We start from the raw sequence: 110460 nt of genomic DNA, 5'->3' as shown, positions 1-110460 counted from the left end.
GGAATCTGGGAAAGTTGAAAACCAAGGCAGAATGCTTTAAAAGGTGCTAAATAAGGTCTCTATAATTTTCTTTCAATTGCCATAAACATTTTCCTTGCTAATGTTCCTGGGTTCACAGGCCTTATTTGAAAAGTAGAGCCTGGGGCGCCTGGGTGGCACAGTCGGTTGAGCGTCCGACTTCAGCCAGGTCACGATCTCGCAGTCCGTGAGTTCGAGCCCCGCGTCGGGCTCTGGGCTGATGGCTCAGAGCCTGGAGCCTGTTTCCGATTCTGTGTCTCCCTCTCTCTCTGCCCCTCCCCCGTTCATGCTCTGTCTCTCTCTCTGTCCCAAAAATAAATAAACGTTGAAAAAAAAAATTAAAAAAAAAAAGAAAAGTAGAGCCTAATTTATACCTGTCTTGTTACTTATGCCATCAAAATTCCATCAAAACACCGCAATGTCTTATCAACCTTTTGTTGGCCTTTGTTGGCATGTCTTTTATTTTTCAATGTTTCATGGAATGTTAATGAAACACTGCCACAACCAAGGGACTTTGCAGGTTATATTCCACAACATATACATCATGTTGTTATTTTAGGGGTCTTTAAAACTGCACCTAAAAATCCACATAGAGAAATCTTTTAATATTCATATGATCTTAAGAGGCTGAAGATTACATTAGACACCTTAAACACTCTTATGTGTGATGATTCATCTTCCCTGGTTACTAGTTTTTGGACATGCACATATATTGGTTGTCCTATAACAATGTGCTGCATTTGGTCTTTAAATGCTATGTACTGTTAATGCTTACTTAATGTTTAGTGTAATGATGCAGAACTTTGGTGAGTTCATTTATAATAATATTTTCTATTGCCAGAATGCTGACATTCAGCATGCTGACATCTATCATGATTCAGATAGTTGCAAGTCATTTTAAGCACTGTTTCAAACTTCATTAACTTACTTATATTAAAGTTGACTGATATTAAATTTAAATGACTACATTAAGCATCTGTGGGGAAGCACCAAGAGCTTGCTTCATTGTCCTTTCTTTGGAAAGTTTCAACTTCTTATTATGAGATTTAGACTATTATAGTGATTGGAGAAACTGAACTGATTAAATATTGTAAAGTGTTGTAATATTGGATGATATTGGACTATGCTATTCTTTTTTTTTTTTTTTTTAGTTCTAATACTTTTTATTGTCAAATTGGTTTCCATACAACACCCAGTGCTCATCCCAAAAGGTGCCCTCCTCAATACCCATCACGCACCCTCCCATCCCTTCCACCCCCCATCAACCCTCAGTTTGTTCTCAGTTTTTAAGAGTCTCTTATGCTTTGGCTCTCTCCCACTCTAACCTCTTTTTTTTTTTCCTTCCCCTCCTCCATGGGTTTCTGTTGAGTTTCTCAGGATCCACATAAGAGTGAAACCATATGGTATCTGTCTTTCTCTGTATGGCTTATTTCACTTAGCATCACACTCTCCAGTTCCATCCACGTTGCTACAAAGGGTCATATTTCGTTCTTTCTCATTGCCATGTAGTACTCCATTGTGTATATAAACCACAATTTCTTTATCCATTCATCAGTTGATGGACATTTAGGCTCTTTCCATAATTTGGCTATTGTTGAGAGTGCTGCTATAAACATTGCGGTACAAGTGCCCCTATGCATCAGTACTCCTGTATCCCTTGGGTAAACTCCTAGCAGTGCTATTGCTGGGTCATAAGGTAGGTCTATTTTTAATTTTCTGAGGAACCTCCACACTGCTTTCCAGAGTGGCTGCACCAATTTGCATTCCCACCAACAGTGCAAGAGGGTTCCCATTTCTCCACATCCTCTCCAGCATCTATAGTCTCTGATTTGTTCATTTTAGCCACTCTGACTGGCATGAGGTGATACCTGAGTGTGGTTTTGATTTGTATTTCCCTGATAAGGAGTGGCGTTGAGCATCTTTTCATGTGCCTGTTGGCCATCCAGATGTCTTCTTTAGAGAAGTGTCTATTCATATTTTCTGCCCATTTCTTTACTGGGTTTTTTGTTTTTCAGGTGTGGAGTTTGGTGAGCTCTTTACAGATTTTGGATACTAACCCTTTGTCCAATATGTCATTTGCAAATATTTTTTCCCATTCCGTTGGTTGCCTTTTAGTTTTGTTGGTTGTTTCCTTTGCTGTGCAGAAGCTTTTTATCTTCATAAGGTCCCAGTAATTCATTTTTGCTTTTAATTCCCTTGCCTTTGGGGATGTGTCAAGTAAGAGATTGCTACGGCTGAGGTCAGAGAGGTCTTTTCCTGCTTTCTCCTCTAGGGTTTTGATGGTTTCCTGTCTCACATTCAGGTCCATTATCCATTTTGAATTTATTTTTGTGAATGGTGTGAGAAAGTGGTCTAGTTTCAACCTTCTGCATGTTGCTGTCCAGTTCTCCCAGCACCATTTGTTAAAGAGACTGTCTTTTTTCCATTGGATGTTCTTTCCTGCTTTGTCAAAGATGAGTTGGCCATACGTTTGTGGGTGTAGTTCTGGGGTTTCTATTCTATTCCATTGGTCTATGTGTCTGTTTTTGTGCCAATACCATGCTGTCTTGATGATGACAGCTTTGTAGTAGAGGCTAAAGTCTGGGATTGTGATGCCTCCTGCTTTGGTCTTCTTCTTCAAAATTACTTTGGCTATTCGGGGCCTTTTGTGGTTCCATATGAATTTTAGAATTGCTTGTTCTAATTTCGAGAAGAATGCTGGTGCAATTTTGATTGGGATTGCATTGAATGTATAGATAGCTTTGGGTAGTATTGACATTTTGACAATATTTATTCTTCCAACCCAGGAGCACGGAATGTTTTTCCATTTCTTTATGTCTTCTTCAATTACCTTCATAAGCTTTCTATAGTTTGCAGCATACAGATCTTTTACATCTTTGGTTGGATTTATTCCTACGTATTTTATGCTTCTTGGTGCAATTGTGAATGGGATCAGTTTCTTTATTTGTCTTTCTGTTGCTTCATTGTTAGTGTATAAGAATGCAAGTGATTTCTGTACATTGATTTTGTATCTATCCTGCAACTTTGCTGAATTCATGTATCAGTTCTAGCAGACTTTTGGTGGAGTCTGTTGGGTTTTCCATGTATAATATCATGTCATCTGCAAAAAGTGAAAGCTTGACTTCATCTTTGCCAATTTGGATGCCTTTGATTTCCTTTTGTTGTCTGATTGCTGATGCTAGAACTTCCAACACTATGTTAAACAACAGCGGTGAGAGTGGACATCCCTGTCGTGTTCCTGATCTCAGGGAAAAAGCTCTCAGTTTTTCCCCGTTGAGGATGATGTTAGCTGTGGGCTTTTCATAAATGACTTTTATGATGTTTAAGTATGTTCCTTCTATCCCGACTTTCTCAAGGGTTTTTATTAAGAAAGGGTGCTGGATTTTGTCAAAGGCCTTTTCTGCATAGATTGACAAGATCATACGGTTCTTATCTTTTCTTTTATTAATGTGATGTATCACGTTGATTGATTTGCGAATGTTGAACCAGCCCTGCATCCCAGGAATGAATCCCACTTGATCATGGTGAATAATTCTTTTTATATGCCGTTGAATTCGATTTGCTAGTATCTTATTGAGAATGTTTGCATCCATATTCATCAGGGATATTGGCCTGTAGTTCTCTTTTTTTACTGGGTCTCTGTCTGGTTTAGGAATCAAAGTAATACTGGCTTCATAGAATGAGTCTGGAAGTTTTCCTTCCCTTTCTATTTCTTGGAATAGCTTGAGAAGGATAGGTATTATCTCTGCTTTAAACGTCTGGTAGAACTCCCCTGGGAAGCCATCTGGTCCTGGACTCTTATTTGTTGGGAGATTTTTGATAACCGATTCAATTTCTTCGCTGGTGATGGGTCTGTTCAAGCTTTCTATTTCCTCCTGATTGAGTTTTGGAAGAGTGTGGGTGTTCAGGAATTTGTCCATTTCTTCCAGGTTGTCCAATTTGTTGGCATATAATTTTTCATAGTATTCCCTGTTAATTGTTTGTATCTCTGAGCGATTGGTTGTAATAATTCCATTTTCATTCATGATTTTATCTATTTGGGTCATCTCCCTTTTCTTTTTGAGAAGCCTGGCTAGAGGTTTGTCAATTTTGTTTATTTTTTCAAAAAACCAACTCTTGGTTTCATTGATCTGCTCTACAGTTTTTTTAGATTCTATATTGTTTATTTCTGCTCTGATCTTTATTATTTCTCCTCTTCTGCTGGGTTTAGGCTGCCTTTGCTGTTCTGCTTCTATTTCCTTTAGGTGTGCTGTTAGATTTAGTATTTGGGATTTTTCTTGTTTCTTGAGATAGGCCTGGATTGCAATGTATTTTCCTCTCAGGACTGCCTTCGCTGCATCCCAAAGCGTTTGGATTGTTGTATTTTCTTTTTTTTTTTTTTTTAATTTTTTTTTTCAACGTTTATTTATTTTTGGGACAGAGAGAGACAGAGCATGAACGGGGGAGGGGCAGAGAGAGAGGGAGACACAGAATCGGAAACAGGCTCCAGGCTCTGAGCCATCAGCCCAGAGCCTGACGCGGGGCTCAAACTCCCGGACTGCGAGATCGTGACCTGGCTGAAGTCGGATGCCTAACCGACTGCGCCACCCAGGCGCCCCAGGATTGTTGTATTTTCATATTCGTTTTTTTCCATATATTTTTAAATTTCTTCTCTAATTGCCTGGTTGACCCACTCATTCTTTAGTAGAGTGTTCTTTAACCTCCATGCTTTTGGAGGTTTTCCAGACTTTTTCCTGTGGTTGATTTCAAGCTTCATAGCATTGTGGTCTGAAAGTATGCATGGTATAATTTCAATTCTTGTATACTTATGAAGGGCTGTTTTGTGACCCAGGATATGATCTATCTTGGAGAATGTTCCATGTGCACTCGAGAAGAAAGTATATTTTGTTGCTTTGGGATGCAGAATTCTAAATATATCTGTCAAGTCCATCTGATCCAATGTGTCATTCAGGGCCCTTGTTTCTTTATTGACCATGTGTCTAGATGATCTATCCATTTCTGTTAGTGGAGTGTTAAAGTCCCCTGCAATTACAACATTCTTATCAATAAGGTTGCTTATGTTTATGAGTAATTGTTTTATATATTTGGGGGCTCCGGTATTCGGCGCATAGACATTTATAATTGTTAGCTCTCCCTGGTGGATAGACCCTGTAATTATTATATAATGCCCTTCTTCATCTCTTGTTACAGCCTTTAATTTAAAGTCTAGTTTGTCTGATATAAGTATGGCTACTCCAGCTTTCTTTTGGCTTCCAGTAGCATGATAAATAGTTCTCCATCCCCTCACTCTCAATCTAAAGGTGTCCTCAGATCTAAAATGAGTCTCTTGTAGACAGCAAATAGATGGGTTTTGTTTTTTTATCCATTCTGATATCCTATGTCTTTTGGTTGGCGCATTTGGTTCATTTACATTCAGTGTTATTATAGAAAGATATGGGTTTAGAGTCATTGTGATGTCTGTATGTTTTATGCTTGTAGTGATGTCTCTGGTACTTTGTCTCACAGGGTCCCCCTTAGGATCTCTTGGAGGGCTGGTTTAGTGGTGACAAATTCCTTCAGTTTTTGTTTGTTTGGAAAGACCTTTATCTCTCCTTCTATTCTAAATGACAGACTTGCTGGATAAAGGATTCTCGGCTGCATATTTTTCCTGTTCAGCACATTAAAGATCTCATGCCAATCCTTTCTGGCCTGCCAAGTTTCAAAAGAGAGATCAGTCACGAGTCTTATAGGTCTCCCTTTATATGTGAGGGCACGTTTACCCCTTGCTGCTTTCAGAATTTTCTCTTTATCCTTGTATTTTGCCAGTTTCACTATGATATGTTGTGCAGAAGATCGATTCAAGTTATGTCTGAAGGGAGTTCTCTGTGCCTCTTAGATTTCAATGCCTTTTTCCTTCCCCAGTTCAGGGAAGTTCTCAGCTATTATTTCTTCAAGTACCCCTTCAGCACCTTTCCCTCTCTCTTCCTCCTCTGGGATACCAATTATGCATATATTATTTCTTTTTAGTGTATCACTTAGTTCTCTAATTTTCTCCTCATACTCCTGGATTTTTTTATCTTTCTTTCTCTCAGCTTCCTCTTTTTCCATAACTTTATCTTCTAGTTCACCTATTCTCTCCTCTGCCTCTTCAGTCCGAGCCGTCGTCGTTTCCATTTTGTTTTGCATGTCGTTTAAAGCGTTTTTCAGCTCCTCGTGACTGTTCCTTAGTCCCTTGATCTCTGTAGCAAGAGATTCTCTGCTGTCCTCTATACTGTTTTCAAGCCCAGCGATTAATTTTATGACTATTATTCTTTAAAAAAATTTTTTTTTCAACGTTTATTTATTTTTGGGACAGAGAGAGACAGAGCATGAATGGGGGAGGGGCAGAGAGAGAGGGAGACACAGAATCGGAAACAGGCTCCACGCTCTGAGCTATCAGCCCAGAGCCTGACGCGGGGCTCGAACTCACCGACCGCAAGATCGTGACCTGGCTGAAGTCGGACGCTTAACCGACTGCGCCACACAGGCGCCCCTATGACTATTATTCTAAATTCACTTTCTGTTATATTATTTAAATCCTTTTTGATCAGTTCATTAGCTGTTGTTATTTCCTGGAGATTCTTCTGAGGGGAATTCTTCCGTTTGGTCATTTTGGATAGTCCCTGGAGTGGTGCGGACCTGCAGGGCACTTCCCCTGTGCTGTGGTGTATAACTGGAGTTGGTGGGCGGGGCCGCAGTCAGACCTGATGTCTGCCCCCAGCCCACCGCTGGGGCCACAGTCAGACTGGTGTGTGCCTTCTCTTCCCCTCTCCTAGGGGCGGGATTCACTGTGGGGTGGCGTGGCCCGTCTGGCTTACTTGCACACTGCCAGGCTTGTGGTGCTGGGGATCTGGCGTATTAGCTGGGGTGGGTAGGCAAGGTGCACGGGGGCAGGAGGGGCAGGCTTAGCTCACGTCTCCTTAGGTGATCTACTTCAGGAGGGGCCCTGTGGCAGCAGGAGGGAGTCAGATCTGCTGTCGGAGGTTTGGCTCCGCAAAAGCACAGCGTTGGGTGTTTGCGTGGAGAGAGCAATTTCCCTGGCAGGAACTGGTTCCCTTTGGGATTTTGGCTGGGGGATGGGCGGGGGAGATGGCGCTGGCGAGCGCCTTTGTTCCCCACCAAACTGAGCTCTGTCGTCCGGGGGCTCAGCAGCTCTCCCTCCCTTTGTCCTCCAGCCTTCCCGCTTTCCGAGCAGAGCTGTTAACTTATGACCTCCCAGACGCTAAGTCCTGCTTGCTGTCGGAACACAGTCCGTCAGGCCCCTCCGCTTTTTGCAAGCGAGACTCGGGGGCTCTGCTTGGCCGGCAGGCTGCCCCTCCGCCCCGGCTCCCTCCCGCCAGTCCGTGGAGCGCGCACCGCCTCGCCGCCCTTCCTACCTTCTTCCATGGGCCTCTCGTCTGTGCTTGGCTCTGGAGACTCTGTTCTGCTAATCCTCTGGCGGTTTTCTGGGTTATTTAGGCAGGTGTAGGTGGAATCTAAGTGATCAGCAGGACGCGCGGTGAGCCCAGCGTCCTCCTATGCCGCCATCTTCTGCATCTCTCCTCATTAATTTCATTCTTAAACATTTCGTAATTTCCATTTTTTATTTTAAGGTATAAACTATTTAGAAGCTTTGTTATGAAAAGAGTCTGTCTGCTTACATAAATGAAACTTACTATTCCATGCCCTTATAATATTAATTATATCAGTACATTTTGTTGTATTGAATGTGAGTTTTGGCATAGGTTTGTAGCCCCATAATAACTTTTTACTACATTGAACTAACATATCTAGTGTATTTATTCCAATTATTATATTTTTAATTTACTGTGGTATTTTGTTATAGAAAAATCACCCATAAGTAGTATATGGTTACATCTCATTTCACATCTTACAGAAATTATAAATCCAATTTAAAGTGTTTAAATGGGGTGCCTGGGTGGCTTAGTCAGTCGAGCGTCCAACTTCACCTCAGGTCATGATCTCACAGTTCATGGGTTTGAGCCCCATGTAGGGCTCTGTGCTGACAGCTCAGAGCCTGGAGCCTGCTTCAGTTTCTGTGTGTGTCTCTCTCTCTCTGCCTCTCTCTCTCTCAAAAATAAGTAAACATTAAAAAAAAAAAGGTTTAAAAAAATAAAAAATAAAGTGTTTAAAAAATAACTCCATTTTTAATTTAATTTCATTTTATGGCCATTGGAATTTAACTTTTTATTTGTTTATATTTTTATTCTTACTTTTTCTCAGAAATAATTAATGCTAAGATTCCAATCATATCCCAAATCATTGATGATCTATACTTAAATGTTCATGTAATGAACAGCCAACTTTGATAATATTTTTGGTATTGCTTTCCCCAATTTAAGACCCCAAATTCAGAAGAAAAACAAACTTCAAAAGAGTATTTTATAATCCAAGTATTTCTTGAGTTTTTAAAGATGACTGCTCCCTTGTAATCATGATGACATGGTAGAAGTGAGTGAGAAGTGATGGTATAAATAATTGGTTATAATTGTTGTGCTCCCTTTGTTTCAGTAGTTTATCACAGTTATTTTAGTGACTCTGCAAGTCTACAATATGGTAATTATCAGATCAAAAAGAAATGTTCAATCTTCCTAGAATGATTGCATGTAGGTACATATATTTAAAATTAATGTATTTAATTAATGGTATCATACTCATGATCAGTAGAAACATGGTCAGATACAAAGACTGAGATCATGTTTTTATTAATTTTATAAAAGTATTACATATATAAAAATACACAAATCATAAATGTATAGCACGATAACCTTCTTTCATGTTGGAGGGGTAACTCATGGTGATGATACTCACCACATGATAACCAGAAGATCTAAACCCAGGTTCAGTATCTATTAGGTTTTGGCTCCTTTTTTTTCTCTTTCTTTTTCTTTCTTTTTCTTTTCTCTTTCTTTTTCTTTTTAATCTAGAGCCTCTGTGGTCCTCATGGAGCTTGGCTCTGGAGGCTAGTTACCTTAATAACTTACTTATACTTTTTTTTCTCCCAGGAGGACCATCTCCCAGAAGGCGAAGGAAACCTCAATGCTGCAATTATTTGAAAAAGCCCCACTGTTAGCCCAAAACCAAAGCCAGTATGGATAACCACGGTTGATATTCTAGTAGATTATCAGGGATTCCAGATGGTTCAGGGCCTCTATTTACATATCCAGGACAATCTACTTCACTTCTTTAAAAGCACTCAACATCCAAGAATGCAAGACAGAATATCCTGAGGATCCATTCCTCAGGTTCACTTTGCATACCTACAGACTGTAATTCCTGGATTTGTTTCAGTCTTAGCAAAGCATCATTTGGAAAATTCACCTTGGGTCTTCTACAAAGGACTCTAGCATTTTTCAAGAAATCAACTACTAAAGGAAAGGACTGTTATCTAAACAGAGAAATTAGGGAAATTATTCCAAGTTCTCTATGGGAAGGGCTAAAACTGAGATAATAAACATGCATTTGGAAAATTTGGGGGAAAGGGATTCGTTTTATCTTGACACAGTGATTATACAACACTTAGAACAAAGTCATTAATTAACTTTATGTTTACCTTTTTTAGAATTAAAATAACAAGAGGACAACATCGGGATTCTGCTTCTTCATTTTCAGAATCTAACAAATTACCAAACAATATAAGGTAAGAGCACATCTTAAAACATGCAAACTCTGACGATTAAGTCATAAACTGAGCACTCTTTTATTGGCTACTCTGGGAAAAATTCTCCATTTTCAGTTCTTCAGATGAAAACTTATTAACATGAGAACAAATCTGATAGGAATAAATTTGGAAAATTCAAACGAACAGTGTCCCTGCCCCTAGGCAAGATTACAGGAAAATAAGGAAAATATATTATTTTTCAAAAAATATTCATGGCCACATCAGGCTCTCTTTTCATGGCTTAAGTATCTTATGCCTCCATAGATCCTAAGTATGATCTATTTATAATTGCTCTTTTTTAATACTGATGCTGGCAGGTGTTCAGAGGACCTGGAGTTGAGAGGAGTCTCATAGGACCAGCTAAGAGGGTTTTTGGCTTCACACAGGGTGGAAATCAAACATGAGCCAACAGGATATGAAAGCAGAGTTTACAGAATATACATATATATATATATATATATAGAGAGAGAGAGAGAGAGAGAGAGAGACAGAGACACAGAGAGACAGAGAGACAGAGAGAGACAGAGAGAGAGAGAGGGAGATGGAAAGAGTGTGTCCAGGAGACTTAAAAAGGAAAAGAGCATGAGTTTTGTCTTTTTTCTGGGTCTGAGGTTTTTACTGAAGATGGTGGTCTGATGTACGTGTCCTCTCAGGCAACCAGGAACTGGTTTGAAGAAAGATGAGGGCCCAGGTGTTATTCCTTGGAACCAGGGGCTCTTGGCTTGGAGATATCTAGCTTGGTGTCCTGGAATATGCATATGATAGATTTATAAGGTCCTTTTCACCTGATCTTTTCTTAGATGTTATTTTTTCTAGAGAATCATTACCTCCATGTCCCTTACTTGATGGGTATAGGCTATTTGCATTACAAAGCATGTAGAAAGTGGGGTGGGGCTGCAGGTCCTAGAAAGAATAGAAGTAGGAAAAAAAAGCAGCTTTTTCTCTCTTGGGGTCCCTTAGGTTTCCCTGTCTCAATATAGTTCCAATGCTACAGAAATACAGCCCCAAAACTAACCTTTTGATTCATCATCGGTGGTAATTGGCTTAAACTTAAGTCAGAATAATTTATAAAGTTAATGAACAATGATTATAGAATAACTTAACAAATCCTAATATTGTAAGAGATTATTTGGAGCTTGGATCAAATCCACAGTTCATTTGTTTTGCCTTGTGCCTCTCAGCAGGTTTCTGCCATGGGTGACAGGGGAACAGACAATCACTCGGAAGTAACTGACTTCATCCTTGTAGGCTTCAGGGTCCGCTCCGAGCTCCACATTCTCCTCTTCCTGATCTTTCTGCTTGTGTATGCCATGATCCTCCTAGGGAATGTTGGGATGATGACCATTATTATGACTGATCCCCGGCTGAACACACCGATGTATTTCTTCCTAGGCAACCTGTCCTTCATTGATCTCTTCTATTCGTCTGTTATTGCACCCAAGGCCATGATCAACTTCTGGTCTGAGAGCAAGTCCATCTCTTTTGCAGGCTGTGTGACCCAGTTCTGTCTTTTTGCCCTCTTCATGGTGGCAGAGGGATTTCTCCTGGCAGCCATGGCCTATGACCGCTTCATTGCCATCTGCAACCCACTCCTCTACTCTGTCCAGATGTCAGCACGTCTCTGCACTCAGTTGGTGGCTGGTTCCTATTTATGCGGCTGCATCAGCTCAGTTCTTCAGACAAGCACGACATTTACTTTGCCATTTTGTGGTTCTCGGGCCATTGACCACTTTTTCTGTGATATTCGCCCACTTCAGAGACTATCTTGTTCTGACCTCTTCATCTATAGAATGATTTCTTTTTCCTTATCCAGCATCATTACCTTGCCTACAATAATTGTCATTATTGTGTCCTATATGTATATTGTATCCACAGTACTAAAGATACGCTCCTCTGAGGGACGTAAGAAAGCGTTCTCCACTTGTAGCTCTCACCTAGGAGTCGTGAGTGTGCTGTACGGTGCTGTGTTTTTTACATATCTCACTCCGGACAGATTTCCTGAGCTGAGTAAAGTGACCTCCTTATGCTATACCTTAGTCACTCCCATGTTGAATCCTTTGATTTACTCTCTGAGAAACAAAGATGTCAAAGAGGCTCTAAAAAAACTTTTAGAGATGAAAAATGCTATTCCTTGATTATTATTTCTCATCCATCGAAGGTATTGTGGCTATTTCTTTCATCTTTCTTGTGACCATTAATGAAAATTAATCTCCTGAACATCATAAAAATATTAACACAGCTTTTTCAAGATGATGTGTGTTCCACATATTACATTTTTTTGCTCAGGGACATTGTTAATCCAAAATGTCCTCGATATCGGAAATGTCCTGGACATTAGGGCAGCATTTTTCAAGTTGAACCTTCCCACTGATCTAAAATAACATTTTATTTCCTGAATTGACTTTTATATTTTTATAGCTTGCTGTTAAATGTGATTTTGATATTTTATTATAGTGTATGAACAGTACTTGTTAAACAGTTATCAAACATTCAGTTTGACAAGTGAAAAAAGTATTATAAAATACTTTCACCAGCATTTTATATGTCATGTATTGAGAAGAAGTATAATAAGGAGAAACAAAAAATAAGTAATCTTCATAATACATATTAACTTGAAATATTGTTTATTGATGCGTTAGAGGCTCTGAGGCCCTCTAGGTGCTGGATCCCAACTAATATGAAGAAACAAGTGGGACAAAGAGAACTGCAAATATTTCTCAGTAGTCACTTCCTCAATTTGGATCTTCATAATTTTTTTGTGTTAATTATTCTATGAAATACTTTTTAAAAATTATAGCAGGAAGGTAGTCATCAAATACTGTATGATCCAAAATCACTCTTTGATGCTTTAGAATATTTATTTATTTATTTAATTTTCTTGATTACTTATTTGATATGTTCTCATCTTGGGGTAAGCTCAGGTATAAATAAGGTCATTCTTTTGGGGGGATGCATAGATGTATTTAATTTTATTTTTGAAAATGTAAAGTGTTCACATAGTTAAAAGTCAAAACTGTATACAAATATATTCAGAGAAATCTCACTGCCGTCTCTTTTTTCTCCATGGTTGCCACCAGCTCCTTATGAGAAACCATTTCAGTAAGTTTCTGATTTATCCTTCCTGGATAAATGTTGGCATAGTTAAATAAATAAGTACACACGTAAATAAATGGCTTTTAAAAAGTTCTTCTTACCTGGAAAGTAGCATACCAGATACAGTCTTTTATACTTTGCTTTTATTTTTTGTTTTTGCTTTTATTTATTTATTTTAAAATTTTAAAGATGTTTTTATTTTTATTTTTTTAATGGTTAATTTAATTTAATTTAATTTTAATCTATGTTAGTTAACATATAGTGTATTAATGATTTCAGGAGTAGAATCCAGTCATTCATCACTTACATATAACATGCAGTGCTCATCCCAACAAGTGTTCTCTTTAATGCCCATGAACCATTTAGCCCATCCCCCCACCCACCTCCCCTCCAGCAACCCTCAGTTTGTTTTCTGTATTTAAGAGTCGCGTATGGTTTGCCTCCCTCTCTTTTTTTATCTTATTTTTCCTTCCCTTCCCTTGTGTTCATCTGTTTTGTTTCTTAAATTATACATGTGAGTGAAATTATATGATATTCATCTTTCTCTGACTCATTTCACTTAGCATAATACACTCTAGTTCCATCCAGGCTGTTGCAAATGGCAAAATTTCATTTTTTTGATCACCAAGGAATATTCCATTGTATATATACACCACTTCTTCTTTATCCATTTGTCATTTGATGGATATTTGGGCTCTTTCCATAATTTAGCTATTGTTGGTAGTGCTGCTATAAATTTTGGGGGTGCATGTGTCCCTTGAAATCAGCGTTTTTGTATCCTTTGAATAAATACTTAGCAGTGCAATTGTTGGGTCACAGACGAGCTCTATAATTAAGTTTTTGAGGAATCTCCAAACTGTTTCCAGAGTGACTGCACCGGTCTGCATTCCTTCTAACAGTGCAAAAGTGTTCCCCTTTCTCTACATCCTCGTCAACATCTGTTGCTTCCTGAGTTACTAATTTTAGCCATCCTGACAGGTGTGAGGTGGTATCTCATTGTGGTTTTGATTTGTATTGCCCTCATGTTGAGCATCTTTTCTTGTGTGTGTTGGCCCTCTGGATGTTAAATAAAATCATTCTTTAGGGAGCTTACAATTTAGTGTGAGAGTCACAGCTTACACAGGGAATTATAATCCAGAGATGTGTATGCCAATAATACATACAAGTAGTAAGATTGTGGTTGGTAATAAGTGAAAATCTGCAGCACTACGTGGAAGATATATTTAAAAAGAATAAGACTGGAGTCAGGGAAACTGCTGAATCAATTCATATTATTGATGAAAGCTTGAAGTATGCCAGTGTAAATCTAAAAAGGCTGATTTGAAAAGCTGCACATAAAATACACAATACTGGGGCACATGCGTGGCTCAGGTGATGAAGCAATTGACTCCTTTTTTTTTTTTAATTTTTTTTAATGTTTATTTATTTTTGAGACAGAGAGAGACAGCATGAGTGGGGGAGGGTCAGAGAGAGAGAGAGGGAGACACAGAATCCGAAACAGGCTCCAGGCTCTGCACTGTCAGCACAGAGTCTGATGTGGGGCTCGAACTCACGGACAGTGAGATCATGACCTGAGCCGAAGTCCGACACTTAACCGACTGAGCCACCCAAGCGCCCCATGAAGCAACTGACTCTTGGTCTCAGCTCAGGTCACAATCCCTTGGTTTGTGAGATCAAGCCCCGTGTTGTTGCGTTGGGCTCTGTGCTGATGGCACAGAGTCTGCTTGGGATTCTCTCTCTCCCCATCTTCCCCTCTCAAAATAAATACACTTAAAAAAATACACAGAACTGATTAGCTGATTAGTATGAGGAGAGTACACCAAAGGAAGTGTGTCTCACAGTTTTGAACTTGTATGATGTGTTTGGTGATGGTAAAAAGTAAAGGAGTTATCAGCAAACTAGGAATAGAGGGGAATTTCCTAAACTTGAAAAAGAACATTAAAAAAAAAAAAACTACGGTTAAGATTATATTTAATGCTGACAAACTAGAAGCTTTCCTGCTAAGATAGGAATAAGGCAAGGATGTCTCCCCCGATCACAACTTCCAGGACCCTTTTGCAAGTCTTAGGTAATGCAAAAGACAAAAAGGAAAATAAAAGTGGCTGAATTATGTCTTCCCAAACTCTTATTTTGTAACCCTAACCTCCATTACTGTAATATGTGCCTCTATTTGTTTTTTTTTGTTTTGTTTTTTCTTTTTTTTCTTTTTTTTTCAATATATGAAATTTATTGTCAAATTGGTTTCCATACAACACCCAGTGCTCATCCCAAAAGGTGCCCTCCTCCATACCCATCACCCACCCTCCCCTCCCTCCCACCCCCCACCAACCCTCAGTTTGTTCTCAGTTTTTAAGAGTCTCTTATGCTTTGGCTCTCTCCCACTCTAACCTCTTTTTTTTTTTTTTTTTCCTTCCCCTCCTCCATGGGTTTCTGTTAAGTTTCTCAGGATCCACATAAGAGTGAAAACATATGGTATCTGTCTTTCTCTGTATGGCTTATTTCACTTAGCATCACATTCTCCAGTTCCATCCACGTTGCTACAAAGGGTCATATTTCGTTCTTTCTCATCGCCATGTAGTACTCCATTGTGTATATAAACCACAATTTCTGTATCCATTCATCAGTTGATGGACATTTAGGCTCTTTCCATAATTTGGCTATTGTTGAGAGTGCTGCTATGAACATTGGGGTACAAGTGCCCCTATGCATCAGTACTCCTGTATCCCTTGGGTAAATTCCTAGCAGTGCTATTGCTGGGTCATAGGGTAGGTCTATTTTTAATTTTCTGAGGAACCTCCACACTGCTTTCCAGAGTGGTTGCACCAATTTGCATTCCCACCAACAGTGCAAGAGGGTTCCCGTTTCTCCACATCCTCGCCAGCATCTATAGTCTCCTGATTTGTTCATTTTGGCCAATATGTGCCTCTATTTGGACACAGGGCTTTTAAATAGGTCATTAAAACATGGCTGTTACGGTGGATTCAAATATAATCTGACTGGTGTCTATAAGAGATTAGGACACACAGAGAGACACTAGATGTGCACATGTACTGAGGGATGACCATGTGAAGAGAGAGCAAGAGGCAAACAGCTGCAAGCCAAGGAGAGATACCTCAGAGGAAACCAAATCTGCTGGCACCTTATTCTTGGACTTTGAGTCTCCATAACTATGAGAAAATAAATTTGTTATTTAAGCCACCCAATCTATGGCATTTTTGTTTTAGAAGCCCTAAAAAACTATTCCAGAAAGGTATACAGAATGGGAAAAGGAAAAAAAAACAACTTTTCTTTCACATGATTCTATGTAGAAAATCTGAGAGAATTGACAAACAAACAAACAAACAAACCCTGAAACAGAGATTATACAAAGGTTGTGGGATATATGGTTAACATATAAAAGTTAATTGCTTTCCATACACTAGCAATGAGCAAGTGGAATTTAAATTAAAAACAATATCACTTATATTTTCATCCTTACCTTGAAATAAAATATGTATGTATAAATCTCACAAAATATGTACAAGATCTATAGAGGGAAAATTATAAAACTCTAATGGAAGAAATTAAAGACCTAAATAAATGGAGAGACATTATATGTTTGTGGAAAGGAAGACTCAATATTGTCAAGATGTCAGTTTTCCCCAACTCATTCACTGAAACCCCAATCACAATTTCAGCAAATAGTTTTATGGATACTGACAAACCTTAGAAGTTGAATCTAAAGTGTATATTGGAGCGGCAAAAGACCAGAATAACCAACACAATATTGAAGGAGAAGAACAGAATCAGGGACTGACACCACACAACTTCAAGACTGACTATATAGCTACAATAATCAAAACAGTGTGGTACTGGTGAAAGGATAAAAAGATCAATGGAATAGAATAGAGAGACTAGAAATATAATGACATCAATAGAACCAACTGATCTTTGACAGAGGAACAAAGATAATAAATGGAGGGGGAAAAAACAAGCTATTTAACAAAGAGTACTGGAATACCTAGACATCCACATACAAAAATGTGAACCTAGATATAAATCTAACAGTATTCACAAAAATTACTCAAATGAACTGTCGACCTAAATGTAAAACACAAAACTGTATCTTTTCCTAGAAGATAATATGAGAGAAACGTAGACGACCTTGGGTATGGTGATGCCTTTTTAGATACGATACCAGAGTCATGGTCCATGAACAATATAACTGATAAGTGGGACTCCATTAAAATTAAATACTTCTGCTCTGCAAAAGACATTGCCAAAAAATGAGAAGAAATGAGACAGGCTGGGGGAAAATATTTTCAAAAGACATATCTGATAAAGGATATCCAAAATATGCAAAGAACTCTTAGTACCGAACTGTAAAAAAAACAATCTGATTGGTCCAATGTCTTGAACTGACAGATCACAAACAAATACAGATGTTCAAATAAACATATGAAAAGATGTTCCACATCATATGTCATAGAGAATGCAAATAAAAACAAGATGTGCTGTAATCCTATCAAATTCACCCCAATCCAGAAACCTGACAACATCAAATAGTAGTGAGCATGTGGAGCAAAAGGAACTCTACATTTTCAGTAGAAATGCAAATAATAGTACAAGTACTTTGGAAGACAATTTGGTAGTTTCTTATAGAACTAAATATACTCTCACTGATCTGCAATACAGAAAATTGCCCCTTGCTGTTTACCCAGTGGAGTTGAAAATTCATGTCCACACAAGAACCTATAGCAGTTTTATTCATAATTGCTCAAATTTGAAAGCCACCAAGATTTCCTTCAGTAAGTGAATGGATAAACTGTGGTACATCCAGAGAAGAGAATATTATTCAACACTAAAAAGAAATGAGCTACCAGTGTGAAAAGAGAAGGAGGAAGTTTAATTGCATAGTACTAAGTGAAAGAAGCCAGTGTGAAAAGTCTCCCTATTATATGATTCCAACTCTACGACATTCTGGAAAAGACAAAACTTATGGTGACAGAAAAAAAGATTGGCAGTTGCCAGGAGTTGTGGGATGAAGAGATAGAGCACAGAACATTTTTAGGGCAGTGAAAATACTCTACATGATACCATAATTATAGATACAGGTCATTATATATATAATACCATGTATATATACATAGATGTACATATATGTACAGAATATACAATGCCAAGAATGTACCCTGAAGTAGACTATGAATTTTGGATGATAAAATATGTTAATACAGGTTGATCAATTGTAATAAATTATGCCAGCCTGGTGAGGGATGTTAATTAAGGGCTTTTAAGCTCTGGAAGGACATGGAAGAATCATAAATACATATTACTATGTGAAAGAAGCCAATCTCAAAAGGGTACATACTGCATGATTCCCACTATATAACATTTCAGTTGTTGTATTTTTAAACTGCAGAATACATTTTTGAAATAATTTCTGTATTTTTCTTGTTATTTGCCTATTTATTTATTTATTTATTGACTGTTTTATTGGCTTTTGTTTGCTCTGAGACATCATTTGTGTCACTTGTCAGAGGCACAACCTTAGGCTTGTGAGTACTCTTGGATGACAGTGGTTTTATTGAGGCTAGTTTCTGCTGTATCCTCCCCTGAACATTTTATTGGGTGTACCTCTGTAGGTTTCCTAGCTAGCAGGAAAGCTCCATTAATTCTCCTTTTGTTCTATTGTTTTGACAGCATTGTGGGGCAGATATTTCTCTACTGTCCGATCCATTGTTTTTGTCACCTCTGCAAGGATAGCCTTTAAGTCCAGTCTTTGAGGTTTGCCCCCATCCTATGAGGAGGGCCTTCTTCACTGTCTCCTTCCCTGGTTTTCTCTGGTAAACTTCTACTTGGTCTGCATGTAGCTTTTTGTTCTCATGGAGCTACCAGCTTATCACCAAATGTGTATAATGTTTGAGAGTCACTTATGCCTATGCTTGAATTTTCCCACTTTTTTTCCAAATAAATTCAGTTCACTTGAGGAGAGCTTTGGGGCCCTCTGTTATGGACTGCCTTTCTTTCTAGGTAAAACCTGTGTTCACCTGTTCTGGAACTGGGACAGGAGCAGTGGCCCAGCTCTCTCAGAGTGACACCCTGGATTTAGAACAGGTTTCTGGGTGAGTTCAGTAGCCCATAGTTTTCCAAGCTTGTTTTTCTTGACATAGAACCTCTATCCTTTGAACTGAGGCAACTAAAATTGGGGAACCCATTATTCTTGCTCTATCATGCATGGGGTAGATCTCCTACCCTATGAATGGGCTTTAGATAGAGGAAGACATCTCCAGACATTGTAGCCACTCTTCCCTTGAATAGAGCTTCTGCAGCATGGAGCTGGAGGGAAAAAGGATTGTTTTCAGCGTGCCACTTTCGAGGTGATATGGTAGCTCTTGCCTGGGATGTAAGGGAAGAGTCTCTAAGTTCTTTTCTGCACTTGCCTGTGTGCTTCCTATCATGCTGGGCTGGGAGAGAAGAGGGAGGGAGTAGGTCCTGATTCAAATAATACAAGCAAATGTTCCTATTGGCTTTACTCATAGTATCTAAAAGGTGAAAAGCCCTCAATTGCCCATGAATTTAAGAGCGCATAAGGAAAATTTGGCCATCTGTGTACAATGAAAAGCGGAATATGACTGAGCAATAAAAAAATGAATTACTTAAACAGATGATAAAATAATTAAATTTCAAATTCATTTTACTCAGTTAAAGAAGCCTACCAGAAACGAGTGCATACTGTATGCAGACTATATATATAGATATGCCACACAAAAAAAACAAACAAACAAAAACCAAAAACAGATCACTGGTGATGTGGAAATGGAGTTGGACAGAGGCATGGACTAATAGGGAGTATGATAATCTCTTAGAGGTAATGGAAATTTTCTGTATCTTATCGTGGTGATGGTTTTGTTGATGTATAAAACTGTTAAAATTCACAGAATTGTACATTCTGAACAAACATAGTTCATTTCACACAGTTATTCTTCAGTAAAATATTTGAGAAAAAAGATCAGCAGAGCTTTTTTTTTTTTTTTTTAGATCCACAGACTTCATTTTAGAACAATGACTCAGATCTTTTTTTTGCACTGCAAAACAGGCATCTACTCAAGGCAATAGAAGATATTTATTGTAATAAAAAAATCAATGCAGAAAGTAGGATAAAACCTATTAAAAATATAATTATTATTAGTGTAGCAGCAGTGGAGGGAGGATTCACCACCATTAACACTATCATTTAAATTAAGAAAACTTTACCAGTTATTGATGCTACAGTCAGCTATAATTATATATTTAATGGGAAGTCAGTAGATGTGTTTGAAGAAATTTCTTATGTGCATTATATTTTAGGTAAGGGTATTATTTAGGTACCAACAATGATGTTTTTTAAAAACCCAGTAATTCCTAAATCAAAATATTAGCTATATAGTATTAAAATGGTTTTTTACATGACTCGCACTACAACTTTGATTATTTGATGACCAGCCTTATAATGTATATATCATATTTAGAGAATTACATATGTGTAAATTTATGTGTATGTATGCATTGATGCATATATTTTTATTAATTTATATTAACATGCTAGTTAAAGCTATTGTTATTTTTGCTGCTTATCCCTGCTTTCAGAAATACTCTATACAGCATGTGCACCTTCTTGGAATCTAAAAGTAAAATGAGAAGGGCAAATTCCAAACAAGAATGAGCACAGAATATACCTGAATATAATTCCTGTAGCAATGCCAGAAAGTACTGGACATCAGGAAAAGAAGAGAAAAAGTCAGCATTGAAAAATTACTGCATGTGTCATCTTACGGTGAGGTCTGTTAGCTTCTCCCTCTGCCTGAGGATTCTTTTCTGAGTCATTTGGATGATGCTGAACACACTGGGGAGTGAAATAACCAGTGATCATTCTCACAAAAGTATCCTGGAGAGAGAGAGAGAGAGAAAGAGAGAGAGAGAGAGAGAGAGAGAAAGAGAGAAAGAGACAGAGATACACAGAGAGACAGAGACAAAAAGACAGAGAGTCAGAGACCATGATTATGTTTGATTATGTATACATATGAATGTGTCTGATGGTGGTTGTGGGGGTGCAGCACATGGTGAATATGGAGGAACATCGTTCTCCTAACAGCACGATAGTTAGGGCCTTTTTACTCAGTTTGATAAAGGATTGCTAATATTCAGTGGATGAAGATTCAAAGAATGAGGAGCCTCTTTCTTTGCAGGCTCGTTCCAATATAGGACCCAGAATGTTGGCAAAATGATTCTGCATTTTACTCGTAGGGGAGGGTTAGTAAAATGTGCCTCTCTCATCCTAAACATCTTTCTGCTTCCTGTCAGGAAAAAGGCAAGACGCCATCTTAAATCTTCATCAAGTTTTTCTACCTAGTGAGTCCCCTATTTTCTTCAGTAACCTGTATTAAAAAAAAAATGCGGGTGGAAGAGGTGACATTTGTTAAAGTATAAGGAAAGATGCTTAGAGAAAGACATGGGTAGAGACATGAACAGATATAGCATATGATGATAAGATACTATTTTGCGTTTGAGACTTGTTATTTTGGTTTGTTTTTAATCTTTTCTATTAGTTCTCAGCAAAAAGAAAAATAAAGACTGAAATAACAAAGTAGGGTAATGCAAGCTCTGTCTATGGAAATGAAAACACCGGTACTCTTGCAGACATGGGATGTTTCTCGGCAGAGAGTGAAGTTACTGAGGGACAGAGAATGTCCCTGTCTTTCTTCCTCTCTCAGACTTAACATAAATAATAGTAAAGGCATAAAGAAAGAACAAATCTGGTAGCCAATAAATATACAGATTTAACAAATAAGTATGAAATTTATGTCATGTAATCATTCAAGTAACTCTGAGATGTAGATATGTACCCCATTTTACAGGAGGAAATTACAAAGCAGAGATACTATGTATCTCTTTCTCAAAGTTATACTATGTATAACTTTCTCAGAGCTACATTGGCAAAAACAGAATTTGAAAACTAAGTTTGACACCTGAGCTTATTTTTTAACTCTTAGGTTCATGATGAACTATATTACCCTTACATTTCCTTCCTCATTTTATGAGGTAGCATTTCTCCAGCAGAGATGCTCAAACATTAGAAGTCATTGTTCAGTTCTACATCATTCTCATGTTATCAACCAGCAATCAATATTCAGCTTACTTTAGCTGCCATTCTAAAGGTCATCTCTTTCTTCACAGTCCCTAATAAGACTGCTTTTTGTAAAGCCATTGCAACCTCTTACATGGATGACCGCACAGTTTCTATGACTATTGTCTTCTCCTTCTGAATATTTATTTTCCATAAAGCTACCAGTATGGTTTTTGTGAAATGCCAAGTTGAATACAATACTGTCTTTTTGAAAAATCCCCAGAGCTTACCCCTTGTCTACAGAATAAAGGCTGTCTTCCTAGGCTTGACATATAGGTCTGCATGATTGCCATGAATTTCCTTTTTAAGTCTCATCCCTCACTCTTTGTCTTGTGCGTTAAAATGACTTATTAAACTTCATGGAGTTCACCATATAGTTATTTATTTCTCTTTGCACAGAAACCTGCTCAATTCTACTTATTTATTTTGCAAAGCACTTAAGATTTCTCTGACCATCAAGAACATTCACCTCTAAAGGCTGCATTTTTTTTTTTTGTATATTCTATAAATGTGTTTTTCACTGAGTTTCTGTGTGGCGGTTTAGTTATCTGTTCAGCTCTTTTCTCCTCATCTGATTGTGAGCTTAAGTACAGATTATTTACACTTACGGGTTTTCATATGGCAAAATGCACATCAAAATTCAATAAATATCATTTGATGAATTTTTTCTAAGGCATATACAACAAAAAATGAATTATCTTTGTTTTTGTTTCATTTTCTTTATGGTTTTCTTGTCAAGGGAGGATTTTCAAGAATAATTTAAGCCACAGAAAACTGTGAAATGTGTGTCACTCATTGACCTTCTGGACAATTAAGAATGACTCATATGTCACCTTTAGGACTGTGTGCACTGCAGAGTAACTGTTTCTCTCATGCAGCATTCAAAAAGATTTCTGCAATAAATCAGATATTTTGTTCTGTCTTCTTATCATATCAGATTTTGTTACCCTACCAGTTACATACATATTACATAACACTTGTTCCTAAGTCAAAATAAACAATACACCCCAAACATCATCCTTAGAGTGCCAGCAGCAAACTTGGGATATATTTTCCCTAAAATCAAAATATATGGCAATCATTATCTTTACCCATATGAAGATGAAGTATGGCGAAAGCCATTCCACCCCAAAATCAACAGCCAGGCAAAATGTAGTCCTAATGTATCCTTCAGCTGTAAGCACATGGGTTTCAAATACGCAAAATTTCCAAAATTAAATATTTCTAATATCAATGGGCAAATTCTCTGTGCCAATGCCTCCCCAGATTGTCATAATGCCTCTGCCTTTCAGTTATGTCACTGTTAAGATAGAATTAAATAGAAGTATTTTTTTCCCCAGAATCTTTCTCAAAGCTTCTTTGACATCTTTGTTTCTCAGAGAATAAATCAAAGGATTCAGCATGGGAGTGACTAGGGTGTAACATAACGAGGCCACTTTACTCAGCTCAGGAAATCTATCAGGGATGAAATACATAAAAATCACAGCACCGTACAACACACTCACGACTCCCAGGTGAGAGCTGCAAGTGGAGAATGCTTTCTTACGTCCCTCAGTGGATCTTATCTTTAGAACTGTGGACACAATATACATATAGGACACAATAATGACAATTATCGTAGGCAAAATAATAATGCTGCATAAGAAAAACGTAACCATGTTATGAAAGTAGAGATCAGAACAAGATAGCCTCTGAAGTGGACGGTCATCACAGTAAAAGTGGTCGATGGCTCGGGAAGCACAAAAGGACAAAGTAAATGTTATGCTTGTCTGAAGAACTGAGCTGATGCAGCCGCATAAATAGGAACCAGCCACCAACTGAGTGCAGAGGCGTGCTGACATCTGGACAGAGTAGAGGAGTGGGTTGCAGATGGCAATGAAGCGGTCATAAGCCATGGCTGCCAGGAGAAATCCCTCCGCCACGATGAAGAGGGCAAAGAGAAAGAGCTGGGTCACACAGCCTGCAAAGGAGATGGACTTGCTCTCAGACCAGAAGTTGATCATGGCCTTGGGTGCAATAACAGACGAATAGAAGAGATCAATGAAGGACAGGTTGCCTAGGAAGAAATACATCGGTGTGTTCAGCCGGGGATCAGTCATAATAATGGTCATCATCCCAACATTACCCAGAAGGATCATGGAATACACAAGCAGAAAGAGCAGGAAGAGGAGAATGTGGAGCTCAGAGCGGACCCTGAAGCCTACAAGGATGAAGTCAGTCACTTCGGAGTGATTGTCTGTTCCCCTGTCACCCATGGCAGAAACCTGCTGAGAGGCACAAGACAAAATAAACAAATGAAATCTAGGCTTTGTTTCTAGTGGCATAAATAATTTCTTAAATGTAGAATAAATTATTTACATCTTAATTAACTATGGCACATAAAACAATTTTAATGTCATGAAGAATCAAGAATTTGCATTACATAATACTAGGCTTATGAGACTAAGCAGTGAAAAAATTTTCTGGGTCACTGTACTTAAATCATAAATTTGCTGTGAGTTCAGCCAATAAGTAGCATACAATATTGTCTAATTTCAATCAAATTTGAAATTTATATTCTTAACATTTTTATAGTAAAATAATTTTCACAATCTAAAATAGGAGTGTTACTAGGATCTAAAATAGAGATATTACATGTAATCGCTATGACAATGTTTATAGCCTGTGATAGCCAAGTGAGTGTTTGAATCATTACATGACATGACAGTAATAAATATATTTTAAAATATTGTTACCTTATTTACCTCAATTTCTTTCCTTTTCACTATTACTGTATCCATCTTTGAAAATAGAATAAAAATAGATAAGTTATTTGTGTGTTAAAATTAATAAAATTTAAAAACCACTAATCCAAATCAAATAAAATGCTCTAAAGATCATTCTAAATAAATGGGCATTTCCTCAGATCAAGTCCATTCCCCAAAATAAAGGAATTTTTATTGCTTCATTATAAATATTTTACTTCCACTAATAGTTGTTTAATTAAAACATGCCATAATCAGCTCCTTTTCTGAAGTGGGGAGAAGTTAATGAACATTCTAATACTTACAACACAATGATGCCTTTCTACCACAACTTCATCAATTCATGGGATCTGGCTCTTTGGGCAGGTCAAGTATATTTAAGGAATATATATAATGGAGAGTTCCTTTCTTAAATCCTAGTAGGCTTTATACATCTTAAAATAAGATGAGTATTAAAGGACCATAGCAATTTTGTGTCATCTATAGTCTATCATCATTTGCTCCAGTATCAACAGTGGTTGTTTATGATGGTCTTACTTATTTTAGTCCTATGCAATCTTTCCTCAGGATATTTCAACATTAAGGTTTTGCTCATCCTCTGTGATGGATTCCATTGGGAGAGGAGTAATCATAAAGTCAATTATAGAGACGTAAGTACAGGCTCCAGGGCTGTTGTCCATTAGGACTGCAGTAACGTCAGACACAAACAAATAATCTAATAATAGTCCAAATACAAGGAACTTTTCCCTTTGGTTGTATGTATGCTTTGGGAAATTTCTTTGGACTTAGTCTTCTTCATTGACAAAGAAAAACTTTCTGGTAATTATCATAGCATACATATTGGTAGGTACATAGAAACAGATTTAAAAGGTAGTACTATATGAGAAAAGTGTTAGATAAGTGAATATTTTAAATTACGTAGTAAATTACATTCACTAAGCTTTAAAAAAAGATAAAAATTCACTCCAAGATATGGTTTATCTATATTTCTTGATGTAGACATATTTCTTTTCTTTTTTTTTAATATGAAATTTATTGTCAAATTGGTTTCCATACAACACCCAGTGCTCATCCCAACAGGTGCCCTCCTCAACGCCCATCACCCACTTTCCCCACCCTCCCACCCCCCATCAATCCTCAGTTTATTCTCAGTTTTTAAGAGTCTCTTATGGTTTGCCTCCTTCCCTCTCTGTAACTTTTTTCTCCCTTCCCCTCCCCCATGGTCTGATGTAGACATATTTCATGATATGACAAATACCCTGTAAATCACAAACTCAGATTCAGATAATATTTTGCTAATTCTATGCTTTCTTATATTCAAATACTAAACTATTAGAGAAGAAATAACAGCACTCAATAAAATGATTTTACATTTCCTTAGTAAAAGATTTTAAAATATCTTAACTATTTTGTGACTAAAGGACTGCATTAAAACCATAGACATAGGGGCGCCTGGGTGGCTCAGTTGGTTAAGCATCCGACTTTGGTTCAGGTCATAATCTCGTGGCTTGTGGGTTTGAACCCCGTGTCAGGCTCTGTGCTGATAGCTCAGAGCCTGGAGCCTGCTTCAGATTCTATGTCTCCCTCTCTCTCTGCCCCTTTCTTCCTTGCGCTTCTGTCTTTCTCTCTCTCTCTCAAAAAATTACATAAACATAAAAAAAATTAAAAAAACAATAACCATAGGCATAATACTCTATTTAATGAGCCTAGTATTTTGAGCTTTATATATTTTCATCCTAAATATTTCCATAAATTAATTGTAATACTACTTTTTAAATCCCCTTTTAATTAAAAATTATTTCTAGAGTTTATTTAGAATTTTCCTCTGTATGGAATACAAAATGATATAGGGTAAGAGTTTCTCATTATAATACAGTATTAGTAAAAGTTTGGTCAGTGTAGGAAGAAAAAGCAGATTAGGTATTTCATGTTTTTATTTTTTTAATATGTATTTATTATAAGAGAAGGAGAGAGAAAGAGTGGCAAGCAAAGGAGGGGCAGAGAGAGAGGGAGAAAGAGAAAATCCCAACCAGGCTCCACATTGTCGGCAGTATCTGATGTGGAGCTCAATCTCATGAACCATGACATCATTACCTGAGCTGAAACCAAGAATCAGATTCTTAATAGACGGAGCCACCTAAGTGCCCCAGAAGTACATTACGTACATTAAACAGGAAAATATTAATTAAGGTGAATTGAGGCCTATCAAATTTGGAAAGGCTGGAAGAATTTCTGGATGACACTCTTATAATGATCCTGAGAGAAATTTAGGATAAACTCACACAGATATACTACTTTTGGGGATACAATTCAAAAGTACAGCACCTGACCTATGGTCCAAGGGATCAGATACACAGAAGCAAAAAAATGTCACTACTTCCTCATCCATCAAAATCACTTTTCTAGGAAGTTGAGGATTCAACAGCACTGCAGAAATAAGCCCACATGTTTCTACAACTTTTTTCTACTGGTAGAAAGAATGGTCAGAAAGTTGATCCCCAAGTCATTGTGCCCTTCTAAATTCTGAGCTTGTATAGATCTAATTGGTAGAGCAAAATCTGTGTCAAGAACCTGTGTGGCAGGAGACATTTGAACTTTCCAACATCTCTATCTAGAAGGCACATGAGATAGAGTTTGAATATCTAACCTGTAAAATGTACCATAATCTAATATACTTTTTAATCCTTAAACTTTCCACAATAGCATTAACGGTAACAACATGCTATTTCTGACAAATACGTAGAGGGCCACTAACTGTCACAATAGTTGAGACATCAATAAACCCTTAACAAATTCATTGATTAAAATCATTCAAAATATGTTCTTGATCATATTCAACTTAATATAGAAATCAAATAGATTTTTAGGAAGTGTTTATTTTTAGTGTTCATGCCCATAGAATTTTCTGGTTATCTATCATTATTGATTTCATAAGTGATAGATAACTAGAAACCTTTATGGGCATGGACATTAGAAATAAACACTTCCTAAAAACATACTGATAAAAAAGAAATCAAATAAAATTTTGATTTCAATTGAACTAAATTATAATGAATCATGATATATTTAAGCTTGGTAAGAAAAAGTAGTACTTAGAGGGATATACAAAACCTTACAGATAAATATGAAGAAGATAGGCAGGAACATTTAGATCTTAATAACAATCTTCTTAATAATGTGAAATAGAAAACAAGTTAAAACAAAATATGAGGTGCCTGAGTGCTCAGGGGGCACCTGCATGGCTCAATCGGTTAAGCATCCGATTTCGGCTCAGGTCATGATCTCGTGGTTCATGAGTTTGAACCCCAGGTCTGGCTCTGTGCTAACAGCTCAGAGCCTGGAGCCTGCTTCAGATTCTGTGTCTTCCTCTCTCTCTGCCCCTCCCTGACTCACACTCTTTTTCTCTATCTCAAAGATAAATAAACAGTAAAAAAAAAAAAAAAAAAAAAAAAAAGCACAAAACAACAAAAACAGAAAAGAAATAATGTAGATAAAAATTACTTAATTAGAAAAAAATATGGGGGCGCCTGGGTGGCGCAGTCGGTTAAGCGTCCGACTTCAGCCAGGTCACGATCTCGCGGTCCGTGAGTTCGAGCCCCGCGTCAGGCTCGGAGCCTGGAGCCTGTTTCCGATTCTGTGTCTCCCTCTCTCTCTGCCCCTCCCCCGTTCATGCTCTGTGTCTCTCTCTGTCCCAAAAATAAATAAACGTTGAAAAAAAAAAAATTTAAAAAAAAGAAAAAAATATGTATAATATAGGATAGCCACATAGTCTGACATTGATTCTTTGAAAAATTAGTAATGTGTATAAAATCCTAGCCAATTTAATGAAGGAAAAACAGCAACATTAAATCACAAGAGTCAGGAATTAAAAGGTGATGGCACTACAGATTCTGCTGATATTGCTAAAAAAATATTTTTACCAAAAATTGATGATTTTTTAAATAAAAATATTTTAAGTAGGAAAAAATTATGTGTAAAAGACAAGTATGAATTTTTAATCATATTTTCTAAAGAAATTGAATTTCGTTAATGATATTTCCATGAAGAATAGTTCTTGCCTAAATGACTTCACCAGTGTTTACTTCTGAACATTTGAGAAAGAAATAAGATCATTTGTACATAAACTCTGTCAGGAATAGTCATAAAGGAAATACTCTCTAACTATAGTTTTGAGTCTCTCATAAGTGTCATAAGGACATTAAACTTTATAGGTAAATCTTACTCATAAACTTAATGTCAAAAGTCTAAACAGACAATAAATAAAATACTTCAGTAAAGAAAAGAATAATGCAATCTCACTGAAGTGTATGTACTAGAAATGTTAAAGTCATTGAATATTTTTAAAAAATAGATTTAAGATTTTCCACATCTAGTTATTAATGCATAACTTTTATAGATTTGCTTTCCATCACAAAAAAATTAAACTCTGGAGAAAATATATGAACCAAATATTTTTAGAGATTGCATAATAAGTGGTAAATGACTAAATACTGAGAAAAAGGAAACATACCAGGAGAAAAAGATTTTAAACTTGAATACACAGCAATAGAAACAAACCAAACCTAAGATTGAGTTAAAAAGGAAAAAATAGAAAAGAACAGATGTTCAATGACAACTGAGAAAATATTAGCCATGTAATTTGGAAAAAGAGAGGCCAGAAAAATAACAGAAACTATAGTGGGCAAAAATTTTTTCTAAGTTGATGACAAATCTAAACACACAGATGCAAGGAAATGGGCAAAATCCCGAGCAGGATCAACAGAGAGAAAACCAAATAAAACACATCAGAATAAAAATCTGAAGGTGAGTGAAAAAGAGACACTGTCAAGAGGGGAAAAGAGAGACATTACACACAAGCAAATGAAAGTTAAATCATACACCTTGGTCAGAAACAATTCAAACCAGAGACCGTGGAACAACATCTTTAAAGCACTTAAAGATAGGAGGAGGGGAGACCAAACCAACAAGCATGTGCAGGACAAATGGGCTTCAGAACTGAAGGCAAAAAAGGAACTTTCTGACTAAAGGAAAACTAAGAGAATGTGTCATGCCAAATTTGCAGCACAAGAAATACCAAAGAAAGTTGTCCTCGCTAAAGGAAACATTGTCAGGATAAAGTGGGAAGGATCTCTAGGATCCTGAAGGCGCTGCTTTCACACTGACAGCAGAACTAAGGATGTGTGAGGAGGGGGAGTTTCCTTCTCTTTCAGTGTGCTCCTTAGGTTTTTCTCTTGTTGGTTCTGGCACAGGTGGGCACACCCCACCCTGGTACTCACTCTGGAAGCAATTCCCAGGCTTCTGGGATCTTTTAAGCCACCTCTTCTGTTGTCTTGAAATCATAGATGGAGGTATGACTGTCTCCTCTTGCCCATCTCTGTGTTACTTCTAAATACGCACCCCCGCGTTTCCCCAAACTCTTTAACTGACTGTTTAGATTATTCTCCGCATAAAGTTTTCTTCTAATACCAGCATGCTGTATTAACAGCAGAGTTAAGAAATGAGTTTCTAAAAGTAAGGGTTGTTTATCTACTCAAATGAAAACTAGTGAATATCCTTCTATATATCATGAAATTTTAAAAAAGAATCAGGGGTGCCTGGGTGACTCTGTCCATTAAGATTGTACTTCCATTCAGGACATGATCTCATGGCTCTGTGCCGACAGCTGGGAGCCTGGAGCCTGCTTCAGGTTCTGTCTCCCTCTCTCTGCCCCTCCCCAACTTGTGCTCTGTCTCTTTCTCTCTCTCTCTCAAACATAAATAAACATTAAACAAATTTTTTAAGAAAAAAGAATCAAGTACTTCCCATCCAAATGTGTTTGTTATTATTGTTATTGTTTTTATTAATTTTGTTCAGTAAGTAGAAGGTACTTCTCATCTCCTCAAGAGAGCCCTTCTAACTTTGCAAAGTTCTGTTGAGTTTAATAATTTCTTTCCTCATTTTTCTTTTGCATTCTGATACAAAATACATTACTGGTGAGAGAGAGACTGTTGTCCCTGGTTAATATCTTGCAGAGGGAATGCTCACCACTTTGGTTTCCATCCTCATGAGAGAACTTCTCTTAGGAGCCACGTCAGGTCTGGTTGATTTAATCAATGAAAGAGCACATTAAAAAAGAAAAAAAGAGAGAGAGAGACAAACTACAATTGTTGCTGGTACTTGTTCATCTTAGTGATTGGACTCTGATCTGAACAGTGAGGAAATACAATCCATTTTGCAGGAAGACTTCCTGTTAAACTAAAGTGTGCTTCTTTTCATACTTTTGTTTCTTCATGATTTCACATATAGAAGGTTTACAAGGTAAGAAATGTGTTCATTCTTAAGAATATCGTTTATATTTGTTTATTCTCAACACTTCTTTTTTAGATAATTTTAGTTATATCTTTCTTTTTTTCCCAATTTTTCTGTTGAAGTCAGAAACTTCTTTATGTAAAACATGAATTTAAGGAAACCATGCATTTTTGTAGTTGATAGGCCCTACCAGAGTATATTTTGGTGATTCTCCTGCCTGCTAAAATCAATCAGTCAATATTTCTGTTAACCTTTAATTTTTTTAAGAAAGTAAGTTTCATACATACTGAACCAAATTGACTCTAATATACTTCCATAGTCCCAACTGTCTTAAAAGAATGTCAAAATTAGTGAAACCATACCAGTGACAACAATAAAAATTACAAGAGACATTATAAGGCATTTTATAATTTATATAACATATAATTTTATTTATGTATTATAATTCCATAATTTACATAATGATTTATGTAAATACACAGAATTATAATTTTTATACTTATAAAATTATAAAAGACATTTTCATAGTATGTGAATCTTTGAATTTCTTGTTTGCCAGTTTTCTTTTACATGTTTTGATTATTGAATAGTAAACCCCTTTGCTGCTCAATCTCATGACGCTAAAGAAGCCTTTTAAATGTGTTCTTGGGGCGCCTGGGTGGCGCAGTCGGTTAAGCGTCCGACTTCAGCCAGGTCACGATCTCGCGGTCCGTGAGTTCGAGCCCCGCGTCAGGCTCTGGGCTGATGGCTCAGAGCCTGGAGCCTGTTTCCGATTCTGTGTCTCCCTCTCTCTGCCCCTCCCCCATTCATGCTCTGTCTCTCTCTCTGTCCCAAAAATAAATAAATGTTGAAAAAAAAAAATTAAAAAAAAAAATAAATGTGTTCTTGTCTTAATTTCCCCATACATAAAATAAAATAAAAATTACTTCCTCCCTCTACCACAATATTTTAAGAATGCTTTATAGCCATAATAGTATATGCTGAAATCAATATAATGTAAGCTTGTTTAAATACATATTTCTTCCTTTTTTTCCATTTATACCTATCTTTAAATTGTCCTGTGTGTGTTCTATCCTCCCCATTCACAGATCTTTGTATTTTTTGTTAGATTTGTCTGTTTCTGAAAGGATAGAAAAATCGCTACCCAAGATCTTAGAATTCCTCACTTGCATTCCACTCTGTAAATTCCAAAGGGAATCAGAGAGGGAAAGAAGGAAGGAAAGAAGAAGAGGAAAAAAATAAAAATCTGTTTACATTGTGTTCAGAAAATATATGCAAGAATCACTTCTGTTTTTAGCAGATGCACTGTGCCACATTAAAGTGCATGTCACTATAGGGACAAAAATAATGGAAGAAATAAGAAGATGAAGTTAATGGGTAAAAGGATGATGCCTTTGCCAGAATTTGAAGGTTTTCTCTCCATATAAGAAAGATGGATAGATACAGTATTAGTATATCATTTTTCTATAATAGATAAGGAAACTAAATTATTTCTTTAAGATAAAATGAGACCATCAATTGAATGGATTTTCATTACAAATGAGAATTTAAGTGCATTGTAATGTCTGTGAGAAATATTGTCCACTAGAAGAGCCAACTTTCAATGGCAGTAACTGATAATATATCAGGAAGGGAAAACAAAGAGCAAGTTCTTGTTTCCAGACAGTTTCCTGGAATCTCCATTTCCCCAAAGTACACCTTGAGGACACATCCTCATTATTTGCAAAATAAGTATATCTAAAGAGGCTGACCAATGAGATTGGATTCTTCATTAGGAAGACTTTTTAAAAACAGTAATCTGTCCATTATTGGTGTTGTGTGATTTCTTGGAAACAATATGATGAAAATTTTCCACGCTGGGTTTTAGTTATTTTTCCTAAAACAAGTATTCTGATGACTCATTTCTTTCATTTTTACCATCTCTCCAATTCCACCTACATCTCAGCCATGAAGAGCGAGCCTAAGAGGAATTACTCAGAAGTGACTGAGTTTGTTCTACTAGGATTCATAACCCCTCCAAAAGTACAGATCCTCTTATTCCTAGTGTTCTTGCTGATCTACATGGTCACTGTGGTGGGAAATATTAGCATGATAATTGTCATTAAGGTGGACTCCAGACTTCATATGCCTATGTATTTCTTCCTTAGAAACTTGTCCTATTTAGATCTCTGCTACTCCACAGTCATTGCTCCCAAAACTTTAGCCAACTTCCTAGCTAAGGGAAAGAAGATTTCTTACAATGGCTGCGCAGCCCAATTTTTCTTCTTTGCCCTGTTTGTCACAACTGAAGGCTTTCTTCTGGCTGTCATGGCATTTGATCGATTCTCGGCCATTTGTTCCCCTCTCCTTTACCCCGTGCACATGTCCCAGAAAGTCTGTGCTCAGTTGGTGACTGGATCCTACATCTGTGGAGGCATCAACTCCATGGTTCAAACAGGTTTCACCTTCAGTTTGCGTTTCTGTGGAGAAAACAGACTAGACCACTTTTTCTGTGACGTCCCAGCCCTGATCAAGATCTCCTGTGTGGACACATCTGTGAATGAGATTGTGTTGTTCATTCTCTCAGCCGTCATTATCATCACCACCACAACCGTCATTGTGGTTTCCTATGCTTACATCCTGTCCACCGTCCTGAAGATCCCCTCGACCCATGGCAGGGGTAAGACCTTCTCCACCTGTGGCTCCCATATAGCAGTGGTGAGTTTATTCTATGGGGCTGTATTCTTCATGTATGCCCAGCCTGGGGCTATCTCCTCTCCAGAGTCAAACAAGATTGTAGCTGTGCTGTACACACTGGTAATCCCGATGCTAAACCCTCTAATATACAGTCTGAGAAACAGAGATGTGAAAGAGGCTATGAAAAGAATACTACTACACAGGAAATGATTCCTCCCCTGATAATTGTAAAACCCTCATTCAGTGGACACATTTTGTTTCCTAAGGGTCTCAGTTATCCTTGTTCTTGTAAAATTAGTATTATCAAAGATATTTTTATATACAGCAACAAATGTTTTTCTAAGTGTTACAAAATGGTATTTCTATGCTTAGAATATATGAAAGAATTATCTGTTTTCAATTTCTGATGTGATAATGTTTTCATTTCAATTTTGCTTTAAGAAGTAAATGGTAAGAGCTGCTAGTATATAATAATTAAAATATTACATCTGTGTGAATGATTCTTTAACTTTTCTGCTTTACAAAACAAGTAAACTGACATTTTTTTAAAGCATTTTATTTAGAGAGAGAGAGAGTGCATGCACGTGAGCAGGGGAGGGGCGGAGAAAGGGGGAGAGAGAGAATTCCAGGCAGGCTCCACACTGTCAGTGCAGAGCCCCACGTGGCACTTGAACTCACCATCTGTGAAGTGATAACCTGAGCTGAAATCAAGAGTTGGATGTTTGACTGACTGAGCCACCCAGGCGACCCCTGGTATTTGTTTGGAAAAGAGAACAGCCATACTGTATAGGTGGCAAAACAGAACAGTAATGGTTACATAGAACACTTAAGTAAAGGCCCCCTTTTTCCCAGAGATCCAGGTTTATATTCTGAAAAGTATCATCCTTAGCATTACTACTGCTATAAAAACAGGATGCACAATATCTTATTTGATTTGAGAAGCAATTATTCACATGGAAATATGTGTCAATAATGCTCTATTAAGTTTTTATTTCTTCATTTTCTTCTTAGTATAAAATGATATGTTTTATAATAAAAGCTGAAGCATAAAAAGCAAATACCATTTTTATCAACATTTTCAAATGAGGAAATTGAGGCAGTTGGGAACTAAGGAGCTTGGTGTAGCCAAAATGCAACACTAATATGGCACCAGAATTTTTATTATTCTAATGTATGCTGTAAAGCATGTGGAATATTCTAAAAATATAATCTCACAATCTAGAAACAACCATTTTTGAAGGACGTATAGTTATGTGGCCAGTCTTTAAACTGTTACAGATCTGACCCATTATCCTGTCATTAATTGTACAAATGTAATTCTGTATTTATTTTCTTATGAAATTTTAATCAATTTTGCATGTAAAGCAGTATGACATTTGCATACCATTTTATTTATCGGTCTTTTTACTTTTAATTTATTGCCTATACTTACCCATTAAAAATCAGATAAATATTTTCGAATATTAACGTTTTTCTATAAGATATTTGACTTTTAGTTATTATAAAAGTGATTTTTCTATTTGGTGTGGACTGAGGTACTTGCTCAAGTTTTTTCTTTCTATCAGCTAGAAATACTTAAAAAATTGTTTTTAATGTTTGTTTATTTTTGAGAGAGAGAAAGACACAGTGTGAGTGGGGAAGGGGCAGAGAGAGAGGGAGACACAGAATCCAGAGCAGGCTTCAGGCTCTGAGCTGTCCAGCACAGAGCCCGACACAGGGCTCGAACTCACAAACCGTGAGATCATGACCTGAGCCAAAGTCGGACACTTAACTGAGTGAGCCACCCAGGCGCCCCTCCATTGACTAGGAATATTTTTAATACCTAAAAAAATGTGGAGAGGAAAGAAATGTTTTGCCCTGGTTTGTCATAATGTACAACACTTTATATACTGCTGAATATAATTTTCGAAAGCTTTACAATTCTGCGTTAACCTGATCAGAAGAGTTCCATGATATTCTTTGCTAACGTTAAGTGGCTAATTATTGTGAAGTGAATTATATGATCCAGGTATGCGTATATAGAACCGCTCAGGACTCCCTGGAGGGTTTGGCTCCAGAAGCAAACCATGGACGCAGTTGCAGTTGCTGCCATCTGGTGGCTGTCGTCCACCCTACTAAGTCTGAAGAGAAGAGTCTGGATACTGTGATAGAATGGAACTTCCAGAACAGTGGTTAAAAATTCAAAGTACTTCCTAAATTACTTGGCTTCCACCCCCATCATATTGTCCTGAGCAAGGGAGATTGGTTGACTATAAGCAGACATGTGGAAAGTTACCCTATTCCTCCCTGCCTCCTGAGGGAAAGTTGTCTGGAGTTGCCAGCCCTACTTTCCCACCCCTCCTTTTGTGCTTTTCCTTCACCAAAAATGAATCATGTAAGATCTCACCCTTGTTTCAGAAAAGGGATGCGTAGAAAAGGGAAAATATTTGTCAATTATATTATTTCTGAATTTGTCTTATCTTGAGATATATTTTGATAGGATTTTACTGAATGTTATTAGAATTGTATATGTTTGTCACTGAGACAGAGCATTATTTGTTTTTCTCATACTAATGAGGGCACATTTTGGACTCAAGCTTGTCTGAACATCATTCAAAGATGGAGACTTTTTCCTCCTTGTTTATTCTGAAGAAGAGGTTGTGTAACAATGAAATTATTTCCTCTTTGAAAGTTTGTGAGAACTGATGGGAGATGCCATCTGGACAAGGAGTTTCTATTATGGAAAGAGTTTGACTAATGATTGACTTGATTTAGTGGTTACCAAAAGTGATGATAATAAAGACATTTAACAACTTGTTAAGTAATGTTTATATATCAGTGTTTAATATATCAATCAATACAAAGTAGCCCCTTTAGTCTTCTTCTTAAACTGCTTAACTAGTGGTAAAGTTTTCAACACAAATCATCCTAAAGTTTCCATGCCATTTCTTTTCCTTCCTTCCTCCCTCCCTGTATTCCTCTTCCTTCCTCCCTTTCTTCCTTCCTTCCTTCCTTCCCTCTCTCTTTATTTTTCTTTCTTTCATTCCTTTTCCAAATTGTTGGGAGAAATCTTTGGTTTGATGTGTTATTGCTAAATGAAATTTGATGCGAGGGGACTACACTAAACAAGCCATTACAATAGTTGTCCCATTAAATCAAAGTCATTAGATGATGTGGTGTTTGAAAAAGCAAAATTTCATTTCAACAAAATTGTTTATAATGCTGAATCTTCTGAGGCTTCTGCTAAACTAATACCAATTACATTTAAAATTTCCTAGCTCCTTCTCTTGCTCCTGATGTGAGAAGTCAGTCATTCTTTCATCATTATGGGGGATAATACCTATGGGTTTTGGATAGTTGCTCTTTATTAAGCTGAGGGAAATTGCTGAGTTGTATCAGATATGAATGAATGTCTGGTTTTGTCAAATGCTTTTCCACATCTATTGAGATGATTTTAAATACACACACACATATACATATATATGATTATTTATGTACACAGGTGATTCTTGAACAACACTTTTGAATTGTGTGGGTCTACTTATATGCACATTTTTTACAACACAGTACTGTAAATGTATTTTCTCTTCCTTATAATTTTCTTATTAACATTATCTTTTCTGTATCTTCTTTATTGCAAGAATACAGTATATAATACATATAGCATAAAAATAGCAAAAAAATATGTGTTAATCAATGTGCTTATGTTATCAGTAAGGGTTGTGGTCAATAGTAGACTATTAGTAAGGTTTTGGGGGAATCAAATGTTATATGTGGATTTTCAATTATGTGTGTGGGTAATTCTACACCCCTGACCCCCATGTTGTCCAAGGGTCAATCACATATACACATGCAGATACACAGACACACATACACACATACACACATATGCATATATGTGATATGTATTTTTATATATCACATGTTTATATATAATATATAAACTATATGTATATGAATTCATATAGCAAATCTTTTCTCATATATAATACACATTTAGCTTATTAAATATAATTGAGATCTATTTTAGTTTGTTTATAGTATAGTAAATTAAATATAGTACATTAAATTAATTTATTTTTGAATATTAAACCAGCTTTATATCCTAAGATAACCCCTACCTGGTCATGGTGTATGATAGTTTTGATCTTTTTCTAGATTGAATTTACTAAAATTTTGTTTAGAGATTTTGCATCTATGTTCACAACAGATATTGGCTAGTAGTTATCTTCTTCTTTTTCTATCTAGTTTACCATTAACAGTACACTAGCTTCATAGAATCAATTAGGAAGTAGTTTCTTGTTTTAAATTCTTTGGGAAAGTTCATGCAGAATTGTTACTAAGGTTTTGCTCAAATGGTTGGTAGAATTCACTAGTGAGCCAAACTGGAGTGTTTCTTTGTGGGATCCTTTTTAACTACAATTTCAATTTTTTGAAGTGTTCTCAGGGAAATAAACTGGGGTACTCATTGGGCTTACCACATTTCTTTCCCATTTTTTAGGAATCACTGTGCTTCATTGTCTACAATCCAATGTCTTCAATGTATATGTGTATATATTCGTATGTATATGTGTGTCTGTAAGTGTGTTTGTGCCATAGATAGATAATAGATGATAGATGATGATGATGATAGATAGATAGGTAGATAGATAGATAGATAGATAGAGGTGCTGAGAGCCAGAGAGAGAGAGAGAGAGAGAGAGAGAGAGAGAGAGAGAGAGATGTTCCCTTTTTGTTGATTTAGGCTCCTATGACTTCTTCTTGAACAGAATCAGAAGTCTACTCATATCTTTTCTATTTCCCAAGTCAAATTAAACTTCGTTTTCAATCTGCTTGAGTAGTAGGGAAACATTTATTTTAGTTAGATTTTTTTTTTTAATTACCTGTTTAACTAGGGGTTTTCATAGGTAGGGCCAATGTGCCCACTGCTTCTCATTGAACATTGAAGAGTCACTGAAGGCAATTAAGTCCGTATTTTCAGTGGATAAAACTGTTCTATTGTTGATGAAGTTGCCTGCACAGGCTGCCTGAGGTTCAGCGAAGAAAGGTATCTATATCTGTTCCTTTTTTTGAAGGATGGTCTCACTCTTTGAAGGCCAAATTCTTTTGGGGATGACACTTTGATTCTTAAGACCACTTCTCTTAGTTCTCAGCATGTTGTATTCCATTCCAGAGAATTACCTTCGATTCTATGGCACAAATGATTTGGGTGTCCATCATTTGTAGACCAGGAATGATTCTTTGTTTCCTATCCAGGAATCTCTGCAGCAGGAGTTAGTCATGTGCCTTTTCTTATTTTTGAAAATGTAAATCACCACATTTGAGTTCATAGGTCTTCGGTCTTTTAACCCCATTGGTGTTATCAATCCTCTTTTCTGGACAGTAAAACTACACTTATTCTACTCTGCCACTCCTGCATTTTGGGAAGACAGACATCTTCGTGCCTCAATAACAATTCACTTTCTTCAAATCAAATGAGGGTCTTTTAAAATTTGTTTTGCGGGGCGCCTGGGTGGCGCAGTCGGTTAAGCGTCCGACTTCAGCCAGGTCACGATCTCGTGGTCCATGAGTTCGAGCCCCGCGTCAGGCTCTGGGCTGATGGCTCAGAGCCTGGAGCCTGTTTCCGATTCTGTGTCTCCCTCTCTCTCTGCCCCTCCCCCGTTCATACTCTGTCTCTCTCTGTCCCCCCCCAAAAAAAATAAATAAACGTTGAAAAAAAAAATTACAATTTGTTTTGCTGCAAAGGATTACTACCTTCCCCCTTCATGGGCAGGCTCTTTTATCTTTTTTTTTCTTCTTGTTAGTGCGTTATTGAGTATTCTTAGTGTAATATCATTGCTGCTGTTACTATGTAGCTTAATATTTCGTAGTTTATGTGATATATAATAAGAATGATACCTTGCACATATCTATCTATCTATCTATCATCTATCTATCTATCTATCATGCTATGTTTTACATATATTAATATATGTAATCCACACAGCAACTCTATGAGAAGTTACATTTGTTATCTCCAGTTTCCAAACAAACAACATATGTGATTGGAAAATGAAAAAAAAAAAAAAAAAAAGTGAGGGGATGCCTGGTTGGCTCAGTTGCTTCAGTGCCTGACTCTTGATTTCTGCTCAGGTCATGATCTCACAATTTCTGAGATCGAGCCCCACGTCACCTGCCCCCGCCCTCCCGTCCCCCATGCTGTCATCGAGGAGCCTGCTTGGGATTCTCTTTACACCCTTCCCCCACTTATGCACACACACTCTCTTTCTCTCTCTCTCTCTCTCAAAACAAATAAATACACTTAAAAAAAAAGTGGAGGGGCCCCTGGATGGCTCAGTCAGTTAAGCTTCCAACTTCAGCTCAGGTCATGATCTCACAGTTGGTGGGCTCCAGCTATGAGTCCAGCTGTGCTGACAGTGCGGAGCCTGGAGCCTGCTTTGGATTCTGTGTCTCCCTCTCTCTCTGCCCCTCCCCTGCTCATTCTCTCTCTCTCTCTCTCTTGCTCTCTCAAAAATAAGTAAACATTAAAAATTTTTTAAAAAAAGTGGAGATAGTGAAAAGTATGCTAAAACAAGAAATTTAAGGGGCTCCTGGGTGGATCAATTTGTTAAGCCTCTGACTCTTGATTTCACCTTAGGTCAGGATCTCACAGTTTCGTGAGTTCAATCCCTCTGTACACTGACCATGCACACTGACCATGCAGAACCTGCTTGGGATTCTCCCTCTCTCCCTCTCTCTGCCCCTCCCTTGCTTGCATTCTCTCTGTCTCTCTCAAAATAAATAAATAAATATTTTTAAAAAATAAGAAATTTAAATATGTTTGATACCCAGTGTTGGGGAGGGATTATGAGTGCTGGTAGAGTTGAGTATATAAACACTCAAAGATAAATAGATTTAAGTAAAAAGTCAAAATGAAAACAGTTTGAGACAATGAAGATATATAATACAAGAATATTCAAGTAACTGTACATCAGGATAGTAGGAGTGTTACAGAATTTTAAAGTAGTTGGTAGCTATTATAAGGTATTTTGTAAAACATGATTTTATATACACAAGTTTACAAAAAAGAAATAATAAAATAAATTTAATATTAATTATATACCATGTATTGTGACAATATTAATTGACTGAATGATGCACATTAAAAAATAATTTGCAGGGGTGCCTGGGTGGTTCAGCAGGCTAAGCATCTGACTCTTGATTTCTGTCTAGGTCATGATCTCATGGTGAAGAGATCAAGCCCTGTGTTGGCTTCACACTGAGCATGGAGTCTGCTTAACATTCTCTCTCCCTCTCTCTCTCTCGCCCCGTCCCCTGCTTGCACTCTCTCTCTCTCTCTCTCAAAACAAATAAATAAAATCTTTAAAAAATAATTTGCAAATCTGAAGGGTAAAAAAATCACTGATATTCCTTGCTTTCATTGTCCATTATTCTTGACTTGTAGGTGTATCACTTATAACTTTTAATACTAATAATTTTCAGTTAGGAGTTGTTTTTAGAATTTGATATAAGTCAGAAAACCTATTTGCCATTTTATTTATTTATTTATTTATTTATTTATTTATTTTATTTAGTTTATTTACTTTATTTTTGAGAGAGAGAATGGGGGAGAGGCAGAGAGAAAATCCTAAGCAGACTCTGTGCTGTCTGTGCAGAGCCTGACATGGGGCTTGATCTCACAAACTGTGAGATCATGACCTGAGCTGAAATCAAGAGTTGGACGCTCAACCAACTGAGCCACCCAGGCTCTCTCTCTAACCTGTCATTTAAATGAAAAAAAAATTGGGGGGATGCGTGGGCGGCTTAGTCAGTTAAGCATCCAGCTTCCACTCAGATCATGATCTTGCAGTTTGTGGGTTTGAGCCTTGCTCTGGGCTCTGTGCTGACAGCTCAGAGCCTGGAGCCTGCTTTGGATACTGTGTCTCCATCTTTCTCTCTGCCCCTCCCCACTGGCGCCCTGTCCCTGTCTCTTAAAAATAAATAAACACTAAAAAAAAGTTTTTAAATAAATGAGCAAAATTTTATTTATTATTGGGGTTTCATAAAGTCTCAGAAGTGTCTTCAAATATTCCATGCCAAGACATTTTTACTGTATATAAAATATACTGTCTACTTTTATAGCATTCTTTAAAATGTCTTTTAGAGCCCAAGATAAAAGTAGATGTATAGAGTGGAAATGTAAGTAAAGTAACAGAATGCCTTGGATGTGGGTGAACCTGGTATATCTAAGCAGGATAGATCTAGTTTAAATATCTATTGCATCTGGGGCACCCTGGGTGGCTCAGTCAGTTGAGCAACCAGTTCTCAGTTTCAGTTCAGGTCATGATCCCAAGGTCATCAGATCAAGCCTTGCATTAGGCTCATGCTCAGTGTGGAGCCTGCTTTAGTTTCTCTCTCTCTCTCTCTCTCTCTCTCTCTGCCCCTCTCCCACTCTGTCTCTCTCTCAAATAATAAAATAAAACAAAGAAACAAACACCCACTGCATCAGAAAAGCAAGAAATAGGTTGTATATATTCCATATTTGTGTTGGATAAAGACAGAAATTCCTGGAAGTATTATTTGTGAAACAATGCCTTGAAGGATGAGGAATATCCTTTTAGGAGAATCTTTATAATTAATAATGATTTTGATTGACTGTGAGTGACTCAACCCCTATTCTTCCAGGAAGCAAAAAGAAGACTAAATTCACTGATTCTTGAACTTCTACATGGAGACTGATTTCTTAAGTCATTTGAAAATCTTAAAGTACATATGAATGCTTTTCCATGTTCATCTCACTAATAAGATAATTTTCAATGTTAAGATTAAGAATGAGGTGTGATCCAGGAATCAGTATTAAAAGTAGAGTGAAACAAACCCTCCCCAGCTGATTCTGAGGTATGGGGAAGTTTGGCGAACACTGACCTAATTGACCTCCAGGGCCTTCTTACTTTTCAAAAACATCTGACGTCTGTGTGTGTGTGTGTGTGTGTGTGTGTGTGTGTGTGTATTTCTAATCTACTTTCTGGGTTTTAAGAATAACTATATGGCTAGATCAAATTTATGGCAGATCACATATAAGAGGAATCTTCAGTTCTGTCTTTGCAGAATATAAAGAGTAAGATATTTCTTTTTTTTTTTTATTTTTTGAACATTTATTTATTTGTGAGAGACAGAGAGAGACAGAACGCACACGGGGGAAGGGCAGAGAGAGAGGGAGACATAGAATCTGAAGCAGGCTCCAGGCTCCGAGCTGTCAGCACAGAGCCTAATGCAGGGCTCAAACTCACGAACTGTGAGATCATGACTTGAGCTGAAGTCCAGCGCTTAACTGACTGAGCCACCCAGGCACCCCAAGAGTAAGATATTTCTTGAGTTTCAAACCAAAGATCCAGACTAAGATTTCCTTTTGGTTCAAATAAGTAAAAATGAGGAACATAAGACTTAGAAATAAAAAGACTTAGAAATAAAGACTTAGAAATAAAAAGACTTCTAATCATAAGACTTAGAAATAAAAAAGTCTGCTTATTGACTATACTCAGAACATCTCTAATATATATTGTGAAGCATTTTTGTAATTAACTACACTTTCGTCAAAACTTTCTTTAAAAGAATAATCAATTATTAAAAAGTTTCAATGAAGCTTCTTTTGGAATCTGCTGGATCTCAAGTAAAGTAAGTGGTTTTTGAACATCAACTTTTTCTGAAGGTAATTTTCTTAGTTTAGCAAACCTTTCTTTTTTTTCTATTAATCTTTCATAGATCCATTATTTATTGAGCACTTGTTTCTTCCCAGTTGCTATATATTTCATTTAATTTAAACGTATCATTTAATTTAATCCTTATAGTAACAATCCTATGGGGTAAATGTTCTAAGGTATACCTTGCTGATGAGAAAACCAAGGTGAATGAAATGTGAACAATTTTCCCAAGATTAGTTAGCCAGTGAATAGCATGACATGGATTAAAATTCAGATTTATGTGAGTTAAAATGTCACTCTTTAAAAAAAAAATGCCACGCTTTTAACTAATAAAACATTTTGACTTTACACACAAAAAAATAGTGACACAAGCTACACCAGTTTTACTTCTGATTCTATGGTACTTTTAATTTTATGAAAATTTCTGAGTAACAATGTGACTTCAAATATCATAGTAAGTTCCTTGAAGGGAAAAAAATTGTCAGTTCTGAAATTAAATAAAGTAATGGAACCATAGAATTATAAAATTTCTTATATTTCACTTGACTTTAATATTTCTTTAAAAAATTTTTTTGATGTTTATTTATTTATTTTTAAATGTTTATTTTTGAGAAAGAGACAGAGCACAAGTGGGGGAGGGGTAGAGAGAGAAGGAGACACAGAATCTGAAGCAGGCTCCAGGCCCTGAGCTGTCAGCACAGAGTTGGACGCGGGGCTTGAACCTACGAACAGTGAGATCCTGACCTGAGCCAAAGTTGGATGCCTAACTGACTGAGCCACCCAGGTGCCCTAAATTTAATATTTCTGATACTTAAAAATTACTGACTTTTTTTAAAAAGAGAAGTTCTTTTATTTTTTTAAGTTTATTTATTTTGAGAGAGAAAGAGAGTGGCAGAGGGGTTGAGAGAGAAAGACAGAGAAAGAATTCCAAGCAGGCTCTACACCATCAGTGTGGAGCCTGACTCAGGGCTCCAACTAACAAACCATGAGATCATGACCTGAGCCAAAACCAAGAGCCAGAGGCCCAACTGACTAAGCCACCAGGTGCCCCCAAATTATTGATATTTTATCCATATGCCTCTTTAGTGCTTAGTATTAAGATGGATAGTTATTTAAAAAGCAAAAAGCAAAACCTTTGAAATATTGATATTTTTGGCTCTATTTCCATTGATGCCTTCAGTTTCATTAACACATATACAAGGAAAAAAGGGACTTCTTGTTGGTGAAAGTTAAGCTGGTACTTCAACCATAATACCTCTATATAAACAGAATAATTTCTATAATTGAGATGTTAGCATTTGACAGGAAAAGGCAAAGTCATGCTGGAGTTTGGCTGCCAACAACGGAGTGGAGGTACCAGAATCAGAGATTAGAGATTTGCAGTAAGTGAAGTAGGAAGTAGAAGTTGAAAAAAACATTAGTGGAAGAGTTTGATCATTTCATGTGACTTTCTTTGAGACTGGTGCTTCATTCTCCCTCCCGAAACAGTAATCCCATGTTTCCTAATGTCTTTTAAATAGCAGAATGTTTTGAGAACTAAATTAACTGTGTCTTTTAGTGGGAAAGGAGATGACCTGTGTTTTCACCCAGTCTTCCATTCCTAACACAAAAATAATTTTTAGGTGTTTGTTTCCTGGTTTATTTATTTGACTAACATCTGTTTGCTTTAAGATGTTCTAGTAATTGTAAAACTGAGGGTTGATGGGAGGGGAGGGTGGGTGATGGGTATTGAGGAGGGCACCTTTTGGGGTGAGCACTGGGTGTTGTATGGAAACCAATTTGACAATAAACTTCATATATTGAAAAAAAAAGAAAATGGGCAAAAAAAAAGATGTTCTAGTAATTGTAAATATTGCCTTTCACACTCAGTCCCATGTTATTCTCACAGTAATCCCATAATGTATTATTATTATCTTCCATCTGATAGAAGATTTCAAGATGTTGAGAGTGCAGGTCATTATTTTAGATTCTATTAGATTGAAAGAGGCAAGATTTGGACTCAGTCCATCTGATTCCACAGCTCTGAACAAATGGCATAAAATGACTGACCCAGACGTCCTCATTTCCCATATTGTAATGACACTAAGTACAAAATATGTGATATATTTGGGTACTGGTACTCCCAGGTAAGGCTATTCCGTCAGATGTGTTGCCAAGGACACTTAGCATTTTTTTTTCATTCACTGGGAACTTTGGGAACCAAAAGTTAACAAGGCATTCCACAGGCTTCCTGATCATCCACTCATTTTCTCAGATAGGTCTCAGCTATGAAGAAAGAGCTGAATAGGAATTACTCAGAACTGACAGAGTTTATTCTGCTGGGATTCAGAACATCTCCAGATGTACAGATTTTTTTATTCTTATTCTTCTTGCTTATCTACATGGTCATTGTGGTGGGAAATATCAGCATGATAATTGTCATTAAAATAGACTCCAGACTTCATACGCCTATGTATTTCTTTCTCAGAAATTTGTCCTATTTAGATCTCTGCTACTCCACAGTCATTGCTCCCAAAACTCTGGCTACTTTCTTGTCCACGGACAAGAAAATTTCCTACAATGGCTGTGCAACACAATTCTTTTTCTTCGCTCTTTGTGTTGGGACTGAAGGCTTTCTTCTAGCCGTGATGGCATATGATCGCTTCTCAGCCATTTGCTCGCCCTTCCTCTATACTGTACATATGTCTCAGCAGGCTTGTATTCGTTTAGTGTTTGGCTCCTATATCTGTGGAGGCATCAACTCCATGGTCCAAACAGGTTTCACCTTCAGTTTGCGTTTCTGTGGAGAAAACAGACTAGACCATTTTTTCTGTGACGTCCCAGCCCTGATCAAGATCTCATGTGCTGACACGTCTGTGAATGAGATTGTGCTGTACATTCTCTCTGCCCTCATCATCATCACAACCACAACTGTCATTGTGGTTTCCTATGCTTACATCCTGTCCACCGTCCTGAAGATCCCCTCGACCCATGGCAGGGGTAAGACCTTCTCCACTTGCAGCTCTCACATTACTGTGGTGAGCTTATTCTATGGGACGGTGTTCTTCATGTATGCCCAGCCTGGGGCCATCTCCTCACCACAGAAAAGCAAGATTATAGCTGTGTTCTATACTTTTATCATCCCCATGTTGAATCCACTGATTTATAGCCTAAGGAACAGGGAGGTGAAACATGCTGTGAAAAGGATACTGTTGAGAAAATTATCTTTTCATTGACATCCAGCTATCTATAAAACTGTAGAATAGAATAAAAACAATATTTTCAATAATTTGTTATAGAATAGTTTCAACTAAAGCCATCCAAAAGTTTTGAGTATCAAAGTGTTTTTTTTTTTCAGGAGTAGAATTTAGTGATTCCACACTTACATATAACACTCAGTGCCCATCCCAACAAATGCCCTCTTTAATGCCCATCACCCAACCCAACATCTTCCAGCAGCGTAATATCAATATATTCTTTAGAAATGAATTTAAAAATCAATACAGATTTTCCATATTTCTACAGTTCATGGTGTGGTGTGTAGTTATTATGTAGATTTGTTGTTCATGTTTTATTTTTCTTAGATGCATATGCAAAATTATAACTTACAAATACAGTATCCTAATTTAATACACACATTCAATTTATCAATATATATCTACAAATATATATAAATATGTGTAAATATTGACATCTCCATCTATATATCTGGAGAGGGAGAAAGGCGGGAGAGACATTACTGAATGTTCTATGCTTTGTTTTCTCCAAATCATAATCAAGTTTGCTACTGTCCAATCTTTTCAAATGAGATTTCAAGATACTATGGTATTATAAATTATTTTCTCTGTCTATATTATACAAAAGAGTGGTAGAAAGTATTACTTCAATAATATTCTTAATAATATCTTTCCATTGTCTAAACATTAATGATTGCACCAAGAAGCAAAAACTAAAAATAAATAAGTAAATGTGATATGGTTGATGTAAAACTATCTTGTCATGGGGGTCTTCTTTTTTTTTTTTAATGTTTATTTACTTGAGAGAGACAGCGAGTGTGGGGAAGGGGCAGAGAGAGGGAGAGAGAGAATCCCAAGCAAGCTCCGTACTGTAAGTGTAGATCCCAGTGCAGGGCTCTATCTCACAAACCATGAGATCATGACCTGAGCCAAAATCAAGAGTCAGATGTTTACCTAACTGAGCCACCTGGGTGCCCTGTCATGGGGGTCTTAATAACAAATATTTGATCATCTTTCCAATATTGCTCATGTGTATGGGTCTCATTACTGTCTATTTACATTCTGGGATCATCTTCACAGATTGTGTATTGATTGAAAATCATTATTTTTCTCTAAATTTGAAAGATTATTGCCATAGAATGACATAAAATCATGGCTTATAATAATTTCTTTCAGTGTGCTTCATTATCTATAGTTTTATTATTAATCCTTAGAACTTTATCCTATTTTTTGTTCTTTAATGAAATTTGCCAAGGGTTTGACTTCATGCCTTTAGACTTTTGAACTCCTGGTCAATGTTTTTAAACTAGTTATTGTTTTAAAAAGTTAGTGGTATCTAGCCGTTATATAGGTTTATTGTTCTAGTTTTGTTTTGCTTATATTCAAAATTGAAACTCCTGAATTTAATACATAAATACACACATTGGATTCATTCATATAATATCTGCATATACATTTGCAAATATACATAATTATTTTGATTCATTCACTTATGATCTGGTTTTATTAAACTTTTGCTTCTGAGTTCATACGTTGAATGCTTGGTTAGTTTATTTTCTGTTTTTACTTTAATGACATATTTAAAACTTTTACTTACTGGGGCGCCTGGGTGGCTCAGTCGGTTAGGCGACCGACTTTGGCCCAGGCCACGATCTCACGGTTCATGAGTTTGAGCCCCGCATCGGGCTCTGTGCTGACAGCTCAGAGCCTGGAGCTTGCTTCTGATTCTGTGTCTCCCTCTCTCTGCACCTCCCCTGCTCATGCTCTCTTTCTGTCTCTTGAAAAATAAATAAATGTTAAAAAAAATTAAAAATAAAAAAAAACTTTTACTTACTTTTCCATGTATCTTGCTTTTGTTTTTGTTATTATATAAATAATTTTTCTGCTTACTTTTCATGTTAAGAATTCTTTAGATGATGTTTCTTATTCCATTATAATTGATTTGTTTGAATGATAACGTTTTATTGTTGATGAAATATAAAAAACAATATCTCATAGATGAAGAAAGAATATTTGATAAATTTTTACACCATTTTATATTAAAAACAGTAAAATCATAAAAGTAACCAAACATCATTAATCTGTCAAATTACATTTATATGAACTAATGAACATTCTAAAAGGAAAGATATTAGACATATATGCATAAAAAATGTCCATTATCCTCAATGTAGTTCAGCATTTTATTATTTCTAGTAAGAGCAATGTGATAATAAATAAAAACTTAAAAGTATAAGGGATTAAACATAGGATTAAACTGTTCACTTATATGATTATTTACAAAGAAAATCTGAAGAAGTGTTATACAAATGTGTGAGTTAACATAGAAAATCAATTTCATGTTTATAGAACAGTAGTGAACAACTAAAATATTTAATTAAAAGGCTGCACCATTTCTATGTATATCAGATATTACCAAGGATTTAATATAATTTAGCAAAAGATATATACGACCTCAATGTGGAAAATTAGAAAATTCCTTAAAATATGCAGTAGAAAAGTAACATTCAAAAATACAAAGAAGGGAGGAGTGATGTCAGCAAGACCACAGAATAAGCTGTACCCTTCTCATATCCCTCCTGAGCAATAATTTGGCATTCATCCGTGGACAAAGTGCCTTTGTGGGAGGTTTGGGATCCAGGTAGGAGACTGTTTAACCCTGGTATAGTCCGCCACTGAAGACAACCATTTTGAGATCACAGGCCGACATCCAAGCAGTTTGACTCCTGGACGTGGTCCCAGCTCTGGCTCTGGAAACAGCACCATACCCCTGAGGACTCAACTACATCCCCTTTTGGCTTGATCCTGTGACCAGTACCAAATGCCAGGGCACTCAAAGGGAATCATGCCCCTCCATAGGTTGGGGAATAGGCATATAGACCTCCCGTCTTGTCTGTGGACCTGGAAGTAGCTGGCAAACCAGCTCCAGTCCCTCTCAGCCAGAGTCTGGGAGTTCCTGAAAGTAAGCCCACCAAACGCGATCAGATTGTAGAATCTGAGTCGTCCTGTAACTGGGTTCCGGCCTGTCCCAGCAGCAGTTCATAAATTGTCCTGCTGACACAGAGACTAGGCAGGAAACACTCCTGTCTGCACCACTAAAGATCCCTGAAAGGGCCATATATTTCCCTACAGCCACAGTCTGCCAGCAGTCCTGCAAGTCCAGGGACCCAGCAGGAGACACTCCTGTCTGTGCACCTGGCAAGAGATACATGAGGACCTGACTATGGACCCTGAAAGAGATCCTTGTCCCAGTGCCACCCTACTGAACAAGCTGCCGGAGGCAGTCCATCCACCCAGGGACCAGACAGCATCAGTGCTCACCCTAGCCCCTGGTAACAAGCATGCCAACAAAAGACTCCACTACAGACCCAAGGACAGTCTTAAACTGGCTCCAATCCAGCACCACTACAATTCTGGAGGTGATTCCTTTAGCTCAGGAAACCAACAGGAGGAGGACTTTACCTGCTGAAACCAGTCCATAAATCCTGGAAGAGGCGTTTGTTCCCTAAAACACATATATACCAATCCAAAGCCACACGGATCACATAGAATCAGGTAAACACAATGACGTCGACAAATGAATTAATAAAGCTCTTGTAACGGACCCCAAAGAAATGGGGATCTACAGTTTGCCTGACAAAGAATTCAAAATAACCCTCTTAAAGAAACTCAGTGAACAACTAAACAGAACCAGGAAAACAATGCATGAGCATGCTGTCATGTGGAAGACAGGTTTTCTTCATAATTTTAATGTAAACGTATCAGTCAATCTAATAAACTTTTCTGAAAGTTTCAGCACAAAGAAAGAATTCAAGGGAAAAATAAATTTCTCGGGAATGAATAAATGTAGCTTTGATCAATTGTGCCTTGGGAGCATGAATTATTTCTCATCCATAGGGGAAAAAATGAAATAGAGAAAAAAATTTTAAAGATTACAAAGGGCTTCAATCATGTAAGAAGAGATAAGTACATGTAGGAGTAGTTTTGCCCAACAAAGGCACTTTATAAAAAGTAAAATCACAAAATGCAAGCTTAAAGAATATGTTTATAGTACATGTTCACATATACACAAATGTTCACAACCAATAAGATTATATACTGAGTTCGAAGCACCTGAGTGGCTCAGTCGATTAAGCATCGGACTTGGGCTCAAGTCATGATCTCACGGTTTGTGAGTTAGAGCCCCATATTGGGCATGCTGTGGTCAGCCTGTCAGCCTGTGAGAACAGAGCTCACTTTGGATCCTCTGTTCCCCCTCTCTCTGCCTCTCCCCTGCTTGTGCTCTCCCCAAAATAAAAAAAAAATTTAAAAAGATAATATACTGAGCTCTACAAACGTATAAGAAAGGCACAATTAACCAGGGTGAAATGGATAAAATATTAGTACACATTCTACAGAAGAGCAAACAATATTGCAAAATTTAATTGGAATGTTTTATATCAATAGTGATTAAGGAAACGCAAATCAAGATTATAATAAAATTCCATTTTATGCCCATTTAATTAGAAAGAAGTGAAAAAGTCTGACCATGCCAAAGCTGGAGAGTACATGGTCCACAGCATACATTCTAAACAGAAGGATATTTTCTCTAAGGGAGCAAAAATTGTTTCTGGTTTGTGATATAAAAATCTTATTTTTTTAGTTTAAAATATTCTTTTGTATCATATCCTTTTTATTTACACATAGAACAAAAATCATATTTCTGTATATATACACACAGTTATTACCATATGATTGTAGTATTAACATTTCATGGTGGTGATTATACAAATGTACAAAATAGGCTGTTGCGGGTGACAATGAAAAAATAAGATTCAATCTGCAAGTGGTCCACAGGTTGTATTTTACATCACATTTGGTAGTGTAAATCAATACAGATAATTTGGGAAGTTTGTCATTATCTTCTACAGTGGATTATTTATGTATCTTCTGACACAAAACTCTATTCTTGATAGATACCCAAGAAGAGATCTTGCACATGAAGTGGAGAAGATATGTGTAAGAATGCTCATAACAGCATAATGAACAAGATAAAAAATTCCAGAAATAAAATGCTCATCAATGGGATTTTTGATCAATGAAAACTGGTGTTTTTACACAACAGAATATTATGCAACAAAGAAATGACAGATACACCCACAACAAAAGTGAATCTAAATAATATGTTAAGGAGGAAGTCATTCCCCAAACATCACTTATGGAATATGTTTAAAAAAATTAAAGTCTATACTTTATTCAGATTTCATTAGTTTTTTTGTTTTTTGTTTTTTTTTTCATTTCCCGGAACTCTCTCAGGATACCATGTTACATTGTATTCTCATGCCTCTATAACCTACTCTAAACTGTGACAGTTTTTAGACCTCCCTTGTTTTTGATAATCTTGATAGTTTCGAGGAGTAGTGGTCAGTTATTTTGTAGAATGCCTCTCAGCTGGAGTTTGTCTGATGTTTTTCTTATGGCTAGACTGGGATTGTGGGTATTTATAAGGAATATCATACAGGTGAAGTGACATTCTCAACACATCCTATCAAAGGTACATAGGGTATGTACTATCAACATCACTTAATCCCTGACAATGTTAACCTTTATCGTCTGGCTAAGGTGGTGCTTACCAAGTAGCTCCTCTGTAGTTACTTTTTCTCTCTTTTCATACGATTCTCTTTGGAAGCAAATCACTAAGTACAGCTTCCTCTTAAAGAGTGGGGAGTGAAGCTTTACCTCCTGGTGAGGTGTGTCTACATAAATTATATGGAATTCTGTATGTGACACTTTTTAATAAAATAAAAGCAACTGAAATAAAAGTAGTTAGAAAGACCTGTGTATTTACTCAAACTATTTTAAATATTAGCAACTGGACGATTAAGGCAGTGAGATTTGGGATGGAGGATGCAGGTATGAGAGGGAACAGCATGGTCTGAAGTTGATAGTGGAGCATGAAACAAGGATTACCACAAATCCGTTTCTGCACACTTGAAATTCAAGTGTGTTCAAATTATAATTTTGTATTATTTTTGTGTGTGCTTAATAATATTCCCCAGAATTCTATCTGACACATTAATATTTTTGTTTCTTCCTTTTTGTTTTCAGTTTGTTTTTTCCTTAACCTTTGCAACTCTCTTTATTTTCAGTGTTTATTCAGTTCTCTTTCTTCCCACTTGGTCGGTTTTTATAAGCTTTATAAGTCATAAACATTTTCCTAGGTTTCCAAGAAATTTTATATTTTAGTTTTTGCATTTATTTTTGTGATGCATTTTGAATTAATTTTTGTATGTGGTGAGAGGTATAAATTAATTTTTTGCATATAGATATCCAATTGTTTCAGCACTTTGTTGAAAAGATTATCTTTTTTCCACTGAAAAAAGATTTTGTATCCTTGCTGAAAAATCAACAACCATGTAGGCGTAGATCTATTTCTGGACTCTCTTGCTTTGGTCTCTCAGGATGTCTTGATATAAATTCCATGCTGTTTTGATTTATAATGTCTAGAATTACAATGCTAGTATTAGAATTAGTTAGGCCTCCAATTTTGTTCTTTTTCAAGTTGTTTTGGAAATCCTCTGTCCTTTGAATTTCTATGTGAAAATTTAGGATAAACTTACCAATTTCCACAAAAACCTTGTTGGGATACTGATTCAAATTGATTTGAATTCATAGATCAATTAGGGGATAACAAATCTTCTAATATTATTGAATCTTCCAATGATTTAATATGGCATATCTCTCTGTAATTTCTCTTTTGTAATTTCTCTCTGCAAATTTTTTAGTTTTTAGTAAACTGGGCTTGCACATTTGTCAGATTTATCACTAAATATTTAATATTTTTATTCTATAAAAATTTATGTTTTTAGTAGAATACAATTCTACTCAAACTCCTCCAGAAAATGAAAGTAGAAATAATATATCCCAAATCATTATGTGGCCAACATTACTTTGATAGAATACCCATCTCTCATGTACACAAATATGCAAAAGTTCTTTTTTTCTTAAGTTTATTTACTTATTTTGAGAGACAGAGAGAGTGAGTGGGGGGAGGGGTAGGGAAAGAGGGAGAGAGAGAGAATCCCAAGCAGGCTCCAGACTGTCCATGCGGAGCTGTTGTGGGGCTCAATCCCACAAGTGTGAGACCATGAGACCTGTGTCGAAACCAAGAGTGGAACGCTCAACTGACTGAGCCACCCAGTTACCAGATACAAATATACAAAACTTTCATAAAATTTTAGAAAAATCAAATCCACAATACATAAAAGGGATACTGCATCATGACCAGTAAACTTTATACCTGGAAAGTAAAGTTGGTTTGACATTTATTATTTCTGGTAGTTTTTCTGTACATTCTATTGAATTTAATGCACAGATAATCATGGCATCTGCTAATAAATGCAGTTTTACTCTTCTTTTTCATTTGGAGTGCCTTGTTAATATCTTTCTTAACTTATCACACTTTCTTGAACACTCAATTCAATGGTGAACAGCGGTAGTGAACCAGATATCCTTGTTTTTTCCCTGGTGTTAGCAGAAAATTCTCTCTCTATAAGGTATGATGTTAATGGTTGTCTTATTGTCTTATGCTTTTGGTAAGGTTGTGAAGCTTCCTTTATATTCTAATTTTCTTATAGCTTGCACCTATAATACAGGTTGAATTTTTTCCTTATCAATAAATTTTATCATGGTTTTTCATTTTTAGTCTATTAGTAGGCTGAATAATATCCTCTAGTTTTCTCATGAGGCTGTATGGTTATGATATCACCAAAAGGATATAAGCAGCAGTGTCATTTGAAAATTATAAGTACCCTTAAAGGAAATTTGTACATCATTCTTCTTCCTCCTTAATTTATAAGGGCTTTAATTTTTTTTTAATTAAAATTTTCTCTCTTTGGCTGGAGCTCAACAGTGGTATGTATCAAAACTTAGTGGCTTAACACAACAAACATTTAAAAGCTCATCATTTAATAATTATCTAGAATATTAACCCAGTCTCCTTAACATGATGATGGGCACAGAGTTCACAAATACAGCAAGAGGGGTATTTGAAAATCCTCATAAAGGCTAAAAATTCCCACAACATCAATGCTACCACACTATATAAGTCAGTGTGATTCACAAGGCCACCCTAGATTCACCTCTTTGTAAGAAAGACCTGGAAAATACCAGAGTGATATGTGTTATTAACTACAAAGTGGTATCTCCCTGTTGAAGGGTGTAGACTAACAAGTTAGAAAGAGCAAGTGTCCTTGATGAATGTAAAACTACTACACGATTTCTTCATTGTTTATCTCAGGACATCCGTTTTTGAAAAGGAAATAAACCTACAGTTAATTTAAGCCGCATTTATTTTGTGATTAACAAACTAACCACTTTCAAGAATCATGCTTACAAATATACAATTCAGCCTGGATTCTTCTGTAGGGGAGTCAAAACTTTACCTCTACCCATCTCAGGTTCTCATTTGGGGCTCTTAAGCAAAAAGAGATTGACAAGAGGAAAACAAAACAGTTTATTAATGTATGCAGTGCATATCACATGGGAGAAACCTAAAATAAAAATAACTTACAACGGTGATTTAGAATTCCGGTTCACATAGCAGCTTCAGCAAACAACAATACATGTACTGAGAAATGATTGGACAAAGGAAAGCAGTTTTAGGCTTCCACAGTGGCAAACTGAGAGAAGGTAAATATATATGGGGAAAAAAAAACCAACAACTAACGGACTAAGCTTTATTTGCAGATTTCTCTGGTGCCATCTCTGGGGTGATGAGTCTGTTTCCAGCAAAACAGACTCCAAATTTGAGCCTTTAGCTCAACATACTTTTTATGTCAAGGAGGCATATTTGGGGATGACATTCCTTCATTCCCCCACATAGTGATGCTGGGTGATTGCTTCTCCCACACTACAGCTTTGAGGTTTATTTCCCAGGAAGTGTAAACTAAAAGATTTCTAGATTTGGAGACAGCAGAGAACATGCGTGGGCATCATACCAAAAGATGGAGCAATTAAAAACTATATTCTTTTTTTTTTTTAATTTTTTTCAACATTTATTTATTTTGGGGACAGAGAGAGACAGAGGATGAACGGGGGAGGGGCAGAGAGAGAGGGAGACACAGAATCGGAAACAGGCTCCAGGCTCTGAGCCATCAGCCCAGAGCCCGACGCGGGGCTCGAACTCACAGACCGCGAGATCGTGACCTGGCTGAAGTCGGACGCTTAACCGACTGCGCCACCCAGGCGCCCCTAAAAACTATATTCTAAACAAGTGTGAGATGCGCCGGGATTCCTCCCTCACTTGCATGCCAGAATACTGGCTATCAGACTGCTATCCATTATTCAGTAATTCATATTTCCCAAAGGAAAGACTCAAATATACTGAAATTGAGGATTTACCCATAAATGACCCAGAATTAAAGTAAATTCTCAAAGCAATAAAAAAAATCATGTAAAGAATGAAATGTGCATTTTAGACATTTTGTCTTTATCAAGAGCCTTTAACAATGTGCTAAATAAATGTGGAAAAATAAGACACAAACAAAAGCATCAAATAAAAATATATGGAGGAAATGTGCAATGTAACAGGATCTCTTTTGCAACTTCTGAACTCTGTCATTATAACAAGAAAATAGCCGTAGAGAAATAGGAATGAATGAGCATGGCAGAGTTCCCATAAAATTTTACTGACACTGAAATTTAAAATGCATATAGTTTTCATGTGTCATAAAATATTTTTTTTACATTTTTTCCAATCATTTAAAATTGTACAATTTAAAAATGTGAAAAATGTTTCTAACTCACAGGCATGTAAAATCTTGTGGCTGACCAGATTGGATCCAAGTGATGAAATTTGAAGTGGGGTTCGTGAGCAAATGGCTAAGAAAAAATTCTTAAGACATTTTTAGTGCGACAAGGTGATTTTATTATAGCACAGGGACAGCACCCATGGGCAGAAAAAGCTGCTCCAGGATTGTGAGGAGTAACTGATTATATATTTTTAAGTCTGTGCAGGGAGGAGGTGGTAGAGATAACGTTAGTTTCTAAGGAATTTCTGTAGGCTGAAAGCTGGTTCTTACAAGATTCAGAATTTTAGCTATTGTCAAGATAAAGTTGCTTTTAGTTTTTAAAAAATGTTACATTAAGGCCTTAAGGCAGCTCTGAACTTCCCGAGGAATGTTACTGGAGCTGCACGTCTCTGGTATCTATCAGTGGGGTGTAAGCTGCAAGGAGATTTAATTTAAACTACATTTTTCTTGCCTTTGTTTCCCTCATCACAAGGGTTATACAGTGTGCTGACTCCTGATTTAAAGAGTTATCTTTTAGAGAAATTTAAAATGAGAAAACAAGGGGAGACTGGGTGACTCAGTCAGTTAAGTGTCTGACTGCAGCTCAGGTCATGATCTTGCGGTTTGTGAGTTCAAGCCCCGCTTTGGGCTCTGTGCTGACTGCTCACAGCCTGGAATGTGCTTCAGATTCTGTGTCTCCCCCCCTCTCTCTGCCCCTCCCATGCTCAGGCTGTGTCTCTCTCTGTCTCTCAATAATAAATGTTAAAAAAATAAAATGAGAAAATAAGATTTTATTTTATAGTCATTTAGTCCATTTTAAAACTTGTAATTTCTTTGTGTAGATCAAGTTCTTGACCCATATTATATTACCTCTATATGAAATACTTTATACACATTTTTTAAAGTGGGAAATAAATGTCTTTAAGTTTTTATCTTGGACAGTCTTTCTCCTTTGTATCTGAAGGATATTTTCACTGGATATACAATTCTAGGTCTGCAGTTTCTCGGTTTTTTTTTTTTTTTTCCCTGTCTTGTAGCAGTTTAGAGATGTTACTCTATTGTTTCCTTGCTTGCATGGTTTCTTATGAGAATTCATCTGTATTCCTATTTCCCCTTATCCTGATTTCTTTTCTTTTTTTTTTAATCTTTCTTTCTTTCTTTCTTTCTTTCTTTCTTTCTTTCTTTCTTTCTTTCTCTTTCTTTCTTTCTTTCTTTCTTTCTTTCTTTCTTTCTCTTTCTTTCCTTCTTTCTTTCTTTCTTTCTTTCTTTCTTTCTTTCTTTCTTTCTTTCTTTCTTTCTTTCTTTCTTTCTTTCTTTCTTTCTTTCTTTCTTCTCTCTCTCTTTCTTGAGAGAATGAAAGCAGGGGAGGGACAGAGTGAGGGTGACAGAGGATCCAAAGCAGGCTCTGCGCTAGCAGCAGTGATCCTGATGTGGGGCTCAAACTCACCAGCCTTGAGATCATGACCTGAGCTGGAGTTGGGTGCTTAGCCCACTGAGCTACCCAGGCGCCTCTTTATCCTTATTTCTTTTATAGATGCTTTCTCGTCACTTTTCTGGCTGTCTTCATAATTTTCTCTGTCTCTGTTTTAAGTAGTGTGAACACCATATGTCTTATGTGCAGTAGTTTTAGTATTTTTCCTGGTTGGTGTTCCCTGAACGGTGTGGATCTCTGGATTTGTGTCTGTCATTTATTTTGGAAAAATTTTAGCCATTATTTATCAAACTTATCTTCATACTTATCTGTAACTTACCTGTGATTTCAAAAAAAAATTTTAATGTTTATTCATTTTTGAGAGACAGAGAGCATGAGCGGGGAAGGGGCAGAGAGAAAGGGACACACAGAATCTGAAGCAGGCTCCAGGCTCTGAGCTGTCAGCACAGAGCCTGATGCTGGGCTCGAACTCACGAACTGCGGGATCATGACCTGAGCCGAGGTCGGAGGCTCAACTGACTGAGCCACCCAGGTGCCCCCCTGTGATTTCAATTACACATGTGTTGCACTGTTTGGTATTGTCCCACAGTTATTGGATGCTCTGCTTTCTCTTTTTTTTTTTTAATTTTTTTTTCAACGTTTATTTATTTTTGGGACAGAGAGAGACAGAGCATGAACGGGGGAGGGGCAGAGAGAGAGGGAGACACAGAATCCGAAACAGGCTCCAGGCTCTGAGCCATCAGCCCCAGAGCCTGATGCGGGGCTCGAACTCACGGACCTCGAGATCGTGACCTGGCTGAAGTCGGACGCTTAACCGACTGCGCCACCCAGGCGCCCCTCTGCTTTCTCTTTTAAAAATGTTTTTTCTCTTTACATTTCATTTTAAAGAATTTATATTGATTTATCTTCATGTTCATTAATTCTAATAATTTTGGGGAGATGGGAGATGTATAAAGTCTACTAATGAGAACAGCAAAGACATTCTAAATCTAGGTTACTGTGTTGATTTCTAACATTTCCATTTTTTTCTTAGAGTTCCCATCTTTCCCCTAAAATGAAATTTATGATCTTCCATGTTGTCTATTATTTCCATTACATGACATATTAATCATAGTTACTTTAAATTCTCTGTCAGAAAGTTACAGGTAAGTTGAAAAAAATAGTAAAAAAAAAAACCCTTTCCTTAAAAGTCTCCACTTCCCACAATGTTTATGTTTTACATAATCATAGAACAATGATCAAGGATAGAAAATTAAACAGTATCTTGACTATACCTTATGGCTAAAGACAAAAGGTCATACCCGATTGCTGTAATCTAGTAGGGAAAAGTGTTTTTCACAATTTTGTTTTAAATTAAAAAATACTTGATTCATAGTATTTTCCATTATTGTGGAGATATAAATATGTTTAATAGTTTTTGACCAGTGGTTTACTTGGTAATAGATTGTAAATTTTACAAATATGAGGGAACTGTTGCCATGGCCCAGAAGCTCAGTGGGATCCTGTCCTTCATCCCCAAGATTGAGAAAGGGCGGAAGAAGCTGGACTTCAAGCTGCACTTCAGCTGTACCTCATACTTGGTCACAATGCCCTGCTACAGCGATGCCTTTGCCAAGTTGCTAGAGTCTGGGGACCCGAGCATGAGCTCACTCAAAGTCAATGGTATTAGTATGTCCTTCCAGAACCTTCTGGCATAGATCTGTTTTCATCACCATTTTTCTGTGGTGGAGAGAGTACACTCCTGCACCTCCATGTATATACAGCCGCTCCATCCAGGGCCACCATGCCTGTCTGCTGGTGAACAAGGAAAGAAGTCCCTATTACTGGATGGGAAAGCAGTGAATGGATGTTGCTGAGCAACTTGCTGGAGGAGATGAAGGTGACGCCGGCCAAGTGCTGAGCCCGGCCCGCAACCCTCGGAGACAGCGCACGACGTGGGCCAGGACAGGAGCCAGGTGGCCCGGGTCCACCGTTGCCCACCGTTCAAAAGGAGAGGCGATATGTTGTTACGCTGGTTTATCTTGTCATTTTTACTTTGACTCTTTCTACTCTCTTTGGCGAGAAGCCCTCATCCAGCCCCCAATCCAAGGGGCGCTGGCAGCTAGGCCGGCCCCCTGGGGGAAAAGCTTACCTGCCAACAGGCTGAGGACACTCAGTGGACTGCCCAGGGTGGTGTGTCTTGCTTCTGTGAGGCCATCTAAGTCCTACAAGTCCCCCAGATATCTTGCTCGGGGGCACCTGCTCGCCGCAGAGACGCTCTCTGTCACCCTCACAGCTGTGATCCAGGACACCTGGTGGCCAGAGGGTTGTTCAGCCTGCTGTCCCTTGTGTTCTCTGCGTCCCACTGGTGCATTCATGTGCTGGGCCCGGAGCAGGCGGCTGCCACCTGGGGTGGGGGTCCACACGGGATCCTTGAGGGAGCAGGATCTGGACCTTGCTGGTTTACATTTTTTTCCTGTTCAGTGAAATGTGTCTTAGTAAACACTGTTTGCTGACTGGTGGGACTGTTTGGGATTATAGGTCCTGTCACTGAATGCTCCGCAGGGTTTGTTCCCACATTGTGCCCGCAGTTGCCAGGAAGGCCCTGTCCTGGGGTGGCCCCAACCCCTGGAATGCACCTCGTGGGCAGGCCAAGGGAACTATGGACCAACCCAGTGAAATGCACTTCCTTAGAGATGATGGTCCTCAGTGACAATTAATTTCCTTTTGATGAACACTGTCACTTTAACATGTAATCTAGTATAGAATCCTGTGCAGGATTCTTTTACAAAATATGACTGGAATTTTAATTCAAAATTGTATGATGTGTTAATATAAGAATTTATTCACCATGACATTTCCGCATAAAGGAGAGAGGGATGTATCACATTGCCATAATGATTTTGTGTCACGATGATCCAATAAACTTGTAAACAGAAAAAAAAACATGAGGGTACTGTTAATGAGCTTTTCCAGTTGTTGCCTTATTTATTTATTTCCAAAGAATGCTATCCATATACGTATTTCTAATTGTGATGAATCTAACTTGACTGCCTAATTTATGATTTTATTTTGATAATTATTCCTCATGTGCTGAAGAAGAAACTGCATTCTTTTGTTTTGGGGGCCCATACACACATTATACATGTGCATGTTTATATATATTTTAGCAGGTGCCTATCATATCAGTCTTTTTTTAAGTATACTTCTTTATATTTTTTCTGATTTCCTGTCTGCTTTATTTTTTAATATTTAGTGAGATATGTGATGATCTCCCACTATGATGGTGAACTTGGCAACTTGTTTCTGTAGCATGTTTTCTATATAGAAGCTATTTTATTAATTACAATTTGAGACTAGTTTTATTCAGTTCTAAATTTAAGTTTTATCAATATAAGAATACTTCTATTTTAATAATATCCTTCTTACATTGGTGCCTTTAACTTATCTATGCATTTGAACTAAATCAGAAGTTGATAAGATGTCTATACAGCCTCCAGAAAGGTAGGAGAATTCTGGTAGCTCCTCGTCTTTGCTTATCTGTCTTCTCAATAGTAGCCAGTCTAGTTTGTGTAAAGTGGCCTCACATCATGATTTTAACTTTAATTTCCATACTAACGATGTCAAATTAGTATGTTTCTGTGAACTCATTGGCCATAAGCTGTCAAATAAATGGATGTTCTTTTGTCCATTTTTATGGTGATATGTTTGTCTTTTAATTATTGAATTCATAGGCATTCTTATATACTCAGGATAAAAGTCCTACGTCAAGATACATGAATCATAGGTATTTTCTCTTAGTCCATATTTTGCCTTTTCATATGAAATGTGATGTCCTTTGAAGAACACATTTTTTAAATTTTGATAAAGTCAAATTTATCATTTAAAATAATAGTGTTTCATGTGTTTTTTTCTGAGGGATGCTTACCTCTTCCAAGTTTTCAAAGATAAACTGTGTGTTTTTCTATAAGTTTAATAGTTTTGGTTTCATGTTTAGGTCTGTGAATCCACTTTAAGTCAATTAGGGTACATGACACAAGGTGGGATCCAGGAGCATTTTATTTGTTGTTTTTTTTTTTTATGGCTAGTTATTTCTGCACTATTTGTTGAAAAGAATTCTTTTTTTCCAGTGAATTTCTCTTTGCTAAAAATCAAAAAATCATACACATGCAGTCTTTCTGCATTCTCTTTTCTGCCTCACTGATATATTCTTTTGCCAATACAACAGTTTTCTGATTGCTATATCTTAATATTAAATCTAAATCTAAAACCAGTTTAAGTCCTCTGATTTTCTTTTTTTTTAATGTTACTGCTATTCTATATTCTTTGCGTTTTCATAAAAATAATAGAATCAGCTTTTCAACTTTTTACAAAATATGACTGGAATTTTAATTCAAATGGTATTAACTTTATAGCTCAATTTGGGGGAACTCAATAAGTTAATAATACATCTTAACAATTCATGAGTATAGTATATCTCTGTATTTAAGCTTTCTGGAATTCCAGCAGTGCAGATTTCAGTGCAGAGGGCTTGTGGATGTTTTGGTAAGTTTATTCTAGGTTTTTAAATTTTTTAATGCTCTCCTAGATGGTGTTTTTAATGCTGTTATTCAATTGTCCATTGCTTATAGTGGAAATGCATGTTCTTATTAAGTTAAATTAGTATCTTGCAATCTTTGTGAACTTAGAAATTTCCTTTTTTTGTAGATGCCTTGAAATTTTAAAACATTTGTTTTTGAGATAAAATATATATAAAATAAAATTTACCAATTTTAACTGTATGATTTAATGGGTTATGGTAAAAGTATACATTCATGGGGCGCCTGGGTGGCTTGGTCGGTTAAGCGTCCGACTTCGCTCAGGTCATGATCTCAAGGTCCGTGAGTTCGAGCCCCGCATCGGGCTCTGTGCTGACAGCTCAGAGCCTGGAGCCTGTTTCAGATTCTGTGTCTCCCTCTCTCTCTGCTCCTCCCCTGTTCATGCTCTGTCTCTCTTTGTCTCAAAAATAAATAAAAGTTAAAAAAAATAAAAAAAAATATACATTCATGAAATCATCATTAAAATCATGATTTAGGGGTGCCTGGCTGGCTCAGTCAGTAGAACATGTGACTCTTGATCTCAGAGTTGTGAGTTCAACTCCCATGTTGGGCCTAGAGTTTAATTAAAAATCTAAAATAAAGTTGTGATATAGAATATTTCCATAGTCCAAAAAATTTTTTCATACACCTTCACGTTCAACCCCTTACTCCATTATTAGCCTCTAAGAATCACTGATCAGCTCTGTCACTATATTTAATTTTCTAGAACTGCATACAAATGGAATTTACAGTATTTATCTTTTTGTAATAACATCTTTCTCTTGGCATAATGCTTTAGAGATTGATTTATGTGTTTATATCAACAGCTTGCTCTTTTCATTGCTAAGTAGTATTTTTATTACATAGATGTATTACAATTTATCCATTACCTATTGAACCTGAATTTTGTTTACTTCCTTTTTTTTTATGTTTATTTATTTTTGAGAATGAGAGAGAGACAAAATGAGCAGGGGAGGGACAGAGAGAGAGGGAGACACAGAATCTGAGGTAGGCTTCAGGTTCTGAGCTGTCAGCACCAGACTGACACGGGCTCAAACTCACTAACTGCGAGATCACGACATGAGCCAAAGTCAGACATTCAACCGACTGAGCCTCCCAGGAGCCCCTATTTCCTTTTTTTAAACTCTTATGGTAAGGCTGCTATTAACAATCATATACATAACTTTGTGATGATATATATTTTTATTTCCTTTAATAAAATAATTGGGGTGATTATTGATTTAGAAAGTGTATATTTGATTTTAATGATACTCCATACTGGTTACAAAGGAGCCGTACATTTTGCATTACTTACCAGCAATGTGTGAAAGTTCAACTTGCTCCAAATCCTATCAACACTTGGTATTCTCAGTGTTTTTAACTTCAGTCATTCTCATGGGTATGTATTGACTTAACTAGCATTACCCTGATAACTAGTCATATTAAGGCTCTTTTCATTTGATTAACATTCATATAGCTTGTCTGGTAATGTTTCTGTTAAAGTTTTTGCCCATTTTTTTGCCTTTAATTTTTGAGTTATAAGAGCTTTTTACATGTTGTAGATAACTTCTAATAGATAAATGTTTTTCAAATATTTTTTTCCCAATCCATAGCTAGCCTTCTCCTCCTATCTCCCAGGTTTTGGCAAACACCATTCTATTACTTTCTATCTCTATGATTTTGACTACTTTAACTACTTCATATAAGTGGAATCATACAGATTTTGTCTTTTTGTTTGGTGCCTGGCTTATGTCACTTAAAAAATGCCTTCAAAGTAAATGTATGTTGTAGCATATGTCAGAATTTCCTTCCTTTTTAAGGCTGAACAATATTTTGTTGTTTATATATATCATATTTTGCTTATCCATTCATAAATTGATGGGCACCTGGATTGCTTCCATGTTTTAGCTACTGTGAATTATGCTGCTACAAACGTGGGTGTACAAATATCACTTTGAGATCCTGCTTTTAATTATTTTGAGTATGTACCTAAAAGTGGAATTGGTCGATCTGATGACAGTTTTATTTTTAATATTTTGAAGAATCCACTATGCAGATTTTCCTCAACTTATGATGGGGTTATATTATGATAAACCTATCATAAGTCAAAAATAACATAAGTCAGAAGTGCATTTAATGTACCTAATCTACTGAACATCATAGCTTAGCCCAGCCTACCTTAAATGTGCTCAGAACACTTACATTAGCCTACCGTTGGACAAAATCAATGAACACAAAGCCTATTTCATAATAGTGTTGAATATATCATGTAGTTTATTGTATATTGTACCAAAAGTGAAAACAGGTGGTTGTAGAGGTTCAGAATTGATGTAATGGTATTGATTGGTATCCCTTTCATGTTACTATGGCTGACTGAGAGCTACAGCTCACTGCTGCTGCCCAGCATCTTGAGCGAATATCATACCACATCCCCCTAGCCCGGGAAAAGATCAAAAGTCAAAGTACCATTTCTACTGAATGCACATTGCTTTTGCACAGTTGTAAAGTCAAAAAATAGCAAGTTGAACCGTCATAAATTGGGGGCCATCTGTACTGTTTCTCCAGCTATACAGCTTTACATTCCCCCCAAAAAGTGTACAAGGTTCCAATTTCTCCACATCCTCACCCATGCTTTCTTTCTTTCTTTCTATTTATTTATTTATTTATTTATTTTTATAATTTTTAAATATTTATTTATCTTTGAGATAGAGAAAAAGAGTGAGTCAGGGAGGGGCAGAGAGAGAGGGAGACACAGAATCTGAGGCAAGCTCCAGGCTCTGAGCCGACAGCACAGAGCCCAACACGGGGCTCGAACCCACAAACCATTAGATCGTGACCTGAGCCCGAGTTGAATGCTTAACCGACTGAGCCACCCAGGTGCCCCTCTTTTCTTTTTAAATAGTAGCCATCCTAATTGGTGTGAAATCTCACTGTAGATTTGATATGCATTTCCCTAATGATTAGTGATGGTGAGCATCTTTCCATGTGATTTTTTTTTTTTTAATGTTTATTCATTTTTGAGAGACAGAGAGACACAGTGTGAGCAGGCAAGAAGCAGAGACAGGGGAGACACAGAATCCGAAGCAGGTTCCAGGCTCTGAGCTGTTAGCACAGAGCCTCACATGGGGCTCAAACTCACAAACCAAGAGATCATGACCCAAGCCGAAGTCAGTCGCCCAACCAACTGAGCCACCCAGGCGCCCCACATGTGATTGTTATTTGTATATCATCTTTGCAGAAATGTCTATTAATTTCCTTGCCCAATTTTGAGTCTTATTTTTTTTTGCTTTTTGTTGTTGAATTTTAGGAATTCTCTATATATTCTGAGTACTAGTCACTTATCAAATATGTAACTTGAAAGTATTCTCATCCATTCTGGGAATTGCATTTTTATTCTGTTGTCTTTTGAAGCAAAAATTTTTTAAATTTTCATTAAGCCTTTTTTGCTTGTATTTTCTTTTGTTCTCTATGCCATTGGTGTCCTATCAAACAAATATCAATAAATAATTGACAAATTCAATATAGCTTTAGCTTCATTTTAGTTATTTTTTCCCTAGTATCATTTATTTTTTTTTTTAATTTTTTTTTTCAACATTTATCTATTTTTGGGACAGAGAGAGACAGAGCATGAACGGGGGAGGGGCAGAGAGAGAGGGAGACACAGAATCCGAAACAGGCTCCAGGCTCTGAGCCATCAGCCCAGAGCCCGACGCGGGGCTCGAACTCACGGACCGCGAGATCGTGACCTGGCTGAAGTCGGACGCTTAACCGACTGCGCCACCCAGGCGCCCCACCCTAGTATCATTTAGTGTAAAATCATTCAGCTCAGATTTTTTCATTTTTTAATTCCACTTTGATTCATGTATTTTTAAAATGTTTATTTATTTATTTATTTATTTTGAGAGACAGAGGGAGAGAGAGCATGAACAGGGAGGGGCAGAGAGGGAAAGAGAGAATCTCAAGCAGGCTCCATGCTGTCAGCACAGAGCCTGATGTGGGGCTCAAACTCTTGAACCATGATATCCTGAGCTGAATTTAAGAGTTGGATGTTGGGGCGCCTGGGTGGCGCAGTCGGTTAAGCATCCGACTTCAGCCAGGTCACGATCTCACGGTCTGTGAGTTTGAGCCCCACGTCAGGCTCTGGGCTGATGGCTCAGAGCCTGGAGCCTGTTTCCGATTCTGTGTCTCCCTCTCTCTCTGCCCCTCCCCTGTTCATGCTCTGTCTCACTCTGTCTCAGAAATAAATAAACGTTGAAAAAAAAAAATTAAAAAAAAAAAAAAAAAGAGTTGGATGTTTAACTAACTGAACCACCCAGGCACCCTGATTTGTGTATTTTTTTAAGTTTCTTTTATTTATTTTTAGAGAGAAAGAGCACTCCAGAGAGTGAGTATGTACATGGGCAGGGGAGGGGGAAAAAGAGGGAGGACCAGAGGGAGAGGGAGAGAGAGAATCCCAAGCAGGTTCTGCACTGCCAGCACAGAGCCCCTTGCAGGGCTCCAAGTCGGGAATAGTGAGATCATGACCTGAGCCAAAATCAAGAGTCAGGTGCTCAATCAACTGAGCCACTTAGGTGCCTCTTTGATTCATATATTTTTAGATGTTATTTAGCTCTAGCTATTTGGAGATTTTTCTAGATGTATTATTATAATTATTATGGATTTCTAATTAAATTACTATTTTCCTATTGTGGATTAACTAAGAAATAAAAGCATGAAAATTTTTGAAGACTCAATAATGATAAATTGTGTTTGGCAAGTAGGATTGTGAAATTAAAATGAATAATTTAAAAAATCAACAAATCTCCTGTTTAGATGTTTGTTTTATTTTCTCTAAAATATGGTAGGCATCTGGTGTTTTGAATTGAATATATTTCAGCCTAGGGAATAGAACAGGAAGTTGTGTATGCAGTAGTTTTCATGGAGTTTTTAATTCAGTCTTTAAAAAAGTCTGTGATATAAGGCTGGAATTCTTAAGGATTTTAAATGAGAAATACCTGAAAAGTAAAATGGTTAGCCAGCCCATGTGCACACTTCTTTTTGGTACCAATCCCTACTAGAATCCAGTTCTCCTAATTCCAAATTCTTATTTTTTCCACAATAATTTACCTATATTTAGATTAGAGATTAGATAAAAATAATTCATGATAACTAGAGTTTTTTCCTTTTAATTCTGAGATTTTTGTATAATTGATGGGGAAATTTTCTGATTAACTTGTTTTGATTCTTCTTTCTTTCTTTCTTTCTTTCTTTCTTTCTTTCTTTCTTTCCTCTTTTTTAAGGACTGTCTCATCTTAATTATGTGAGGGGACAAAATCCCTTTAAGATACCCTTTTCACCTAGAGTGTTTAATGCACCTTCTGGGGTTTATAGTCAAAAGAAATTTACATTTTTAGTTCATCAAACCCTGGAGACCAATCATAAACTCATATAGCACTTCTCTATTGTTGCCATTAATCATATTTACCCTTGGAGAATATTTATATAAATTATTTTAAATTTAAGATGAAGTTATCCTCAGGGTAACATTTTGGAATCAGTTTACTCTGATGGTTTCCAAATACTGTGATTCCCACTGGATGCCTAAAATAATACTCCATTTTCACAGTTAAATGTACCAGTTAGAGACATACCTATGAGAGAAAGAATCATACCTTTAAAAAGGTTAATAAGAAGATGGGACCCCACTGGTCTCAAGATACAATTGCCTCAAGATACAACTGGGGCGTGAGGTAGATAATTCCTCAAACTTCCTCAGACAAATTGATCTTGTTTTGGCATAATTAGCTATGGGTTACACCAGGGCAACCAGATGATTCCCACTGGTGGAGTGAAACTTTTGTATCCTGCTATGAATCATCTTAAATAAAGCTCATGTAAAACAACTCTTGATTTTAATCAGTCTCATTGGACCTTATTTAAAAGTGAATTTAGTCAAAGAACTAAATTAGAAAGAACCTTAGGAAATCCCTGAATAGATGATTACTAGGCAACTCAAGCTTGAAATAGTTTTAAGTGATACATTAAATGTTAAAAAATATAGAGTCAGAGACAACTGTTTCCCTTAAATTTTCATACTTGTCATACACACACAGACCCAGCACACACAATGCACTCACAAGAATCTTTTAGGTAGATGCCCATATTAGCAGAGTAGTTCCCACAGAGTCCACATGTTAAAAAATATATATATATGCAAACACTATTTTCTGACTTCTTTCTGAGAAATTATATTTACCCTTGACCATATATTAAAAACAACAACAGTCTATTTGAAGGTACAATTTATAGCTTCCAGTTTATTTATTTATTTATTTTTTTTTTAACGTTTATTTATTTTTGGGACAGAGAGAGACAGAGCATGAACGGGGGAGGGGCAGAGAGAGAGGGAGACACAGAATCGGAAACAGGCTCCAGGCTCTGAGCCATCAGCCCAGAGCCCGACGCGGGGCTCGAACTCACGGACCGCGAGATCGTGACCTGGCTGAAGTCGGACGCTTAACCGACTGCGCCACCCAGGCGCCCCTATAGCTTCCAGTTTAAACTCATTTTACGTTCCTAATATCTGGAAGTTAGTTTAGAATTTATTTATGTTTATTATTCCTTCAGTGGAAATAGTAATCTTATGTTATTCATCAGGTTTAAAAAACATAACCTAAAATAAGTGTGAAAAAATTAAAGCTCTTTTTCTAAAATGGTTTCCCTTATGTATAGACAAATTTGAACCACAGTTTCTCTTACTTCTAGTACACACATGTAAAATGACATTTTACCCAATTTCTTGAAAGTTTAAATATATTTTTTTCTTTTAAAATAACTATGGATCTGGGGCACCTGGGTGGCTCAGTTGATTAAGCGTCCGACTTCGCTCAGGTCATGATCTCACAGTTCGTGAGTTCGAGCCCTGCATTGGGCTCTGTGCTGACAGCTTGGAGCCTGGAGCCTGCTTCAGATTCTGTGTCTCCCTCTCTCTCTGCCCCTCCCCCGCTCATACTGTCTCTCTCTGTCTCTCAAACATAAATAAACATTAAAAAATAATTTTTTAAATAACTCTGGATGGCAAGATATAATTAAACAATTTCTTTTGAGATGATGCAAAATTTTTACAGAAAGTTCAAAAAAGATATTTCCATTAGTCAAACATGTTACAATCTTTACCTCCCTCAATTAATATACTATTATTATTTGTAATCACTTCAAGCTTTTATATACATATATTGTATATATATAACCTTTATATAATATGTATATATTTTTCATATATATACATATTATACATATATATAATATATATATATATATATATATATATATATATATATATATATATAAACTCAGGGTTATTGTTTGATTGGTTAGACTGAGTAGTTGTTTTGAACTACATTAGAAACTATGTTGAGTATGATGCACTATTTTCACCTAGTCCTTTTAACCAGAGCAGTCACAAAACAGAATAATGAATCATCTCAACATTAATGCTCCTAATACTTGATATCAATTAAATATCAAAATCACATCACAAGTTGTAATAACAATTAAGTATATGCACAGGATTTGAGAAATGGCTACCAAAAATATTTTTATTCAAGTCTTCTCAAAGACATCTATTATACTCAGTCACCTTAAAAGAGTTTTTCTCCTGTACCCCACCAAGAGTTAGGGATAACACTGGAAGATAATTACAGGTAGAAATTCCCTGACTATGATGACTAAAATGATAAATATGAAAGAAGAGAGTAAAATGGTGAGAATAATGAGTCTGTAATTTACCCAAAACAATGCAAAGTGGACTGCCTTCAAAAATACAAAGTTCTCTGGGGTGCCTGGGTGGCTCAGTCGGTTGAGCGTCCGACTTCAGCTCAGGTCATGATCTCATGGTCCGTGAGTTCGAGCCCCGCGTCGGGCTCTGTGCTGACAGCTCAGAGCCTGGAGCCTGCTTCAGATTCTGTGTCTCCCTCTCTCTCTGACCCTCCCCTGTTCATGCTCTATCTCTTTCTGTCTCAAAAATAAATAAAAAAACATTAAAAAAAATTAAAAAATATACAAAGTTCTCATCTAACAAAACTAGTTAAGTATATCCTAACTGGCTACTGACTTAGGAAGGAACAACATACTAACTATGTTAAATTTGGGCCAAAAATAAAACATTTTATACCTTCTGTTTGAGGCTAATCCCAGACACTAAATAATTAAGCTATAATTCAAATGTTTCTTTCATGTTTTCCAGACCTTTTGTCACTTAGAGATAGGGGTTTCTTATTCTAAGTAAGAGATGTAGTGTTCTAAAGCTTTCAAAATTTTAAAGCTTTCCTTAAAGTGGATAGATATTCTTCTTCTTATTTTTAGTTAAATAAGAATTTGATGATAGGTTATCAGAAGATTATGGAATAGAAATTTTTCTTAAAGAAATGTTTGGTTTTACTTGTCTATTTTACAGCATTCATGCATACAAATAACCCTCCAAAAGATTGGAAACCATATTCTACCTAAAGATAGAGGATGGGGGTCAGGAAGAAGGAAGACAATGGAGATTTAAATTTTAGGCACCTGCTTTTAGTGTTTTTAATACTTTCAAATGAGGAATGTGTTGTGCTTTCTTATGTCATAGATGTGCATTAAGTAATTTAACCTAACGATATTCAAAGTCCTTTCTATATGCTTCCTAAATCAATTATCAGTTAGAATACACTTGAATATTTTTGACAACTGAGAATTTCATATTTTTTTTCAAGCAGTCCATTTCATTTTCAAAAAGCTATGCTTCTTAGAAAGATTTTCTTTATACTGAGCAGAAAGGTGCTTTCCTGTGACTTCCTCTCATTGGTTTTAACTTTATGCTTTCCATATTTGAGAATAAATTAAGCCTCTTGTAAGAGTTCTTTAAACGGGTAATGATAATGACTTTATCTTGTATATATTCAACTTCTCTAATGACTTCAGTTGAACCTTGTTGTGGCCAGACAGCAATTCTGTCCACCCCTATGAATTTGCTCTTTTACTTCATCTGGGTCTTTCAAATCTGGTAACATTTAAAATTGAATGATATTATCAATAATGTATTTATTTAAACTATTCAATGCTTTCTAGGTCCTCCCTGAAGGGTGGAGATATCATCTTTGGACTTCTTTCTTGGAAATCATTGATGGCCATGACAGTAGTCATCTCTGCTGTCAAGCAGCTTGTAAGTTTTTGTGTAGAGAGATGCCAGGGAGTTATAAGTGCTTTACAGAATAATAGAGTTAAGTGACAAAAAATGAGTCATATGTGACATGTTCTTCATTTGATGTATACATAAAACAGAGTGAAGGAGCAAGGGAAGGGAATGATCATATTTCTTTGGGTAGATTTTAAATAATTATAATAAATATAATAGTTTTAATAAAATTGCATATGTCTTAAGAGCTAAAGTGTCACAAAGTGTCAGGTTTTTTTTTTAAGTGTAAAAATGTCCAGACATGACATACGTCAGACACAATCTGCCAAACAAATGGATGACTCCAAATTATTTGTTCTATAAGATTTGAATGATATTTATTGAACACATTTGCATCATTCTGGAATTACTCTTAAAGGCTATGTGCATGCTAGATTTGTTTGATTAATAGAATTATTAAAATATATTTTAATTCATGAAATTTGTGGGGGTGCCTGAGTGGCTCAGTCGGTTGAGCGTCCAACTTCGGTTCAGGTCATGATCTCAAGGTTCATGAGTTAGAGCCCCACGGCAGGCTCTGTGCTGACAGCTCAGAGCCTGGAGCCTGCTTTGGATTCTGTGTCTCCCTCTCTCTCTGCCCTCCCCTGCACATGCTCTGTCTCTCTCTGTCTCTCAAAAATGAATAAACATTAAAAAAAATTTTTCATGAAATTTGTAGGGAAGACCATTGAACATTTTCACCATATAAAGTTATGTCAAGCTAGAATGTACAACAATAGCTTATCTTTCCTAGAAAAGTAAAAAGAGTAAAAATGTAGCTAAGTCTAAGTCTCTAGAACATGAGTTAAAATGTTAAAATGGCTTTTGAATCATTGAGGATTTTTGAGTTACTGGCAGGGAATACCTCATCTTGAAATAATGTAAAAAATGATAAAAGAGAGAGAGGGCATTATTGTCTCATGCAATAGAAAATTGTAGCACATTATGAAAACTGGATTCACTAGCCTATGTTGTCCTGACTCAAGATTTATGCAGCTCTGAGCAGTGTTTTCCTCTCATTGACATTACAACCAAATTATTCTCTTTCCTTGTGCTACAGTCCTCAGGAGCTCCAGAGTTATATATTCCCAAGTTCAAGTCCAATGGAAAAGATATCACTTTCTTGTTTGCTTAAGTAAAACCTTAAAAGTTAGTTTGATTGGACCTTACTGGGTCATCAAACTTTGAACCACTCTCTTCTATGAGTGAGGCCTTGGCCACATGCCCACCTGTGTTATGTGGTGCTAACGTGTGGTTTGAGAATTGGTAAGATGTGTTTCTGAAATGAAACAAGGCAAAGTGTCATTGGTTGCTAAGGAGATTAAAAATTCAAAAGATGTCTCTTACATGTTAGCACTAATAAAGGATGAAAGAACAAAAACATAATGAAATGTGTTTAGAATAGATTTCTTTCCTCCAACCACAGTTTTACAGTTTCAGGTATGCCCAACACCTGTTTTTTGTCTATCCATTTCCCATTGCTTTAAAATGGTGGATTCTTCTAATAGAGATGTTTCTTAATCTGTGCTCTCAGAAAGACAAATATCTCCATCTTCTAAAAAGTAAAGTTTGGGTTTAATATTTCTAGTATGCATCAGAGACTTTCTTACTAAAAGAGTTGGAAATTTTTAAGAGTATTGAAAAAGGAAGACTCTAAAAATAAAGTGAATAAGTTCTGTGTACGTTTTATTTCATGAATTTACAGATCAGCACATTAATTATAAAGGAAATTATCAATTTAACATTAATAAGGTGTTCATTGTTTTTGATAAGTTCTCCTACTTGGGAAATAATGTGTGGATAGATCATTCTAGTCATTCCAATCCACTTAAGCCGGAATGCAACATACATACTATGTGTAACTGACTTTCACATAAAGAAATAAGACATTTGTACTAGAATGCTCAAGTCTTTAGGAACACAACCATGAAATGGTTGTACCTTTTTCTAATCACTGTTTAACCTTGCTGTTTTGATTTCCCCCTTTGTATTCCTGAACTATTTCAGTCAGTTTCTATAACGTCCAGTTATCTTTTAGGGATTAACATTTAGTGCAATGGAATTTTAAATCTTTCATTTCATTTCATTAAAAACCAAGCCAGTGCCCAGCAGTTTGTAGACCTTGGGTTGGTAAGTCAGGGATGAGAAAGAGGAAAAGGGCAAATGTCTTTACAAACGTGAGGCCCAGGCAGTGATAGCCTATAGTTAATTATGTAGTTAGTTATGTTGCTGATACGTACAAAGCTATTATGTTTCCTTTTTTTCAGTTCTTTGATTTCTTCCATCAGAGTTTTATAGTTTTCCTCATATAGATCTTACACATATTTTGTTAGATTTGTACCTAAGTTGTTTATTTTTTTCTCTACTCCATTCCTGTCAAACGCTGCCTTTAAAGATTCCTACAGCGAACCCCAAAATAACAATATTAACTGGATAAGAAATGATTCTCGCCTTTATGTTTACACAATCCCCCAAAATCCGGTGGATACAAGCAAAATATATCTGAAACGTTTTGTCACGTGAGACTTCACTCGGATGCATAGGTGCTACATCTCAGCAAGCATCCAAATGGAGAACTACAGTCCAGTTTCACTTTTTAACACATAGGCTGTTTTCTGTAATTTGGTGGACTTGCTGCTTTTGTTTGCCATGTAGTGTGAGAAGAAGTAGAAAAATCTCATGAACCTGGCTGTTTTACAAGTGTAACAGTTTCACTGCCTCACACCCTCCTCAGCCTTCCTTATACACAGGGAGGTGGTGGGGGGTGACTTCCTACTTTTATTTTTTATATCCAAGTTAGTTAACATATAGTGTAAAAATGGTTTCAGGAGTAGAATTTAGTGATTCATCACTTACATATAACACTCAGTGCTCATCCCAAAAAGTGCTCCTTAATGCCCATCACCCATTTAGCCCATGCCCCCACCCAGCACCCTCAACAACCCTTAGTTTGTTCTCTGTATTAAAGAGTCTCTTACAGTTTGCCTCCCTCTCTGTTTTTATCTTATTTTTCCTTCCTTTTTCCTATGTTCATCTGTTTTGTTCTTTAAATTCCACATATGAGTGAAATCATATGATAGTTGTCTTTCTCTGACTGGCTTATTTCGCTTAGCATAATACATTCTAATTCCATCCATGTTGTTGCAAATAGCAAGATTTCATTCTTTTTGATTGCTGTGTACTATTCTATTGTATATATATGCCATATCTTCTTTATCCATTTATCAGTCGATGGACATTTGGGCTCTTTCCATAATTTGGCTATTGTTGATAGCGCTGCTATAAACATTGGAGTGCATGTGTCCTTTCAAGTCAGCATTTTTATATGCTTTGGATAAATTCCGAGTAGTAAAATTTCTGGGTCATAGGGGAGCTCTATTTTTAACTTTTTGAGGAAACTCCATACTGTTTTCCAGAGTGGCTGCACCAGTTTGCATTCCCACCAGCATTTCTCCATAACATTGCCTTGTTTCCTGAGCTGTTGATTTTAGCCATTCTGACAGGTGTGAGGTGGTATCTCATTGTGGTTTTGCTTTGTATTTCCCTAATGATGAGTGATGTTGAGCATCTTTTCATGTATCTGTTAGCCATCTGGATGTCTTCTTTGGAAAAGTGTATTTAAGTCTTTTGCCCATTTCCTCACTGGATTATTTGTATTTTGGGTGTTGAGTTTGATGAGTTCCTTATAGATTGTGGATACTAACCTTTTATCTGATATGCCATTTGAAAATATTTTCTCCCATTCCATCGGTTGCCTTTTAGTTATGTTGATTGTTTCCTTTGCTGTGCAGAAGTGTTTTTTTTTTTTTTTTTTAATCTTGATGAGGTCCCAATAGTTCATTTTTGTTTTTGTTTCCCTTGCCTCCAGAGACAAGTCTAATAAGAAGTTCTGTGGCCAAGGTCAAAGGCGTTGTTGTCTGTTTTCTCCTGTAGTATTTTGATGATTTCCTGTCCTACATTTAGGTCTTTCTGCTTTTTTAATAAACCTAATTATTATTGATCCATTTGCAGTCTTATTTAGAATTTCAAGTGCCTCTTGCCTTCAGCTTTGTCCTCATCTGAAATTGTTAAACAAATGGAAAAATCACCACTCCATGCCTATCACATATTTAAAACAATAGGTACAGTGAGTATAATATGAACTTTTTTGCATGATTTAAAATTAACAAAAAAGAATTTAATTAGAGAGAGAGTGCAAAAGTGGGGGAGGGGGCAGAGGAAGAGAAAGAGAATCTTAAGCAGACACCACACTCAGTGTGGAGCCCAACTCGGGGCTCAATCCCATGACCCTGGGATCACGACCTGAGCCAAAATCAAAAGTCAGACATTCAACTCACTGAGCCACCCAGGCACACGTTTAAAAATGTTTAATATCTTAAAAACATAGAATGTTAAGTGTAATATCAGGTTTTATCATTTTGGAGGTCTGTAAAGGTACGAACTAAAGATTTTTGGTACTTAAAATTAGTTTTGGCTTTGGAAGTGATGTCAAATTATCTTAACGTCAGGGGACTCAGTTCTGGGCAAGTCTCAGAAAAGTAGGCATGTACTGGAAAGCATCTCATTAGTGTCCATAACTTTCTATTACTTAAACTAAGGATGTATACACATCTTTTTCCTTTCATACTTTTTACAATAGGGTATTTTTTGAGGTTGCTTTTTTGGAACCTCTCCACAGTTTTCTAAACCAATAGTCAGCATTGATTTATCTTTTGTGGTATGTGTGGAAAATATTCTTTAAACTTTTGACTTGGGGGTAAACTGCTTTGAATTCAAGAAATAAAATGCCACACGAGTTTAGTAAAGAAATTTTTGTTGTGTCTTTTCCTGAAAATTAAGCGTTCTGATTTTGGGGAACTAGAGGTTGAGAAACTTTACTTCTGGTGTAAACATGGATTGATTTCTTAATACTTTGGTAATAAATAGCAACAGCAAATCCTCTCTAAGTGGTTTTTCAGGGCAATGAGTATTTGAAAAGAGCAAAACAATAAAAGGGACCAGACACTCTGTAATGACTGGCAGCTGTTGGACTTACGGTATGTTGGGAGGTGCATATGTGAAGTAAACATTATGTACCTCAGAGACAACTAAGAGATACCTTTGAAGAGGGTGAGGCTCTGCTATTACAGTGCCCATAAAGCCTTCAGTCATTCCTCTCTTCTGAAGTTTCTTTCACCTAATGTTACCACAGTATCCCATGTACAACCACAAACACTCTCAACAGGAGACACCACACATTCACGTTATTCAGTCACAGGAGATAAAACATGTTTGTTCAGCTTCTACTTGTAGTGACAGTTAGTTTCTGAGTTTAAAATACCCAGATGTATCCTTTCCAGCTGTAATTCGATTGATAACCATCCAGGTTCTGATCACCACAACTCTAAAGCTTAGGACCTGGGTGATAATTTGACTAGAATAATAATGTGGGCAAAACAATATACTGTGTATTCAATACAGGGGAAGACAAGATGATCGGGTGGGGGGAAGACAACCATAATTTAAAAGTAAGATAAACAGGAAACACTTTCCATAACAGTGTCATATTTTTATCATTAGCCCCCACACACACATTATGTAATCTTTTTTTCCCCAAAATAGTGAACGTAAGGTAACTGAGAGGATGAGTGAATGATGACACAGGGATCAGTTTTATCACATCCTGCAATGTGAAATGAATTCTTGGTTATCAAATTTAGCTGCTTCCCTTTCTGTCCCCTTCAAGTATTTTGTACTTGTCTTTTCTTAAGCATGGATGATAAGAGTACTGGAGATTTGCTATGAGAAGACAATATGGTTAAGTAATCACAACAGCCATTAAAACAAGAACACACCATTTCTCAGTACTTGAAAGCTGAAACTGTGTATTTATGTCCACAGGACTTAACTTACTTCACAAATGCTATTTTAATTGATAGTGATAGCAACTACTACTATATGGTTCCTCAGTGTCAGGACACAAGCTAGGTGATTTTTAATAATGTTTTACCCATTTAATCACCACAACCTAGAAACATAATCAAAAAGAAAATAATTTGTTTTTCTGTTATTACATTATTATAAGCATATTAATGATGAAAGACTCTAGGTACAAGTTCCAAGAACATATTCACACAGTAGTGTTTAAGTGTGACTATTTTTCAAAATTACCCAATGAAACATTTCCCATGATCCATTACTTAGGCTGAATATAATTAGTCATGTTTACTATTTCTTTCTCTATTTGCATCCACTTAGTGCTAGGAGTGAAAAACAAAAGATACAATGAGCTATTAAGTGTGTGTTCATCAGAACACCCACAATTATGAATATTTTATGTTTTATACAAGGTAATGTGACACCACGTGGTTTGCATTTAGGTTTAAATACCCCAATTATGTTAAAAATAAAAAGAAAATCAACCTTTCTTGTGGGCTGAACAATGCTTCCGGGCCCCTTTTGTTTCTTACTACTACGGTTGCTTTGGATATGCAGGCTCACTGGCTAGGAGAGCTTGAGTAACTCCTTATGTATCTTCCAATACAAAGCATCCCCTTTATACTAAACATTAATGAGATTTGGGGATTTTGTCCATGGAATTTTGTTCAAATACACTTCATCTTTAATATGTTTATCATCCCTAATTATGAGTATGTTATATATCAGAAATGTGATGTATAGCTCTAGCACCAGCCTTTGAGGAACTACCATTCTACAAACAGAGCCAGAAAATACAACACAGAAATATAATTACTGAAATATAAAATTCTTATTTTATATTCATTCCAATTCACACATATACTTTACCTTCTTTACTATCACAAATACAAGTATCTCAAATGCTTCTGGAAAATAAATGGGTAGATTTCACTGACAGTCTTACCTCTTATATCCCTCCAACTTGCCATCTTAAGATCCAATGCCAGATACTTTCCAGATGTCACAAATCCAAATCACTGTTCTTGAGGGCATTTCCAGAAGTTTGCAACAGTTAGCAGCTAAGTATTACTGTCAGAGTTAATGCTCCCTAAGATCAACCTTCAATCAATGTGTATGATAGGTGTATATGTACACAGGCCTATATGTCAATACATTTTAGGATTGTGCTTTACACTATTTCCCTTGTAAGAATAAATTTTAGTGGCCTTTTATGGTACCTGGCATAATAATGGGCAATTTAGTGGCTGTCTTCCCTTGCCTGTATCATTTTCTCACTTCTGAGTCCTTCCAAACAAATTCCTTGCACTGGTATTAAGATTTGACTACAGGGTGAAAACACTAAGATAAAAATAAAATGTTAACTCTAATTTCTACAGAATATTACTGAACATTTAAATTATTTTGGTCACCTCACTTCTCCAAAGTTGCCATAAGAAACCAGCTTTTGTTTAAAAGTTATTTATTTTGGAAGTTCTGTTCTTGATTATTCAGGGTCAAAAATAATATAATTAATTAGCTAGGATAAAGGTCAGCTCCTAAAGGAAATTATATTCAAACATATACATTTAAATAAGGCTTACAATGGGAGTAACAAGAATGAATGTCACACAGGAAGAAGTTTTTCTAAAACTTGATTCATATGAAAAACCAAACACTAAGTGAATAAGAGCAAGGGAAGAATCTAGTTTTGAATAAAGAATCAGGGTTCCACTGGATTTACAAGTTAGACATTTTAAACACTTACCTTAAATACTTAGAGTTGTGTTGTAGTGTATATCACTCAACAGTATTTATGAACAATTTATAATTTAAGATGCATGATTTTTAGGTATAGAGAGCTAAGTAATTAGGGAGTGTACTCCACTTAAGAACTTAAATCCTAACAGCCTATGTTTGACACTAAAAAGCTACTAATTGCTTCCTATTCATATTTAACATTCTCCACAATAATATTTCAGTTCCTCAGTAAAGTGGTGTAAAGGATACCAAGCTTAATCCTACTACTTATGGAGAAGGAAAAAATGAATAGTGTCCAGGACAAAGGAAATGCTTGTGAACGAAAGATAAATAATTTGAAGACCCTACTACATAGTTCCCTTTTGCTTAAACACATTGAAAAAATGTACAACATTCATAAGTGTTTCCTAGTTGGATGGTACAAATACTTTAAGGACAATGTATATTGGTAGATGCATCATAAAACCTTGGGTAACTAACTTATCTGTATATTAGTATATGTTTCATCCACTATGGCTGGGTTAGGCCATTTGTCTAAGAGGATTCCTCTGTGTTACCCTTTGAAAGGCTTCCTTTACTTCCTTGTTCCTCAAGGTATAGATAACAGGATTCAGAGCAGGGGTGACCACCGTGTACATGAGTGCAGTTGCTTTGTCTGTTTCTGGAGTGTGTACCGTCTTTGGTTGGATATAAGTGAACAAGGCAGTGCCATAGAACAGAGAAACAACCAAGATATGAGATGAACAAGTGGAGAAAGCTCTGTGTCTGCCAGCTGCTGAAGGGATTCTCAAGATGGTTACAAGAATTCGCAGGTAGGAGCACAAGATGAGCAAACAGGGAGTCATGATGAAGATCATGGAGAGAACAAACATCACAATCCTATTGTGGGAGGTATCAACACAAGCCAGTTTCATTACAGGCATGATGTCACAGAAAAAGTGCTGAATCTTTCCTGTTCCGCAGAAGGGAAGACTGAAGATCCAGGTGATCTGGGCTGACTCCACCACCACCCCAGTGGTCCAAGACGCTGTAGCCAATATCAAACACATGCGAGGGCTCATCAAGAGTGTATAACGCAGCGGGTAACAAATAGCTACAAAGCGATCATAAGCCATGGCTGCTAGCAGGGAGCATTCTGTCAGTCCCAAGATGGCAAATGTGTACATCTGAGCTGCACAACCACCCACACTTATAGTCTTGGTCTCCATCAGCAGATGCACCAGCATCTGAGGCACCACACTGGTGATGTAGCACATCTCCAGGAAGGAGAGGTTAACCAGGAAGAAATACATGGGAGTGTGTAAGGAAGTGGAGACCCAGATCAGGGAGATGATGATGAGGTTTCCTCCCACAGTAAACAAGTAAATGAGTAAGAACACAACGAAGAGCACAGGCTGTAACTCTGCTAGAGAGGAAAAAGCCACAAATGTGAATTTGGTGCAGAGGGACTGATTTCCACTCATTGTAGGCTCAGAGCCAGACATCTGTGGAGACAACAGAGAGGACAGGTAATCCTGAAGGGAATCCAGACCACCATGGTTGCCTATCAAACCGCAGCAAAGGAGCTCTTGTAGGATCAATGGTCCTACATGAGAACCTAAACATTTGGATTTATTTTGATAAATATTTCTAAATAAATGCCCAATTAAAATAGATGCAGTTTTCTTCCTGATTTTGTTTTCTAGATCTTGTGGTGTTTTCACAAAAATTAAAAGAAAACAATGGCTTTAAATTATATAATCTAATTTTTGTTTTTATCTTATTGATATTCTAATCCTATACACAGGGTATATGTAAGCAATATGGGAAGATATTCTATTGAAAAAGTTACACAAAACTTAAGCGTAGAGAGTAAAATACAAAAGTGCTATATTTAGGTTCTGAATTCCACACTTTTCTTCAAGCCATAATTAAGGGTTCAGAAGGGAGTATATTTCCAGCCATGTATCTATTTGCGTACATGAAGTTACTCATTTAGATTTGAAAAAAATAATCAAATGATTAGGCAGGCAAAATCCATGGAAACCAAAACTAACAGAATCTTCTTTCCACAACCTCAGTGTAATTTTACAGGAAATTATGAATAGGGGAACATACCTAGAACCATAAGGTGAATTTTCTTTTCCCTGTTGGTCTTCCAGACTTTCTACAATTCCAAACTGGTGGTGGAATAGGCAGTATTTTTATTCTGACTAAAGACCGAAGGGATTGTATTCACTGCACAGTTTAATTAGATTTCTCTCAAGAGGGATTTCTTCAGAAACAACAATGAACATTTGATGTAAATTTCGTTTTCATTTTTTGAACACATTTTCCAGAGAGAATCTATTACTGTTAGTTACATCAGTTAAGTTTCAATGTGTAAAATGAAAAATTTCTAATGGATTTCCATTACGCATTTGAACTAATTATTGGATTTGTGAATGTTTGCCATGGTAATCTTCTTTAAGCTCCTCCAATGGACAGTGACTGTTCAGGTCTTTGTGATATTGTAGGCACAGTGCAGGGACAAAGAAGCTCCATTAACACCACAGATGGCTTTCACTTAATTATCTATGTGGAAATTAACAACATAAATAAATAGACCTTAACAGGGCAATTCCTAATTTTGAATGCTTCTAATTAAAATAATTTGTCAGAAACGTGAACAATGTGTTTTCTGCACTTCCTCAAGAAGTGGAAAAACTCATTCATTCTGAGAATTTTTATTTTCAAACATAACACATTTTTAAATTTTGTTTCTAGTTTTATGGAGATATAATTGGAAAATAGAATTTTACATATTTAAAGTTTACACATGACAATTACATACAATATACATATAATTGTGAAATAATTTTCACAAATAGGATAATGAACACCTAAATCACCATGCATTGTTATCATTTTGAGTGTGATGACAAAGCTTAGGATATGTTGTCTTAGCAAAGTTCAAGTATACAATGCAGTATTATTAACTAATACCATCATGCTATATACATTATATCCCCAAACTTATTCATCTTATAACTGAAAGCTTTTACTCTTTGATCAACATCTCTCCATTTCTCCCACTCCCCAACTCATTCTACTCTCTGTTTCGAGTTCAATTTTTTTTAGGCTCCACATAACTGAGATCATATGGTATATGTCCTTCTGTTTCTGACTTATTTGACTTAGCCTAATGCCCTCCGAGTCCATCCATGTTGTCACAATTGGCAGTATTTCTTTATTTTTTTTATGGATAAATAATATCCCTCTTTGAAATTGGTCTTAATGATTTTTGGAGCACAGGCAAGAAAGGCAAAAATAAACAAGTGGGACTACATCAAATAAAAACGTTTCTGCACAGCAAGGGAAAGACAGTTAAGAGCATGAAACAGACTGAAGTTATTTATGGGTAAATAGAAATAAAAAAGTGAAAGAAACCAGTGGCAGCATTCTGGAAAACAGTGTGGAGGTTCCTCAAAAAATTAAAAATAGACCTACCCTATGACCCAGCAATAGCACTGCTAGGAATTTACCCAAGGGATACAGGAGTACTGATGCATAGGGGCACTTGTACCCCAATGTTTCTAGCAGCACTCTCAACAATAGCCAAATTATGGAAAGAGCCTAAATGTCCATCAACTGATGAATGGATAAAGAAATTGTGGTTTATATACACAATGGAGTACTATGTGGCAATGAGAAAGAATGAAATGTGGCCCTTTGTAGCAACATGGATGGAACTGGAGAGTGTGATGCTAAGTGAAAGGAGCCATACAGAGAAAGACAGATACCGTATGGTTTCACTCTTATGTGGATCCTGAGAAACTCAACAGAAACCCATGGGGGAGGGGAAGGAAAAAAAAAAAAAGAGGTTAGAGTGGAAGAGAGCCAAAGCATAAGAGACTCTAAAAAACTGAGAACAAACTGAGGGTTGATGGGGGGTGGAAGGGAGGTGAGGGTGAGTGATGGGTATTGAGGAGGGCACCTTTTGGGATGAGCACTGGGTGTTGTATGGAAACCAATTTGACAATAAACTTCATATATTGAAAAGAAAAAGAAAAAAAGAAACCAGTGGCAGCAACATGTGGGAGAAGTTTGCTCATGAAGGGGAAGAGATAGACAGGGTGATACCTAGAGAAAAACAAAAGACAGGATAAGATTACTTATTATTGTTATTCATTATGTTTTTAAGATGGAGAACCATATGCCATATCTGGTGTGAAGGAACCATCTGAAAAAAAGCTCTCTAGTGCTTATTTTGTAAATAAAATGATATAACATATATTTTAATATTTGAATTAAAGTACTAACTTAGAAAACTATGAACATTTCAGGGTAGAAAATTACAAACAGCCATTTATCAAAATAAGATCTGTGCTTCTAGGACCTACAATATTTGATTTGAGATAAAGAGTAACTTAGCATTTGCAACAGTATTTAGATAGTCTTTTAATATGATTAATTAATTAAGTGACAATACCGTGAATTTTATCAAAGCTTATCAGTTATTAGTAAAGTGATAGCAACTATTACTATATGGTTCCTCAGTGTCAGGACATAAGCTAGGTGATTTTTAATAATATTTTGCCCATTTAATCACCACAACCTATAAACATAATGAAAAATAAAATAATTTGTTTTCTGTTATTACATTATGATAAACATATTAAAGATAAAGTGTATTTGAACAAAATTCCATGGACAAAATCTCAAAATCTCATTCATGTTTAGTGTAAAGGGGATTCTCTCTTTCTCTGTGTCTGTGGGATTGTGGGTGATCATCTCCCATGCTCAGATTTTTGGTCTCAGGCCGCAGTGTTTGGCAGAAATCGTGATTTTTCAGAACACTGGAAGGTGCCCACAACTGGCACTAGTGTTTTTTTTTTTTTTTTTTTGGTCACTTCAAAGCTCCTATAGACAGTCCTTTGCTTTTCCATACAAGAGTAAGCTTAGCAATGCTTTGCTTCATTCTAGGTCAGGCTGCCTGCAGATATAGACCCTTTCCTCTGCTGCCTTATTGCCAGTTACATTATATACAGTATATTAAAGGAGTTTATTAATACTGTACTGTAGTCAACATCCATGCGAACATATACAATGACCCCCATGCAGAAAAAATGTTGAAAAGAAAGATGGTAAGAAGAAGGAGGTTATTTTAGTGGAAATTAAGAAGGAAATCATCGAGAAGTACGAACAAGGTATGCGAGTGACCGAAATTGCAAGATTTTGTAAGAAGTTTACATTTGCATCTTGTCCGCAAAGAAGAAGGAGAAAAAGGTGGAGGAATCCTTCACTTCAAACGAGATTAGGGAGAAGGGTAAAATGTGAGAAATGGCAAAATTTTGTAGAAAGGAACCACATGAATAAGGCTGTAGTGCGAGCGATGAATCTGTTTAACAATAATGCAATGTCACATTTCTGTGAAATCCTCAAAAGGAGGCAAAAACAAGTGTCATTGTCTGGGTTCCTTGTTAAAGTTGCACAAAAAGAAAAAGATTCCATTAAGTCAATAGAAAGCAGAGATTCCACTAGTGATAGTGAAAGTTGTTCTACACAAACTCTCTTGTCTCCCTCACACCAGCCATAAAGCTTTTTTTCAAAGGTAAGCACAGATTAATTTATTTTTCTTTACACTTTGTATTTTCTTTATTATTTTGCATTATATTGCAGTATTGCAATCATTTTTATATGAATATTTTTGGGTTGTGGAATGAATCATCTGAGTTTCCATTATTTCTTGGGGGGAAATTCATTTTGATATACAAGTGCTTTGGATTATAAGCACTTTTCCAGAAAAACTTGTGTTCGCAAACCAAGGTTTTACTGTACTAACATCTCTTCTATTATTACACACAAAAACAGTTTGTGAAAGACTTGATTGTGTGTTTTTGTGTTTGTTTTGTTGTAAATTGGTAGAATTTTCTGGTGAAGTCATCTGGGTCTATTTTGGGGGGAAATTTTTTTGACTACTGATTCATCTTTTGCAAAATTGTATGTCTAATCCAGTTATCCATTTTTTCTTGAGTCAGTTTTAGAAAACTATTTTTTTTTCCTCAGTGTTATCTTTATTTGACACTCATTCTTTTTTAATCTGGAATACCTGAATAGAGATACCTTTTATTTATTATTTATTACTTTTTTATTATTTGCTTTATTTTCTGAGTGTATCTTGCCAGAACATTGCCAAATTTTATCTTTTCAAAGATCAATGCTGGGTCCACTAATATTCTCCTCTGTACATAACATTTTGTTTCACTAATCTCTGATGTTTTCTTTGTAATTTATTTCCTTCCATTTCCTTTTTTTTATTTATTTCATTTTTTATTAAAAATTTTTTTTAATGTTTATTTTTACTTTTAGGGAGAGAAAGAGAGACAGAGCATGAGAGAGGGAGGAGCATAGAGAGAGGGAGACACAGAATCCGAAGCAGGCTCCAGGGTCTGAGCTGTCAGCACAGAGCTTGACACGGGACTCGAACTCATGAACCAGGAGATCATGACCTGAGCCAAAGTCAGATGCTTAATTGACTGATCCACTGAGACGCCCCAAATTTATTTCATGTTTTTAAATGTTTTATTTATTTTGAGAAAGAGAGAGAGAAAGGGAGCAAGCAAGCACTAGCAGGGGAGGGGTAGGGAGAAAGGGAGAAAGGGAGAAAGAGAATCCCAAGAAGGCTCCATGTTCAGTGTGGAGTCTGATGCAGGGTTTGATCTCACGACCATGAGATCATGACCTGAGCCAAAAACAAGAATCGGAGGCTTAACAGACTCTTTATGAGTCACCCAGGCACACTTTCCTTCCATTTTCATTGGGTTTAACTTACTATTGTTTTGAAAATTCTAGGGATGAATTGTTGTCATTATTTCTTGTTGTAATTAAAAGCAAACATATGAATTGTACTTTAATTAGGAATTTTATGAATTCCAGATAATGTTTTTGGCAAGTCAACATGGCAGGAAGATCAATGGCTCCTCAAAGATGTCCATGCCCTAAGCCCCCAAAGCTGTGAACATGTTAACTTGTATGGAAAAAAGGCATTTTGTAGATGTAAAAATAGTAGAGACTTTAATATGGGGAGATTATTCTGAGAAATCTGAGTTGGCTCAATCTAATCACGTGAATTCTTAGAAATGACTCTTAGAATGCAACTCTTGATCTTGGGGTCCTGAGTTCAAAGCCCACGTTGGGAGGATTTTATTTAAGTTAAAAAAAATGAAACGTGTAAACTATGTTCATTACATTTTTTTAAAAGATACATCCCTCAGTTTAAAGCACACAAATAGATTTTACACATCTTAAGTGTTTACACACTTTTCACATTTACACACCACATTTGGTGTGAGTTTAATTTGTGTTCATCACCTTCTAAGAACTTGGATTCCTCAGGATTAATTCACATATTGAAATTCCAAAACTGAAATTTATGGACCAAATCCTAGACGAATGTAAGGACATACTTTATCTTTATTCAAGAGCCACTAGATAGCCTATCCTGCTGACATATCTTCATTCTTTACTCTTTCAAAATGAATCTCATGGTTATAAATGATACAGATTCACAAGAAGTTGCAAAGATAGTACAGGGTGGTCACGTGCACATTTTAGTTAAACATAAAGCAGGACATCAAACACACTAAGTTGACATTTTACAAAATGTGAATACACGTGAATGGCTCTATACCATTTTATTGCATGTGTAGATTCATGTAACCACTATTAGCGATTATGGTTGAGTTTTGTAAAAAGTTTTTGAAGGGGTGTGAAATATCTATGGAAGAAAAAAACAATAAACATGTGAAGATAAAAAGTTAATTTTGTTAAATTAGAATTATAATGCAATCTTTTTGAGATGGGCATCTGTGTCTAGTGTACCTTTCAAACCTGCTGTTTAGCACAGTGCCTGTCACTTCGTAGGTGAAGAAAAAAATCTATGGAAAAGAATCACTGATGTTTTTTCAGGCAAATGCAAATGTGTAACAACTGGAAAATTATCAGCTAAAATAGTTATGATGAATGACTCACAAGGTGGCAGTAATATATACTTAGGGGATGCGTCGTACAAGATGACTTTAGGAACTGGCCAGGAGCTAGACTACCGTAAAGTGGCAATTGGACACTTACACACTGAGCTTACACAGTGTATTTAGTGGGTAGTTGTCTCCATCTAGTAAATTGAAAGAGCTTTAGAAATTCCAAAAATAAAATATTCCAAGTATTAAAAAAGAAAAAAGAAAAATTACTTACTTTTTTTTGGCATTAACTTAGACATTATAAGATACTACTTCCATGGAATGTTATATGAAATTTGGTACTGTCTACAGTGTTCTCCTATTAAAACAAACCTACAGCCAAACTATTTAGGGTATAAGACTGCAATAAAATATGTGCCAATTATCAGCTTAACTTGAGGTGTTTAATCATTTGAAATGATTATTACTAGAAAAATATATGTTTAAGATAACATTTACAAATGAATTAAAATTTGAAATTTAAAAATCATGTAAGTTTCAAGGACGTAGTACAAATCTCTTTTGTCAGTATTGGACCAAATTCTATTCCATAAAAAATACAAAAATCTTACAGGGAAAATGAAAATCTCTGTTCCTTATACAGTCTTGGCATATTAATAGTTGTAATCCTGAGGGATTTGACCAGTGTGCCCAATAGACCCACCACAAAATATCTATTATTGAAAAATACATATTGAATTGCAGTCATTATACCTTAAAAAATATAGACAGTTTCATGAAAATTCTACATTCTCCACTATGAGATTTAAACAGGTGTGTAATTAATAGTAGTTCCTTCTAATATCCCTTGGGTCATTTCCCCAAAGCCAGTCACACTTTTAAATATTACTACTAAAATATATCCACCACTTAGTGCCACTGCAAAGCAGGTTAGTGTGTCCAAGGTATTTGCTTAGTTCTGAAAATTTGAACCAATAAACAAAATTATGTATCTTTAAAGTTGTCATGAAACTTCTAATTAAAGAAGAAATACAAGGTTTTATTTGGTAAGATATATCCAGATATTCTTTATGGCTTATTTCTTCCCTCAATTAAAAAAAAAAACTCATGTTATCTGCATATCTGTGTATAATAAAAACATTTTAAGACAAGTAAATATAGGACTTTATGGAAAAAGGAATAAGCTCATAATTCATTAAAATAAAACAAAAAGTAATGGGGTCCTTGTTCTGTCTAGAAAGCTATAGAATGGTAAAGAAATGAGCATGAAGAAAAAAATGAGAGTTGTGTACTTAAGGAATGCTGTGGATTACAACCATGCAAAGTCTTTTCAATTCAGAGACTGGGTTCATTCATTTTCCAATTAAGTAACTACACTTTGTGTTGTACTGTTCCCGTAAGAGACATGTAATGATGATTTCAGCTTTGTCTGGTGTTCCAAATACTGATGATGTAATTGCAAAGATCCATAATCAATTGTTTCAATGGGAAAATATATATTTGGGAGAAACCTGGCTAGAATGAAAGGTAAAATCTGTTTCTTCAGAAATGTTGGAAGCTGACCAGCTTAGTAAGAAGTGAAAGAGCTCTTTGGACTCCTGAGATATAGCCAGCTAAGTTAGTGGACTTAAGTAAATGTCATTAAGTTATCAAAATGCTATGCAGCAAGTAAAATTTTATATTCTCTAGAGCATGTAGTAATCATGGCAACTCGGTCACAGTTTGTGAATTTTAAAAAAGATAATATAAATCTGTGGTATTGCTTGTAATCACTGCTGACAAATCTTTCCCAAAGAGGATATATGCAATGTAGTCAGTAGGGTTTTTAGCATTATAACAGGAATGAGAGGAACACTTGGAGACACATTCTATGATATTATCCACCCTTAATTTTCCAAAATTTTGAATTTAAATGTGCCCAGGCATGGTGAAAAATTTACAACACTAATTTTCAAGCAATCAAGAAAATGGTGATTTTCTTGGATAGCCTTATTCTTATTTTACATTAGAGACCATGGATGGTACACTGTAGAGCTTGATCACTCAAAGTTCAGCCATTCAACCTAGCATTGCTTTCTGTGGCATCAATATCAGAGTTCTGAGGGGCGGTAGTGGCTCGGGCATTTTAGGCATAACTAAAAATCATAATATAATAAATATAAATGAATAAATTACAATAAAATATGGATACTTTCATCAACTCTCATATTCTTATTTTTCTCCAAATAATGGAGTAATTTTAGTGCCATGACAAGTATAGAATTGTTGCAAAATGCTGGTGAGAATGAAAATACATGTGAAGCTTTTTATCAGTTTTGCTAAATGTACCAATAACAATGTTGTTGTTCTTTCACTGATGATGAGAATGGTATTGAAGTATGTTTTGCAATAATGGTGAGAGGCTAATGGGCACAATTACCGTTACATCTGTCCCTGTGATTCTGGGACTTCTAGGGGAATGGAGAGTGTGGGAGCACCAACATTCCTTTCCTTATGCTACTGAGGAAGTTGGCTTCAGAACTTAGAGTAAGCAAAATAGACAAGTGAGAGAGTATCACAAGTACATATATTTGGGATGGAATTAAAGCAGAATTCTTCGAATGAGCCACTTATTTCAGAATGGATCCAGAAGCTGTGAGTTTTCAGCTCCTTTCTTTCAGAGGGGAAATCTGTTTTAAATATTTTTACTATAGAAGGAAGTAGTTAAGTATCTTTCTGAATTAAATTAGAAAGTGTACTGTAAAATAGTAGATCCAATATTCACCTAACCCCACTATTAAAAAAAAAAAAAAACATTGTTCATCTCAGTCTCAACGTAGCATTATGAGTAATTATTTTTCCAATATGTTTCTGACATTACTAATGTCTGCTATGCTATTGCTGAGTAAAGCTTGTACAGAAAATATTTGTCTAATTCTACTTTTGGTCACAATACTTAATTCTAAATAAGATATAGCAATTGAGTTCATAATAAATGAGTGAATACTTTTATGGCTAGATTTTTAGTGGACGCACAATAGTGACTAACTCTCACTTCTGACCATGCAGTTTTGGAAATGATTGACAGTCTATTCAGAGTTTAGCTAAACTACCTCACGATGCTGCTGACTTGACATCTTTTTGGGGTAGCCAGATTGCCTGCAGGGCCCTTGAACTGGTATTAACCTCCCCCTGGCCGCCGCTTGAATGCAAACCTTAGGTAACAGCCCAGAATCACAAGTAAATATAAGCTCCTGATATGATTCCCCAACCGCCTTTGTGATAAATCATAGATTCCCCTGTCTCCTGGGGCTTTCTCCTTAGCCCTTAGATAAAAACCCCAAGAAAGCATACCCAAGTCATGCTCTTTTTGGTCTAAATTGACCAAACTGGCCTTAGCCAGGGAACCCCAAAGTACCCCACTCTCAGATTCTAATACAAGTATGTGCCCCAGCTCCTGCTTCACTCTCTCTGCCTGCACTGTGCCTTGACTTCCCCATGTGGCACCTTGGGTGAGCTGTGTGCCTCCTCCAGGACCAGTGAGTAATAAATTTCTCTATTTTGCTTTCCCTTGTGGTCTTTTGTTGAATCCTAGTTCAACATCCTACCCATCTCTACTTAATGATAACTGAATTTGGAAGGAGGACTTCTCTATTCAAAGTCACAATTGTTCAGAAGGATTTTTAAGCCCAACACAAATAATAGGACCATACTTATGTCAGTAGTAGAAATAGGGGCCCAGGGAAGTCAAATTATGGTTCAAGAGACAATATTAAAAATCACATAAGTTAGTAGCCCCAGGAAGATTACAGAAAAACACCAAAATCAAACATGTAAGTTATGCTTATTTTTTACTATGTTTATCAATTGTTTTTCATATATACATACATGTGTGTGCACATGTAAACGTATATGTAAATGTATATGTACATAGAAGATGATGGTGTGGAGTACACACTCCATTCTTATAAACATGCAATCTATATCCTAAAAGATTCCAAAAGTCAAACTCGCCCATAATTTCTCTTTTTGTTCCCTGGATTTATTTCATATTTTTAAAAATTAGTAGATGATTCTATTTTAAATATCATCTGCCTAAACTACTTCTACTCAATCCTGACAACGGCATGCCTCTGATGAAGAACATGAGCTGCAGGTTGTGACTACTGACAAAAAAAAAAAAAAAACAAACCTGCACCTACGTGATAAGCAATTAGTAGGAGTCGTGCAAAATATTTCTTTGATCTTGCTTATATTTTATTGTAAACATTATTTCTGCACCAGAGGAATAGAACGATGAGATGCCTGAGCACAGGGATGCTTTTATGGATTTTATTGATATATTTGAGATTATACCTGTATTTAAACAATATCCTTTCGTGCACATATTTGATTCTTACAGAGAAACTAGTCTGAGACATGATTTGTGAAAATCACACCAGAGTCACTGAATTTCTTCTTCTCGGTTTTACAAATAACCCTGAGATGCAAGTTTCCCTCTTTATTTTGTTCCTGGTCATCTATACAGTCACTTTGTTGGGCAACTTCCTTATCGTCACAGTTACCAGTGTGGATCCTGCTCTTCAAACACCCATGTACTTCTTTCTCCGAAACCTATCACTTCTCGAAGTCTGTTTTACCTTGGTCATGGTGCCGAAGATGCTGGTCGATCTAGTGTCTCCAAGGAAAATCATCTCTTTTGTCGGCTGTGGTGCCCAGATGTACTTTTTCTTCTTCTTTGGCAGCTCTGAATGTTTTCTTCTGTCTATGATGGCTTATGATCGCTTTGTGGCCATCTGTAACCCTCTCCGTTATTCAGTCATAATGAATAGGTCCCTGTGCTTGTGGATGGCTGTCGGCTCTTGGATGTCTGGTGTTCCTGTCTCTATGCTACAAACAGCTTGGTTGATGGCCCTTCCTTTCTGTGGACCAAATACCATAGACCACTTTTTTTGTGATGGTCCTCCGGTGTTGAAACTAGTCACTCAGGACACAAGCATGTATGAAATGCAAGCGCTTGCCTCCACACTACTGTTTATTATGTTTCCTTTTTCCCTCATTTTGGTCTCCTACATCCGCATTATCACAACTGTTCTCAGGATGCCATCTGCTACTGGTCGCCAGAAGGCATTCTCCACCTGTTCATCACACCTCATTGTGGTATCCCTTTTCTATGGAACCGCCAGCTTGACCTACTTACGGCCCAAATCCAGCCAGTCCCCTGAAAGCAAGAAGCTAGTGTCATTGTCATACACTGTCATCACTCCTATGTTAAATCCGATCATCTACAGCCTAAGGAACAATGAAGTGAAGGGGGCTGTCAAGAGGACAGTCACTCAAAAAGTCTTGCAGAAGTTAGATGTGTTTTGAATTCTATTGTCTAGAGGGTTTCTAAGCAAAGCAGGGGCAGCAGGACCCACTGACAAAAGCTTAAAAAGAATATAAGATTTGCTTTGATTTTGTCAGTATCACTTACCGTGATGGATGGATCTCAGTGTATCAGTCTGAGTCTCAGCAAGAGATGGATGGTACTTTCAAATTGGAATCATTGAGAGAATATTAATGAGGGGGCTCTTAACAAACTGGGGGATGGAGTTAGATAACTGTCACACAGCTCATAGGATGGAAATTCCATATCTCTTGCCCTGAAGGGACAAAGAGGAGTATGAACTGGAACCAGGATGATCCTACTACAATAAATAAAAGTCACTCAACAGGAATTCTGGTTTTTAGTAGAGGAAGGTAGCCATCCCAGTCTTATTCCATCCTGACTCTCAAATTTGCCGATTCCTGTTCTTCATCCAACCAAATCTGAGGGGCACCTGTGTGGCTCAGTTGGTTGAGGTCCAACTCTTGATCTGCTCAGGTCATAATCTTGCAGTTTATGAGTTGAAGCCCCACATCTAGCTCTGCACAGCTAGTGCATAGCCTGGTTGGGATTCTCTCTCTCTCTCTCTCTCTCTCTCTCTCTCTCTCTCTCTCTGTCCCTCCACCACTCTTGCTCTCTTGTTCTCTCAAAAGAAATAAATAAACTTAAAAAAAATCTGAGACAGAGGGCAAGGATGTCTATTGGTGCAGTATATAAAGGCCAGCCTTGTGGGGCACAAATCAGAATAGAAAATCATGAAGTGTAAATGAAAATATTCACCACAAACCGCTATACATTCTGCAGCTAATGTGATGCAAATATAATCATGTACTGTGTTTTACTAACTTTTTAAAATATGTATTAAAAGGTAGAGACTTCTAGTTGCCAAGAATTCATGGTTCAAATTGTTTATATGTGTAGCTGTTTTAAATGAAGTTATTTAATAAGATTATTTTAGTATTAACATTTGATGATGTGGGTCTGGACTTTTTTGATCGTTGGCTAAATCATCTATTCATTTTTACTAATTAACTTTTACTTATTAGAATTTAAACAAAAAATACTTGCTGGACACTATAGTAAAACCAAAAGAGTAGTGATAATAATAGAAAACATGATCTATCAAGTCACTGTCTTTAATGTCCATGCAACAACCCAACAGGTAGATCTTATTATACATTTAATTTTCTAAAAGACATATTGGAATCAGAAAATTTAAGACTCTTGACAAGGCAAAGAGTTGTTGAGAGGTAGCCACAAGAATTTAAATTCAGACCCTTCTGTGTTTGAAATTCAATATGGTAATGTGTTAAAAATCTCTAGTCACATTTTCATCCAGATAGAGCATGATTATAGATGGGATTTTTTTTTTAATTGACACCTTAAATGCCTTCAAACAACTAAGAAGACAAAATGTGACTGGGTCAAATGTAATTTTGGAAACTGTAATATTTCCCAGAGCATAAAGATACATTGGCTTTGAATATGCAACTTATATCTAATAATATCTGTTGCTCCAAGTCTTCATTAGCAATTAGCCTTTTTTCAAAATTGTATAGACTTGTTTTTAAGCGGTAACCAACCTCCATCATTCTTGGTCAATTTCCAGGAAAAATTTAAATCATCACAAATATGCAACTTGAGATAACTATTTTAATTTAAATGCAATTCCCTGAGATTTGTAGCCATTGACTATATTGGGAATTTAGGGTAAGAAATATCAGTTTCTTTAAATCTTTCTCCTTCAAAGGCCTTTTAGTTTTTTAAGTTAAATGCATATATCCCAAAATTAATGTCACTAAGTTCAGTGACCATCTGGTAAGACTGTTGCAACGTTTTTCTACTAGTTGTGTGTGACTCATGAGTAGATTGTGAGTTTTTAAAATCAGTTTAGTAGTGCATGTGTATGCATTTAATAAGCTAGCGTAATACAAACTAGAATAGAATAACACAACAATTTATGAAAACAGTCAATGGCAAGTAAATGCTAACTGAGTGTTTGATAGTACTGTTGTGAAAATAACAGAAAATATAGGATCAGATCTCACATGTTAAATGGTATGCTTTAGTTATGCATATATTATGTTTTGAATAAAATGTAAAATTGATTTCTTCTTGTAAGATGCCAGCCAAAATTTTCATAAGTCATTCATCTATTGCATATCTTATATGATTTATAATCCCTGGCTTCTTGAAAGGAATTTATAACACGATTACTATGTTTCATATAGTTTCATTAAAATTGATGTAAGTCATAAAGCCACAGACTGTTTGAGACATTTTTTTCTTCAGGCTTGTCATCCTCAATTTACAGCTTGGTTTTTTCTTTAGAGTTCCAAAAGCCAATTAATAGAGTCATTATTATATCCAGAGAGATGATTGAAAGTATTGATTTGATAAGTAATTCACCACCCCTGCCAAAATGCTAAGATTTTCATCACTAATAGTATTCTAGAGTTTTCTTTGGAAAGATATTTTTATCATTGTCTTTATGGTGATATGATTGACTCTTTTAGTGATAGTGAAAAAACATTTTGTAAAGAGTGTTTCTTAGGTTTATAATTCATTAGAGCACTTCTATATATATGTCCCCTTATTGTCATTTATAAGCTTTTCCGGAAATATCTCCTCCAAATGTCTTTCAGTTTGAGTGTCAGAAGATGCCCTCAAAGACCAAACCTGGCACCCCTAAAATAAGAATTGGTTAGTTCAGGGGCACCTGTGGCTCAGTTGGTTAAGCAACCAGTGTAGGCTGGGGTCATGATCTCATGGTTCGTGAGTTTGAGCCCTGGATCGGGCTCTGTGCTAACAGCTCAGAGCCTGGAGCCTGCTTGGGATTCTGTGTCTCCCTTTCTCTCTCTCTGCTCCCCCCACACACTCATTTTCTCTCTCTCTCTCTCTCTCTCTCTCTCAAAAGTAAATATTAAAAGACAAACAAATTTTAAAAAATTGGTTAGTTCAGTTTATGTATTATCCAATCCTGTCACATGTATGAGAACTGAGGGAAGAAGAATGAGCTATCAACGTGGTTGATATTTAAATATAGCTTAAAAATTCTATTTTGCTTTATTTCAATGACAATCAAGTCAAATTTGTGAATCCAATCCAATGTATAGAATTGCTTTATTTATTTAACATGGAGGAAATAACACTGTCCCAAGGGAGTTTTAAATTTGGTTAGGAGACAAAACTTAAGAGCTTTAGTAAAAATACAATTATGTAATGAAGTCATAAAGCAAAATTCTCAATATACCAAAATCAATGCTACGAAATGCACATACATGCACATTTATAAACTCGTTTTATTAAATAATGTTGATAGTGAGTGCTGTGGATTTTCAGGTAGTAAAGAGAATAAAATGCACTCACAATGTTGATTCATTATGGAATGAAACCCACATATTTGGTAGTCAGATAATCACTATTTTGAATCAAGATCCAATACACAATAACTATTTATCCTCCATGAAACCTCATCTCTAGCACAGATTTGTGGCAAAGTCATGTCAGCTTTCATTGTGCTATTACAATTCGGTACATTCAGAAAGGCGGGAACAGTGATCATTCACTAACTGCTTAGCCTCTGGACTCCTCATTTTTGAGTCTTAGGAAAGGAAGGCAGAAAACATTTCCCATGGAGGAAATCTGAAGGTCATGTATGTATTTTACCAGACTCCCTTACAGCCAGTTAAGCTAGCTCAACTGATAAGATACTGAATTCTGATTTAACAATGCAAAGAAATGGAGACAGTGGGGATCCACCTGAAGCCAGTGGGTCCCAGTTTCCAGGGCCATGGAGACTGCAGTGACAGTGTCCAGAGATTGATGCAGTATACTTCTCACTATCTTTTCAATATGTTTCCTGGGTAAATCATGAAAAGTCAGTTTGAGTTTTTTTGGATTCCTTTGTTTTTCTTTGATTTAATGAAGACGTCAAATGGATAGAAAACAAGTCAGGAACAAGTGTCTTCCGACAAAATTAATCTGTAAGTTCCTATCAAAATGGCTTGCCCAGAATGTTATGAAAGGAACATTCTAGATCCAGAAGAAAAAAATACATACACATATGTATATATGGAATATATTGATATGTAGAGACAAAAACCGCCCTTCATCATAAATAAGAAGTGAATAACTTGATCTATGTGTTTTAAGGGCATCTGGACACAGGGCAAAAATAATTTTAAAATAAGCCTTTGGATATGACCTTAAAAAATATTTTGATATTTTTAATTTTCAGATTAGTTGGATATATTTTCTTTACCTAAAACAATTGAGAGATTTATGGAAAAATGTGTGATAGAAAAAAAAAGATAATTGTGTAATCAATTTTTAGTTGTTAATGTGAACAAAAACCATATTAATAAAGCAAAATCAAATATGTGTTGCTAATATTAGTTTTTAAAACCAAGATGCATACACATCAATGAATAGTTGACCAAGGAGTCAAGAATACTCATTGGAGAAAAGACAGTCACTTCAAAATTATGTAGGAAAGTTGGATATTCACATGTAAATGAAAGAAGACCCTTGTCTGACACCACTCACAAAAATTAACTCAAATTCAAGTTTTAAGTGTAAGACATGAAACCATAAAACTCATAGATGAAAGAGGGAAAATACTTCTTGACATGGGTTCTAGCAATGACTTCTGGATAGAATGCTTCAAGCAAAAGCAACAAATAAAAAATGAACAAGTGGGAATGTATCAAAATAGACAGCTTTTGCACAGCAAAAGAAACAATCAGCAAAATGAAAAAAATATCTATAGAATAGGAGAAAATATTTGCAAATTATATACTTGGTAAGGGATTAATAGCCAAAATATATAAAGAACTCATTCAATTCAGTAGCCTAAAACTCCAAATAATCCAACTTAAAAATGGGCAGAGGACCTGAATAGACATTTTTCCAAAGAAGATATCCACATGGCCAAGAAGTACGTGAAAAGGTGCTAAAAGTCACTAATCATCAGGGAAATGCAAATTCAAATCACAATGAGATATCACCTTGGACTTGTTCGAGTGGCTATCATCAAAAAAGAGAAGAGATACCAAATACTGTAGAGGATGTGGATAAAAGGGAACCCTCGTGCACTGTTGTGGAAATGTAAATTGGAACGGCCACTATGGAACACAGTATGAAGTTTCCTCAAAAAAATTAAAAGGAGAACCACCATATGACCTAGCAATTCCACTTCTGGATACATATCCAATGGAAATGAAATCACTATGTGGAAGAGATATATGCATTCCCATGTTCACTGCAGCATTACTTACAAGAGCCAGGATGTGGAAACAATTGAAGGATCCATGACAAATGCATGGATAAAGAAACTGTATATGTATGTGTGTGTGTGTACATGTATATGCAATGGAATGCTATGCGTCCATAAAAAAGAAGGAAGTCCTGCCATTTGTGATAACATGGATGGACCTTGAGACCATTATGCTAAGTAAAATATGTCAGGCAGGTAAAGACAAACGCTGTCTGAAATCACTTATATTTGAAATCTAACAAATGCTCAGAGAAAAAGAGATGATGTTTGTTGTTAGCAGAGGCAGGGGGTAGGGGTTGGAAATAAGCAAAGGAGATCAAAAGGTGTAAACTTCCAGTGATAAGATAAATAAGCACTGGAGATGCAATGTACAGCAACTAGACTGCAGTTCATTCCGCAGTATGGACAATTTGAGAGTCGCTAAGCAGGTAGAGCCTAAACTGTCTCATCATAAGGACAAAAAATTGTAACTGTATGAGGTGATTGATGTTAACCGAATGTGTTGTGGTAATCAGTGTGTCATATGTGTATGTCAAGACATTATTCTGTATACCTTAAACTTATATGGTGGTATATGTCAATTATATCTCGATAAAATGGGGAAAGGCAAAACTAGTGAAAGTTGAAAATAGAAATAAAAGCCTAGATGTCATTGCTGATTCTTTCATTAACTATCTTGTTGACCTTGGTCAAGACAGAAACTCTTTGAAACTCACTTTGATCCTCTATAAAGGAGCAAGTTCTAAAATCGTGTGAAATAAAACATTTGACAACAATAAAGAGTAATGTATGGCTTATAAACGGCAAAGTGGTCAGAGATAGGGTAAAAACGTTCATGGATCAATTTGCAAAAGGAACTTCACTTTAAGTTGAAAAAGAAGCATGCCTTGTGTTTGACCAGGTACCATAGGGAAGGCCAAAAAGAAAGTGAGGGAAGCTTTTCTAATGCTAGTTGACTTTTTCTCCATTTCTTATATACTTGTCTGTAGATTGGGCTTTTCTATATTTTATGAATTTATAGGCTTATGTCTTTAATGGTAATCAGGATACTTGATATCTCTTCAGCATATTCCACACAATACATATCATCACTGTTGTGAAACGAATTGTGTCCCCCACAGAGGTAAGTTGAAGTCCTAAAAGTGGGTATGTGTGAATGTGACTTTATTTGGAATAGGGCATTTACACGTGTAATCAGGTGAAGATAGAGTTATACTAGATTGGAGTGGGCCCTAAATCCAATGACTATTGTCACTATTTAAGGAGAGATTAAGAGACGCAAAGATCCACAGATCCACAGGACCAACAGCCATGTAAAGATGGAGACAGAAGCTGGAGAGATCTCGCCAGGGGTACCGAGGGCTGTTGGCCACCACCAGAAGCTAGAAGAAACACATGTTCCTCAGAGCCACCAGATCTGGCCTCCTGAATTGTGAAAGAATACATTTCTGTTGTTTTAAGCCACCGGGTTTGTAATTTGTTATGGCAGCCCTGGGAGACCAATATGGTCAAAACGGCTTTTAAAGTGATTAGGATAATGAAGCTCAGAGCAGAAAAAAAAAAAAAAAAGAAAGAAAAGAAAAGAAAAAGAAAGTGATTAGGTGATTCTTCATGAGCTGGTGTGGTGGATGGATAGGAAAATGGCCCTGTCTTTTGCTATGTGACTCCACAGCTCCACTCAGCAGGTAAATGTCTGCTTCTCATCCTTTGAATCTAGCCTAGACCTGTGACTTGCTTTTGCAAAGAGATGTGACAGAAGGAATGTTGTGACAACTCAGAGTGTCAGTATCAAGAAGCCAAGCATGCATTCCTCTCTCTTTCTCTCTCTCTCTCTCTCTCTCTCTTGCACCCGCACAATTCTCATGAGAGCAAACCAAGGCTAGTCTGCTGGGACAGACATCTATTGAAGTAGAACTGATTCATCTCTACCGAGGCCATCCTAGACTAGCTTAGAGCCAATTGATTCCCCAGGAAGTGGGAGAACCCAGTCCATATCAGCAGAACTGCCTAGCTGAACCAGAGACTCATGAACAGTAATAATGCTTGTTGTTTTCAGACACTAAATTTCAGGGAGCTTTGTTATGTAGAAATGGCAAAGTGATAAAAGATTCATGACTAATTCCAGACAATCCCTTGACTCTAAATTTTTCCTAGTATAAAGCATGGTGCAGAGAAGTTGTAAATGTTAACCATGTATTGCATCCAGTTTCTCCTACTTACCTTTCTATTTACCCACGTGATTTATTGAAATCTCTCTGCATTCATTTGTCTGTCTCTCCATTCTCAATATTCCAATATTGTTTTCTATCCTCTTCTTGGAATCTTTTGCCTGGCTTAGATTTCCATTTGCCTTTTGGATCTCATCACTACATTGATCTCAGCATGAACTCTAGCTGCAGTTAGAACATACTGCCCCTAGATACCACAGCTCTCAGTATAGTCCCTATAAATTACCTGTTAGAACATAAAGCACCCATTTACTCACTGAGGTATATAATGAAACATCGACTAAGCATAGCTATAAATAACATAGGCTATATGCTATATTTAACATCTACAGAAAAAATGGTAATGCCACGATGTTGGGTATTTGTGGAAAACATGCAAAGGAAACAGAATATCTGAATACCTTTATGCTTATAATGCTTAATTGGAGAACTTAGAGTTGGCAGTTGGTAAAAATAGGCCCTTTCTTTCTTCTTGTTTGGAATAACACTCACACAGTTGCAAAACTGATAAATTCTTTCCCAGCGAACTGATCTTCTGTGTGAGAGTGTAGGGTGGGTTGCAAGGCAAGGATTAAAAGGGGTATGAGACAATTTTAGGGTTATCTTGACTGTGGTGAAGTCGTCATAGGTTTATGACAGATCTCAAAATTTATCAAACTGTATACTTTAAACATGTGAAATTTATTACAAATCAATTATGTCTCAATAAAATGGAGTATGTAATTTAGACACTTAATTTGGCTTGAATAAATCCTCAACAAATATTTACTCAGCAAAGGTATCATGCTATTTCCTTCCTGCAGGGAATACATATCTATATATCTATATAGATACTGGCGTGCGCGCGTGCGCGCACACACACACACGCACACACACAGAGCCCAGTATATCATAAAATGGTTGTTGCCAAAAACTTGCTTAAGCACATAGAGAAGTTAGTACGTATTTCTCATATAAGGCATTACAAGGAATATGAGCGTTGAAGCAGAGTTTTATACAGCAAAGTATTTCAATGAAAGACATATTTGAGAAATGGTTGGCAGCACCCATATGGCTTACATTCAAAGAAAGGGCAAAGAGAAGATAAAAAGATGAGTTATCATTAAAGCATTGGAGGGATTCAGTAGTTACTTCACAAGGCTAGATTAAGTGCTAAAGAAGTTGCACAAAGAGATAATATATCAAAGGATGAAAGCATTGTATTTATGCGTATATGAGTCAAAGAGAGGTTTCAGAGTGAAATTGGCCTGCTTTCCTGAGAAAATATTGGAATCATTAACATTACTATGTGTGTGACAGTGTGGTGTCAGGCAAGCAATTAGTGGCTATCTGGAAGAAGTTCACATTGCATACAATATTGTTTTTATTCATTTACTTTGAGAGGGAGAGAGAGAGAGAGAGAGAGGGGAAGGGACAGAGATGGAGAGAGAGAGAATTCCAATCAGGTTCCTCACTGTCAGCGCAGAGCCCGATGAAGAGCTCAAACTCACAAACTGTGAGATCATGACCTGAGCCAAAATCAAAAGTCGGATGCTTAAACCACTGAACCACGCAGCCACCCCTACAACTATTTTTCTTATTTCCATTTTGCACATAAAAGGCTTTTATTGATTAAAATCATTTTGACGCATGGGTATATTTAGCATATATACATGTTCTATCAATCTACCTATCTACATATCTTTAATTTTCTCTTATCTTTATATACATATATATATATATATACACACACACACACACCACATACACATATATGTGTGTGTATGTAAACTGAATGTATATTATAAAATTTTTATTTTGTGTATTTATTTTATGCAGTGCTTATTTTATACATCTGATTTTTTAATTATGTAAAAAAAATTTTTTTTAAATTAAAATTTTATGTTTAATGTTTATTTCTTTTTGAGAGAGAATGAGAGAGAGAGGGGTGGGGGGAGGAGCAGATAGAGAGGAAGACACAGAATCCAAAACAGGCTCCAGGCTCCAAGCTGTCAGAACAGAGCCCTACACTGGGCTCGAACTCACGAGCTGCGAGATCATGACCTGAACTGAAGTCGGACGCTTAACTGACTAGCTACCCAGGCGCCCATCTGATTTTTTTTAACAGAAGTTTGGTTGGACATTTTTCTCATCAATAAATTGACTTTATTTTTTATTTTTTTTTTAATTTTTTTTCAACGTTTATTTATTTTTGGGACAGAGAGAGACAGAGCATGAACGGGGAAGGGGCAGAGAGAGAGGGAGACACAGAATCGGAAACAGGCTCCAGGCTCTGAGCTATCAGCCCAGAGCCTGACGCGGGGCTCGAACTCACGGACCGCAAGATCGTGACCTGGCTGAAGTCGGACGCTTAACCGACTGCGCCACCCAGGCGCCCCAATAAATTGACTTTATACTGAAGGTTTGCACATGTGAATTGGAGATTAGAAGAACCGTCTGCATAATTTTTGACTGGAATTCTATACAATTTTTAATTTTTTTAAAGATTTTTAAAAATGTTTTTTTTATTTATTTTGAGTGAGAGAGAGAGAGAGAGAGAGCATGAGTGAAGGAGGGGCAGAGAGAGAGAGAGAGAGAGAGGGAGATAATCCCAAGCAGGCCCCACACTGTCAGCACAAACCCCCACAGGGGGCTTCATCTCACAAACTGTGAGATCATGACCTGAGCAGAAATCAAGAGTCAGATCCTTAGCTGACTGAGCCACGCAGGCACCCCTATATAACTTTAAAACATAAGATCAAGTTAGGAAAAGAATTATAAAGGTGACATTTTATTAATTGTGCAATCTTGGGGCCCCTGGATGGCTCAGTGGGTTAAGCATAGGACTTCAGCTCAGGTAATGATCTGGCAGTCATGAGTTCGAGCCCCATATTGGGCTCTGTGGGGACAGCTTAGAGCCTGGAGCCTGCTTTGGATTCTGTGTCTACCTCTCTCTCTCTGCCCCTCCCCCTCTCACACTCTCTCTCTCTCAGGAAAAAAAAAAAAAGAATAAATAAAAACATTAAAAAATGTTAATTGTGCAATCTTAACATTCCATTTTTTTGTGTGCTTTCTTTGCCTGAAAAATTGTTAACTATTTGGTCTGTGATATTTGCATGTGTATCCTCATCATTTAATCAGAAATATTAATCACGATTAGCTTTCAGGAAGAACTACAAATTTCCTTTAATGTTATCCCTTGAGTGGGATATGTTATAGTGAAATCTATTTCCTTAACTGAACACTTAGGAGGGCCTTTCAGATCAGTTTATTTGAAATATTTAATATAAATCAAATATTTATATGAAGTCTGTTAACACTTTTGATGTGTCAATCATATCTTTTTCTGTATGAAGTATCTTTGGAGAAAAGGAATTGTTGTTTCAAAGACATTGGATCCCTTATAATAGTTGAAGGCAAATGATATGTTGGGATAGCTCAAGCCTATGGAAAATTGCTATTACATAAGGTTCCAGTAAAAAACAAGATTCAATTAATACATATCTCTAGGATTCCAAATACGTGCTAGTCATTTTCATAAGTCCCAGAGATTCAGCACGAAATAAAGTCCTTCAGTTAGTTGAGCTTACGGTTTAGTGAGGATAGAAGACAATAAACACATAGGAAATAAATAATAGAATTTAAGAGTGGTGTGAGGAACACCAAAAAATCTACTGGGCATAAAATATCAAGCCAGTTAAGGTGTTAGACAGTGATTGAGTAGTGGGCATCTTGGATAGTATAATCAGGGAAGCTTCCCCTGAGGCATGCCCCAATTCTGAGATCTCAGGGACATGAGGGCTAGTCAGGTAATGTCTGGAGAAAGAACATCACAGAAAGATGCAACAGCCATTGCAAAGGCTTTAGTTGACCATGGGCCTGGATGACAAAGGAATAGCAAGATGTCCATTCACACAGACCAAAATGAGTAAGAAAAATAGGGAGATAAATTCTAAGAGCAAGGGAATGGCAAGGAAGACTTGGCAGGGGATTTCAATCTGCTTACATACTTTGTTTCTTCTTTTTACCTGCTAATTTGACAGATCTTTGTTGGGACAAAAAGCCAGGCATTCCTCAGCATTCTGAAGCAATCAAATTCTGGTGACCCAGGGACCATTTCCCAGTGGGTCCTAAGCCTTTATATTCTCTGATTTAGCCATGGAAGGAGCTGATTTGAAACTAAGGCAGAAGTGATTCACCTGTTTGAGGTAGGAGAGGGTTGGTGATGGCTGCATTTAACTAGACACGTACAGTCTATTAATTTGCTGTCTACCTTTCATTTTGCTTGTTGATACAACTGCATATACATTCTTTTTAAGCAATATTTTGATTGATTTAAACAGATACAGCTAAAAAAATTAAAATATGACAGTTTTGGGGGCGCCTGGGTGGCTCAGTCGGTTGGGCGACCGACTTTGGCTCAAGTCATGATCTCACAGTTTGTGAGTTCCAGCCCTGTGTCGGGCTCTGTGCTGACAGCTCAGAGCCTGGAGCCTGTTTCAGATTCTGTGTCTCCCTCTCTCTCTGCCCTTCCCCCACTCATGCTCTGTCTCTCTCTGTCTCAGAAATAAATAAACATTAAAAAAATTTAAATATGACAGTTTAGCATATACACATACATTCAGCAGAAAATGTTACACCATACTCACAGAATTAGAGCTTAAAGGAAATCAAATCACACTTTCTTCTGTTTTTCCACTAAGCCCTCTCCTACTTCCCATGGACTCAAGTTTCTGAACTTTCCTCCTAAATGCTTCATAAACTAGCAAACAGGTCCACCACAGAAGGAGACAGAGGCTAAACACGACACTTACATACATTTAATTGTAAAAATGATTTTACTTTGGAGAAGACATTCATAACTAAATTTATCTCAAAATTTTAGGGAAAGCTCTTCCACATCTTTTCAACTACAAATAAACCTCTTAAAAAAAATCACTGTACCAGCACTAAGTCTTTGAGTAAATATATGTATTTTTTGCCAGATAAATCTTGTTTGGGTCAAGTATTTATTATTTGATCATATATACATATGACTATGTATATACCACATATGGTATATATACAATTTTTCTGTAAATAGCATGAATCTTTATTATAAAGGAGTATCATCTTTTATTTTGCTGACAGAAATGTTTGATATAAAATTTTCTTTTTATATACAAATTCTCATTGTGTTCATCTTTTATTTGATAGATGATGAGGCCACTTCCTAATAATTAAATGGTTTCACACTCATTTTTGAACACTCACTCATTAATCCAATGAAGTGTTTCTATTATGTGGGAATAATGGACAAAGTTTTCACTTTGTCAAAAAACTGATTACTTACACAATGGAAATTTCAGAATATTAATGTTCCTTAGCAAATACAATTGCTTGAATACTGTTAGAAAATAAGTCTTAATTAATAGTTAGGATCTAAAACGGGAAGCTTAACATCCACGTCTCCAAATTTTCTGACACATTAGCTATTTTCATGTAGACACAGAAAATCATTACCAATCGTTCAAATCCCCAAGATTTATTTCAGCTAGTTTGGCAATATTACAGTCTAATGAGCTATGTTGCCATGGTAGAATAGGTGTGCCCTAATATTCTCTGCATATAAAATATTTTTGCAAAACTCATTATTTGTGCACATTTTTATTTACCTATATTCACTTATTTGTACCCATTAGAAAGTAATCAACATAATTCATGGAGCCATAGAAAGCCATTATTTCAACTAACAGTGAAATTTATATTATTGGTGTATTAATCTAATTATCAATAACAACTGAATTTTCAATAACACCTATAAGTGTGTCGCATATTATAACTTTTAAATTTGTTAATATGGAAGTATTTAACACAAAAGACAATTATCTACAAAAGTGCAAACCGATTAAAGTTGTGTTAGGAACACTAAAATTTTCCCATATAATTCTAGACAATCAGCCTTCCCAAGTTGGCAAAACTCTTCTTTTGTCCGTATTAAATACTTCTGGAATTTTTACCTTGATAGAAATATATAATGTGTGACTATTACTAACTCATTACATGGCGTAATATAAAAATTATCAACCTATGTAAAACAGTTGTTAAAAGAAAATAATTTCATAATTTTTTGAGTAGAGAAAAGAATTCTTAGTAATATTTCTTTGTGTCTGATGATGAAAAATACAAAAATATAATTCCGAGGAGCTATATGCATAAGCTTCGGTGGAATTTTTATATGTATAGTAACTATAGCATTTAAGAAAACAGGGCTATGAATCTAAAGAGTCAAAAAATGGATGAATCACTGAATTCTCCTCCTGAAACCAATATATTGCATATATGCTAACTAAATCAAATTTAAATTAAAAAAAATTAAAAATCATGAATGTAAGTAATTTTATAGAAAAGGAGCTAATAAACCTTAGATTCTCTTATTACTTCAAAAAAATTTACGTTAAAGTTTTTACCAAATCTGTACAATTTTCTCATCTCTGTATAAAAGATATGGGAGAAATAAGAGCCTATTCTTTGAGCAATAGATTTGTGTTAAAGTCGTACAGACAAAGTGTACGTACTTGATATAACTGGAAAATAATTGGGCTTTATGACCAAGTGTTATTTTGGTAAATTTTAATACAGAAGGGGAAGAAAGAGTTATTATTGATTGCAATTGTTAAAGTTGTATGAAGAGTTGAATTTGAACGGATAATTAAGGAACTGTAATATGCTGAAAACTCACACAATTCTCACAATTAGTGAGATTATTTTAATTTAATGCTTCCCCAAGTACTGACTAGTCCATATATCTGTATTAAATTGTGATAGCATTAAACACCTTTATTTAACATTTATTTAATTTCAAGACAGAGAGAGACATTAGAGTGGGAGAGAGCCAAAGCATAAGAGACTGTTGAGAACTGAGAACAAACTAAGGGTTGATGGGGGAGGGAGGAGAGGGTGGGTGATGGGTATTGAGGAGGGCACCTTTTGGGATGAGCACTGGGTGTTGTATGGAAACCAATTTGACAATAAATTTCATATATAAATAAATAAATAAAAAAAAAGACAGAGAGAGACAGAGTGTGAGCGGGGGAGGGGCAGAGAGAGAGGGAGACACAGAATCCTAAGCAGGCTCAAAGCTCCAAGCTGTCAGCACAGAGCCTCATGCAGGGCTCAAACCCATTAACTGTGAGATCATGACCCGAACCAAAGTCAGATGCTTAACCCACTGAGCCACCCAGGCGCCCCTATGTGACAGCATTGTATTAGATCTTTGCCATGACCCAGGAACTATAAGTTATATGAATTGCAAACACTTTATTAAGAATTAAGAGAAGAGTCAATCCAGGCTTAGAGCTTCAGCAGATACAGAGAATTATTATTCAAAATGACAAAACAGAAATAAATAAGAAAAAATACTGAACGGCAAAATGAAGGAAACAGCCAAGTTCAATTTTATTCCTATAGTTCATACCTTCATTTGTATTTACTTTGTTGGCTAATAAGCTGAGAGTTAAAAGGCTAATTTAAGAAATTTATTTAATTCAAATAACCCTACTCTAAATATGTTTTAGATTTGTCTATATATATGTGACAGACAGCATCTAATAACTTAGAGAGGAAAATCAAAATAGATTCAGAAGGCAAATATAAATGAAAATGAATTGAAAAGTGATGAGAAATGAATATGAATACAGTTTAGGAGAACTAATTGAGTATGAGCCTAAGAAGGAGGAACTTTGTTAATTGTGAAGTAAAATAAGAAATCGTGTTAACATTTCCTTAAAAGATATGTCAGTTTTAAAACGAGGGCTAGAGAAGGATTCAGAGTTTTAAGGTTTCCCTCCATTTTTTTTACCTGGATTTTATGTTTCAATAAAAATCTAGAACCTTTCGTTTTATTCCAACCTTTGTCATTATTATAGTTTTCTCTCTTAATTTGCGTGAAGCTAGTGATGGGCAACCAGACATCAGTGATAGAGTTCATTCTTCTTGGACTGACAGCTGACACTGAGCTTCAGGCTGTGCTTTTCCTTTTTCTGCTGCTAACTTACGTCTTAAGCATCATGGGAAACTTGACCATCATCATTCTGACCACGCTGGATTATCGCCTCCAGACTCCTATGTATTTCTTCCTCCGGAATTTTTCCATTCTGGAAATATCTTTTACCTCTGTCTTTGTTCCCAAAATGCTAGTCAACATTGGAACTGGAGACAGGACTATCTCCTTTGCTGCTTGTTTCACTCAGTATTTTTTTGCCATCCTTCTGGGAGCAACCGAGTTTTATCTTTTAGCTGCCATGTCCTTTGACCGCTACGTTGCCATTTGCAAACCCCTACATTATACAACTGTAATGAGCAGGAGACTCTGCATTCAACTTGTCTTGTGTTCCTGGCTCTCTGGTTTTTTGGTTGTCATTGGGCCTCATATAATGACTCTCCAGCTGCCTTTCTGTGCATCCAACATCATCAATCATTACTGCTGTGACTATACTGTACTGTTGCATCTAGCTTGTTCAGACACACATTTCATAGAAGTGATGGAGTTCATCTTGGCTGCAGTCACCCTCATCTTCACCTTGGTGCTAGTGATCCTTTCCTACACGTACATCATCAGGACAATTCTGAGAATCCCCTCTGTTCAACAGAGAAAAAAAGCTTTTTCTACATGTTCCTCTCATATGATTGTGGTCTCACTTTCTTATGGAAGTTGTATCTTTATGTACATAAATCCTTCTGTTAAGGATGCAGAAACTTTTAATAAGGGCGTGGCTGTTTTAAATACATCAGTTGCCCCTCTGTTGAACCCTTTCATCTATACCCTCAGGAATAAGCAAGTGAAAATAGCCTTCAAAGATATGGTCAGCAAAGTAACAGCTTTTTCAAGAAAATAAAGCTAAGGCTCATAATAATAATAAATACTAAATAACGAATAAACGTTTGTAGATGTATATTCTTGTATATTACAGTGTTTTCTATAATATGCCATCAGTAGTCCTACCTGAACACCAAAACAGTAAAGCTATCTATTTAATGAAGCCTATTTTAACATGACTTTATTTCTTAAAAGTTTTAAAGGCCTGTGAGTGTATATATGTGTGTATCTTCTAATGCTTTCATGCTATTTTTCCTTATTTGTACCTCACTTTTAAGGAAAGGATTTGGGAGAAAGTTAGAATTGGGAGGATGAATTCTTTTTTTATCCTGAACTTTTTATCCTCTCCCACATAGTGTCCCATCTCTATACTTGGAAATTGAATCATTAAATATACACCCAGAAGAAATCTACTTTAGTTTGTGAATAATAGCTTCAATAATATATCGGTTAATTAACATAAAGTTGGTTATTTCGTAATTATACTATTCAGATTTAAGTTTAGTGTTTCCACAATAATCACTTACTGAAACACTAGGCTACTCAATGTTTGGGGTAAGAAAGATAGATGTGAAGAAGAGAAAATCAATATCTACTTATTTTCAAACTGATAGGAAAATAGTAATGATTTATACACACATTAAACACTGAGTGAATCCACAAAAGAGGGAAAGGGATGATTCAAATTTCAGTTACTTAGCAATATATCATTATAGCAAATTCATACAAATTAATGTTGTGCCTAGTCATTGTTCTGGTTCCGTTTCACAAGAATATGAAATAAAATTATATGGACAGCATATATGATGTTAACAATTTCATAAGCTGAAATCATCTTCTTTCTAAGTTGATGCTAAACTTTAAATTTTATAATCTGATGTCCTCAGGCAGGGTGTCCATCACAAGCCGATATTTTCTAAACATTTCTTATCCATATTAATTTTTTTCAGAAAGCCTGGGCCAGACCCATAGTACGGGTAATTTTAAAATTTAAAGAAGCTATGCATGTTTCTTTCCATGTACTGATGAAGAAAACGGGGCCCTGGAGGTATCAACAAAATACTTTTTATTAAAACATATTGTTAAATCTGTACTCTTGAATCTTGACTCATCCATCTAATAATGGAGAATCTACTAAGTAGCAGAGATACTAAGAGTGCCCTGGGACACCAAGGGGGAGAAAGATGATTGAAAATGTAGCACCTGTTAGTTTCGTCTGAAAAATCACCTAAATTCCTGACCTGTAGTTGTTGGCAAGTGAGGAAGTTTGAAACTTAGCTATTCAGATTGACGAGTAACTGACTCGTTAGTTCACTCAAGAATTTGTTGTTTCTACATCATCAGTAGTACATCAATCATAGTCATCCAAAACATTATCTCGTGTTATGGTGGTTGCTCAATTTCAAAAGACAGACCAAACAATGCTATGTGGTGGAACACTTTTTTGACAGAGGTAATTACTTTTAAAATACGTAAAATTCTGTTACCCCCATTTAATTAAAATATAAAAGTAAATCAGACAACCAAACAACCACAAATCTAGGAACATTATGCTGAAGTTGCTGAACATGTGCAGAAGATAGAAAAACAAACAAACAAACAAACAAACAAACAAACAAACAAACAAAACGGCAGTCAATTAGGAAACAGGGTGGGGGAGTCCTAGGACATCCAGAGGAATACTAAGAGGGAATCATTATTGAGTCTCTT

The 110460-nt window shown here is 36.4% G+C and overlaps 7 protein-coding genes across 7 annotated transcripts; 5 read left to right on the top strand and 2 right to left on the bottom strand.

Moving 5' to 3' along the window:
* Positions 1–10827: 10827 nt before the first annotated feature.
* On the top strand, positions 10828–11832 carry LOC112863726 (olfactory receptor 9K2). The gene has a single exon (XM_025926870.1). The coding sequence runs from the start codon at positions 10891–10893 to the stop codon at positions 11830–11832; it is 942 nt and encodes a 313-aa protein (XP_025782655.1). The 5' UTR covers positions 10828–10890.
* An 11395-nt stretch (positions 11833–23227) lies between these two features.
* On the bottom strand, positions 23228–24205 carry LOC112863727 (olfactory receptor 9K2-like). The gene has a single exon (XM_025926871.2). The coding sequence runs from the start codon at positions 24188–24190 to the stop codon at positions 23228–23230; it is 963 nt and encodes a 320-aa protein (XP_025782656.2). The 5' UTR covers positions 24191–24205.
* Positions 24206–32914: 8709 nt separating this feature from the next.
* On the top strand, positions 32915–33853 carry LOC112863728 (olfactory receptor 9S13-like). Its single transcript, XM_025926872.1, has one exon. The coding sequence runs from the start codon at positions 32915–32917 to the stop codon at positions 33851–33853; it is 939 nt and encodes a 312-aa protein (XP_025782657.1).
* Positions 33854–45569: 11716 nt separating this feature from the next.
* Positions 45570–46517, top strand: LOC112863901 (olfactory receptor OR9H1-like). Its single transcript, XM_025927015.1, has one exon. The coding sequence runs from the start codon at positions 45570–45572 to the stop codon at positions 46515–46517; it is 948 nt and encodes a 315-aa protein (XP_025782800.1).
* A 33125-nt stretch (positions 46518–79642) lies between these two features.
* Positions 79643–80605, bottom strand: LOC112863729 (olfactory receptor 10C1-like). Its single transcript, XM_025926873.2, has one exon. The coding sequence runs from the start codon at positions 80603–80605 to the stop codon at positions 79643–79645; it is 963 nt and encodes a 320-aa protein (XP_025782658.2).
* Positions 80606–91459: 10854 nt separating this feature from the next.
* Positions 91460–92410, top strand: OR10A7 (olfactory receptor family 10 subfamily A member 7). The gene has a single exon (XM_025926874.1). It carries the CDS (start codon positions 91460–91462, stop codon positions 92408–92410), a length of 951 nt encoding a protein of 316 aa, XP_025782659.1.
* A 15420-nt stretch (positions 92411–107830) lies between these two features.
* LOC147579111 (olfactory receptor 6C4-like) lies at positions 107831–108769 on the top strand. Its single transcript, XM_086711828.1, has one exon. The coding sequence runs from the start codon at positions 107831–107833 to the stop codon at positions 108767–108769; it is 939 nt and encodes a 312-aa protein (XP_086567954.1).
* The last annotated feature ends 1691 nt before the right edge of the window (positions 108770–110460 follow it).

Source organism: Puma concolor, chromosome B4 (assembly GCF_028749965.1).
Source record: "Puma concolor isolate L17-30 chromosome B4, mPumCon1.1.hap2, whole genome shotgun sequence".
Lineage (NCBI taxonomy): Eukaryota > Metazoa > Chordata > Mammalia > Carnivora > Felidae > Puma > Puma concolor.
Note: the sequence above shows the minus strand (reverse complement) of the source record. Positions and strands in the feature narration are given on the sequence as shown.

What these genes read in the sequence shown, in the direction of transcription:
- LOC147579111 (XM_086711828.1), top strand. Translation starts at nt 107,831, where the DNA reads ATGGGCAACCAGACATCAGTGATAGAGTTCATTCTTCTTGGACTGACA.
- OR10A7 (XM_025926874.1), top strand. Translation starts at nt 91,460, where the DNA reads ATGATTTGTGAAAATCACACCAGAGTCACTGAATTTCTTCTTCTCGGT.
- LOC112863901 (XM_025927015.1), top strand. Translation starts at nt 45,570, where the DNA reads ATGAAGAAAGAGCTGAATAGGAATTACTCAGAACTGACAGAGTTTATT.
- LOC112863726 (XM_025926870.1), top strand. Translation starts at nt 10,891, where the DNA reads ATGGGTGACAGGGGAACAGACAATCACTCGGAAGTAACTGACTTCATC.
- LOC112863729 (XM_025926873.2), bottom strand. Translation starts at nt 80,605, where the DNA reads ATGTCTGGCTCTGAGCCTACAATGAGTGGAAATCAGTCCCTCTGCACC.
- LOC112863727 (XM_025926871.2), bottom strand. Translation starts at nt 24,190, where the DNA reads ATGGGTGACAGGGGAACAGACAATCACTCCGAAGTGACTGACTTCATC.
- LOC112863728 (XM_025926872.1), top strand. Translation starts at nt 32,915, where the DNA reads ATGAAGAGCGAGCCTAAGAGGAATTACTCAGAAGTGACTGAGTTTGTT.